The sequence below is a fragment of the Sander vitreus genome, chromosome 10 (assembly GCF_031162955.1).
Source record: "Sander vitreus isolate 19-12246 chromosome 10, sanVit1, whole genome shotgun sequence".
Lineage (NCBI taxonomy): Eukaryota > Metazoa > Chordata > Actinopteri > Perciformes > Percidae > Sander > Sander vitreus.
In genome coordinates this window covers 21196889-21341067 of record NC_135864.1, presented here as the reverse complement: position 1 = coordinate 21341067, position 144179 = coordinate 21196889, and the positions used below count along the sequence as shown (strand labels likewise).

Here is a 144179-nt window from a genome sequence, read left to right as displayed (position 1 = left end):
CCTCCATTGAAATTATGTGACTAGAATGTGAAAGTGATAGTTTGACCCAGTTTCCCTATTACCACAAAATGTTGAACATGCAAAAATGGGAAGATGAGCCTTAAAATTAGAAGAACGAGTACATCCTCAAGGCACATGGCTGGAATGAAATCCACCCAACCAAGGCAATCTGTTTGCCAGGGAAGGAGACATTCAAGTCCTTTTGATATATTCATGTTTCACTTGTCCACCGAGCACCTGCCGTCATCTCGCCCTTGCCTTCACTTGCTTCTTGGCTTCCTGTATGGATGCATGGCTCCTGTCCCACCGGCCCTCTGGCACTCCAGGTAATGGAATCATGAAGCAAGTATCAGTTAGACATAGAGGATGTCAGTGTGACTAAAGAGTCTGATGAGTCGTGTCCTCGGCTTCCTGTCAAATCATAACCCCCACGGTGTCATCATCCCTGACCAGGAGGACACCTTCAGCTGGTGGATAAGCTGATAAGGTAATGTCATTACCAAGGCCTATCTGATAATGAGCCGACAGAAATAAAACATTTTTTTTTTTTTACAAATGAAAAGCCGCTGCTGCGAGCTTTTTAATTTTGGACTATCAGTTCTCACTGTCTGCGGTACAATTAGGAAGCGATTTAATAGTGCAATTAAAATACAGTCAAGGGTTTTCAGTTGTGTTTGCATTTGAATGCTATTATTGGCACCCTAAAAGGAAGTCAGTGCTTATTTTGGATGAGATTCTGTGGTCGCACAGCTGGGCAAAACTGGCTTCAAATCAAAATGTTCGTGAATTGACCATTCGCTTTATCCCTCCTCCGAACAATGCTTGTCCATTCATAGCTTAGCAACCATATATTTAGGCAGCGCAGGTCTGTCAGTCTTTGCATTTCTCCACATGTTGAAGCAGTGTGCATGGGATTTGTAGTAAGAGTGATACTTTAGAAACATTAGAAAGCCAGACAGTGTTTTCACCCAACTCATGGAGCTAACCTTTAAGGGTTAATAAGCTTGCTAGCCATACAGCTTATAAAATGTGTCAGCAGCAGCACTTATCATATCAACCGGCAAAATTGATGGTTGTCGGTTAGAAATGAGAAGCCTGCTTTTGTCTACCTCTGTCTGAAATCAAGGAGCCATTGTTTAAAAAGAATACTGAGAATTGTGAGTGGTACATCTACCACCATCATCACCACTGTAATCTGCATCTATGTGTCGTGTAAGAACGGCAAAGCAACAGTAACTAAGGTGGACGGGACTAACAAACAGTGAATTCATTCAATACATCAAGGATAGTATTCAAAGTGACAAACAGATAAGTTCTACCTGAGAAGGGAGATTTACTTTGGTGGAATTTCCGGTTATTTCCATTTAGCTTAAGTAATAGATGGAGCATAAGTTGACAGAAGGAGATGGAAAGTAAATGCATGCTAATAAAAATTTGAAATCTGTGACTGTATATTTCAGTACACACACAAACTTACATTTTTCTTCCTGTGACGCCAGCTGTAGGTTTCAGCGTGTGTTTCTGCTTCTGTTTATTCCCTCATCACTCTCACTTATCTAACGCCTTTCACTGCAGATGGTGCAACAAACAAACTGCCACCATTTGAGTCATGTTTCATAAAGGCAAGCCAATTATTGAAAACATATTCTTTCATCCATTTGCTGTGAATGACTTAAATTAAAGCGTTTTGGAGCCTAATTCACTTTGCGTCATAGAAAATTTCTGTCGCAGAGTCCAATTTACAACAGGGAGTGCCGATGGGAGCTTTAGGCTTCCTTGCCGCAGTAGGAGGACTGTATCATAATTAATTTAGGCTTGTTTTGTCAGCGCAGGAAGCCACAAAAAAGCTCATTACAATCAGTTGGGTTTTGTCACAGTCCGGGCTCCCTCTAATCTCCCATAGAGACGCAGAACGATACAGCCTCTATGAATATGCATTGATGATGATTGCATGATTTATGCATGAGCGTCATGGCACCTTAAGACTATCCCGCCCAATAGAAGTCTCCGTTCTCAAAATGTTTGTTTTAGACCCTCGACTGCATCGCTCGCTGGGCCATTCTTGAATGTGTCGGAACGCGACTGAATACGTGTTTAACGTGGAAGTATAAGATAACAGTGGCTTGTTTGTTTGAATATTTACCAAATGCTTGTACAAAGCCATTAGGAAACATGTTGTAAGCTGTCATGTAGCTTCCAGACAACATTCAGTATTCAGTTTGTTGCATGTCTCTGTTTGACTTTGGGCTTTCACTGACATTACCTGCAATTAGGCTGTTGTAATTGCCTGACTTTCCAGCAATAGACTTGAATTAGGGCAGTGATTGATGGTTATATGAGAGTAATGGGATTGATGTGTCCACTAACCTTCCAGTGAGCTCATCTCAAGAGGGTGTTGACCCTTCGATAAACACAGACAAGGCCTCCCAGACAGCCCCAGTGTGTGTGGCTGTTGCAACGTGCCCAAGAGTTTTCCCATTAGCGCCGATACATAATGATGCACTGGTGTGCTGACTCCTCCTTCTGTACCAAGTTTTCGCCACAGTTGCTGCCTTTTACACCTGACTCTGTGTGTGGATGAAGCATTCATACCTTTTATTTAAAGTAATAGTACCACAGCGTCAAAATGCTGAATTTAAGTAAAAATCCTACATTCATATTCTATTTAAAGCACACTGTCAGCAGCAAAATGTGCTTAACTATCAAAAGTAAAAATATTTATTATGCAGTACAGAGTATTTTATTATTAGATTATTATGAATGATGCAGAATTGTATTGTTGTAGCTCATGAAAGGGGTGGGATTCTTACTATATACATTTTGGTAGTTCAATGCAGCATATTCTTTAACTGATAGTAGATGCATGTTTTGTATCATGTGTTGTATAATTTGTGTGTGTGTGTGTGTGTGTGTGTGTGTGTGTGTGTGCGTGTGTGTGTGCGTGTGTGTGTGCGCGTGTGTGTGTGCGTGTGTGTGTGTGTGTGTGTGTGTGTAGGTGCCAGAGTTGTTTTTAAATCTTTTGAGGAAAGAGATCTTCATAGGCACATTGCAAGTCATGATGTAAGTGTTTCAGGTCTGAATGCGGCCCATTAAAATGACACAGCATTTGAACATTTTCCCTTCAAATCTGTGTCAGGAGTGTTTTTACATAACTGACACCAAGTCCTTTTAAAGCAATAGAAGGCCTATGGTAAAATGAGCAAGTTATGTGGTTATGCACATCCTGCTCTTCACTTTCCCCTTACTTTTACTGGGCAGTGTAGCATACAGTTGGTTAATTGTTTTGAGCAGCTGCTTGAAATGATAAACCAACTGTACGCTACCTGCCCAGCATCAATCAGACAAAGTGAACGACTAGCTGGTAAACATAGTGGAGCGTTTAGAGAGACCAAAACAGAGATTAAAAAAGAGTGAATATTGGACTTACATTCATCAGTTGACCAGACACATGAAATTGATATTGATCTGTGTCTGCTGGATATAAAACACATTCATCACTTATAAATTGGTGTTACTATGACAATTTTAGACAGTCTTCTTCGAGAAAACGACTGAATAGGTTGATTATGTAAGCAGTTCATAACAACCCATCATTATGTTTCTTGTCAGATGGCGACCTCTCTTGGCTGTAGTAATTATCGCAACATCAAATGAGGAAGGTAGGTGACAAGGTATAAGAGTGCCAAATGTCATAGAAGGAGCTAGGACTTTCACTCAGGAAACTGTGTCCTGTGTGGAACCATAAGTCAACTGTCACTTTTTGAAATTAACCAAGTTTTATGGACCTAATGGTGCGTTCCAGACACAATTTTTAGCCCGTAAGTTACGACTTCAAGTCACAACTCCCGACTTGGTAGCATTCCAGGCAAAGTCACCACAAACCCTTCTAGCTAGCGTTAGCTAGCGGCTACCTAACGTTGACGTTTGCTAGCGCTAGCTGATACTAGTGATTTCTAGTCGGCGACATATTTTGGGCTTCATTTAATAAACATAACCTGTAGTAGTACACAATCGTATGTGTATTGTTTTACAATGTGCGGAATTACTTTACGTTGCCTATTCATGTATATTTGTTTCTATTTCTCACTGTTAATCACCGCCGTCTGTACAGCATCAACAGGGGTTGCCATTGTTGTTTATGTGTGTGACGTGAAAAACTGTAACTGGGAGTACAACAATCTGGTATGAGTTCACGAGTAGTAAGTTACGAGTTTGACTGCCGTTCCAGGGCACTTTCATGGGTGGAAGGTTGTGAAAACACCAGTTACGGGTTGCCTGGAACGCAGCATTAGTCCGTGACGAAACGTTTGTGACGTCATGTTACATTTTAGTAGTGTTACATTACTCATTTTAAGCCCTGATGTTTTACAAACTAAAAAAACAAAACTACTAAATAAAATACTAACTTTATTTTAGTTTTTTAATCTTAACTAGTTCCAACATTAACTACGTGTTTAAAACTGCTCCTGTTACATTAGATAGAAAAATCACATGATTACAATTTCCACCACGGTCAGTCACGTCACGTGTTACAGCCACCGGCAGCCACCGTGTGGCAGCAAATAGAACGGTTATAAATGTTGTTTTGGGAGTCCTTGACAATCAACCTATTCTTTCGTTTAGGTATGAGGATGTGTTTGTCAATGTGACAATTTTGTGCGTGTTGTGCAGCTGCCCCCAAGTGGCTAAAAAAAAAAGAAATTAACTAATAAATGCATATTTAAGTCTGACTTGAGTGTCAAGTCTTACATTTCTAGTTCCGGTGAAAGTGTGCACCTCTTTGTTTCTGTCCATACTCGTTAACTCATTCTCTCATCTTCCCCCTAATCTCAGTCTCTCTCTCTTCCTGTTTTTCTTGTTAACTATAGCGACTGACATCTCACTCCCAGGATGAATGATAGAGGGAGGCTTTATTAACATCTTTGAAAAAACTCTGCCTATCAGGTAGTTTTCCTCTGATAGGAGAGGAGTCTGTGTCGTTCCGTTAGCCGAGTAGCAGCAACACTAAAAAAGTGCAAACCAATCTTGAGCCTTTGATGTCCCTTTGCATAGCAAGCCATTCTCTTGCCTCTCGCTGCAGACTGAAACCATATTTTCCTCCCCACCACCCACCACTCTCACTTTGCTCTCCAACTTTCTTCTCTCCACACTCTCTCATCTCCCTCTGCTGAGCCAGATCTCTTCCATATTCCTTTTGCTCAGGTCCGCAGGCTGAGACAGACTTATTTAACAAGTGCCTGGCAGGCTGGGCGATGGATGTGGCAGCTGTGGAAAAGAGGTTGATGTGGCCCTCTCTACCACCGGAGAGTGAATCCCAGGGAGGGAGTCTCCAGATGGGCTCGGTTTGAAGCAGTTCACCCCTGGTTCCCCTAGATGAGCCCCATACGGGATAACACGGCATATCTGAATACTAAATGCAGATTGAGTGAAATGAATTACCCCGCTGCATTTAGGTCTTTATTTACATACTGCACCTGATACTTTATTATTAAAAAATTTTTTTTTACAGAGTTTGCAGTATTTAAACTACACTTCTTATCTACACTACAGTGATTGGCATTAGTATGTTTTTTAGTAATGCCCACGTGAAACTGACCTCTGTCACCACGCATTCACAATGTGCGACAGATGCTTTGATCTATTCCTGCTTCAATGGTCCTCTCTGCTCTGACTTACAGGCTGCTGGTATTCTCCCTGCGTGCCTCTGTGCTGACACTGCTTTCCTCTGCATCTCATTGATTCAGGAGCCCTGAGTGATAGATGGGTTTAATAAAGCAAGGTGCAGTCCCCCCAAATAAATGAGCAAATGCAGGATTTATTACCAACATCTGCATTTTAAGGGGAGTAAACAGGGCCTAAACCGGGAAACACAGTTTCATGATACTCCCACAACCTGAAGTCTGGGCCAGAAACATTTGGGCATGCACACAGCTGCGCACATAGACACAGATACACTGGCATGCCGATCACACACACATCAATGCACACACTTCCAATCGCTGCCTTTTCCCCGTTCCCTGTCCATCATCCTCTCTGTCACTTAATTCTGACATCTTTTGCTATTCATCTTTCTCCTTCAATAAAAGGAGACCTTGGTTTGCCGAAGATCTTTTTGGCATCTCTCTCTCTCAGTTACTCGTTCTTCAGTCTTTTTTTCATTTTTCTTTTTTCTTTCCACCTTTATTCTGACAGACATTCCCTCCTTTTGAAGCAGCAGAGCGGTTTTCTCTTTGAACCAAAGTGCTCATCATTAGTTTGTCATCATATATAATGTTCTTTTTGTCATAAACAGCAGCACATTATATTTGCCCTCTCCTTTCTTTTGCCATGGCAGTGCTACAGGCTGCTTAGTGGTGGTGATTTATCCATGCGCGGTGCCAGTGGAGCTAAATCTCTACCCCCCTTGGCACTGAAACAGTAGTGTGCATGGTTTAATTTCAGCTCTGAAAGACTGTCGTGCTGCAATGATAATGCAGGCCTGTTTGCCAGTGATTGGACTAATTAATAGGCTCACAGATGATTCGCGGCTGTCTTACCCAGTCACTGTAGAGGAGGGCGAAAAAGGAGAGAGAGAAAAAGAGAAGGGCAAAAATAAAGTAGCTTGCCCCGTGAACTTCAGAGCCCCGTAAGAAACGGTAGGATCACTCATTAACTTTCATGTGCACGAAAAAGAGATTAAGCTATAAAATGCCACAAAATTTCACCCACAGATGACTGCAGTTTTTCCAAGCATGTTTGTTTATTAATGACAAGCTTTTTGACCACTCAGTCGATAATTACAAACACATTTAGCAGTTTTTCCATAGAACTCACGCACATTTTCATTTTACCCTGTGTGCTCCCCGCTGCTGCTTGCAAATCTGATACCCTGAAAGGTTTATACAGGACTGTCCCTTCCCTCCCTCTCTCTCTTTCTCCCTTTCTGTCTCACTGCAGACGACCCACTAAAGCTTTACACAATGAGTGCTACTCTGATAGCTATCCCTCTGTGTAATTACAGACTGAGCTGTGACTAAATGAAAGAAATGGTGTGTATACCACACATGCATTAGTCAACAATATGTTTCATGCGGGGGGAGTGCTATTTGTGCAAAAACCTGACTGCTGACAATGATAAATGACTATGGTGTTGGGCAATTTGTCCCCGAACCTTAAATCTAAAATTTAAGTGTCAGCCTAAATTTTATGTACACACACACACACACACACACACACACACACACACACACACACACACACACACACACACACACACACACACACACACACACACACACACACTTTGCAACTGAACAGACTTGTGCTTGTTTGTCACACACATGCTCCCTGTCTGTTCTCATGTGTGAAGCTCTGTACATCAAGTGCATAATAAAAAAGGAATGTATTCACTTCAAAGAATGACTGTTTAAACAAAGCCAGGAGTGGGGTGACACTGTTTTAACAGAGGACGCCATACAGCAGCGAGATATCCTCAAATGTGTGGTGCAAAGTGTTTCACACTCATTTGATTAACCCAGTTTATCCATTGTAAAGGCACAGCATGAGCATATTATGCACCAATGCAAGTACAGATGTCTTCAATTTAACCTCGCTTGTGAGACACGTGTATCTTTGCAGTGACTGGTGATGGTAGCAAGTATGTGTGGGTGTTTGTCGATTTTTCTTGTGTTTTTTACTGAGGGCTGCACTCACCTGACATACTGCACTAATTTAAAGAAGACATGACCCATATCTCCACGTGTAGAGCTGGACTATTAATGAGGCTGATTGCATAAATCATCACTCGCCATGCTGCCTTCTGTTTTACTGCTATCTCTATTACGGAGAGCCATCAATGTTTTAAATGCAATCCTCTTCATCCTGTCAGATACAAAACCTTATCTATGTTAACAAGGCCCAGTGGTATGGGCTGCTGTTTGTGAAGCAGCTCACGCTGAAAATAACAACATTTTGTCACATTTAGCTTCAAACAATGTTTGGAAAACTGGTACGAATTTTTGAGGGTCACTTTTTTGCACATTTAAAACAATATTTGTCAATTAAGCGATATTTTAAATAGTTAAATCCAAATATTAAATATTACACCTAAATGTTAAATGTTAAATCTAAATGCTAAATCGTGCTAAAATGTTAGATTTAACAATTAGATTTAGATTTAAATTCAGATTTAACATTTAGATTTAGATTTAATATTTAGATTTAACATTTAGATTTAGCATTTACATTTAACATTTAGGTGTAACATTTAATATTTGGATTTAACTATTTAAAATATCTCTAAGTTGTCAAAAATTCATACCAGTTTTTTAAACATTGTTTGAAGCTAAATGTGACAAAATGTTGCTGTTATTTTCTGCGTGAGCCGCTTTACAAATGGCACCCCATACAGTGGCCTAGTATTCTGACACAGAATACTTCCTCGGATCACAGAGCACATGCGTGAAAAGAACCTCCGCAGAACTCGCCATGCGTCTGTCCTAAGCCAGGTCCAGAGAGCCATCAGGAGATGAAGAGTGCAGTTAGCCTAGACCTAACACCACACCCTCCCAATGGGATGAACAGTGTGCAATGCTGCCTTAACTACATAACATCGCTTCTCTGCATGGACCTCTGGGGTCAGAATCATTGTGTATACCTGAGTTGCTGGTTCAGGGTTGCTCGGGGGAGTCCGAAAGCACAGCAGCATGCTAGCAAGCAGTCGGGACGCAGCTGCAAATGATTCATATTGTACAAGAAGGCACGTTGATGCTAGTGCTGATTTTAAAGCTGCAGCTAAATGATGTCCTCTAACTCAAGGTCTGGGGTCCCTCAGCAGATATTATGCCTCAGGTTACTCTTTTTAATGAGGAAGAGGTGACCCCCCCTCTCTGTAATGTTTTTCACATATGTTTCAGGAGACTTTTGATGAAATGTGGCATTGGAGGGCCATTAGTCCAGGCATGCTCAAGTCACAAAGCTGATGGTAATCTGCTCTGGGACAATTTGTGCTGGAACCATTCCCCCAGTGGGAACGTGTCAATCTACCAGCAGTGAAATGAACACCTTTCATTCTTTCATTCTTCTCTTTCTCCCTTCTCTGGGGGCTCATCCTCTCATCTTCCCCCTAATCTCAACCTATCTCTCTCTTCCTTTCTTTCTCCCACCTGCTTTCCCTCCCTGAGCTTGTATTTTGCCAATTGTCAATCCCCAAGAAGATGAAGTGGCAGGATAAGGTCGCGGCATCGGTAAAGGCTCTCAATGGGGCTTAATGAATACCATTAATTCAATCGGGGGACTTGTTTGGATGGTCATGGCCTTTGTCCAGTCATGATTAAGCGATGCTATCAGTTATCAATCGTAATGAGCTTTTGTGGTCGTGGGAGACGGGCGCCGGCTGGTGAAATAATAACATCTTGTTCTGATGATAGCGGGTATAAGGCCAGACACCTATCTCATCCCGACTTAATGATATGATGTGTGGGAGGTAGTATGGGCATACAGTATCTAATAGCTTAGTACTGGTTTACTGGAAACATCAGCACACTGATGCCTTTTGCATTGAGATCCTATATGAGTTAATTTGCGTAAAGTAGCTATAAGCAATATTTTTGTATGAACAATGAGCAATGGATAAAATGACTGTGTAACGACAAAGGGGTCGCTAGCAAGGGGGTAAGCTTCTCCTCAGACCACGTAGCTCCTATGGCGCCATTTTAATGTTACCAAGCCATCACCTCCCGTTAGCATTCAATTGACTGCCATTCATTTGGGCGGCACTTTGACAGCGAATAATCGAAGCGTTTAAAGACTTTATTTGTCCATTGTTTATTTCTAAAGAAACACGACAATGTATAAAAGGCTCCATTACCTTGTATCTCATGTTATGGCTCCGTAGCACGCATTTTTGTAACCACGCGACTTACTGTCGCACAGTAGAGCAATTACCGTATAGTACAGGAAAAGCGCGCAGGCAGTTTCGTCTCACATTAGCTGTTTAAGTGTAATTACTAATGTTAACTAGCATTTTAGTTAGCAATAATTAGCCTGTGCCTATGTTATCTCCTTACATATACCTACGCTCGCCGTCTCTGCAAGATTTGGAATGATTGACATTTCTCTTGGCACAGCTACCAGAAGACTTACAACTTTCAGACAGGTTGCTCACGTCACATTTATGTCTTCGAGCTCAGTTCGAGGCTGCGCAGTAACGCTAGCCATCACCGGAAAAGTGCTTCTAATATCCTTCACTGGTCTCCGTCCAGAGCAAAGGGATCTGTTGGTCCATTATATATATGTCAATGGTCGCTAGTAATGACGAATCACCCAACTCTGCAGTTCCACTCAGCTCTGAGCATTAGCACATCTCAGCTCATTGTTTAGTTACATATGATGGTTTACAGCTAGTTCATTCAGTTTTGGTGGTTGCTTCATATTTACCATACAGACATGAGAGTGTTCTTCAATCTGCTCATCCAACTCTCAACAAGAAAGCAAATTAGCCTTTTTCCAAAAATGTCCAAATATTCCTTTAAATGACTATATATTGGTGTGAAGCATATCCAAACAGCATGTTAATATATAATAATAATAATAATAATAATAATAATAATAATAATAATAATAATAATAATAATAATAATATAAGTTAGTTAGTCCTCCAAATATATTGTAGCCTACCAAAATATAATGTGCTTTTTAATAGAAAATATAGTACCACATTTTAACATACATATCAAAATCACCAAACCTTGACTGGGTGTCTACTAATCATTTCTGTAGTTGCTTGTCATGTCAGCAATGATGTTCATGTCCACACGTACTCATTTAGAATGCAGCATCTGTATGGTCTTTACCCTGCAGATTTAAATAATTCACACAAAGCGCAGTCTACATTCAGTTTTTATGAGCCCCCAGTGGCAATTCAAGGCACTTTCAGCCTGTTTATATCACAATCTCCCTTATGTGCCTTCATCCCAGCCTTTCTTAATTCTGCATTTGGTTGCAGCCAGTGAAGCCTATAACCTCTATGTTCTCTTCTGGTTTTTAATAACAAGCTCCACAACTATAATAGGGCTTGTGTAGCCTTTACAAAGAACTACAGTCTTTGCACAACATTGTACACCACTATGAGCCATGGCACAGGTTATTTAAGTGCACATATGACTTTTAAGATAAACCCAAGGGCAAATTCCTGGATGGCTTAGAAGCCTACCAACAAACAAAAACAAACAACCCATCATGCAGAGGCACCAACAGCTACGGGAAGAGCCTGTTGTACAGGACGTCTGAGCAGAGCCGCACCAGGCCTGGAGTGATGCACTATTCTCATCTCTCTCATAACGTTATTAAAAGTTTGAGCCTTGAGGCCATGAAGGTTTAGCAGAGGATTATTATTTCAAGCTCCCTGCAAAATAAATCAATCCTTTATCAAAGTCTGCAGTCCCCATGAACTACGTAATCAAATTGAACAGTGTTCTAGGCTAGTATCCTGTTACTGTTCTATTAAATTGAGCTATTGCTGTGGGAGATGGCTCAAATATAGCCTTCTATATGAGACATGGATGTTAAGCGCAGACAATTGAAAAATCCCATAAATTTGGCATTGTAAAACATTTTTCCTAAAGGATTCTTTCTTTGAAGTTTTTTTTCTCTCTCCATTACCTTCTGACTGTATGGAATATTTTGTGTTAAGGACAAAGATTGTAACTCTCAGTCCACACTATGTAAGCTTAGCAAGAGTGGTCGCTATGCAGACGTTTTACCCTATGTACCAGCTAAATCCTCATTTCTTCAAAACTCTTTACACTTTTACACTTTGCATGAGCTAACCAAGAATGACTGTGACATTTAGAGAGAATACATCAGCCAGACCTATTCCTATTGTTATATCACATATTCCTGTAATGCAATTTCTGAACAACAGTATCTATCCCGCTACTCCGGCTCTCTCATTTTCGGGCTGGTATGCCTGTCGGCGCCCCGTGATTGGACGAGGCCTTCTTGCAGGCTTGGCGCTTCTATTCAGCTTGTCCCTGTTGAATAGCGGCTGTCAAGCCACAAAGCGGCAGAGCAGATGAAGTGTTTTTGCTGTTATGGTCAATGAAGGAAATGACAGTGAATTTGAAAATATGCTGATGACTCCACTTGAAACAGCAATTCCTCTGAATTTAGAAGAGGCAGTGTTTCCAACAAAGATGAGGTGAAATGATACTGTCCAGGGCAATGGATGGAATGTGGGGCTGAGGCCACCATACAGCAAGGAGACTGGATTTCATTTATTTTGTTTATTTGAGTCCTCTTCATAACATAGGAATACATAAACATCTAGATGTATACATTTTGTAGAAAAACATAATTTTCCTGTGTCAGTAACATGAACTGTACAGACTGAACCAATTCTGAGGCTGAGAGAAAGTCAAGTCATGCACATTTCCTGGAAAACACTGTTGCCCTGACCTTATGGCTCTTTTGAGATATGAAACTATGAAGCTTCTATGTAGGTTAAGAGCCACTTAGCACCTTTCACTTGGTAAAAATGTGAGAATAAAAGAGCACCTCATTAATTTCTTGTTCAAAACCAAAGGTATTTTAACATTAAGCAACATTCCTGCAGAGGCTAAAATATCTCATTAAAAGACCACCAGCATCCTTGCAAAGCCATTAATAATGGTAGCAAAGCAGACTTTTAAAACACATACATGTCAAAGTTCTTTGTAATAGATCCTTTTTTAATGTGTTTTAATGAATCTCATTGCAAGCACAATGAGATTCATTAGTGACTGTTTTGTATGCAAAACACAAAGCACGGATGGCATTTGCACTTTGCATCTCATTCACGGTAACCTAGTGTGTGTCATTAAAAGGGAACGTAGAAAAGCAAATTAAACGAAAGCTTTGATTGAACTTTTGATGATTGCTCAAAGGTGTGTTGAGGTACATCTACACTACATACCTGGATGACAAGAAAGAGCCGCTCTGCCTTTAGAGCTCTAATTAGGTTCTAGAGGAGCGGCTGTGACAGGAACATCACTTCCTGTTCAAAGACGCAGACTATGTCGCTCATCTACTGTACACACGCTTTTTTCCGACAGTAATGAGCTGGGCACATCCTTTCTGTTTGCCTCATGCAGGTTTTGTTTTTTACATCCTCACCTTCAGATGGTGCATCTTATGTATTTGCTCAAGGGCTTGTCAAATTTAAAAAGCACTGCTATTATCTTGCAACTGCTGTCAATTATGAATAGAGACACCAAACAAGCACAGTATTACCACATCCTTTCCTCTACCTCTCACACTCATTCACAGACACACTCTGGTATTCTCTTCTGATGCTTCAGGGAATGACTGAAATGACTTCTCTGACTCTGCTCATCCTTGTTATTCGAGTAATGACTCAGCCTGTACCTCGTTCAATTTTGTCGCAGGAGTTGTAGTGGGAAGCCTGGTATTTTAAAACAATGATGGGACTTCATGCACTGTCAGGTACTGACAGAACCTTTTGCTTTTGACACACTGAACTTCTAATGGACTGGCACAACTCTAATGCTGAAGAGAAGAGTCTATACTAACTACAATAAGCCTAAGTGTGTGAAAATGTGCTTTATTAGCTAAGACCTAGATGAGAAGAGTGTCTGTACACTGAATACGAAGCTAGCTTAGCTTAGCCAACGTCGGCGGAGTCATTAGGTTTCCATTAAAGTCAATGTGTGTATTTCCACTGACTGCGGAACGGCTGCGTTCCGACTGCGTCCCAGCTCCGGCGGTCCCCAGCCCTCCGGAGCAGATACGCAGATCTTCTATTTTTGCCGGACGCCAGAGAGCTCCACAGCAATTCAGCACATGGCAGACGGCGGATCATATTTCCCTGCACTACACCTTGAAAACACAGAACAGAGTTGTTTCCCCTCTACTCCTCTGGATGGAAACAAACTGTTGGTTTTGTGGTTCTATTCTACGTGAATTCGCGAGATCTTGTGGGTCCTCGTGACTACAGCTGTCAGTCATGGCCGCAGCCGTGCCGCAACAAATCCGGACCTAGTGGGTATTGACGGACGGCGGAGCACGCAGCCGTTCTACAGTGGAGCCGGTCCACAGACGTTCCACATTCAGTGGAAATCCGGAGTTAGAAGTGTTGTTATTTTTTAACTTCTGAGAGCCAAGCTAACGGTTTTCCCCTGTATGTGTTTTTAAGATAGAGAGTGCCACGAATAAACGGCAAGAAAATGCAAATTATCACATAAAAAGAGTTCACATTCATCTAATGCAATGCCCATTTAAGACAAGTCTGCCTGCCAGGGGTTGCAAGACAAAACTGAACTGAAAGTTGATGATGTTGAGTTTGAGGTGCAGGCCTCGCATTTGAGAAGAACCACACTTGAGCCGTGCCCATTATGGCAAGTTAAAGCTACAGTGCGTAGTTTCTGTCCGGTGCGTCCACATGATACAAGCCTTCTGTGATCGCGCACCACCCCCACCCCTCCTCCACGCAGTTGCTAGTAGCCAAGGAGGACACGGAGGATTAAAAAAACATGATGGACTCTTCAGAAGAGGTAATTATCTTTACCACGACACCAGTTTCTGAGCCATACTGAGAAATACAGAGTTTTGTGGAGCTGATAGTCTTAATTAGCTTTGTATCAACTCATTTGGCAATGGCTTGAATGCAACGGAGGTTCATTAATATAAAAAAGTTACACACTAAAGCTTTAATGTGTGCCACTGGACCAGAGAGAGACTAGCCTAGATCTACTGTCGAAAGGCTCTATCTATCTGGGCTAGTGTCATCAAATTCACAGAGAAAACCCACAGCTGTTCTAGTTTTGAATCATGTAGATTATTAAACTACTTGCGTTCACAGGGTAGGCAAGTCTATGTATATAGCTATTATATATCATACAGTATATGTATAGGCTACATATGCACTAGTATCAGCCCCTGTGTACCTGTGTGAATTTGTTAGCATCCATTTATTAGAAAATGTATTTTCTGAGACTTCATCCAAGAGTTCAAGCTGCTGTCAAATGTCTACAATAAGGTTACATGGCCATGAAGTAGCTGTTGCCACGTGTAATATCACTTGATTGGCTAAACCTGGCTTATTGAAGGTGAAAGCAGGAGAAAATCAATCTTGGAGTGAATAAATATGTTCTTAAATGTTGTGAATTATTCATCCTCAAAATCGTGTTCTATGTCAAAGGGCTTTAACTCTCGGCAAAAAAGCTAATAAGCGTATCTTCCAAAATGCCAAACTATTCCTTCAAGGCTAATATCATCTATGATTGTAAGTCATGTGCTGCGATCATCTTAGCTTCAAGACGCTTTTGGGAAACATGGCCCAGATAAGTCTTAGACATTATTTCATATGACTCACAGATGAGTCAACAAATTATCTAGTGACCTTTCTATGGGCTGATCTGTTTATTTAGAATGTGAAAACACATCAATCCCCACAGTTTAGCGCCCCCCCTCCCTCCCAACGCCCTCCTCCGGACAATTTGCCATTTAGGAAATGCTGCAGTTGAGTAACAACATACAATTGAACTTTCAGTTCAGTGGTTTCTGGAGGGATGGACCACAGCTGACTCATATTCCCTTTTGCTATTGTGGAGAGCAATTATAACAGCATAGGGAATCTGTTATGATGTTTGGATTACACATTAGACTGTAAAAGCCAGAGCTGAAGACCAGTGACCAGCACAACCCATACAAACACTTACCAAAGCAATTTCCTTTTGTGAGAACTAAAACAACTCTCAGCATTATGGCAGCTGATGACTGCGATCTCTTCACTACATAAATGTATGACTGAACTGAGCAAAATATTTGGGTCAACATGAATTCTATTTCAAAGGGGATATTTTTGCAGTCAGCTGTATGCCAAATCTATTACTGTATAAAAGCCTGCTGCCCTGAGCTATAATGAAGCAGTGCAATGTCCAGATGTGAAGTCACACTGAGCTGCTTGTCACTTCTAATGGGGCATATTAATGAAGCTCGGCAGGACTTCAACACCCGCTACCTTTTGTTCATTTATTTCTGATCCAAGTCCCTTCAGTACTGTCCTCTGTCCTCCATGTTTAGTGAAAGTACAAAAAGAACAATCAAAGCTGCCATAAATCAGTTCAACACACTCAATAGCTCGCTTACATTTTGCTCATAACTTAAGCTGTTTTTTTACTTCCAGAGCTGCTGAAATCATCAAAGCATTGATTCAGCGAGATGCCAGAGATGCTCCACAGGGATGTTGGTCCCAACTGACTTGCGGCTCTTCTGCAGTACCTGCAGATTTTTCATCCATGTTGTGAACATCTTTTTTTCATCTCATCCCAAATGTGCTCTTTTGGTTAAGATCTGGAAACCATTGGAGTCAATTTTAAAGAGGAACCCACCTGAAAGTATGTTTTAATTGTTGTAATTTAAAGGTATACACATACACATATTTGCTTACTGGCAGAGAATTCGATGACAACATTGATTCCACAGTAGGTTAGCTTAGCTTAGCACAAAAACTGTAAACGGCGGGGGAACGACACACTAAGCTAGCCTGGATCTGTCCAACAGTTACAAAATCTGCCTACCAGCATCTCTAAAGCTCACTATTTAATATGTTATATCTCATTGGTTTAATATGTACAAAAACCAAAGCTGTGTCTGAAAGCTCTAGTGCAGGGGTCTTCACCATTTTTAAGCCAAGGACCCCTTAACTGAAAGAGAGACAGAGCAGGGACCCCCTACTACATATATTGTATGAAATTAAGTTGCATATTAAACCTGGCCTACAATAACGTGTAGGGCGACCTAAAGCCTTTATGCATACCTTTTTAGTGCATAAAATTCTAAGCTATAAGCGATATGTGTGGATGGCTATACCTTGGTGACCATGGGCCAGTAAGTGAATCATCAATCTTTTTTTTCCACAAATAGGCTGACTTATATTTGCTAATAATATGTTGGACTCATGTTGATACATTTTTTTTTTTACTTTCCAAAAATTAACAATAATTTGGTGGCTCCCCTGCAGTAACTCTGAGGACCCCCTAGGGGTCTTGGACCCCCTGTTGAAGATCTCTGCTCTAGAAGACATCTATTAACTGGTGTTACCAGTGTTGTTTTTATTTTTGAGGTTAAGGATAAGAGGCAGCACAGCCTCGATGGCCTTTACTCAGACCATATTTAACCATCAGGTTTTCCTGTTTGTGCCTCAGAATCAAAGAGCAAAGGCTTCCGACACACAGCATTTTGCAACAGTGTTATTACTGAGAGAAATCATCGCTGCAGAGAAAGACATACCATTTTCTCCACAGAGCCTCAACAATCAATAATGTAATGCAGCCGCAAGATATTTTGTCTTTTGAGCAAAAGGTTCAACATCTTCTATAAAGCCTCCAGGAGCACAACTTTCAATTTTTTTTTTTTTTGGGATGGAAATGAAAGAAATGTAAAACATAGTGACCTGGGGTATCACTGAAGCACTAGGAGGGGAATTGAAAACAACTCTTACAATATGTTATGGAGCCAGAGTCACTGAAAGGGGACTTTTTCTTTAATCAACTGCTACATTCCTGAAATTGGATCGAACATCTTTTGTGATGTGCGACCTTATCCCTGGATGAAGTGTCCGTCTAACCAGTGGAGGAATTTAAAGTACATTTACTCAAGTACTGTAAGTACACATTTGAGGTACTTGTACTTTACCCGAGTCTTTCCTTTTCATGTCACTTTCTACTTCGAATCCACTACATCTCAAAGGGAAATATTGTACTTTTTACTGCACTGTATTTATCGGACAGATTTTACTTTACAAATTAAGACTTTTACAAACAAAACATACAAGACTTATAGCCTAACGGTATATCCAATTTGAAACAATTAGTCCATTCATCAATTAGTTCATTGACAGAAAATGAATTGCCAACTATTTGGATGATCATGTAAGTCATTTTTTAATGCAATAATATCATGGTCCCAGCTTCTCAAATGTGATGATTTGCTATGATTAATTATTTCAATACTTTTTAAATATTTTTTAATAATGTTGAGGTTTGGAGTGTTGTTTGGACAAAGCAAACATGGTGGTGTCCCTTTGGGCTCTTGATAATTGGCATATAGTATTTCTCTTTTTACAAACCAAACAATCGATTAATGGAGAAAATAATCAGATTAATGCATAACAAAAATAGTCAGTAGTTGCAGTCGTAAATACAACAGTTAAACCTTAACCACCTCAACCAACTACAACAGTAAAATGCAGACTTTACATTAATGCATGAGTAATAATAATCTAATGATGCAACCAGGCATCAGCTTTTGGTTGCCAAAATTGACAATACGGTTGCCATGTTTTAAACTGCCTATATTTGGAGCAATTCATTTCTTATGTAACTATACCACACATTTTAATAATGTTGACATATAATTTCCCATCCCTCTCAAGTAGGGGTGAAACGGATCACAAAATTCACAGGTCTGATCAGGGTTTTGAGTCACGCATCGGATCAATTTTCGGATCAGCACAAAAAAAGGGGGGAATTGAAATGATTATTAAAAATAATAACTTTTAACAATAATTACTTATTTCACCAGTAAATTGCTGTTAAAAGACAAAAACCGATGAGAAAAGGGTATTTTACAATAACTATGAATGCACCACGAGGTTTATCAGTTTACCAGTGAACGCAACATATAGTCCCGTCTGTGTTGTTTTTCAGACAACAGCAGTGACCAGTGCTAGTTTGTGTCTTTTTAGCTCAGAGCTTTAGCGGCAGACGGTTGTAATACAGTGGGCAATACAGCACTGTGAAGAAAAGATCTCAGACCGACAGCAGGTGTGGTAAAAACACTACCGCTTTTGGCCAAAGCAGCCGCTAGAATCAACACAACCTGAAAGTTACATATAGCCACTTTAAGTAACATTTACAATGCAGGACTTTTACTTATACAGTGTAGTGATAGACCAATTTTATCGGCCGGCCAATATATCGGGCCGATATTTGCGTTTTACGTGTATCGGCATTGGCCGATACGCAGCTGCTGTGTTCGCTGATAGTTTTTTCCCGGCATTATTTACAGACAGGCGTCCACAGGCAGCTCTGTGTTGCTGGAGACGCTGCAGTTCACGTGCAGACGGCAGTCTTAAATTACAAATCAAGCACTTTATTTCAATGGCTACTTTTCAGGTTTATTGTTTTCTTAAATTATTTAAATGTGTTGACAAAGGACATTTTGTGATGACCTGATTATATCTGTCTTATAATATGTCAGCAAGCAATGCATCATCAAGGCTGTGTTGTAGATGTAGATGAAAGTCTTTTACCCTTGCACAGTTAACCATATGCAGTGCACCAATCCATATGATGCACATTGCACACATCAGTTGGGTGATATGAATGTAAGATGATTGCAGAAGTGACACTGATCTGTCTTTTTGTTTATTATTTTTAAAGAAATGGCAGATTCCAAAAACAAATCCAGTGTGGCAGGGTTTACATTTTTATGATGTAAATTGAGGGAGCAAAAGCAGTATCGGCTCCAAATATCGGCTCAAGAAAATTGGCAGCCCGTATTGGTCATCGGCTAAGGCTGATGGAAAAAAATTGGTATCGGCACTAAAAAATCCATATCGGTCGATCCCTAATACAGTGTGGTATTGCAGTGTAACTTTTACTTAAAGAATCTGAACTTCCTCTACTGCATCTGACAAATACAGCCTGAGGCCATGAAGAAGTCCACCTGTAGAACAATAGTTAAATCACAAGTAATGTTTTCTGTAATGTAACGTTTACCGTTTTATCAGCATGTAGCAGCAAAAAGCAGGATTCGTTGCACACGCTGCCCTCAGCTGCCACTTGGTCTGCCTCTCAGCTTGAGCGACCCTTGCCATTCTCATCTGACCTCTCCTGGGTTTTGGTGTCAGGACTGCAGCTGACTGTTTGTGTTTTGTGTATTGCAGCATTCATTCTCTATTAACTCTAGACATTGAATCAGCTTCAAATTATAAGTGCTGGATCTGGCACACCCAAAGCCAGCGATCACGCTGTGTTCAAAGTGGAATCATGAGTCTTGCCCATTCAGGTCAAACAGTAACAGGATCTCCTCTTGCAATCTGCACGGTTTCTGAGTCACACACTGCATTAGTCACCGTCTGGAGAAGTGGGGTTTTGTATAAATGGGAGACATGCCTACAAAACATGGTAAAGGTACATATTTTATGTAATAATGTTAAAGAATGCATCGTGGGCCTGGTTCATGTATATTGCTATTTCTTCTTCAGTGCAGCATGCTAATGGTGTTTGTGTGCTAATATTTGTTTTTCTCATCGCTTCAGTCATGCCCTAAAGGCTTCACATATGAACTCCATGTGTCATCTCTCTACATCTTTGTTGTCTTTGCAGTCATTAAAATGTGCTTTAAAGGGCAAAACAGAGTTTGGAAATGTTAAAAAAAAAAACAATGAGGGAACTACAGAAAACAGATTCAATTGCTATGAATGCCAAAACTGCTTTTGTAAATCCCAAAAAATGCTCTATTTATGAAACTAGTGCAGTGCCTGTTCAAAGCGTGCCTGTTTGGAATGGGCAGATTGCTTGGCCTCGGGTATTGCTGCCCGCAGCTTTCTCGAGAACCGCTCATCTAAACAACTTCACATTTGACACTGGGTCCTGAGTAATACGCCTGCTGAGAGGACACAGTTGCGTCCCCAAGCAATACTAGCGTATACGCATCATTTGATCACTGCTAGCTATTTAGAACCAGGTTGTTTCCGGAACCAAAAGCGTTACTACGAAAGCTGATGTTTGAAATGTTTGAGGTTGCTACGATGTAACATCTCCGGTCTCTCTTTTACCATCTGTTCTTTAATGCACTGTAGCGTGCGACGGAGAGTGAGCTGTACCCAGCATGCCATTCTATGGTGTAACAGTTAAAAAGGGGTCACCTCTCAATACAATATACAGTGTGTAGATAACGCACTACTAATGAATATGTCCTATAGATTTCAAGAGCTTGCCTCGACACTGCACTTTCTTGGGTCCTCAGCAGACAGACAGACACAGATTCCTGTCATTTAAGTTGCCTTTAAACTATCACTTCATACAATAGAGTACATGTTTAGGAAGCTGATCAATGTCAACTGAACTTGAATGTCAAGTGCAGGTCTCTTCAGGTGCACTTCAAGATAGCTGAAGAGCTTAAGTGGAGAAAAGAGGAGAATGGAACAACTGAGTTGAATCTGATTTATTCATTGTGTCCTTGGAGAGAAAGAGAGAGAGAGAGAGAGAGAGAGAGAGAGAGAGAGCGAGAGAGAGAGAGAGAGAGAGGGTGAAAGACTGCATTACGCTGAAAAGTGAGGGAGCCGGTGAACCAGAAAGCTTTTTTTTTACTGTGGCAATCGAAATATCCACCCCATGACATGTCCTCCTTCAGCTATTTCAGTTTTTTCTCTCTCTCCCGCGCACTCTTTGTCTTCTTCTCTCATGCACACCACACACACACACACACACACACACACACACACACACACACACACACACACACACACACACACACACACACACACACATATAACCAGCCTCCCCTTAGTGACAGAGCCCATGTTAGATCAGATTAGCTTTCACATCCACAGGCCCGAAGAGACAGCAAGCACAGGAAACCGGCCTATAGGCGCACAGTTCGACACGTGCAAAAAGTGTGCGGCGACGCGGCGGGGAATGATTAGTTGTCCTCTGGTGGATGGAAGTGTGCTCTCCTGCTCCTGTGATTAGATCAACAGTTCCTCTCCTTGTGTCATTTTTTGAATGAAAGGCCTCATCCTAATTGCTTGTTGCCTCTTGTTTTTCTCCTATTCTTGCAGGAAAAACATTGCCACTGTGTCGCCCTCTTTAATAGGTGAGTAAACTAATTCCAGAGAACAGTCTCATGAGCATCATGTACTGCAGTGCAGTGCCATCTTTCGCGCACCACTCTCCCATGTTGTTTTGTTCCTGTTTGAAAGCAGTCCAGGCATGACAAAGAAAAAAAAAATACACAAAAGGAGAGGCAGTGAGGCAAAGGAAGAACAAAAAAACAATATCTTTTCATGCTTTGTCAGAAATGGGTTGTTTGGATCATACAGTAGCATTGTAACAGTGTGTTCCACAGGACTGGTGCAGTGAATAATTTCTGAATCATAGTGTCTGCATCCAAAAATGAAGGAAAAAAAAAATCACTGGTCTTTTGCCATGTTTGTTGGATTTGTTATTTGAGCTGTGGCAGGCTGGATCTCTGGAAGGAGGAATTCATTTTTCCACACAATGTAGACCCAGAGACCAGTAAAATGACACAGACTGCCTGGGCAATGTATTGGCCATTATGCCGATTGACTGTATATGTGAGAATTTACACTGTGGGAATAAGCAGGGTTTACATAATTAACTATCCCCTTTTGCTGTATTTATGTACATTCTATTTAAGTAAATCCTGGTAAAAATGTCTGGTTCCTTTTTTCAAAGCTTACAACTTGTGCTGGAATTATAAGCGACACGGCATACATGTGCAGTATGTTTTGTAAACAGTTGGTGGTTACAATAATACATTATTTATTGTGTCACATCTTATATATATATATATATATATATATTATATATATATATATATATATATATATATATATAGAGAGAGAGAGAGAGAGAGAGAGAGAGAGAAAGAGAAAGATCACATGCCAGATGAAGCTGTCAATGGAGCCCTCAATCAGGGGATGCAAGGCAGGGGAGCGAGAGTGAAGCAGATGGTGCTTACTATTGATCCAAAACATGCACACACACTTCCACTGACTAACGGCTCAATATTGGACATACTACAGGAAAATCTCCTCTTTGTGTTATTTGTCTGCAGGCGGCTACTGATACTCTGGGGTTAAAGTATGCAGTGTGTTTAACCGTAGCCGAGATCCTGCAGCCCCCTCAGGCCACAAAGTCATCCACAGTGTTTTTAGTCAGCAAAGACAGGTTCAAATAGTGTTGTGAAATGACATTAACATTAAAAGACACAGGGTTCTTTCTGTACATTTTATTTACAAAATGTATTAAAAGTCTCTGTACAGCGCCTCACTAATGAGGTTCAGCAAATTATGCATGCATCTCTTGCTCTTTTGTACCCACTACTATGCCTTTTGTTTTTTGTTGCAGAAGGTGAGGTGTACAAAAAAAAAGAAAGAAAAGGTGAAACTGATTTACAAAAGAATAACCAGGGCTGGATTTCTAGCGTCAACCTAAGGTTTCGGTTTGTGAGTAGCAGAGCTCGTCAAGCATCACTGATTTCACATGCAATGTCCTAGAAAAAAAAAGGACAAGAAAGGGAAACCAATCTTCCATCATGTAATATAAATAATTCTCATTTATCTAAATGTACACATCTTTCTCAACTTGTTCTTCATTTCTCTTCACATTATCAGTTTCTTTTTTTATATAAAACTATCTGCCCATAGTTTTAGGTGATTAGATAACTTGTCTTCCTAAATCCTATGGAATCACAGTCTTTTTGAAAGAAAGGAAATTATTACAGCAATACGGAAATGTGCTAAGCTTCAGGGGTCTCCCTGGTATAACCTTGTATAAATCTATTTTCCGTTGTATTCATATATTTTTCATTTTCATTTACTAGTGAAGTCACCAAACACTGTAATGCTCATTAAAGTAAAATCAAATTTAAAGCAAACCACAGCTCATTGTAAAATGTGCAATTGTTAAAGAAAATGGTAAGGTAATCCAAAATACTACAGTTTAAAAGCCATTACTGTTATCCTTTAATTGGATTGCAGTTAATCTACAATTGAATCACCCTTTTTGTTTGGTTTTACTTTCACGTACAGGAGACTCGAATGACTCAGGGAGCGAGTCAGTGCTCCTTTCATATTTTACAAACTGTGGATCACAAACAGATTTTTTTTCTTTTTGACTCAAACATTAATACTTTGCTTTACACACTCTTTGTCATACAAAACACACTCTTGGCAGTATTGGAAGTGCGAATTATGACCTGGTTCTGTAGTGCGTAAAAGCCAAACCAGATCATCTTCTCATCTTCATGAATCCCAACAAACGTTCAGAAGACAGTGGCAGCAGCACCAGAGTTTAGAGTACAAACAACACACTCGGAATTGTTTTGGGCTGAATGGCATTTTGCTCCAATAAGATCAATCTGTCTTTTAAAACAAGTACAATGCCACTATAAGTGACTTAGAGCAGTATAAAAGCTATTGTCTAATAACCAGTGTCTTACAGTGCACTTAATAGATCTAATAAAATGATTTGAACACATATAACCAGTGAAAATCTGGCAGCAGAAGGATGAAGAGTAATCTGATCATATTGATTACAAGAAACCAATTAGACTTGTCATATAAGAGTCATCGTCTTTCTGGCACTTCAAAGTGTGCTTAGGATTGCAAAGGATGGCTTTAGTTCTCTCATTCATTGTAACATGTGTATATATATATATATATATATATACATATTATATATATTTATATATATTTCAATCACTGCACCATTCTTCTATTTTGTATGAGTTTCAAGCTAAAAGCAATATCATTGTGAATGAGTTGCATTGATTGGACTCGGAGTTCCTTAAGGCACTAAGAGAAGGGAGCGGCATTGGCATCTTCCCGTGACCAGTCCAGTCGTGTCGTCATTGCAGATAATCGTGCCGTGTCCGCCCGAGAGGATTTGGGCTCAATCCTCGTGATCCTGTCCTTTCATAGATGTTCAGTCACAGTTGTTAGGGACAATGGAAACGTTTCCTAAACCTGTGTCGACATACAGAGCAGAAGCAAACGCAAAGAGTTGAGGTATATAATGATTGGCAGGAAAAAACTTACTACTACATATGACTCATGTTGGTCGAAAATATGTGACTGTTAAATTGAAAATGTCAACTTAAAAAAAGAAAAAAAAGAAATCTGTGTATTCAAGATTTCAACTTAAACATGCATTTAAAAAATGAGTTGAAGGACTACTTGTCATCCAGCTGAAAAAAAGGCTATTTGCTATTGCTTTAATTTTTTAAAGCCCCTGAAAACTTGGTTTCAAATCTTGTGCTTTTTTCTAAATAACACCAAATGTTTGTGATTATTAAGCAACAATTGAATAGAAAGTAAAGTTTTATTTTAACACAGAAAAACTCAGCTTATTGCGTTCATCAGGACTGTGTGGGTGTGGTTTGATTCGATTTGATTGACAGCGGCGGCAACATAAGCAAACAACCCACCAGCTGTCATAAAGTTTTGTCTATTCAGCCTTTTCTTTTTCTAGCCGAGACCTGCCCACTTTAATCCAGTGAGAAGAGCACAGACAAAAAAACACAAACACAGAAGTCTCTCATATAAATGATCTTAATACATTTTCAGGGCCTTTAAATTACGTTGCTCTGTTGTACAGCTGTACTTCTGTAAACAGACATGTCAAACTTGGTGTTTAACAAGAAACAACAGAACACACATGCGATCAATTCAATCAAACACAAAACTAACAATTTACTTAACAGTGCACTTCTCAAGGTCCCCTTTGTTTAGTTCAATGCTGTAAAACTGCTGCACAGAGATATATGTTTATTTCCCACTTACTTCTAGTGGTATTAAAGTGCAAATGAGCTTTCAGTGGAACTACCTACTAAGTTTCCCCAGAAAAGAAAGGTTCTGTGTGTTCTGTGGAATTTATAGAGTAACAGGGACACTCTAGAAATGCTGCTGCTGAACTTTATAAAGGTGTGCTCTTCAACAGTTTTATATTAACAATGTGCAAATAAATATAACTATGTAATGTGACAGGGGTCACTCAGTGTCAAACTCTTTTAGTTTTTTAGCCTCTTTTAGCTCATTGTTTGGGTTTGCTGTCTTGCAGTTTTAAAGTTTAGATTTACTCTCACCGCTCTCCTCATCAGATTTATCAGACAGTTGTTTTCAGCGCTGTGTTTGAGCTCTAAAAAATGACTTTACACTACCTGTCCAGCACGAAATGACAGATAAAATAAGTGATTAGCTGGTGAACAAAGTTGTGCATTTAGCAGCTAAAGAGCCAGATATTTTCCTCAGGAGACCGAAACAGACTGAATATCGGAATTATCCTGTCCTAATGCTGTCCGTGTCTGCTGTAAGTCTAAACTGTTTGCGAACACCTTCGCCATATAAACTTTATAAAGCAATAATATGTAAATGTTGTGTTTACAGCTTTGTTAATGCTGTGAACAAAACAAATACAATTCAATTTACCTATATTGCATTGAGATGGAGGCTGAAATATCTTGTGCAAGTTAAAGCAAAAATATCTGCATGGCTAGACGCCATTAGAGCAGCCCGTCCGCACACAGAAAACACCCATATGGGTCGATTATGAAACCAAAAGTCAACTGTCAATTTTAAGTTAACTGAGTTTTAGTCCGTGACGCAATGACATCACGTTACATTGTCTATCAGTAGTTTTACATGACTCATTTTAAGCCAGTCCCTGATGTTTTACTAACCCTAACTAAGTACTTTTGTTGCCTAAACTTAACTAGTTCCATTAATTTGGGGCAACTGACCCTTAAAGATCAGATTGCAATCACAGAATAAAACACATTTCTTTTCTCTACAGTTCTTATGCACAATAACTCTATACAGCAGTTATATGATACTGCACACAACATGAGGTTGTGTATCTGGTAACTTGCTAATATCGTGTGTGTACTTTGCCCGAGGCATTATCCATGCTGCTATACGTTACAAGGCATAACAAATATCTCAAAGTTTTGTATTTGAGTGGGCAAGTGTGTTCTGTTGTGCCCAAAATGACAACTGTAAACAAGTTTACAAGCAGCAGCCACACAGCAACACATACAAATGAATTATTCACTCTCACTTATACGACAGGAAGCTAAATGATTCATGTCCCACACTGCCCCACGGACAGTGTGGACAGTAAGCAGAGGCGACGTACCTCTAGATCTTTACGCTCTCGGTTCCGTATACGTTGTAGCCTTCTCTGTATGTGGCAAAGTTCTGGGTGTTGGTCGGGGGAGCCGGCTTAAAATTCTGGGCATTCTTGGCCAATTTCAGCCGTTTGGTTTCTTGCCGTGATTTATAACAGAACTCTATCAGAGCCACCATCATGGCCAGCCCCAGCCCTCCAACCAGAATATAGAAGACACCAGCCACATTGCTTAGGCTGAGAGCACTTGTCTTGTCCTGGGGGAAAGTGAATAACATAGTTAAAAGATTTGCAGTGGAGCATGAGCAGCATAACAAAATACAGCCTGTATCCTTCAAACTGAGCCTCACATAGCCTGGACTTAAACTGCTCTTGTACATCATCATACTCTATCTTACTTGTGCTACATATGGCAGATTATGGAGACTAACAGCTACAAACAACCAAAAATTGAAGATGTAATGAGGTGCTACGGCTAGAATTTCGACTGAACTGATTTTCCTATGGATGTCACAAAGTTGAAAGGAACTTTAGACTGCCATAGTCAAACCATTCTCCACTATAAGGAGCAAGAAGCCAACTCTGAATGCTCTATCTGCTGGTGAATGTAGAACTTCCTTCCCTACACTACATGTACGTAAAATGGCTTCTGCTCTTGACCATGTAAGGAAGCTGGTCAGTATCGCATAGGTCGACAGCTCTGAAAATCCCTATCCTTTTTTTTAATCCTCTTGGCGACATGTACGTATAACTCTCATGGCAACATTGTCATACAGTACAGTCAATTTCATAATAGATGAATGATAGCTCCATTAAAGTTTAAAAAAAAGCCCCACTAAAGATCAAACCATTTTGCTGCTGCTTACCTACCAAACATATTCATTAAAAATTTGTTCATTAGAGTTTTACTATTTGCAGTTTAACCCTATGAGCGTGGAGATATCGTAAAGCTATCTAGCAACCCTAACCTATAATCTGAGGTTCTGACTTTATCTCAGAGGGTTAAATAGTGGGTTTATTACATTCTCCAACTTCTTGTAATGTGCAAACAGAGCCTCTAACCTCAACTCCGAGCAGCCACAAGATTTCGAGGACACCCTACGGTGCTCTCGCTGCTTAGAGAAGTTGAATTTGAGTAACTCATCACAATAAGAGGCTATGCTTGTTCATCACACCACAAGAAGCCAAAGAATCTAATAGACACATCTCGATGCAAACTAGTAACAACACAAATAAATCAAATTTTCATTAACAGTTTGGTAAATAGGAACAGCAGCATAATGGTCAAAGTATCATGAATGTCAAGAGTGAAAATGAGCAAAAATAGCATTTTATCAACAACTATTAACTGCTGTGATTCAATTGAAAAAGTGTATGAAAGGCACTTTCCCTGCATTATTATCATTACAGTTTTCACAAAAAAAGAGTTAATTTTATATTGCAAAAAATGACTAATTTCTATGGCAATGACAGAAAAAAATGAATTTGCGTGCCTTGTGTTAAAGCCACTGTGTTAAAACTGTGTTACAGTTTGTGGCAGAAAAACTCAAATACTAAAAAAAAGAAAAAGTATGTGTAGCAAATAAACAAAATGTATACTATAGATGTCAGAGAAGTCTTGTCTTGCATATGAACAGTACGTCAAAATGCAATTTGGAATCAGTACAAAAGACCTGCAGCGACTGACCTTACTTCCAGAGTCCTTGGTTCCACATTCACCCTTATCGTACCACCATTTGTTTTTCAGCTTGTCTAAGATGCCTTGTTCACTGAGTTTCAATACTGCAAGGTTTACAGGAGTTCTTCACGTGGGAAATAACATAAATAACATTATATTATGTTATTTTATGTTATTCAACTTTTAAACTACTACATACTTTACAAAGCGATAAAGCAGGGCTCCTGGCTGTCAACATCACAAAAAGCAGGCATTCTACCTATTACCTTTATAACCCCTAGTCTAAAGCCAGGACCTACCCATATCGCTTTGAGTAATCGGCAGACGCTGTTAACAGGGCGACGAGCAGGTACTGTAAGTACAATCTGCAAGTCTATGAATATCCAAAAGCACCGGGGGTACATTGGTTTGGGGGCAGGAAACAGATCAGAGGGGCTTTCTAAACAGCCTTTAACAAGATCAGTCCAACAGGAGCTTTGTCTTAACAAACAGAAAAATCTAAAAAGTGATGGACACTACCTTTACATTTCCATAATATAAGCTGAATCCTGCAATGGCTAATGCTACTGTCACCAGCATGACAACAATCAATTCTATTATTACAAGTATTATAACCGATTTCATATCCAAACAACAATGGCCAAAAGTGAAAGATTAATTAATTCTTAGGTGTTGTATGCCGACATATCGCCAAGAAACCTTATCTCCCAGTTACGCTAGATTAGTGTCAGATGAGCGTGTCCCAACCAAACTGCACAGAGCTGCAGGACTAAGCTCAAAAGTATCAGTGGAATAATTCCTCTCATATTTGCCTGTAGCTGCATAATCTAATGTCTGATACAGCTGTTTCTTGCCGTTTGACATCCACAGGAAACTACTCTATGTAATCATAAATTATCATAATGTTCTATTGTCTGAAATTACTTTAAGAAAAAAAAGCTGGATAAAGATCACATATTGTAGTCATATATAACAGTGAATCATTTGGGGTTCAGGTCAATCTCTCTGTGTAAAAGTGAAAAGCAAAGGAAAATGCATTGATAAATGTGTGACCTGACTACTCCCTGGGAACAATGTCCCCCAAGGGGACTAAAGCAATGCATAATGCACTGAGAGTAGATTACATCACTGTAAATCCCTCATAGCAAATCTGGAGAAACGGACTGTGAAGACCAGAGCATTGTCTTGAATCGGAGAGACATTGATTAACAATGCAATTACCCTGCAACATGCTCTGTGTCTGAAACTCAATCTAGGCTGCACTGTGTTGTGCCTGAGGGCAAGAAAGAGCTGTGTTAACTGTGTGTGTGTGTGTGTGTGTGTGTGTGTGTGTGTGAGGGTCTTCATGATTATGTGCATCTCCTGATGTCTGTTGGAACACGGAACTGTGAGTGGGATGGGGCCAAGTGATGCACTGTTTGGAGCAGGGCGCTCAAGACCGCTTTATTCCACCTAATCTTTTCCACTGAGTCCTGGTGAGCCAGGAAACAGACAGTACAGTACATACCTGTGCATGATAAAAGATTGATGACAGCACAAGAAACAGATGCCTTTCAAATGGCTCCTGAGCATCAGTAGCACAGGGAGGCCTCCTGATCTCAGTGACTACAGAACATAACAATGTTAGCAATGCAAACATTGAAAAAGGTGACATTAAAATAATCCCTTTTCAGAAATGAACCACAGGCATTTTGTTGACATTATTTGATCTATGCCTCATGCAGCCTCTTCTGGTGATGCTTTAAAAAAAAATGTCTGGCTGCAGCTTAACCTTTTCATTGTGGTTTTGGCCAATCCATGACAAATGACATTAATCGTAATGACATAATCTGCAGTCCACGGGACTTCAGCAAGTCTGTAATCTAACCAATGACCTTATAGGTGTATATCTATTACCTGTAACCTCGTGGCACATAATCTAAGTAACATTATACTAAATGGTCATGGTTGATTGGAGTTTCACACTTTGCACCATTACTGTAGCTTCCACAATGGAAACAAACATTCATTATTTAACCACAGAAGAAGAGGGAGAGATCTGATAGTCAAAATGGTCACAGCTGGGTTATTCATGAGTTGGGGTTTGGAACTGCATGTGCTGAAAATCAAACCAGAGGTGGTTTATCAGATGACTCATTAAAAAGGAATCTTAGGTCTTTTGTTTAATTAGAATTCTCACGTTTGCCTGCAATGCTTAGTCCCCTCAAGACGCCGCTGTTCCCCTTGCTTTCCTGTCGGCCTCTGCCGTGCAGCCATTTTGAGATTTGAAGTAGAATTGATCACGTTGGCTTTAAGGCTCATGGGTTCTGGGCCAGTGTCATGGATGTGAAGCAGCTGTGCAGTGAAGTACTGCGAAACCATGTATTTTAGAGGATTAGCAAACTTTTCCAATGTCAAATATTCTATCACTTGCAAACTTAAAGGCCGAGCTCTTCTTGAATTATATCTGTGTGACTTCATCAACAACTGGTTTTTACTCAAACTCTCAAAGCTACCTAGACACAGTCCTAATATCTGCAACTAGGTGATCTGCCCTACACACGTGAAAGGGTGAATAAACAAAGCTCAACCTTTCACAACTGCAGGGCAGCCACATTCACCTCATAGTCTCCCTTTTTGAGAATATCCAGTAACTTCGAAGAAAACTCCCATCTGCTATAATTCTTATTCTGTGAACATCACAGTCTCAATAACCACAGATATTATTGTTCTGTCGGCTAAGAAAAGGCTCCTTAGTTTGATCTGAGTTGTGAAAGCGTCTGATCAGACTAGCAGTTAATTTGGTAATCTGCCGTGGGGCAGCAGCAGGTTGGTTGGGGCGGACAGTTGGTTTGGTTATGGTTGGGTTGTTATAACAGCCTTGCCGATTACTCTGCACTATGGTACCCGATTGTGGTGACATCGAGGCTGACCTTGGAGTCACCTCCCCCGCTGCCGCACTCTCCCTTGTCGTACCACCATTTGTTTTTCAATTTGTCCAAGAGGCCTTGCTCATTCAGTTTTAAAACTGCCAGGTTAACAGCATTTCTTGAAACGATAAAACATAACTTGTAAGAAAATGCACAGGTCCGTGAGAAATCTAATGCAAAGTAATAATTGTACTAAGCATCAAAATGTAATGGTAGTGAGACTACCACTATCAAAGCAGGGGCTTATGCACATAATCTATTAATCAGAATGGTCTAGGAAAGGACAAATTGTTTAAGAATTTAAGGAATATGGAGAGATAAGAAAGGCTCATATAAGGTAAAGACAGTGTTAAATCTTGGAAAAGGTGGCATGAAGGGTTACGTAGTTTAGAACTGAAGTGTGCGGGATGGGGACACTTGTCATTGAGAAGAAAAGTAACAACAACAAACATCATGCAATTAACATTCGTCACAAGTGACAGCGCAGCTTTTAAAGGCTAAATTGAAAAACCATTGAACTGTTAAATTAAAAGTGACAACACAACAGTCAGGTAGGACAGCACACGGGACAGAAGGAGAGATCGAAGGAGAGAGAAAAGCAACGGTAAGAGAGACATACATATGAAATGATCGTTAGCTTTAGAATTATCATCGGGATTTGCTTTTTTGACTAGAAATTAGCAACTCTTATGACATATATAATATATATATAAAAAACATTTCTTATTGTTTAACCTTTGTATCCAAGTGCATTGAAAGGCATACTACCATTACCTCTGTGTCCACAACAAAACAAGAAGGGGAAGAGAAGAGAATGACAATAGGGGGACATCAGGGTAGGTGGAATACTATAACAACATGGAGAATATTGTTATATTATTCCACCCACCTTAATGCTGAGCCTTTGGGCGTCGCCACACCGTATCCTTTCGAGTCGAGGTTCCCGCCCACTTTCATGGTGTCGCAGGGCTTCCGCTGCTCGATGTACTCGTTCATGGTGGACTCGAGGAGAAAGGCGAACTTGCCCTTTGACTTTCGTACCCGGGCTACGCCATCAGGTGTGGTCTTAACAAACACTGAGGGTTCAGCGGATTTCATGTATGACCACATCTTCTCATATACTGCTATTTTGGAACGCTGTGCAGAGAAGAAAAAGGAAAAGTAGTTTAGAAAAATAAAAAATAAAAATTTTAGGCTTTTAATGGAGTTTGTAGGATTTTTGTGCTTAATGATCTCTTTGTTTTAAACTGGCATGATGAAGTATTTATAGACATCTTGGAAAAGTGGCAGTGATATCTTTAAATACTTCCAGAAAATATAGCTGGTGGACTTTTACAAGATCATGAAGTACAAAAATATACAAAATCCATTTCTCTTCATCAGCATAGATGTACTCTTCAAATATTATGTTGCAGCTTGAGGCTCACATTCACCGAGTGGGAATGAGGACCACACATCACCTGTATAGTATAATGTCATGCAAATTGGGTTTTAGTAGAAATACTGGCATTCATGGACTTGGTTATGGAACTTTAATAATTAAACGTTTGTGTCAGTGAAGTGTGTATAATGATGATTTATATGGAAACTTGCAAAAGTTTTGGACCAATCTCTTGGCGAATTTGAGCCTTGGTTTATAGTTTTAATTTAACTTGTAGAACTTATTACATTCATTCATTTCAACAACACTGTCCTTAATGTAACATCTCTCAACTGTGACTCAGAGGCAATGTGCATAAGAAGTAAGAGAAGCGAACAAGAAAGCGGGTTACGCAGACACAAGGCAACTCATCACAAAGTGACACAGATGAGCCTTTTCCCAGCGCCTGGGGTCAGGCTTAGCGAGCCTGTAAAATCTGTGGGAGTTGAGCGCTATCTATAATAAGCATCAATTAAATTATTCAATGCCGCTGGATTTATTTTGGCATAGGCATTTCACACTTTGAACAGATCCTGGTCCAAGCAGCGATGAGCCAGTTCCCGAGTGGCACTGTGTGTACTGCAGACTGGATCCCACATAAAAAAGATACTTTCTTTTAGTAAAAGCCAGAGAGAGACAGAGGGGGTTGGATGCCTTTCAAGAACTGGCTGAATCAAAAGATCTACTGTCAACCAAAGGGTTTGTGTATTTAATATGGACAAGCTGTTGATTTACCAGCATCTGTCAGAGATACTTCCCAAGGGCGTTTTTCTTTTAACCTCACAGGGCCACAAGTCATCAGTTTAGCCATAATAAAATATGAAATGATTAGTCAATGAATTCATTAGTTGATTGACAGAAGTCAAAGTCAAAAGTCAAAGTCGTTTATCGAGCAAAAAGTGTCTACAGCCACACTAGCAGCTCCGGTGCTTGGAGCTAACATCAGTTATAATGTACCAGTTTCATCTTAGATGTCATCTTAGAATGACATTACTTTTGCAGGTATTTGTTAATAAACCAAAGTACTTGACAAAATAAAAATTTGGCCTGATGATGCCAATTTTTAATTACGCCGCAAACATTTGCTGCTTCCAGCTTCGCAAATGTTTTTATGGCTTGAAATCGTCAACTTGGTCTCTGGAAGATTCTAATGTTAATTGTTCACTATGTCTGACATTTTATACTTGACTGAAAGAATAATCCACAACTTAATCGATAATGTCAAGAATTGTTAGTTGTTACAATTAACAGGCCATTCAGTTAACTAGAATGCTAAAAAAAAAACAGTAAATGTCATGTAGCCTATTGTATAAAGCTCTATTATTGAATGTTGAAGATAAGGTACAGTACAGTTAGATAACTGCACATGGATAAATGGAGATAGTCCAGACATACTGATCAGTACACAGACTCACTGTCCTCAATTGGTAAAAGCCCCCTTAACAAGAGCATATCCATCTCTAATGCATTTCTATTAATAAACAAAAGCATTAACCTTGACCTAACGAAAGTGCTTTACTGGCTTTATATTATCATATACAATTTGTTTGCAGGCATCTGACATAGAGCATCAGTCCAAGGGTGAGGATGAGATGAGACAGCAACATAACACAAATTAAAAAGTCTGCATGATGAATGTCCTCAGCTCAGATGAAAACACTTTGAAGTTCGGGTGATGGCCATTTTATTTTAATGCAACGGCTGGGGAGGGAGCCACAGTTAGATGTGATGTTTTTGTTGACAATCTTGTTAAATGCGTTCAAGTTGCATGTGTCAGACGTCATGGAAAGGACACTAGTTTAGAAGACAATTTCCCCAAAGACCCGGGGCTCATCTGCTCGGCAGTTGCTCGGCTCCAGAAGCCTTCTCAAATAAAGAGAAAGGAATGGATCTGGGCATTGATTACTGACGACAGAGTGTGCTGCCTCAGTGCTTTATGAAGTCAATTCATCAATATCAGAACAGGGAAGAAGTGCGACCAAAACTTAAATAAGCTGATTCCACTAAAGTCACCAGTGAGATGCTTAAAGCAGATTCTAATAGAGAAAGAAAACAAGATACAGTGAGAAAGCCTAGCAGGGAAAGAGAGATATTTGATTATTGCTGGCACACAAACGTGCGTACTCACAAACACACACACACACACACACACACACACACACACACACACACACACACACACACACACACACACACACACACACACACACACACACAAACATAATACATCAAAAAGTCTACTCTCGGCTTTTTTTTAAAATGTAATCATTCACACTGTGGTCTATGGTGGTCATTTAAAATTCAATTTGGGAACAATGACTGCAAAAGTCCATCATCAATGAACAGACAATTTGTTGAGCAATTATTGGCTGCCATTAATACAGCTTTATACGTACATGTGGCTCTCCTTCACACAGTATAATGGCCCTGTTAGAACACACTGCTGTATTCTTACTGAGCTCCCAGACAATTAACAGGGAGGGGTTAAATTTGATAGCTATTGTATAAAGCGAAAAGAAACACGTCCATCTTGGGTAACTTGCAAACGGCACAATCCTCCTGCTTTAAATGTCTTCAAATTATACTAAAGCAATCATAATGTTGCTCTGTTCATAATGAAGTACCTAAATAGTCAATCTCAGCCAACCCTCCTACCTAGACTACGCAGTTACATCATCTGTGTAGGTGTTCACCAGCAAATCTGCTTCCTGCTGCCTTGCAATAGTCATAAAGACAAACTCAGGTCTGTTATCCCAGCCTGGTGACCAAAGATGAGGAATCAAGAGAACAGGACTTGCCTTTAGCAAGACAAGGTCAGTGGGATACCAGAGGAAAACTGGTCGGTGCTTATTATTCTTCTGGGGAGAAGTCTTTTGAATCACCACGTCCAAATCACATGCAGATATGAACGCACAGGCACTCAAGCGCAGTAATGCATGCACATACAAATGAAGGTTTCCTTAGAGCAGGGGACAGCAATTACATACAAGCATCGGCCAGTATAGCCGGTTATTTCTAGCTTTTTGCAATACATAGTCTATAAGAGCGGTGGAGGCGCAGGTCTGTCATATTTTAGGTTATATTTCTTTTTTCTGAAAGGTATATTATGTAGGAGGTACAGGTAATGCTAACAGAGCGTTCAAAGTTTTGTGTAAATGCAAAGCCTCATCCTGCCTGTGTGTGTGTGTGTGTGTGTTAAACTTGTGCGTCAGTGAGAGGCCGTGGGCGTGACTAAGAGGCAGTACCTGGGAATTTGAACAGGCTCCACAACCTGCATGCTGTTATTAGCTGGGGGTTATACACCCACATGGGGCCCAAAGGCTCTTTGTTGATGCTCACAAATGTCCCGCACACAAACAAATAAGAAGTAAAAAGAAAATTCAGGCAGAGGGCAGAGTCTCTGCAGATACAGACACCACCACACACTCCTAGTGGGTCATGATTGAGAGGGACTACATTTGTTTTTTTAGGAAAATACTGCATATTATACCTTTAAACCTGCAATACCTGGGGTCAGCAGAAACAAGCAGTAAAACTTTCAACTTTTAAGTTTAAATGTCAAACGTGTTAGCAAACAGTTGCCCATTTACACATCCAGCAGATATGGAGTAACTCAGCATTGGAGTTGAGTTTCTTGCCACCTGATGAATCTAATATTCACTCTCTTTTAGCTCTGTTTTACTAACTCCTGAGGGAATATCTGTCTCTTAAACTCCTAAATGCTGCATTGTGTTCATCAGCTAGCAGCTAATTTTATGGTGGACATGTAGCATCAGTTTTTAGAGCTTATTTGTTGAAAAAACAGCTTATACTTAAGTGTTAATAAATGGCTCAAATGCTAACCTTTGTTCTGCGTTGCACTATGAGAGTGAAGATTTACCCGATTTGCTAAAGATTTAGCCGTGGAATTAAAACTTTGTTTGAAGTCAAAGGTACTTGTATCATAGACAGTAGAAGAAGTGGATTATATAATTTATAATCTACTTATATTTTTATTCTTATTACAAGGTTATGTTGATTGAGGTTTACACCAGTGTTGTATTTACTTTTATTGTTAAATACAGTACGGTTAAAAGTTTTGATGCAAACCGTTTATGGTCAACTCAGATATTTTGGTTGGAGGGCCAGATTTGGCCCACATGCTACTATTTGCCTGCATTAAAGGATACAAGTATTACTCTCTTACACTAAGAAAGGCTACCCCTTGGGCATCTCTTCCCAGTCTAGAGATGAAATGCTTATTGGCCAGAAAAAGTAAAACCTCTCTTCCATCCTTCTGTGATGCACTGAAATGGACAGAAGGAAAAGAAGAAAAAAAGACAAGAGAGATTTGCTTTCCTGTACTTTCTGAAAGATCATTAGTAAACCTAGATACTAGAGGTTTTTCTCTTTCTAGAAATCCCCAAAAATGTCATTAAAATGTCTGAGAAGGGACAAGTGATTAACGTCCAAAGTCAAAGCACTTGCCCTCTCCATTCCAAATAACCACTTAATCTGTATTGATTCTCAGTTATGCAGCAATTCCAGACCTCCGTCCACTACCCTTCGAACTGCAGCAGTTTTTTATTCTTCCTTTGGCGTCGCAGGCTGCTTTCATTATACCCACATACGCTACACCGCTTGTGTATCTAAATGCCATCTCCGAACACCCACCACTACATTTCCTTCTACTTTACTTCCATTTTGTTCGTGGACATCACCACTTCCCCCCAATATCCTGTATGCCATGACTACCTGTATCTCAAGTATGCAGAAATGAAAGTTGAGGCTCTGTGGGTGTACTTTGTCACTGAAGTGCCACATGCTACGCCCTGAATACCAATTGCTCGTCTTTGATGCTTGTTGCTGGACTCAAATAGCTCCTCTCACGCCTGCTGTTGCTGCTCATCCAAAGTTCGACAAGGCCCTCTGAGGACAGCACATTCCCTCAGAGGTTACGCCTATCTCGCACTAGTCTATCATCACTGTTGTCAGCTTTCTCTTTTATGCAAACAGGCTCTAATCTTTATAGGAGCCTCCCCTTCACTCAGCGCTGTATTGAAACACAAAGTGACAAGAGCTTGGGGAGTTGGGCTACAATGTACTGCATATGATTGCAGGGCAACCTTAGGATTTCTTGTGTAAATCTCCTTGCCAGCTCCTCTTTGTGCAACCCTGGCCTAATGCAGTTCTGCTTTGCATAAAAAAGCTACTTATTAAACATTGTGTTGGACCATGCAGAAGCTATAGTGTCTGCGCCAACAGCTGAGACGTGAAATTGATTTTCATGCTTAGTAAAATGCATTGGTGACTGAACTCAAGCTGTTGTTCCTTTCTCCACCACACCTGCAGATCAGCAAGATGCACAATGTTTGCCGTTGAGGCTTTGGGGTGATGTATAATCTTTTTTGAGGGGAACAGAAAACAATGCTGCGGTCTCATTTCTCTGCACAATTATCATTCTTTCATTGTTACGCTGTTAAATGAGGTGCATGATGGGACAGCAGTGTGGTTGTCTTTGATGGTCTCACCCCGGTCTTTACACGTAATTAAACAGCCACATCAGCCCATTTTATCATCTCAGCCATTATTACCATCCAGCTTCTCCTTCAATGTACAATTCAAAAAATGTAACCGAGCCAAGTCTTTTGATGGTATAAAACCTCATCAAGAGGATAAACGTGGCCTCGCTGGTACAACTCATCATTTTCTAATCATCCAAAACACAAATATTCAACTGACTGCATGAAAAGAACCATGACAGGAATTAAAATGATGAAACAAATCACAGTGGTGTAGCGGCGCATGACAGCTGCTATGTTGAGGAAGAGCAGCAGAAAAGCTTGAAGCTATATCCCGCATTGTGTCAAGGTAAAGCGAGGGACAGGCTGGACACAGAGGGGAAGAGGGTGCCCAAACAGGCAGGGCAGTCGTGAAAAGAAGAGCCAAGTGCGAGTAGAGCCGCGCTGCCAAGCGCCTAGAGCCATTCAGGCTTCCAATGGGCACGTCAACGGGCTCCCAGCTGTCCTAGTTGGTTGTGAGCAGCAGAATCGGAGGCTTTCTAGGGGCTCTACTCTAACACTTCTCTCTTCGAACATTCCTTTGCAGCTTCTCCTCATTCCCACCACCGAAATGAACACACACGCGACAATGTGAATATTGTCGCTGTTAGGTAATGAGCCGTATAGCCAAACTGTCATTTTTCAGGAGCTAAAAGAACAAAGGATCTTAAAACCACAGAAGACTATGAGATAATTTAACTGATTTGAAAACATGAACCATCCAAATGACAGTTAGAAGGTTTTAGAGCTCATTATGACAAGCCATGTTCCTGTTATTGCATCTAATTTTTTTGTTCTGCTTAGAAAGGAAGTAGAAAAAAAAGATATACTTTACAAATATTACTCTGTTTGTTCTACTTGACAGGCAGTTTTACAAAATAAACCAGGTGAAATCATCAAAAAATTAAAGGCCGGGGGGGGGGTGGGTGGTGTTTCAGAGATGACATATGTCTTGTTTGAAACATTGGACTTGATTTAAAATTTCCAGCTGGCTGATGCCGTATGGGTCTAATTAAGCCTGGATGTATTTCCTGAAAAACAGATCTGAAACAGAACTTTACCTCCTATTTATTAGTGTGTTTCTTTGCTTGTCAGTCCTCTACAGCATTAATTAAAAGTCCCTTGGAGTAGCGGTTCACACATGTCAATTTCTATTTGAAGACTTGGGGATGGAACTAGGACACTCATGCAGAACACAGGGAAACTCCCCGACCACCTCTTGGATTCTTCTACAAGCAGACCCGCCGTGGCTCCATTGTCAGGCTGGAAACCTAATCTGTAATTGGCACCCATCATGTCTGTGACAAAGACATATATTGTATATACACCTGATGAAAGGAAGAGTGATGACAGACTTTGTGAGGTGTTGTATGAAGAATAGACTGCTGTCATGTATGCCACGTGCCATGTTATTATCTTCACAGTAAACAGCTTTTTATAACCAGCTCCTCAGAATCAAACCTCTTTTAAAATATCAAACTCTGCAGATGCTATCTTGTCCTTCTTTGTCTGAGAAAAAAAACAACATGATTTTCATTTTGCATTTCGTTGTTCTGAGCAGCATAACCCAGGGGTAAAACAAATGAATCGCTCTTTCTGCCAACAGGCTGCAGCTGTGAAACATATGAATTGTTTCTCTCCTGCTGATGAGTAATGAGGGTAGCGTAGGATAAAAGACTGTCATATTGCCTTTTCGTCATCACAGACAGAAAGTGCAGTTTCATTAATTATTTTTCAATTCATTAATCTGCAAATGCAAAGGATTGGATAGCTGATGCAGCCGCTCCGTAAACTAAGACGTCTGCGGATTTTACAGCAGAAGGTTGATCACCTTAATGATATGCAGCGGAGTTTAACTCCTGCGTCGTGAGCATGTGGTTTCCTTCCAGAGACTAATATACTTTCGCTTCAGATTTTACTTAATTTATGACTTAATTGCCAGGCCAGTCCCTGATGCCGACAGACATATTGCTTATTCCATCTGAACTGTCTTTCAGACTGCTCTGTGTGACCTACAGGGCTCTTCTTCATCAGGTCCAATTTGCCAGCCTTGGCCAGCTAGCTAATTATATTTCATGAGCTGACCCTTCTGAGTTTGAGCCTGATGGTGGGTGCTTTGATTAGCCTCCTGTTTTTATCACCTCTGAGTCTTCCACGTTGTTATCACACTTTCTGCTGACAGCCCCAGTGCCTCAAGGTTGCACACTGCAGTTCTGCCGCATAAATTTCACGTTCATGTCATAAGAGTTCAAGAACTGCTTCTCTGTCAACATGCCTCATTTGGAGCAATCTTGTGCGGGTCAAAAGTGCTGTGCTAAAAGTACAAAATGGAAAAGCTGCGAGGAGGAGATTATCAAGGACATTACACAAAGTCGTCAAAAACCCTGAGTGCAAAATGTTTAGGCCTTTGCAATGTTTTGGACATTTGATCTGAAAGCAAAGGAGCCACTGGCAGATTCGTAAGGTGCTGTGTGTGGGGAAAAAAAACAGTTTTATGATACTACTTACCCTAAAAAACTCCTTTGTGGAGCCTGAGTCCAGAGTGCCATATGCTATCTCTGTCTGCTTGGCTAAATCTTCGGCACTTTCTATAGGAGAGACCATCCTCTCCACTGTCAAGAAGGCAGCCAGGTTGGCTGTGTAGGAGGAGATGATGATGAGGGTGAAGAACCACCACACACCACCGACGATGCGGCCCGACAGAGACCTGCGAGAGGGGGGTTGATGACAAGGAAACACAGAATGTAATACCAATCAACCTGCTGAGATGCAGTTGAAGAACAGTTGTGTTTAATCTACCTAATTGCACCGATAATCACAATTTCCTTGTAAATCAACCGGGTGCTGTGTCAGCACTCTAAAACAGCACATTTCCAAAGGAAACTAGCACACGCTGTTTAAAATTTATAATTTAAAATGTTGGTGATGATGATGATGATGATGATGTCAGCATACAAACTCAATTATACATATCATAGCTGCAATAAATGTGAAATAGGTTTAGCTTCAAATAATGGACACCTGAAGGCAGAGGACAGGAAAGGAAGATGCTGAAGTGACCCTGTGTTCCTATTAAGAGGAACATCACTTGCAGTTCAAAATTCAAGTAGTATTTGTTTCTGTTGTTCTCTGCTGTCTGCTCCTTGTGTCTACTGAAGCTGACCCACCTGGGGGAGATGTCACAGCCCTGTTGCATGAAGGCGCCCAGTGAGAACCAGAGGGAATTGAAGATGCCAAAGTCGTTGGGAGGATCGGGGGGTGTCTGGGGGTCTTTGGTCTCGTCCTGTTCATCCAGGTTCCACTCATAAGGACTGAACCGACTGACCAGGAACAGGACCACGCTCACCCCAATATAGGCAAACACTATACACATCCAGATCTCATAGGCCAGCGGGTCCAGGAAGGAGAAAACGCCAGGCTTGGACTTTTGCGGCTTCTTTATCATAATGGAGATGCCCAAGCTCATAAAGGGCTTGGAAAAGTCTATCACCTCCTCTCGAACCAGAGTAATGGTAAGAGGTGCAACAGCTATATCTGCTCTCTGGAAACAGGGACATGCACAGCAAGCATTAGTCAGGAACTGCATACAGAAACAGGTCATTTTTATGTATATGTTATGAATGACTGGAGCTGGAGAAGAAAGAGAAAACAATGTTGTTATTACACATTTTACACGCAAATATAAGAACCGGCTGAGACACAGTCTGGAAAAAAACACACACACACACACACACACACACACACACACACACACACACACACACACACACACACACACACACACACACACACACACACACAGGAAAAGCAGAGTATAATTTGCAGAGGGTTACGACTTGGGATGTAATACATCAGAAATTCAAACTGTAAAGTTAATCTGATTTTTTACTGATATTTTGTCCGATTCGGAGGTAAGAGGAGACAGCTTGGAAAAAAATTCCACGAGGCAGATAGATGTTTGAGTCATGTTTTAAAATGCTTCCTTAATCACGACCTGAGGAGGAAAACTTTTCAAATGTGCAATAGAACATGCAATTTTATACCACATTGCTATGAGACTAGCTGTTTCAATAATGGAATGGTTCACATTGAAATTGCATATTAAAGAATTAGTGAGTTGTCAGATGTCTTTAAACAACAGGATGTGCAGAAGAGGGGTTGCTGTATACAAAACAAATCAGCAAGCCCTGGCTGTGTAAACATCACATGCCATTCAGTATCCAGGATTTCCCAAACACGGCTTATTCTGGCATTAGCTTTATTTATTTTTTTATTTTCCAAGCTGTTTCTCTTTATCTCCCTCCTTTGCTCTGCTGCTTCAATCACATCATCACATCAAAACACATCCACGGAGATGGTGCTGCCTTTTTAGGAATCACAATGGGTGTCTTTGTAAAAGCAGAAGAAAATAATGAATCACATTAGAAAGTGTGTATGTGATTAATGAAATAACTGCTCCTCTTCAAAGGAGGACATTTCTTGCTATTGTGCTGTATTGTCTTTTTATGCTGAAATTGAGAAAACATTGGATTGAAGCAGCGTGAGTCAGAAAATGTTTCTTACAAGGTCAAACTAGGAGCAGCACCAATAGACCCAATAAACATGGCTGTTTTCGTTACCCTGTCAACACAACACTGTGAAGGGGCTATAACCATTTAATCCTCGTGCAGGCGTAAGCAGCTCTCAATCAATGTTGAGCGAAACAAAGCAATAAAGAGCAGCCTCGGGCCTAACCTTTAAAAGACAACTAAAATCAAATTAATTTACTGGTCAAAAGGTCAGAATGTACAAAACTATTAGTCCCAGCCCACCTGCTTTAAGATTACAGGCCTGGAAAGAGTTGACAGCGACTTCAGTGGGATATTTTTTTTTCACCCTCCATCTGCAGGGAGTGGACTTTTCCCATTTAAAAGATAATTTGGTGTCGATAGCACATCAAACCAAGCAATCTCTCAGGCTGATAGTTGGGAAATTGAACAGATGAGGATGCCTAACCCTCATGCATTTTGTATTTGGCCCCTGTTCAACTACTGTGGCCTCGGAGAAAGGTGAGAAAAGGATGGGGGGGGGATTTTGGAATGCCTGAGGTGTTGTGAGAGCCTGAGCGCTCTGTCAGATGTAAAACACGGCGTGACCCTCCCCATTATGTGAGAGGTTCAACCTTTACGGAGCATAACACATATGGATCTTGTTGTTTCAAACTGCAAACCACCATTTAGCTGTTGATTCTGTAGCAGATTTTCTCTGCTGTGAATTTACAATGTGGCATATTCATCACACACATCAAACATTGAACATAATTACACAATCACTTCAAAGGCATACAATCTTTCATTCATCAAAGCGATTACAGTGTGTTTGCCATATGGACCCATTGTTTTCATGTACCTACCTCCGTTTGCGACTGTAAGAGAGAGAGAGAGAGAGCTTTCTAGACTAAGCAAGAAGGATTAATTGCAATGAACAGCACTGAGAAATGATTTCATTTTCTCCATCTCAAGATGATCACCAACTCCCCCAATGCTAGAGGCTGCATTTGACAAATTCACTTACAGCTGAGCTTCCTGAGACAGCATTAGACTTTGAACTGAGTTCACAACGGGTTGGTGATAACCTTAAGACAGAAAAATGAGATCTCCTCTCATGTTGAAGTTCCTTGCAAACTGTCATGTAATCAGCGAAATCGAGGCTCCCAGTACTCACCCCATAGACCAGTTCACCCACCATCCCGTTCCACGTCTTGGTCTCGGGGTCTCGGGCTCCGTACTTCCCATCCATTACTATAGACAGTTTGTACTTAATTCCAACATGTTTGGCAATCTCAGATGCTAAATCGACGCAGTAGCCTTCATATCTGTCATTCCCATCCAGATGCATATAATTTTTCTTGTACATCACATAAGGAGCTTCCTGTTGATTCAAACACACGCTGGTTTATTCACTCCCATGCCCCTAGCACACATTCAGTTATACAGAAATATGCATACATGCACTCATGTGCCCGTGCACACGCGTACACACACACACACACACACACACACACACACACACACATACACACACACACACACACACACACACACACACACACACACACACACACACACACACTCACTCACTCACTCACTCACAGAGAGATTGAAAATATTATAAGCTGCTATAACCACATCCATGCAGTCATGCATATACAGATGATGCCCCGCTAATGCACAACTATACTCTGATAACAGCAGCATGATCCTGTGGTCACACTGCTTTCATCAAGCCGTGGCAGCCAGCAGACACCAAGCCCAATGCACCCAACCCATTTAGAGCCCAATGGTGCAACTCTGTGGAATAATAAAGGAGGGTTGAGGGAAGGAAGTTTGTCATTTATCATAGGAGAAGACACAAGGCCAGAATGAGTTTTAAAGGGCTGGGAGTCATTGGTAGGAAAGGTGTGGGTCAGCTCAGAGGTGGGTGAGGATGGGAATGGGGATGGGTTTCATAAGTAAATGCCAGTGACAGGAGAGGGATCAGACAGTGCCCATAGTATCTCAACATATTCAAGCACACTGCACCAATGCGCAGTTAAAGGCTGTTTCATTCCAAAGAAAAAAGAGCCGTTGTTTTGCTATCCAGAAAAATGCAAAGAAATACTCCATAAATAAAATAATTACATCAGGAGAGCAGGAGCGTGCTAGTTTTCCTCTCCTTTTCAAAAGGCTGGTGCAGCTTGTCTGTTATCTTACTGAGCACATCATCATTATCAAACAATAGGACTGCTCAGGAGAGCAGGTATTGTCATTGCAGCCACACACAATTAGAGTGCAAGTAGGAGAGCAATGATTTGTTTGTTCTGTGCTGAACGTAACCCCTCACCTTGGATCCATTGAGTGTTCCCCTCAAGTTAACACATGTTTACCTCCTGACTGTATTTCTCATCTAGAGATGTTAAATGTTTCCTCTTGCTATAGAGTAATGCCAGCTTATGCCTTGGAATACAGATGAAATCTAATTGTGCATTAATACCAGCGGTCCTTATTTTTTTTCATATAAAATATTTGCAGCCACTGAGGTACTACATAAGGTAATTACAATGCCATTATACAGTCAGCAAATGCATTCACAGTGGAAGCTACCCAATAAGCCTTAAACATTTAGTTGAGTAAATACAGTTGAAAATAAATAAATCTAAGATATTTTGTTTGTTTATCATACTTTGGTCTGGGAAACTTCCCAGAAAAGGATTCTTCCTAAATCACTGACTGGAAGTTATACTTCAACACAGAACACATGTAGGAGCAATACAAAATAGATTGGAGAGGCGATAACAAGGAAAAATATTATCCCTCCTCCAGTACTGTTTATTTTGCTTTGCCCAGCTTGAGAAACCATTGCAGTATCATCCTCTAGTCATTCTTCGGCCAGTCTATCCCAAGTGTCATTGAACATTTACTTGATGAGGACAGACAGGTCTACTTACGTATGCGTTTGTATGCTTTTTGTAATTGATGGAGTTAACCATTATCATTGATACCATTATTGTGATGTCACTGCTACGACAGGCCACTGAAGTATGGAAAATCAAAATGCTTTGACACCCACACGGATACAGTTGAAACACTCCCCCATTTCGGACTGACTGTTTCAACATGTAGTGAGTGGATGGAAAGCAACACAAAAAAGATGTGGTTCTACCCGCCCAGGACAGAATGTATCACTCATTGGAATCAACACCATGACCTTGAGTGGCAGAATACGTGAAACATTTAAAACTGCATGGAAAGTGTACCATAATAGTAGTGACCACAATCGTTCGGTTTTCCACTGAGGAGTCGTTGGAGACCTGCGGGTCCATAATATTTACAAATCGCGCGTACTCGTTCCAGTACCCAATCTGCAAAGAGAAAACAGTGGTTAGTGATGGATTCCAACACACTGACGAAACGTAAGTTGAGCATATAGCAGGGACAGTTCTATGTGTTTACTGGGAACTGTCATGATGCAGTGCTCATTAAAGCAACACTGCATTTCCCAAGAGGCCTGCTGCCTCTGCCCTAAAGTTCGACCAAAATAGCAGCGAATGAGCAGAATGCTAAAACAGCAGAAGCGGACTAGCAATCTAAGCATGGAATAAACAGAATTGATATTTCTACATTCATCATGCAGTAAGTGTCATGATCAAAGATATAATGAAGATTGTTTTTTATTATCTACATTCGTTCAAACAACCAAATGTGCAGAAACTGAACTGCATGAGCATACAGCAGACAACTTCACTCCCCCCATGGCCCCACCACCCCTTCAGTTTCCCAGGTTTTATGGTAAATAATTGATATTCGGGCCTGTGAACTGCAAACACATTTAATAATTTAGCATAATATTCCAGTGGCTCCACAGTTTTTTTCTGCACAGTCCTGCCAATGCAGTTTCTCTGTATTCTGCTGTACAGATGCTTAAGTCAAACCAATGTCAAGTGTTTGTTTGCCCATCTGAAGTAATGGCTGCTCTGGCTCAAGATGAAACGTATTGCATATGTTGCTGCCAATAGTCTAAGTGTTGCTGGCTAGGTTCTCCCCCGTCACATCTGGTCGACATTCTCTTTTTTTTTTTTTTTTTGCCTCAGATCTTTAAATGTTTGGGACAGACAGGTGTACAACAGTGCAGAGTTTTTGAACACCAAGTGGAGGCGCTAGAAAGCAGCAGATGTCTCAAACTTCAGCTCCAAACTGTGGTTACAGTTATGGATGGAGTTATTGCCCGACTGGAGAAAGCTCTAAATATTTATTCCCTCGCTTATGTCCGACAGTGATGTTTGAGAAGTGCTGCTCGGGGGGCGAGACTGTGGGGGAGCTGTGTCATAGAGTGCTGCTCCAGAGGCAAAGTCCTGATCTCACCCTGAGCAGCTGAGACAGATATCAGCCCATACATCACTCGTGACAGTCACAGCTAAGAACCTTCATCCTCTAACTGTCAGTGGGGTGACTAGGGCTCCAGGTCCTGACAAACTGCTGCCCCACTTGTCTCATCTTCCCTCGCTCCCTCACTCCCCCCCCCACCCCCCCGACCTCCTTTCTCCCACTCTCTCTCCATCCTCTCTGTTTGGCTGTTAGGGCTGTGTGATGCTAACTGAAGTGTGGGCTTTAGAGGCCTGGGAGGCAGGCGGCATAATCACACATCATATCAGACTGAGCCCACACTTATCCAGCTAACGAGAAATTCACAGCTGTCGCTTGGAACTCGGTGAGGTTATGAAATAAAACCAGAGGTCATCATATGGTACCAGTTATAATAATGTACCACTGGGAATTACCATTTTGAAGAGGAGCCAGAGGAATTATTGGATCCCCTTTACAGTAATTGCTTATCTGAATGGTATTTACTCTCAGGAAAGGACCGAAAATCAAATCTGTGCTATCACACGGCAGGGACATAGTCTTATATCACTCTTTTGATAGGGCAGTTTTAGCTATCACATCGCAGGTAATCTGTGTGTGATTTGTTTGGCCTGTGATGCTCAGGATAGCTCATCAGTGCTGCTACTTAACAGAAGTAGAGAAGGCAATTCGCATTACTCTGCACTGTCCTGTCAGCCCTGCTGGACCCACATGACTGCAAAAAGCCCTTAGTACTTTAATAAATGGATGTAGAGGCTTGTTTGACTTTCTTTGAGTTTTTTTTATTTATTTTTTCTACTTTCACACAATCATGCTCGAGCAGTTCTCTCAAAATTGTTTGGGGCAAAGTTTTGGCATGCCTAAACATGTGGCCAACATTCACTGAGTTTAGTTCTTCAGCATAGCCGATCAATAAAGCATTTCAAATTACATATTGGCCAAATTCCACAATTTTGACAAGCAATGAACCAATCCTTGATGTGAACCAGCTGTTTTTTACTAACAGATTTTTGATTAGGTCTGGATCAGACAGTTGATGGATGAGAATTGGAGAGGTCACCGCTGCGGCTTACCTTACTTGGCCCACCTGTTTTCATCTCATAAACATCTATGGTGTAGTTGGTTCTGCGGCCGTAGTTGTCAAACTGGATGTTCCCAGTCATACCATTCACTTGGACCTGCCACGACAGACAGACAGACAGACAGACAGACAGACGGACGGACGGACGGACAGACAGACAGACAGGGTAATGTGTAATAGCCATCACTTTGCATATATAGCTGGTATTAAGGTGCTCATGTCCATGGAGCTACTGGAGTGCGCTCAGTCTGTTAATCAAATGATGAACTGGATACGCTTTAATAAAAGATGTAGTTTTATGGTAATGAGGGCCTGGATTTGAGTGAGCTCTGTGCAGAGATATCTGGGGGCAAAGGGAGAACAGCTCTGCGCTCTCTTCCCTTCTCTCTGTCACTTTCCATCTTTATCACACTCTCACTCCCTATCTCTGCTTCACTTCTTCTAGCATTTTCTTTGGTGATCAGCTTGCCACTCTCTCTCTCTCTCTCTCTCTCTCTCTCTCTCTCTCTCTCCCCCCTACCGTTTTAAGAGCTCTCTCGATGTCAATGCCTTGGCTCCAAGGTACAGCGGGATTGGCTAGGCAGTCTCCAGCGCTGCCCCGGCGAGAGACGTCCACACGTTGGCGCCGCAGGTACCTGAAGGCCTCTGCTATCACCAGAATGGCATCATGGGTCAGAGCTGAAGTGTACTGTACAAAATCAGAAAGAAAGCAGTGCACACTGTGAGACAGTAACACATGTTGAGAGGCAGAAGATGAGATAAGAATAATGTTTTTGTAGTAAAGCCTTTACATGACTTTATACCGTGCAAAAGTGTAAAGTGTAATATGTTTTCAAAAAGTTTAAAATCACTATAGGTAGAACTTTTGTATGAATATACCGTCATTTCAAATTAATCTGTTTGCATACATTTTTGTTTGCCACAAAATAAATCCCACTGAAAATTGGGGCAGTCAATGTGTCGCTTTCAGCCCATGCATGTCAGTGCTCCCCGGTCGGGTCAGTGTGGGTGGGGTGGTAAAAATAGCTTGATTAGACAGATTTGATTAGAAAAGCCAAGACATGTCTGACAGTCAGGACCTCTTTCAAAACTTTTAGTGCAGAGTCGGGAAGTAAATTGAGCATTAATGCGTGATTTTATCTCCCACGCACTTCCCCTCCAACTTCGCCTGACCTTTTCACCACTGAGGGTTGAGCTACTTGTTTGTTGACCACTGCACCATGACAAAATCTAATTAAATGCCATTCAAAATCCATTTCTTCCTTGATCATTGTTTAATTAGATGTAAATTGAAGCTGCAATATAACCTTGCCTTGCACCGCCTATCAATATATTGATTGCTGGGAGGGTTTCAAAGCAAAGAGGAGGAAGCAAGGGGTGGGAGGAAAACAGAATGACAAAGGTAGACAGAGGATGAGAGCAGCAGAAGAACTGATAGCACCGAGAGCACTTCAGAAGGGATGATCGTTGTATTCTGCATGTGCAATGAAAGGCCTTGCACACAAAGTACCTTCAGAGGAGTGTTTCGGGCTTCTGGGAATTCTCTTTCATCTAGCCGCTCCCAGCGCTGCATAAACTGCTGCACAATCGGGTTCTCAGGGTTGACTATCTGAAACCCTGAAATGTTGGCTCCACCGGCGAAGACTTTGTCCAAGCTCACGTTAGTAAATCCCTGAGGTGAGACAAAAGGGAAACAGGGGAGGAGAGGATCCATGTCACATATTTTTCCTTTTTTTATATTACCTGGGGTGAAGCACCATGAAATATTAGCAGCTATTCTGGCAGCATGCACAGTGCATTTTATATGAGCCCTGTGCTGTATGAGAAAGCAACATTGCCATTACACCGAGGCAAATGTTTCTTTTCACACGTTGTGGTTTAACCTGAATTCATTGAAACAACCTGCCAGTAGATAATCAAGAGTTTGTGTCAGATCATGTAAAAGACAGAACGTAAACACGCTGGCTTGTATGTAATGTAAAAAATAATAATAATATTTTTTTTTTTTGGTTCAAAAACCTCTAGTTTTAGTGCTCCAGCTGTCGTACATTCCCTTCTTCACCCTAGAACTATGACACAGAGTTATTTCTTTTTATGGTCAAAATGCTCTTTTTTAAGTGCGTCATTGTGTCATGGCGTGCAAGGACATGTGTTTGACTGCTGCATAATCACATTTTCTAAAGTGCGGGTAACAGCAGCAGGGGATCAGCAAGTGAGATCAGGGCCGGCCTCCACTTTAAAACTCTTATGCTAATATCAAGGCTAAATGAACATTTCCCCTTCCCAGAGTAGGAGGGAAAGACAGCTGCCCTCCAAAGATGGTTAAAAAAAGATTAAATGCTGTTTATATATTGCTCAGGACATTGCTACTTAAATATAAATATATTCATTTAGGTAAATATGAAATGTAGTCTGACTGCCAGATTGTGATTGATTAGACATGAGCAACAAACATGACAAGCCCTGTATATACAGTAGAGAGAAAAAGCAAAATATATACAAGTCTGTTTTTTCTTCTGATTTCATGCAAAAGCCGCTCATGGCTGAGACTAAGTCACATCACATGCAGCAAAAAGAAGGTTCCACTCTCTCCCAGCGGAGCGGCTCGGTTATTACTCACAAGATTGGCCAGAATGTAGTGGTAACCACGGCTGTTCTTCCCCAGGGTCACAACCTATGGGAGAAAAACATCGATACAGTAAACCACCCATGAGATGAGAGCTAAGAGCCACGGCTTTTATAAGTGACTACAACATTCTCTGTAAATGCAGCGGGCACACAGGATGCCACTGAAGTTGAAACAAAGCAAAGTCGACTGCGGAATAACAAGAGAGATGGAGCGGTAAGAGGAAGTGTTCATTAAGGGGGAGCTGATAATGAGAGAAAAACAACAACAATGTGTGTGAAACACCCTTAAATATTCTGCTCACTTTGAAGTAATTCAAGGTGAAGAGAGACGAGTCCTCAGCAACTGCTGGACAGAAGGTAGAAACAGGAAAAAACATTTCAGAGGAATTTACAGTGAGACAGAAAGATGTAGATCTCGCTCTGCTTTGAAAATATCACACCTTTGGAGACTAACAGCATGTTTCAACCCACGCAGCCTGTCTGAAAATAGTAAGTGGTGTTCTAAGCCATTCCATCACTGTAGAACCAACCTTATGCTGCATTTTATTCTCTTCTTCCTTTTGTTCTTGGCCTACAGATATATCATATAGAGAGACTCTAAATTGCCCTGGCTTTTTTGAGCATTACATGCTGGACAGTGTGTTAGACTGGGCCTCTTGAGGTTTGTTATTTATGAGTTTGCAGTCGGCTGTGGATGGACTTCTGAGCGGCTGCCATGCAGAAACCTGTCAACCATGTCTCGGTTTTCAGCTGCGTTCTACAAACACAGCAACACAAGTTTACAGCAAAATCAGCATGTTTGCACATGTTCTGGCTCTGTCACAAAAACAAACTGTCAGTTTATCATCTGCTTTTGTGTGTGCGTGTTAGGCTGGGGATGTTGGATATTTGTTACTGTGGATCGTTTACGACATTCCCACTGAGTGATGAAAAGCAAACATGTATCTTCACATCCGTGGCTGCAAAAAAAAAAAAAATCTTTGAAGGACGATTTCAGTTTCACTCCTTTCAACTACAATTACAGCTTTTAATTTGAACTTAAACTGACCTGGGTAGACTAGTATACAGTAGCACCAAACAATCATCCTTGCTTGGACTGAACCTCCTCCTGAATAAATTAAACCACTTCTCTCCCTCTTTTGTGGGAAACTGAAGGTTGTCTGTGAAAAGGGAAGAGACGCTGGTGGTGTTTTTCACTAAAAATGGCGCACGAGGGAGCACAAACACACAAAGCCTTTCACTTACGCCATCAAGCTGCTTGGATGGGTCAGCGTTTTATGACAGCCTCCCCATCATTAAGGCTTTAAACCTCCAACACTGCAGGATATCAGACACGGGGGAGCAAACCAAGAAAGTGAAATAGAAACAAAGAGGAAATGAGCTGATTATAATGCAGAAATAGCAGGAGTTGGCTTTTAGACTCCATCAATCTGCATCTAATGAGAAAATGACAGACAGATCCACGAAAAAGAAACACTTCCACTGCAGTGATGTCAGAGCTAGATGGAGCCCACTGTAATTGTAAGTCTAACTTTCAGCCTTTTAGCTCTGCTGCATTTTCTTGGACAAAGCCCACAGCTCCACACTCCTTCCCCGTGTGCTAACCTTGACTCTGGCCGTTAAGCCTCCTCACACCTGCCCTAGAGCAGGGCAGAGAAAGGCCTCGCCCCCCCGCCTGCTGCCCACAGCTCACAGCCAGCCTGGCAACAGCTACAAGCAGCAACCTTGGGATAACGTACAGCGAGACACTGATGACACAGAGATACACAGAACCTCCGGTCAGATCACCCCAACCTCTCCCCCCAGCCTCTTTAATTAGGGCAGATGGCAAGACCCGACTCCAGTTGAGACAGACTGATTTCATTGTAACTTGTTGTGATGCACTGCTGATTGACCTGTTCCTAAATCCCTACCATACGGCAAATGGTGATAACGATCTTTTAATGGTGTTGATAATATATGATTCTCTTTTGAATCCAATATTATTTGAGCAATAACACTATTTTTCGGAAACAATATTTACTCAGATAAGAGATAAGAAAATAAATTCTAGCTCACTTGTGAACACGAATGTGCAGCAGCTCAAAGTGCTGTTGAGTTACAGTACAGACATCTGGAGGAATAGTTTTTGGGAAATACACTTGTTTACCTTCTTTTCGAGAGTGAGATGACAACACTGATGCTAATCTCATGTCTACAGAAGCTGGAGTCCAGACCTGATTAGCTTAGCCTAGCATACAGACTGGAAACGGGGGAACAGCTAGTTCTGTTCATAGTTCAAAAATACAACTACCAACAACTAAAGCTTGTGAAGTTAACACATAGTGTCTTGTTTGTTAAATCTAACAAGATAAGACAGTGTACGTGTAGTTGAAATTCCGACTCAATTAGCTTAGTTTAGCATGGAGTAAACAAATGAGTTACAATGTGTTAATGAATGAGGTTTTTTATTTGGTTTCACTTTGGACAGAGCTAAGCTGGCTGTTTCCTTGCGCCTTCTGTCTTTATGCCAAGCTAGGCTAATCACATAAGATTTTCAAGCTATAGTAGTTTCTAAAAAAAGTTACGCACTAAAGCTTTAACTGTGCCACTGATGAATATTTTAATTACTTGGCTATTAAACTTAAAGACAACTTCAAATAACTTTTTTTCCAGAGTCTCAGGGCCACAACGGAGAAGGCACAATCACCCTTTTTTTTTCATCAGAGACTGTGAAATAGCTAAAAGGAACTGATTAGACGGTGAGAAGCCAATATCGGGGAGATATGATCCCTCCTTCTGGTACCAGTCAACAATCTAGCAGCTGCATTCTGGACAAGCTGCAGGCGTGATAAAGATGATTGGCAAATCCCAGAATACAAGCAATTGCAGTAGTCAATACAAGACGAAATAAGAGCATGAATAACAGTCTCCAAGTCCTTACGACAGAGGAAGGACTTTAGTTTAGCAATAGTCCTGAGATGAAAAAAAGCTACATTTGACAACAGAAATAATTTGTTTGTCAAATTTTAATGCTGGGTCAAAGATGAAACCTAGATTTCTGGCAAAAGGGCGCACACTTGAGGCCAAAGTCCCCAAATTTTTCGAAAGTTCGTCAACTGAATTTGGGGGGCCAAACAACATGAGTTCTGTCTTACTCTCATTAAGTTGGAGAAAGTTGTTAGCCATCCAGCACTTAATGTCTTTCAGGCAGTGAAAAAGGGACTTTAAAGAGTTGGTATCACCTGTTTTTAGAGGCAAGTACATCAGCATAACAGTGATAAGATATGTTATGTTTGTGAAGAATGGAGCCCAATGGGAGCATGTACAAAGAGAATAAAATTGCCCCTAAAATGGAACCATGAGGTACACCACATGTAATTGCTGCCGAAGAGGAGATATTTCCAATTTCAACAGAAAAGGTTCTATTTTTTAAATAAGAATTGAACCACTGTAGAGCAACAGCCTGGATCCCTACCCTATGCTGAAGGCGATCCAACAAGATGGCATGATCAACAGTGTCAAATGCAGCACTAAGATCCAGCAAAAGTAAAATAGCACAATTTCCTCCATCACCGAACAGCAACAAATCATTTAACACTTTAAGAAGTGCTGTTTCTGTGCTATGGTGTACTCTGAAACCAGACTGAAAATTGTCCAAGACATTATTTTCACTTAAAAATGAAGAGAGCTGAGCAAGAACAACCTTCTCCAAATCTTTGACATAAACGATAATTTAGAAATAGGCCTAAAGCTGTTACAATCAGTAGGGTCAAGGTTGGGTTTTTTAATTAGAGGCTGAACCACAGCATGTTTAAAGCTAGATGGGACTGTGCCATTCATAAGAGAGCTATTTATGACAGACAAGAGGCTGGGACCAATAGTATCAAATACCTCTTTCAAAAGATGAGAGGGGACAATATCTGAAGATGAATAGGTAGGTTTCATGTTTGATACAATATCCATCAATGCTGACAGGGCCACAGACACAAAACAATTCAGAGAAGCAGGGCATAGGATTGATTTAGAAGGGTCATGATCAGTAGGTGAAATACAAGATCTGATAGTGTCAACCTTGTTGATAAAAAAGCTCATTGTTCTGATTTCAAACGTAGCATGAGGGAGTGCAATGTCATGATTTAGTGCAGTATTTATTGCACTAAACAACATTTTAGGGCTATGTGCATTTTTAGCTATAATATCAGAAAAATGCTTTGCTTTAGATGCTTTCACAAGGCGTTGGTAGGATACCTGGTGATCTCTCAGTATCTCATAGGACACACAATTTTTTCTATTTCCTCTCTGCTTTTCTACACTTATGTCTAAGGGCACGAGTCTCACTGTTAAGCCAAGGTTGGGCTTTGACTTTGGGTCGCTTCAGTTTAAAATGGGCAACAATATCAAGAACTGTGATCTGTGACAGTAGTATTAAACCGAGTAACTAGCTCATCTGTAGACAGGGAGGCAGAGGTTATCTCTGTAGGGCTAGCAAAAGGACAAGCTATGAAAGCATCAGAAAATGTCCTAGCAGTGGAAGGGTTCAGTGCTTGGATGTAGTGATCTGGCAAGCAAGGATTAGGTAATGGTTTAAAAAGTGATGCATTAAAAATCACAGGTTTATGGTCAGATAGACTAGCAACATCCAGCTCAGTATTTAAAACAGGAAAACCTAATGATAAAACAAGATCCAGTGTATGACCATGTTTGTGTGTGGGACCAGTTACAGACTGAGTCAGATTGAATGAGTCCACAAGTTGTAGAAACTGGCTAACTAAAGGCTTTGATGGACAACATACATGGATATTAAAATCACCAAGGATTAAAATCTTTTCAGAGTTGGGCACAATCAAGGATAGAAACTCAGAAAATTCACTGATAAAGTCCTTATTGTACTTTGGGGGTCTATACACAGGTGCACAAATCAGTGGGCAGGACAAATCAATCTTAAATGCTTGCACCTCAAAACTAGTGTACTTATCAACTGGCAATTGACGGCATTTATAGCAATTTTTGAAGATTGTCGCTAAACCCCCACCCCTGTCAGTAGATCTGGGAGAACTAAAAAAGTCACAATCACCAGGGGAGAAATCAGTGGAAGGGCTTACATCACCAACATGCAAGTTTCCATGAAAAAAAAAAGTCTAGATCACGTGATAGAAAGAAGTAATTTAAAATTAATGTTTTGTTCGAAAGTGATTGCTCATTCAACAATGCGGATTTGATAGGGATTGTATCCACAGCCCGCGCTGATCCTATTTGATCATTTGAACAGTCAAGGCAAAGGAGATTACCATAGATGACTCCTCGTCTTCTGCAGCCAGGGGAGTAATGATGTCCTTGGATGTTTGTAATTCTTGTGGGAATGATAATGGAGGTGGGGGTATACAAATTGATTGCCCTGTTGGACTGAGGACCAGTTCCCTGACTTGTGTAGGGTTTGTTCTTAATTGAGTCATGCTCTAATATTCAACAAGCTCCGTGATGATCGGAGCAGCTCAGGAGGTGGGTGTTTATAGAAGGTGACAAGGGAGAGTAGGTAGTAACTGACAAGGGGGGCCTGCAGGGGGAGCTCTCAAGGGTCACGTATGCTTCTACTGCTGTAGAGGAAGAGGGGTGTGGGTACACGATCTGTGCTGCCTGCACGATCCGACATGCGCATGCGCAGATGATAATCCTGTTTTGAGTATTTACGACACTGCACGATCTGTTCCTGTTCTGACTTACGACTCTTCCAGTCGTGAGTCATAGCGGTCTGCCGTTAGCCTCCACCGGAAAGCTAACGTTAGTTTAGCTAACAGCTAATTCGGCTAACTGCTAGCTAACAGCTTGATTCAGTCTAAAATAATGTTAACTCAAACTAAACACTGGGAAAAGCAGGCTACAGTTAAATTAAGACTTTAAAGTAATAACAATAATGACAAGTATTGATTGATTGTATTTTAAATGAGCACAGGTAAAGTAGAACTGATGTAACAGCTGTTATATATTTTAACGGTTATTTTCAGGTTTTATTTTGAGGGTCTTTTAAAGTGTCAAAAACAAAAATATTAATGATTTATCTGGTGGTGGTCGCTCCAGTGTTTATTTAGTACAAAATATGCTGCCAGTTGTGCTGCCAAGTGTTTCAACGCATGCGTGATAAAATAGTATAGGGAAACCATCACCTTTTCTACTACGTATTTATGTGCATGCGCATATCGGATCATGCAGGCAGCACAGATCGCGTACCGAGAAGGGGTGTGACTGGGGCATGTGCTTGTGCACGTGTGCGCAAGATGTAAACAGCTCCAACAGGCGGAAGTGGACCAGAAATAAAAACTTAACTTTCCAGTGCTCTTCAACGCATCAATAAGAAGTTACTCAATTTTCAGTTATTCAATAAGAAATCCCGTTTTCTAAGTTCACTTTCATGAAAGCACGTATCATTAACTCATTGCAATGCAATGGACCACAATATGTTTGCTGGAGGTCGGGAGTGAGGGTATCAGGTCCACAAGTTTAATCAGAATGTCTGCAACCCTGGCTGCAACCCTGGCTCAACGCACTGTGTGACTACATTAAAAAATCGTATGCCCCGTGTGATGGAGTCACCGATAATAATAGTGGTAGGGGGAAAAAGAGGATGAGGAGTTGTTGTGTTTTGATGGTCAGCCCAGGCAGCAGAGGCCACCAGAGCGCCTGATCACAGCGTCTTTGAGAAGCTTTCGTCGCGAGGCAGAAGTTTTCGTAGGCGACGTAGCGGAGAGACCCCGGGCATCACCGGACAACCGTGGAGGGGACGCCGAGTTGTTCGAACAGGATGCCGCAGGTACGCCATCAGCCCTCTGCCTCGGGAAAGCCAGTGTGTTTCCAGACGTCGGGCAACCATAGCAAGGAGCCACAACACCGGCAGCCACTTCCACAGGGGCCGTGCGGTTGTGACACAGAGCCATGTGAACGCCACCAGACGCCGATGAGAAGGAGCTGCAGTAGCCCAAGACATCGATCGCGAGCCAGGACTGTCAGACGGGTTCACACCCAGCTCCGACAAGGCATCGAAGCGATTGGAGAGGCCTAGAGGAAGAGGGGAGGCTTTCTTTCGGCCGCGGACCACCTCTGTCCAGGAGGAACGGTGGCTCGGCGTCGAGCAGGAGGACAGACGCGGGAGAGCCGCCGAGAGAGTTGAAATCCGCAGCGACTGATCACGAGCCACATCCAAGCAAGCGGTTAGCAGGGAGTCTTTAGTCTTTAATTCCTCAGACATCCGACAAACATTTTCCCTAAGGTCAGCTATTTCTTTATTGGCATTCCTGAACAGCGATGTTATTTTGTGGGGGACTCATTAGGAGGTGTGGATGTAGCCATGGATGTAGCACTAGCTTAGCAGTGTTTAGCTCTGCTTGGCTAGCACATACAGTAGGCTAAATGTGTAACATAGTTGAATGGGTTCAGGTTAAATTCTACTAAATTGGCACAACTACGCCATCTACTGTTAAAATTTGTACCTGCTTCGAGTCGTTGTAGTGTAGCATTATGGGAAATTCCTCACAGCAACGTAGGATTTCCAATGAGGTAACATGTCTGTGAATGCTTGTGGACAATATATCTAGTTATATAGTTAACTACTTGAAAAGCACTTAAATGTTGACCCAGTTTGTTTGGTCAGATATAATAATTGTCTGAAGTTAATTTGGCAATGTTTGTATTTAGTTACCAGCCGTTTCATTCATGTTTAACCACTGGAAAAATATTTTCTGTATGCTAACTAGCACCTACGTGTGCCGTCTTTCCAGACAGAACATGCTAGCTGTTGTCCTTTGAGATGAGCATTGCCATACTGTTTTCTTCCATTGTAAATGCAGGCAGAGGCTGATTAAACTGGCTGTTACCAACCTGACCGGCTCAGAGTGATACACAAGACATTTCACATAGGTCACACATGCACAAAAACAAGGCTACTAACCAATTATTCTGTTTCCCAGTGACACTGACGAGAAGAAATGTGTTTAGTGCGCTACCCCTTCAATAATGCCATTCCTCTTTTTCTTAGAGTGTACCCTCTTGCACATCGATCCACTAACTGGCTCCATCACCTTTTGTTCTTCTGTTGAAGGAAAGCACGCATTTTGCAGACTGGAGTTTTCTTTAAAGCCTGATGGGGACAGACAACCAGGATGACCTTGGCTTCACCCTCATCCAGACTGTGCGTGCCTCTGCCCCGCCAGACAGAGAGCCCTGAATGTAAAACTACAGCTATACATTCTCAATAAACGCCAGACCGTTTCCCCCCCCAAGTTTGACCTTTTTCACTGCAGACTTTGCCACAACACAAGAAGAAGCAGACTCAAAATGATAGGTTCCCCAGAGTTTGTAAATATCACACCATTTACTGAGGCACATAAAAGATTATTCCTGCATGAAAATGATGCAATTACTTTTAGCCTCTTACTAAGCTAAGAAAACTCAAAGACCAGACTCCAAACCAAACTGATACGGAATGCTATTAGCATTAGGGCTGTGTATGATGGCTATTTCTAATAATTGGTTGATTATTTTTTGCAATTAACCAACTCGGAAAAAAGAAAAATCCGCACTCTGGTCTTGCTATGGCATCACAATTTATTAAAGAAAACTAACATTTCGGTCCCTCTGGACCTTCATCAAGAGTATTTTCAACAATAAACACAACTGTGTAACTGTGTTAAATACATTCCGCTCCTCCTATTCTGTGTCCCCAGGTGTGGGACAAATGACAATCATTTATCGATGGGAGTGTCTCTCAATAACGAGGAGAGTGTAGGATTTACCTTTTTTCCAAGTTTGTGATATTTTCCAACGCCCCTGCACAGAAGATTGTTGGATGTGCGAATTGTTTCTTCAAAAAGCAATTGACCAACTCAAAACGGCTTTGGGTCATTTGTTGAAAAGCTTGTTTTGTCCGACCAACACTCCACACCTCAAACATATAAAATCTACAATGATATGAGACATAAAAAAACAGTCCTTACATTGGAGAAGCTGAGCAAAGCATTTTTCTTTATTGACCTACAGTGTAAACCCAGATTTAGTTGTAATTCAACTTTTTAGTGGTCACTACTTATTCTTTCATGTTTTGTTAAAAACCATATTCATTACTAAATTGCATTAGTTGATGTAATAATCAGCCTAAGAATGCAGTGCACAGATCATATTAAGCTGAGATAACTAAGGATGTTAAGTTTCTGTATGGGAGGGGCGGGATCATTTGAACTGTTCTGCGCTGAAGTGATGCAAAGACTCATGGGGGGAAAAAAGTTCTGAATTGTTTCTTTCCTAGTTAAAGCATGTTTTAGTAATGTTCTGTTAATGTTTTGGGTGTGCATTTATGTTATCTGGGTTTTAGTTTTCTATGGTTGATTTAGTGTTCATATTTATCTACATTTATTGTTGCATCATGCCAAGACCCGGGTGGGGACTGATGAGGTTTGGGCAGTGAGAAAGTGTTCAGAAGCATATCCACAGGTGGGGAACTAGTAACTCTTAAAAGAGCAAAACTTACCATGCTGTACAAATCATTAGAAAATTACAATGGTGTATGTGTATTGTTTCTCTTCTGTTTATTGGATCAAATGTATTGAATATATTGTTCATAGATTCATTTTGACAAAGGAAAATAAACAATATTTACATGAACTGAACAGTAGTGATTAGTATCCTAATGTTGAATATTTGTATTGGTTTTTTTTTGTGCATATTTAAAGTTATAGTGCATAGTTTCTGTCTCACCCCATGAGGAATTCTAAGTAATAACAACAAAACTACTGGTGCATCCACATGATAAAAGCCTTCCGTGATCGTGCACCACCCCCACCCCTCCTCCACGCAGTTGCTTGTAGCCAAGGAGGACACAGATGATTACAAAAAAAGGCTGGACTCTTCAGAAGAGGTAATTATCTTCACTCGAGCTTCTGTGTGGGAAAGTCGCTGCACAACATTATCTTCTGAACATAGCCATACTGAGAAATACAGAGAGAGTTTTGTGGAGCTGATAGTCCTAATTAGCTTTGTAGCAACTCATTTGGCAATGGGTTGAATGTAACGGATGTTCATTAATATCAAAAAGTTACACACTAAAGCTTTAACTGTGCCACTGATGAATATTTTAATTACTTGGCTATTAAACTTAAAGTCAACTTCAAATAACTTTTTCTTATTCATCTGTATCTAGAAACACATAGCGCAGTCCACACGAGTCACATTTTGGTTTCGCTAATGCAACTTGGGTACCAGAAAGATGTTAAATAAATAGCTATCAAATATGAAGAAATAGAGAAATAATTAGCTATTATTGTTTGATTTGTGAAATCCAGCAAAAAAAAAGCTCACTACACAATCAGAATTTTCTTCTCTGTTGTTTGTTGTATCGTTTAAGTAGCCTTTATCGCCACTTACTGGCCAGGGCCAGTGTGTGTCGTTTGTGCATTATAGTGTGGACAGAGATAGTTTGTAAAACAAAAGTCTTGCGGATAGAATTGTTTTTTTTAAATGGAGGGAGGAAATATATAAAGTTTATAAATACATTCCTCATGGAATCCATAGTATTTTGTATTTATTATCTGCTAAGAGTTAGCTGTCAGTGAGTTATAAACCATCTTTGGTAACTCACAAAATAAATGTTGATACAGCTTAAAAAATGAAAAGCCTGCTTTCCGGCCTTGATTTTCTGGGGGATAACTGAATGGAGGGTTGAGGTTGTGGTAACAGCACATTTTATGTTTCTGGCTCAAAGCCTAAATAATGTTTTAAATCATATTTGCATTATTCACAATAGCTAATAACAAGGAGTGTTGGCTGGAGTTACTGTTACATATAATTTAGTGGCTGCAGAGATACCAAAGTGTTCCACTTCCCACAGGATGGGGCATCTGAGCTATATGCTTTGATACAAAAAGACTTCCCTCTTCTGCAGTCCCCGGTTTTGCTTCAAGACTCTTGGTAGAAGTGCTCTTGGTGGGGCACTCTCTAATTAGCAGCCAGTAGTGGCTGAGGCTGAGAAGCTTTTCTTGGCAGTCGGGATATATGCCCCTGAAGATAGCAGGGGCATATAGTGTTGGCTTCCCCCCAAATGCAGAACATTTTAGAAACACCTGACTCATATTCAGATGATAATATCTATCATTGCTCTGCTATACCAGAACAATGTAAGACTTGATACATTGGGAAGAAGGAATCCTTGGCTCCAAAACAGCAAGATGTCCTACCCTGTTTTCACTGAAAATGATCAGGGTCATTTTTCTTGATAAGAAAAGGAAAAAATGATGTCTCTGGTTTACAGAGAGGGATTGTGTTCTTGATAGTGTTATAATAACACGTGCGAATCGTCAGAGTCGCAGCACAACGGTCTTAGACTCTCTTCCAGTTGTGGACTCAGCAGGTCACATTCTGTTTAATGATAACATTTTAATCCCATTTAATTCTATAATCGCAGGAAGTAAATGGCCCTCAACAGCCAAGGTTGGTGCCAGGGATTTGAAAGCACTACGTATCCCCCGGCTTTACATCGAGCAATGTTTCTGTCAGTCCCTCCTCTCAGTAGCCTGGGGACAATACTGCTGATGTTGACATCAGGAGCACCCTTCATATGAGTGGCGACATTAGCTCACTTTCTTGCCTCTCTCTATCATTTTAGAACAAATTGAGAGACATGCTAGGAAGCGTTACCAGAAAACAGAGTCCACGTCATCTATGAGGTTTTAATGCCTGTGAAGGTTTCATGTGGCAAATTTTGTGTTGTAACTTTAGGGAAATTAGAGAGTGCCAGAGTACATACAATGTATTCAGATTTAATTTCAGTTACCTGTAGTTGCATGTGTGTTTGCCAATATGTTACATGAGCATACAAATGTCATCTCTTTCTTGATAGAACGTTGATATTGATCCCTTTTTTCACTGTGTCATCCACTACACTGATTAAGCATCGCATTTTTTTTATTATAAGCTGCTGGCAATCAATCATCCGTTCTCCTCTTCCACGACTTCTTATCTCCCATGGTCAGATTTCTTCCCCTTTCTTGAATTCGATATAATGCAAAGATTTTACATCCTATAATAAATTCAAGTGTGGATTTTTCTCCCAGTTCTTCATTCAAGAGCAGAAAGAGGGATATGGAGGATCTCCAATTCTCCATGCGGAGGCAATCTGGCCACCCTTCATGCCTCTACAGGTGGCAGAATGTTGTCCTAACAAATTCCCAGATGTACCTCTCTTTTTTTCTCTTTCTGTGAATTATTTTCACTTATTGTGTGTTTTTATTCCTGCATGAAAATGCAGCTTTGTGGCTGGCAGAGCGCTCACTGCCTGCCTGTCTTTGAACAGCTTGCGTGCCCTGGGCCTGTCCCAGACGCCATTCTTTTTTTTCCTTTTTTCCCCGCATGCCTCTCTTTACACTAGTGATGAGCAGGTTGTTGCCTCTGAGCAGACTCCGGCACTGAAATCCCTGGAGGGAAGAGGCCCAGGAAGAAGCATAAAGGCAGATTTGATGCTATATGTGCAATGTCATAGATGGATCAGATTAGGCATGAGCATATGTACAGTCAAACACACATGCAGGCACTCGAGAGACTGGCATGCACATACTCACTCTGGAAAATCATCATTACGACAAGTGCTAGTAATACAAAGATGATTATCTTATATTCAATCATAGTTCTAGTTCTCTATATTGCCACACACAGTTTTCTCAGCATCTCATATCATAAACCTAGATGGTTCAATAAAACACATCCATCGTTGGATATGATTCAGCGAGCAGAGCTGGCAGAGGCTCTCCCGTTTTTGTCGTAAGGGAAGGATTGCCATTGGGTTAATTTATCTGCAGTGCAGTGTATTGATGGAAAGGCCCTATGGGCGATAAATCCTGAGTGGTTGTTACAGCATAACATGATAATAGCCCTGGTGTAGCGTTCTCCTAAGCATCCCAAAACAAATATGTTGGGAGGCTCACTCTGGTCTTATACAAGCAAACCAAACTGTGCCTGATGCAGCAGTATGCAAATACTTTCCTTACCATGTTTCTACATAATGTCAAGTGATAAATGAAGCTAATAAAATTGACATTCAGCTGAGTGTGATGATGAGATGATTTAAAGGAATTGCTGCCCCCACACCTAAGGACAGGTTGTAATTAGAGCTGAGACAATCAGTCAATTAATTGATTAGTCGACAAAAAAGGCAGCAATTTTCAGTCTTTAAATGAAACAATAATGCTACATATTTTCTGCTTTTTGATTCTTAAAGCCCCTGAAAACTTAGTTAGAGAAATTGTTTTTGGTTAAAAGTTTTTAATGAATGAATATATAACAAACAATCAAAGTTAAAGTAATTATTTATTAATAGTTCAATATTGAAAAGAATCTGCTTTGTCAGTACGGTGTGGGTGTGCTTTGGTCACATTTAATTGACAGATTGGGCAAAATAAGCAAACAACCGCCAAATGTCATCAGATTTTAATTCAAATGTTGCATGGACGGACAGCTGAGCCCCACCCACTTCAAAGGACGCCTAAATTATCAAAATTAGCCTACTTAGCTAATTAAAATTTGCTTGATGCGATGGAGCTTAATTCAAAACAAGGACTTCAATTTGGGACATTGGTTGTTAAGTCCGGGACAGTTGAAAGTAGAATTCAGAACAGTTGCGGGACACTGAGAAAACAAAATTATTTCGAGCCCTGCCTTTAGTCACAGTCAATAACTGTTGGTAAGTAAAAAGCAAATTGTACTTGAGTAAATATACTACCACTGAATGTTCCTTGAAATATTTATGAAAAATTCTAACGGTGCAGTGAACTACTGTAGTAGAGCAACAAAGGCCCAGCAGGACCAAAGCATTAGCAGCCTAGATCAAAGGTGGTGCTAATGAGGAGCAGCATGGAGAGTTTGCTTTGTGTGCAATTGTACCAAATTGTGGAAGCTTGACTCTTGCCTATTCAAGATAGCTCTACACTCTATGAACTTCATTGCCTGGTATAAATAAATTCTGTGTGGGATTACTCCAAATGAAATCATAAAACTAAGCCACTGATCTGATTCCCATTTCCCCCAGCAATCAGCTGGCTGAATCTGTCCTGCCTCATAATCCTCTCTCAACAGCAGTGTGACCTTGGCGGATTGAAGCAACAGGTTGACATTGCGACACACAGACACCGGCCTCGGCACACAGGTTCTGCTCAAACTCTCACTCCTGCCCAGAGATGAAACTCTATCCATCAATCATCAGTTAACAGAACTGCAGCAGCAGGTAGAAGCAGTGGGTTTCTACATAGCTGACAGTGGGTGCCATTTGTGGTGTGATTGCCCTCACGGGAGACAGTCCATCCCTGTTTCAATCTATAATGGTATGGCCCAATAGGGGGCAGCTGGAGAGTGAAGTCCAGCAGCTTTCCTGAATGCATGTGACTCATCCATATTGGCAGCGCTTGCCAGATTATTTCAATTAGCTCCAACAACATCCCAAACTGAGGTTGTCACTGAAAAGGGGCACAATTGAGCACACTGCTGCTTTGAAGGTTAGCTGTTGTAAAAGCTTTATTTTCCCCTTTCCTTTGCACTAAAACAAAGTTTAGACAGAAACATGTATGATGGTGATAGTTGGAGCTGGAGGAAGGGAAAGAGCTCCCTCTAGAAGAAAAAGAAAAAAAAGACAGAAACAGGAGAACATCAAACAGATTATTGCCCTGTGTCCTTATTATTGTTTGCAAGGGGGGGGCAATTAAAGACGCAACCATTAATGTGCCTCACATGCAATTTGTAATTAATATTAAAGCTTTTCTTAAAAGCTGATGAATATTCTAAACATAAAAAGGAAATAGATTTCAGTATAGTCCCTAAATAAAGTGAGGAAATTTTGCAGCACAAGAATTAAATTAGACACAGCAAATTAATACTAAAAGCCATTCTGCTTTAAACTATGACTCTGGGATCGAATTAGATTCATAAAAAACAAGTGAAACTAACGTTCGTTGAGGGGATATTGTGAGGCAGAGAGAAGCCAACATCTAAATGAATGTTAACCAACAGAATCCTATTCGGGAGCTGATTGCCTTATGAGCAGGCAGCAGCAGGCAGAAGAGTGCAGGGTGGAGTGGGCCAGCCAGACAGAGTAGATGCATGGCATAATAGCCACTCATCCATTCATGGTAATTGTGTTTCCCCTACTACAACGACTGGTGGACCTTTCATTTCCTCCCCAGGCAATGGATGTGATAGAGGAAAGGAGGTTTGGGGTTGTTAAAAGAGGATTAAAAGGGATGCATCATCCAGTGGTCTCTTCAAATGGCTGCTCACGTTTGGACCTCTCAACCTCAGGCTCTCAGGCAGCTTCAACACACCAGCCTCATACTTAGAAACCAAACAACACCAAACTGAGGTCCTCCAACAGGCAGGATTACTGCGGTGCCTCACATTCATTTTAACGCGCTGTTAAGCCTAAATGAGGTTACACAAACTCAACCAAATCAGATATCAGCTAATTGTAAAAACTCACATAAAAAAACAAGCAGTGGTACAAAAACGTGCAGGAGATCATATTACATTCCAAGATACTAAATTATAGACTCAATGATTCCACAAATTAAAGGGCCACTCCAGCAGTTTAGAATTGCACTTCCACTCACTCCCATGACAACAATGTAAACACGCATGGACTGATTTTTTTTTAGCCTCTTGTGGGGAAAACATTGACATAGTATCACCTTAGAAAGTTGATCAGCAAACAGTGGCATTGAGTAGCCATGGTGCAACAAGAGTCCAATATTTACCCTTCTTTTAGCTCTGTTTAGTCTCCACCAACTCCTGAGGGAATAATGTGGCTCTTAAGTTGCTAAAAGCTCCGCTATGTTCACCAGCTAGTCACTAACTTTGTCAGTGTGCCAATTGGTGCTGGGCACCTTCTATGGCCAAAAACAAAGCTAATAAGAGCAGTGAGAGTGAACCAAAACAGTTAAGCCGCTGATCCTAAATCCACAGAGCTGAGGGAAACTGGGTGATAGTTGGGGGATCATTCTCTGTGGGTTTGTCAGTGGGAGCAACACCTTTCACAATACTCATAGTCATTTGATCCATTGTTTGTAGAAAAAATAATGATTAGATCAGCTTTAAAAGATAAGTATGAATCAAGCTCCAAAAATGTGGATCCTACATTTCCCATAATGCAACTCAATACCATCTTTTGTGAGATCCTCCTTGCATAGTAAGCGACCGTGTCTTTAATGCTCCACATACTTGTTGTGCCTCTTGTTATCAATTTGTAGTCTCCCAGTCCAACTGCAGATCACCATGACTACTAAAATGACATGTGAAATTGGTGGAGTAGCCCTTTAATATTTGTCCCCTTGTACATTAAACTTACTTGGTAATTATGTGAAAAAAGGAGGAAGCAACAAAAGGGCTAGATGGACAGCGTAGGTGTTTGCTTATATAATCTACAGGCGTTACCACATGTGCAGTGAGTATGAGGCTCACCTGTTCTAATATGGTGTTGATCCTGTCCACCTCACAGTCAATCACAAAGCGCTTCTCCTGCCTCCTGTCCATCTCCTCAATGATGCGCTTGAACTCTGCTGCATCGGTTGTGCCGCTAACAGAGCGGGCGGTCACCTGCCAGTTGTTAGCTACTGCTGCCTCCATGATGGCCTGCAGTATAGAGAAACCTAGAGAGAAAGAGAGAGAGAGAGAGAGAGAGAGAGAGAGAGAGAGAGAGAGACCCAGAGGATTAGACACAAAAGAGGCACACAGCAGCAACAGTTATGCAAGAACTAAGAGACTGCTAATTTATTCCAGAGAGGTTTTCGCTCGAAACCAAAGGTTAAAGGGCCATCTCATTACAATCTAAAGTAGCATTCCAAAGTCTGCAAGCCCCCTAAAATATTATCTAAAGTCTAGAATTTGCATATTGAGAAGGCAATATCATAATGAAGTGAAAGGACAGGAATCGTATCTCCATATTATTAAAAGATCAGCGGGTGATGTTATTGCGCTTGGCATCAATTACATTACGACACTTAGCTCAGCCACATGTTAACTTTGACAGCGTGGTGAAACACATCGCAGCCCGTGTCTCCTTGGAGGATTGTGCCAACTCATTTAAAGATAAAGACGATGAAAGATTCATCCAGGCCAGTGGTAGAAAGAGAGATCATTATGCTACCAGAAGAATGGAGAATGAGCCCTTCTAATAATTAATTCACACGTGAAATATTTTCATTTAACAGAGTGCTCAGAAACACTGTGGTCAAATCACATACCACAAAAAGAATAGTGTAGTCCTATTTCTGGGGGGATAGATTGCACATAGCACAAGATGGAACAAAAAATGGCGAATTAACATAATGCTTATTAATGAAAACCAAGCACACTGCTGGTATTTCATTGAGCCATGGACAATGCAATTGCAAACTGTATGTAAAATAAGCTTCTTTCCCATCTCTCTATTCATTTTTCATTGTCCGTATGGTTAACTGATACAGAAAAGGGAGAAAATAAAACTTGCAGCAACAGCAAATTCTGGCACACATTCAGACATATACAGATCTTATATGACAAGTTATTTATTTATATATTTAATATCATATGTGATTGGGTGTTATGCAAATTGTCGGACACACTAGTCTGAACAGCAGTGTGCTCAGTAAACGTTGTCATATATTTTTTTACTGGGAGCCGTTTCTCCGTACAACCTTATCTCTATGAACCGGCTGCAGACAGCCAACAAAGCCAGCATAGAGACCAAAGACACAACAACAGCTATAACAAGAAAACCACTTTGTGACTCTCTTCATTTCACTGCTTTTGCATTTCCCTTCTTTTCCATTCCATCTGAATGGTCAAGCAGCCTTCTTTTTCTTGACTGATAAATGCTCTGAGACTGCTGCGCCGCGTGGTCCTGCACTCCCGGGGTGACGCCGCCTCTGCAGCACACGGCCACATCTCCACCAAGTGATCACTTTTGGCGAGCGACACAGCAAGCAGCGGAGACCGACGCACAGTGTGTCACCTTCTGTACAATGGAGCAATGGCATACTGCCTGCAGACATCAGCCTACCAGACCTCAAGGTTATCTTGTTACCCGGTTCTCAGGTCACATCTCCAAGGAGTTCAGCTTATAGTCCATGAATGTAACCTGTAGCACAACACTGTGTTCAGATGATATGTTAAGGGCATTTAGAGGCACACTTATAGTCCCTTTGTGGCTTCAGGGTCACGGAGGTGGTTAAAAGGAGCAACACACAACTATATGTGATGTGAAACACCACGGGGCAATAAGAATATGAAGGTAGTGTAGTATAAAGGCATAACATCATCAAATGTACTATTTTTTTTAACTGGACAAAAGCCACACTTTCCTCAGAAAAAGAAAGGAATCCAAGAGTGAAGAGAACATTTGAAGCTTTTCTGAAGTATCATTTTTACATGAGCACAGCAGTCTCTCATGTAGCATACCTCCTCACATCCCCCTACCTAAAGCAAAAGTTACAGAATGAAGGTTTGAATAACATGGATGCATTATTCATTTTCCTCAGGCATGTGCTCACAACCTCACCAACCACAAGCCAGCTGGATAGCATGGCTGCCTTCCCAGCAATAGAAGCCTCTCACATTAAGAGATGTCATGCAGATTAACTGGGTCAAAATGCTCTCTGTTGGTTTGGAAACTCTCGAGAATACGGCTGGTAAAGGTACAAATGCCAACGAACCATTTTAACACATGGTAATCACGTTGGGTGTATGACATGCCATGCATATGGGTTAAATAATAGGGTGGACATTTGTTTCAGGGCTGCAAGTATCAGTGCAATCGTTGATTCCTGTGCTGCTTGAAATACACAATAACATGTCTCAGAAGATTTTAAATGGCAAAAGAAAATACGAATGTTCACAGGGGAATGCTTGAGGGATTTGGGGTTCATACATTTGAGTATCTCTTGTGTCTAAATACAATCTGTGAATTTCCAATTTTCATTTCCGAGGTCTGAGGTGCAAGAAAAACATGAATTATGCTAACTCTTATGTGAACGAAGGAAACAATGTCCTGTCAATCAGATTAGAATCACAGAGGGCTTTTATTTTGAAATGGCTGATTTGTGCGCCGCTCATCTCCTCCTGCCTCCAGCAAACCCTGAACTGTGTTGGAACAATTGGATTCATTTAAGATTCAGAAAAGATTCCATGCCTGCCTAGTTTTACATTTGTATGGAAATTAAGAGATGGAATCTGGTGGTGGTAAATAGTCTGTCCTGAAATAGATTACCTTTGCTCCTGTTTTTCCACAGTCAGCAGAAAACTTTATGTTTAGTGATCGAAAATGAACAAAATCCTTTGAGCGAAACTTAATCTGGCAAGACTGACAGCTCCATTTTCATCTCCACCAGCAAGTAAAAAATAAAACATCATTTTGTTATTCTATGCTTCTCTGCATAAATGTACAGCTGCCAGTGTCACCTTTCTCGGACCAGAGTCCATTTCAGCTTCAGCCAATCAATGGAGTCAACCTCCTAAATAGCATTAGAGACACCTCATAAATGTATGTGCTGGTAATATTTATTTCTAACATGGAGAAAAGCTATAAATCCCTTTCACCCCTTCGCCTTTAGGAGCCCCACAGCTGTGTGGCATCTAAAAATGTAATACAGTCAACTCCATAAATTATGGAAGACAACTACAAGATTTCCTTATCACCAGCTATAAATCCCCTGCTGTACAGAAGTCGCAGCAGCATGCAGCGGCTTTTGCTGATCATACTCCTCAGAGCTAATCATGCCATCGAGACAGGGAGAGTTTTAACATGCTGTAATGCTCGCTGACGCCAGTCACATTATGTAGTGTAAACACACAGCACAATGTGTATATTTGTATCTAGTAGTTACTGAGTAGTTACCAAATACTCTGACTTATTGTGACATATGTACTGCACTGCCACAGATGACAGCAGTGGGTTGCATAATGTTTATAGAGAAACTAAATCCACTTGTTTGAGTAAGTTAAAAGTACAGTTACTTAACTATACCGTCAATTGATTCTCTTGCCTTTTTCCAGAGAAAACCATGTAGTGCTGCCCTGTAGGCCAAAACAATTTTGTGAGAAATTGATGACGTTGCTTTGTACTTCACACTCCTGAAGTCAACATTCTCCATCTTCACAGACTGCAAACGATGCATAAGAGCAATGCTTCAGTTTATAGTCTGATGGTGTATATAATGCACAAGAAAATAAGGACTTCTCCATTTCCAAACACCGTGCATCAGTGTTTTTTTGGCCAAGTCAAAGTTCAACAAAGGTGAACTCAGACTCCGAATTTGAGCCTGCCGGACTGAAGATCGCACCGCTGCCGAGACAGAAACCACAAGCTTGAATTTGTCATATGCAGGGGCTGCATGTACTGTAGGCAACCGTGCATGGAGGTCACTTGGAGTTAATTTGAATTTGAAGTTAGTGAGAGAGTTTTTTTCATACTTGTGCAGACTATGAGTATAGCATGTGTTGTAACCTATGGTTACCCATAACGCCTTTTTCTGCGTTCTGTCCGAAGAGATGTTTGCATGTATCTTCATAATCCATAATAATAATTCCAGCCTCAGTCTTTACATGCTTTATTGAAGTGAATAGGAGGCAGAGTTAATATTAGCAGAAAGAAAGTGTAGAGAGTGGGAGTGCAAGTGGTTGTGGGGTAACAGCGAGGGCAGGCCAGTGGGGGGGGGGGGGGGGGGGGGGGATTTGTGTCCGGGTCTGAGTTCTTTTTTTTGAATATGAGGAGTGTTAAAGCTAAAACGCGGGTCATATTGAGTTTCTCTTTAATCTCAAACACACACTTGAAACAGCTCTGTAGTTTGTGGAGCAGTGTATAAACGGCTGCGATGGGTGAAAACTCAATTATTTCTGCATTTCCCTTTAAATCTGTATCAGAACATTGCAGAGTCTGCTAGCAAATCCCGACGGAGCCTAATGACGTCCCGTGTGCTTATAAATCAGAGCTGTTGCGAATTAGATGTTGTGGCAGTGTAGCATACAGCGGCTGAGCGAGAGCTGCAGTCCTCTTCTTCGTCTGTGAACCGGATCTTAACAGGATGAGTTTTGAAGCGTCACCCGTGGCGGCTCAGCTGTAATTGAATTGAGTTGCATCTAATCTCATTGCCCAGCTCCTTTGGTTCCCTGCCTCTCATTAGGGTACGGTGCAGAGTGTCACAGGCCTCATCTCTCTCTCTCTCACACTCAGTCACTCACTCACAACCCCCTCTCATATCTCACAGTTGATCCGGGCTAACTAGGCAAATCAGAGAAACCATATTTCAAATTTCTCCAAGCATCCAGCTTGGCATGAGCCACAACTGATTGTCAGCTTCACAGCCACAACTATAATACTTGCTTACATTACACTGCATCATCACACTGTGTCATTGTTGGTATTACACTAATCCATCAATCCAAAATCTAATCTACTAATCTAATCAAATAATGAAATGTAAGTAAATCAATTGCCACAAACTACACTACAGTGCACAATAAGTAAAGGGAACCACCAGCAACTGACTCCACCAACTAACAGCCAAAACTGAGAAATGAAGGGCACAAAAACCCCCAATCTGAACTCATTTCTGAAGGATCAAAATCTAAAGGACACCCATGAAAAAGAGGCAGTAGTCATTGAGCCAACAGTAAATGTTGCTGCTCTCCCCTCTAACTTGCCAATCCTCTGGTAAATGAGGGTCTTTGGCTGGGCGAAACGCCCTGCTGAGCACCGTTCAGGGTCTCAGAGGGCATCAGAAACAACTGAATTGAAACACCCAAGATAATGGCTTCCACTCATAATTGTGGGGTTTGGCTTGTTTAGGACCGAACACCTGCAGAGAAAGACAGAAAGTGAACTTTACAGATACCACAGCAATTTCCTTGCTGCCATATGTTGCTACAGCATATAAAATATTTCTTTAAAGGGTCAGTTCACCAAAGTACAAAAAAACATTAATATACAGCATTTTTAATACATGTACTGTATATAAATGGCCTAGTGGTACTGAGCCAAGGTTTTTTTTATATCCGTCTCTGAAACTTTACTGAAGAAATGTAATTCACCTCCACTGTACTAGGGTGAAGGCAGAAATCTCTACAGACAAATATCTCAACACATTGGCAAATCTACACCTTCTTCATGGCTAGATTCCACTATAGGAAGGTGTGAACATATTAATATGACAGATAACAATGCAGAAAGAGACAATGTTGTTTAAAGATTACATTTCTGATGTGTTTGTACTTATATTACTCTGTAAAATATAAGATAATGGGTGTAAGAGCAATTTGTTAAATTGATGTCCATGTACATTTAAATAAAAAGTATGAATAGTATATTGTCAGTTAACTATGCTAAAGTCATGTATACAGTTTATTATTGTGTTATTTACTTGTGTCCCAGAAATAGTGTTAGATGTTTTTTCATTACAGTAATGATAGTGCTGTGATGCAGTTGTGGTGCACATGTGTACGAAGGTTTTGGAAGAATTAGGCACTAGTTAGTCTGCAAACTTGGATAGAAATAAACCTTTCATTGTGTTCTATCATGTTAATAGTTTGTAATATGGAATATGACATCAGGTCGGAATTCATCTTCCCTGACACTGGGAAAATTCGCAAGAATCTTGGATTAAACTGGATGAAACATGTTTGAATACTGTAAATCCAAGCAAACTCAGTGGCCTTGGAACTTGGAATATGACATGTCGGGGGGGGGGGTCATAAAACAAAACCAAAAACCAAAAACGCTTCCTTCACCCCCACCCATGTGCCGTGAGCACACTTAAAATGCTCCAGCTGTCAAACTCTCACTCTCTCACTCATTAACTACATCTCTATGTATGTTCTAATTTATAAATATTCCCAGAGTTGCTTTCTCTCCATTGTCTTTTGAGGATGCCAAAATAAATACTTAAAGTATTTAGGGCCGGGTGAATGTTTGCCTCTGGGCGAAGTATGCTCACAGGGCTCTGAGGATCCCTGCAGTGTTTGTGCAGTGGAGATCAAAATCTTGGACTGGGAGAGAAAGACAGCTTTATATTTTCTCTCATTAGTCATCTGGCACAGGCCCACAATTTATAGAAAATTGTGGAAAATGGTTTACTGGGATTTTATGACCCGTGCTCTTGACTTCTCCAGCAAACCACACTGAAGCAACAAACAAGCAATCAGTGATTTGATGAAGAATGAGACGAGAATCTCTAAGCAGCTGTAAAGACATGGTAATTGAGGTGCCTTTGAGGGAAGTGTTTAACTACTGGCAATTAAAAGAGGAAGATAGACTTAAAAGCAGGTCCATTCAACTTATGTAATTCAGAGGAGGAAAGAAACGGTATAGCCGCAGCTACAGTTTTGTCAGGGTTTTGGTATTTTGTTCCGTCTTATTGTGGTAGTCTTGTTTTTCTGTTATGTTCTGTTTCCTGTTTTATTTTGTAGTCTGTCTTGTCTCCCTTGTCTTGTCTAGCTTACTTCCTGTCTTTGTTTGTTTCCCGCCTTTTTTGATTGTTCTGCCCCACCCTGATTTGTTTCACCTGTTGTGTCACCTGTCCAGTGTTAGTCCTTGTTATCTGGTGTATTTAGTTCCTGTTCTGTCTCCAACGCCTGTTGGATCATTGTTTATTCTGTTGCCTGTGAGTGCTGTTCTGTATCTTCGTGTCCTGCTTCCTGGTACGCTTACCTTGTATTTATTTGTTGAGTAAGTTTTGCCTACCTTGGTTTGTAGTTTTGTTAATAAATTTTGAACTTTGTTTTGAACTGCATTTGGGTCCAAGCCTCGCTAATTCCAGCTAAAACAAGACTACCACAATAAGAGGGAACAAAATACCAAAACCCTGCCAAGTATAAGCTTCTCCACTTCTCTCTGCCCACGGGAGAAGGAAGCTTTACCTCCGTGGTAGAAACATAGCAATCGCCATGGCGCGAATGACAAAGTAGCCCAAAACTGTGTAGCGAAGGCTTTGATGTGTTTATAGTAGGCATATAACCAAAAACAGTTTCACTGCCAAGTGTAGTCCTAATCAAAAAGACAGCGCATGTCAAATCAAACAGAAGCCGCATGCTGTCTGTATCTTTAGAAGTGCATACACGCAGGAGGGAGGAGAGTTGCGCGTTTTCCACTGTAAAAATCCACCCACAGACCTTTCAGAGCTTCTCCATCTCTGCCTGTCAGTCTTTGTACCATGATCTCTCTCGCACTCACACCGCATACTGTGACGTATCAGCACATATACACGAATGAACAGCTAACGCACACATACAATCATGTATGTGTGTGTCTGAAAGGATTGATCAAGTGCTGCACAAAACTCTCTGGGCAGCTGTGGCTGATCAGCTGAAACTAAAGGGAAAATGACGAAAAAAAAGAGAGAGGCTTAACTTTAATGAAAACAAGTCCAAATGTTATTTTACCCTTGTGTTTACTCTTTAAAATGACATGTATATTTCATGTGTTGTTTCTACAAAGAAATTGGCCCTGTGACACAGTGTAACATCAAAGCAATCAACATCCACTATGGCAGCATGAAGCAAAGGCCAGGACATTTTGTTATAATGAAAAAAAAGAAAAAAAAAAAGAAGCTCCCAGCAGTAATTTTATGGCTGCTGAAGCTAGCAGTGGGTAGGTGGTAAAATGGCTTTATTCCAGGTTCAGTTAAAAGAGAACACTGAGAGAGCATAGAGGTTTATTGTGTGCTTATTGTGACACACGATGGCTTTCGTGTCACTTCTTTTAAAGGCACAGGTGGTTGACTTGTAGTTTTTTCAAGGGGCTACTGAATTACACAGGTTGCTAGCGCAGGTTGGACTGTCTGTATATTTGGATGTCACTTTGGCAGTGATACCAGTTTATGTGTGCAAAATAAAAAGAGCGAGAAAATGGCATGATGCACAGCTTCATCCATGTTTCTTTAATATTATTTTTCTTGTGCATTTTATGCCTTCTCTGATGTGCCCTTTCTTGTCAGCGTGTCCAAGCTGATTTATTCTCCTTATGCATGCATAATTTTGTTGTTATGAAGCCGTCGTGAAGGAGAGGGCCACTAAAGCACAAGAGGCGCGCGCGCGCGTGTGTGTGTGCACACGTGCGTGCGTGGGTGCGTTCGTGTGTAAAGTCTCAGCTGGGTGCAGCTGATGTGCCATTATAGTGGCTGTCATGAGACCACAAAGCCAAGGAAACAAGCTGCGGTCTATGATATAGACATGGTTGCAGTGTCACACTCATTATCTCACATTGTGAGCAGAGACTATAAATCAACAATTGTGGGTGACAATATTGCACTTCACTAAACATTATTTGTGTGAAATGTGTCCGAATGGCATAAAAATGACTCATATTACAAATTGAAAGGGTGAAAAGCAGCTGACTGTTGGCTAACGCAGGAAAATGTTTGTTTTGCCAGACATCTGCACAGTAATGCACATTAAAACCACACCTTCTTAACTGGTTATGTACTGTAGAAGAAGAAAGGGATTCACATGTTTAATCACTGGAGCTTGGACTTTCCTTTTGGAAATAGGTATGTCATGTGTATATATGTCATGATTGTGATTTTCTGTTTCCTGTTTTATTTTGAGGTCCGTCTTGTCTAGATTACTTCCTGTCTTTAGTTTCCCTTCCCTTGTGATTGCCCTAATGTGTTTCACCTGTTTGTCCAGCCTAGTGTCACCTGTCCCTTGTTAGTCCTCGTTACCTGGTTTATTTAGTCTCTGTGTTGTCTTTGTCTGTGCTGTGCTGTGTTCTGTGATTTTGTTTGTGTCTGGGGTCTGCCCTTCGTCTCTGAGTTCCAGTTTTGAGATCCTGTTCTTCTGTTCTGGAATTAGTTTTTCCTGTTATTTTCTGGATTCTTTGGTATATACTTCATTTTTGTTTAATAAATCATCTAAACTGCATTTGGGTCCAAGCCTTTCCTGACAGACCGTGTATCGCATTGCTTGACTTGTTATGTTGTTTACTACGGTAAGAGCAATGCCAAATGACTACAATCAAATTAAAGGACAGACTTGATTTGGTTTGCCATCAAAGGCATCCAGGAGAGCAGCGGGAGGTTTTCATTATTTGACTCTTTTTTTATTTTTATTTTTTTTATTTTAGGGAACAAAGGCAACGGTCTCTGGATGGCCAATTAGAGGGATTGCTGAAGAATAGGGAGCAAGGTTCGCTTTAGTTGCAGTGTACCTGACTAATTGCCCCTCAGCCCCCTCTCATATCTGTCCTATCTTTCGATCTACAGTAGCTTGGCAGGAACTAGAAGAAATGAGGCTAACTATGTGCGGCCATCCAATCCTCCCATCCACAAGCTTCTTGGCGCTGTTGGCACTTCACTCTGCCAATTGTGCCAGGCTGGAGTTATCTTGTCTGCCTGTCTAACAGCTGATCCACAGGGTATGTGGTGAGTTATGGGGGTTTAATTCAAAGCCAAGTGGTCTTGATTGATACAACCAGAACATAATCAATCAGATCCATTTTTTTTTTTTTTTTTTTTTAAAAAGCATGCTTGCAAATTATATCATAATTACTCATCTGCTGACATTAGCCATTACACAAGCAGAATTCTAATCCACTTCCATATGACTTAAGAAATTTGCTTAAAACTTAAACTTCAAGGACATGTACAAATTCTGTATACTTATTTAATAGACTTTAATCTGGACTGCACTGTTTATTGAACAAAAACACTTGGTGAAAATTACAACTCTGTCTAGACAAGATGCATGTCATTAGTGCTGCTGATGAAAGGGTTTAACTAATTGAAATAACAATCTAAGGAGGGAAACTTGGCCCTTTTAAACACTCATAAAATAAAAATACAATATTAACATCTTTTAGTTCTGGGTGGGAGTGGTTTATTGAGTGATTTATATTAGTTGCACATTAACCTTACATAGTAATATAGTAAACTGTATGCTCTGAGCATGCTGAAAAGCTAAATTCTACTGTTTGATACATTGTTACCACGTGACTTGAATGCCACATCACACAAGCAGCACGTCAGCAGTGTGTGCTTGTCCTCTGTCAGTGTCACACTGCTTCCACTCAGTCATTTTCGTCACATGCAGTTAAGACCTTTCGAAACCCTCAGTACACAATAGGAACTTCAAAATGATCCTAAATTGAATACTGTAAATTTCTAAAAATTGGCAGACTGCAAACCATTTGTCTCTTGTATTAAAATGGTTAGAATGTGTACTAATTTGTTTTTAAATGTGACATTGATGGATCATTTAAAACCGCTTTCCTACAACCACAAGGCAGTAATTCTAGTCTAGTAGTCTAAGTTGCATATTACATCCATGTCTGTCCACTCTCATAATATATGTAGTGAAGACTTTGAAGCAATTTAATAAAATCTATTAAGTGCATTTTATTTTTGCGAAAAACGTGTTTTTTTTTCTCTTCAACCCGGCAGCACAGAAGATCTATAAATTACCAGTTTCAAGGTTAGTGTCACCAATTCAGTGTCAGACCAAATGTCTCCCCTTCTGTTCCTGAGTTATGGCGTTGAATAATGGCCAGAAAAGCAGTTTTGCAGAACATTATGATGTCACAGTGAAATTGACCTTTGACCTTTTTAGATATAAAATGTCATCACTTCATCATTTTATTCTATTAGACATTTGTGTGAAATGTTGTCATTAGCGTAGGTATTCTTGACTAATGGCCCAAAACACCTTTTGTGAGGTCACAGTGAAAATGACCTTTGACGAACAAAATCTGGACGTTTGTGCCAAATTTGAAGGCATTCCCTCAAGACGTTACTGATATTTCACATTCACAAGAATGGGACAGGGGCCCAAATGGGACCCGGAAACATAATGCCTCCGGCCACGGCTGTCGCAGGTGCGGAGGCATAAAAACATTCAGTGTAAAAAGGTTACAGTGTGGAGGGAAACCTGCCTGCCGCAAATAAAATTGGCTACCTATTTATTTAGACTGATCAGTCTCTTACTCTACACTCCGTAGGTGCTTGGGCTGGGGATCTTACTTGAATTTGTCTTGATTTTTGTACTTGATTGATGAGGAGTTGCTTTGGAGCACATTTCAAACAGAAGAACTTTAACCACTGCAACCATATATTTGACTGTAAAACAAGTGGATTGTAGTGAATTGTATTTTGTTTATAGAAGAAAAAATATTTTTAATCAATTTGTTTAAAAATGACAAACATTGCTTCCAATGTGAGAAACCCAGATTGGCTTGTTTGAGTTAGATTGTCTGGGAGACAGCTGAGTGATAATGAGGTAGCAAGTAACTTTGTATATACAGTATATGTGGTGTAGTTTAACCAGTAACACTGCAGACATGCTTATGAGATGTTTTTTTTATTTTTTATTTCTCTATAATTGCAAACATTTTATTTCAATATCAATGTTTTTGTTTATAAAGACCTTTAACAATAAATGTGACCAAAAAGTGACACCAATAAATACTGTAATGCCTGCATACACTCTGGAGACCATCTAGTAGTCAGAATTTGCACGTATTTTATAAGCTATTCCCTTTGTGGTTACAAATAATGCAGCAACCTCTAATGATCAATACTGACCATGTACCTTATTGTTCCAGGTAAGTTTGCTGAGTTGACTGTGCAGCAGTTGAGGAGTTGGGGTCTTTGGAAATATTGACAGAGTAAATGAAAGAAATGCCCTGGAGATATTTTGGACAGAATGCTGGAATACAGCTTCTACCTGGCAGGTTTTTTGTTCAAAGAACATTTGACTTCCTGGTGCTGTAATGAGACTATGACATCGAACACTATTTCAACTGTCAGCAGTTAAATAATAAAAGTAAATGGCTCTATGCTTTCAGTGCAGCATGTATGTGTTGGATCACTTTCCTCCTACCTATATTGCATCCAGAATATTGATCGTAGAGAGAGTGATGGAAAGGGATGATATGAGACCCGGCATTGTTATTCATTTGTCGTCAATGCCTTGCTGTGGCGATGGATATTGTGAGACGGGCTAAAATCCTGTGTCTCACAATGCCATCATGGCTACAAAGAGGGGGCAGGTCTAGAGGCCTGTACTACGAAGCGAGGTTTGGCGTTAACGAGCTAACTTCAGGTTCAACCCAGGGTTTTCTGTACTACGAAGGTGGCTCACTTGTGATCGGTTCAAACGCCGTGGTAACTTATGCTGAACACCTAACCTGGTCGGGAGCAGGTTAAGTTGGAGATCAACCGGTGTAAAAGCACCGTCTACTGACCAATCAATACTCGATTGATAACGGCGTCACCGTTCTTAGAAGATCAGGCGGAGCTCGGTGTGCGGAGAGGGGGAGAAAGGGGTGCGCACATAAAAGTTAAAACATTTAGAGACCGACAACCCCGTTAGCATTCCCTGATGTGTATATTTATGAAATATATAGATTGTAATGGGAGGGAATTGCATATCGGCTCGGCTTCTTGAGCCGTGTGTTGCCAATGCGCACATCGGTTTGAATTTTGTTTTTTATACATTTTATTTGCTCTCACGATGGCTTCCACTGCCAGGGTTGCAACTGAAATACTAGGCTAAAGCAACGACAGTTTATGGAAAGTGCACAAGTGTAATTATGGTCAGCTCTTTGTCCTGACTGATGGGGAAGTGATATTAATAAGCGTGATTTACACATCTACAGCGTCGGCTATTTTTTTTGCCAGCTTTCCTTCCTGTTTTAGGAAACAGCGACTGTATTGCGTTTTGCCTGCAAAACCGGTCTTACCACAAAATATCACTGGCTTTGCTCTCTGCACATCGATATTCACTAAATGTCAGTGGAAAATATAAGTGTTTTCCCACAGTCAGAAGACTCCATCAGTCATATTTACATATTCATTCACAATGTTTTTTGTTTGTTTGTTTTTTTTGTCCTGCTGCTTAGTTCAAGGTGAACTGGGTTTTCTCAAGACTGACAAAATAAAAATAATGCAGAGAGGCAGGGGAATGATGAAGATGCTGATGGCGCAGCAGCAATGATTGAAGGGCAGGCATTACATTGAACCTTTGCTAAATACCTCCCCCTTCCAGTGATGGACCAATCATGGCAGGCAGCAGGCTTGTCAAGCTTTAAATTTAGAGCCATACTAGGCATGTGAAGTGTTTGGACGGTCGTGTCCTTCATTAGCATTTCTAAATAACTAATGCACTGTAACCGTTAACGCTGTTAATGCTCCTCCTTTCCTCCACCCTCTCGCTCCCCCTTTCTGATCAGCGATATGAGCTACATATGATCCCCGATCTCCCACGGAAGCTCGACCCGGGTAGTGCCCAGTGCTGAGCGGCAACAATTAGCTATGCGGTGTGAGAACTATTGTCACCGGTCTGCTAGACCTAAACGTAGCAAGGGTCTGTTATTCATTGCAACGGTCTGCTATACAGATTTAAATGAGTATAATGCCGCAATTGGCCAGAGTTGAGCATTTAACAAGGTTGCATAACAAAATGTTGCATTATTTACCCACAAAGTGGAAGCTGGTCCTCGACGCTATCAGAGTTTAGGGTAACATTAGCGGCTCTGTCCTGCTCTTTATTGGATCTGGGGAAGTTTACAATCCAGAAACATTATCTCAGATAGCGTTAGGTTGGCTAAACACATTATTCTTTATGCTAAAAGGCTTACATACTGTTTGAAAACATGAACAAGAAGTACGTAAGTTAGGCAGTTAAAAAGGGTGGAAGAACAAAATGGTAGTCTAGTTTTCCTTCTAACTCTACACTGGGACATATGAGCTTTAGCCTCAGTGATTTAGCACAATATAATGTATGTAGCCATCATGTGCCTATTTATGACCCTGTTTTACAGGGTTCTCATTTTAAAGTTGGAAGTCAGCTGGAGATTGCGTTTTCAACCAAAAATGTGAATCTAACATTAATTTAATCAACCAGCTAGCTACAGCTGATGAAATCTGCCAGAGACGGTTGTCATTTCAGCTGGCAGTCAACGGGTAGAAACAAGGAGCATGCTTTTTTTTAAAAAATTTTTTTAACCTTTGTCCAAACTGTTTCAAAATTAGCACACATTTTGAGCGTTCCATCTCACTATTGTAATTGTAAACTGCACATTGTACACTTGTGGTTTGTGTTTTATAATTGGTCTTTTCTTGACCACTCTGCACAATTTAAAGGAAGGAAAGGTTGTGACTTCTGCACTACAGTCACAGCTAGCTCAAAGGTAAGTTAGACACCGAAGGGACATGAGAAAGCTAAAAGCATAAGGATGCACTACAGAGGGGTGTGAGGAAGAGGGAGAGAGTGACTCATAAATCAAGTAGAGGTGAGATTGCTGAATCAGGGTTGATTGTTCCTGGGAGAGACAATAAAGCCTGTAATCATCTGTCTCTGCTGCACAGACCTGGCAATTATCTGCCCATACCTGACCGGCAGAACAGAAAGGGCAAGGTCCATCTACCTTCACCCTATATAGCTCGAGGTTTTTAAGGGGAAATGTGTCCGCTGATGCAAACTGAATGGACAGAAAAAGCAATATTCACTCTTGGAGAGCTAAGGATTGGGGGGAAACAGAAGATTTGGTTGAAGGAGGGTTGCGGGGATTGTCACTTTTTCCTGGTGAGCCATATGTTATGTTTGGGAGTGATTCAAAAGAACGAGTGGCGATATCAGTTTGGACCTTTCATCTCTCTCTACTCACACATGTATTAACACACACGGTACCTTGACAATATTTTACATCAGATAAAAGAAGAGTAGCCAATCATTAAGCTGGTATATCTCTGGGATATACCGGAGGAAGCTCCATTTGCTTCCAGTGCAGTTCCTTTAGTATAACGTCTGCTTTCATACAGCTTTCTCATATTAGCATTTAGGGTACAATTTTACCTTTATTTCCCTCCAATACATCTGAGCCTGAAGCATATGGACCATCACTCTCTGACTGAAAGCACTACACTAAGACCTAAAAGCATTTTTGCCAGCCCAATATAAGAGCCAAATGGATAGTGTGGCTGTAATTAATCTTTTCTATTGACTGAATAAAACCTCTTGGTGGAACTCAGCTAGTTAATGCACTGCTTTCCCTCCCTAATAGGAGAGTTGGGAGAATAATTGCAAAGTTTCTTTCAGTATTGTGGATGATCAATGCTTTTATCAAACACAAATTAAAAGGCAAAAAACCACTCAAGAAAATAATACATCGCAACAGGTGCTTTGAGCCGCACATCATGAGCAGAGGTTCATATGTCATGTGGGTTTATTTGTTCATTTAAAATAAGAAATCTGTCAGAACCAGCTACTTTTGAGGAGGTTTTGTTACATGCTTTTGCTCTTTTTTCACTTGTGTAAAGATTATTTACATTTAAGGTCAGAGATCACTTAGCAACTTTTCTCAACATGTCAGGCATCTTTTTCAGACAGTAAGATCACCGAAGATCAGTAACATAATAGATTGCAAGACAATGATCTTTTATTGATTCCCAATATGGTGACAGAGTGAACAAAGAGTTAAAGAGATCAGTGGTGCCCAACCAGGTACTTGTACCCTAGGGTAAACTTTTGTAGCCGTAAGAGGGTACATGGAAAGATTGGGGAGTACCTAAAAAATAAATAAGAGTTGATTATAAATAGCCTATACATATATTTCTGTAAAGCAAAAATCCCAAAAGGAATTATGAATTGGCGTGATGCTGATCTTCAGAACACTTCAGTAAATGTCCCAATAACCAGTAACTTACCAGCTACTATTAGCTTACTGCACCCACTGCAAAGTTGTCCATCAATCTTCCTTTGCCTCAGAGCCAGAGGCTTAAAAGAAAAAACATACACCCTTGAAGACTATTTTCCCTTGTCACTCCTCCTGGTTTAGCCAGCAGTCAGTGTCCATATTGCCTGGGGAACTGCACTACCTGATAAGCAGAGGTAGAGGCTCTCTGACACATCTGTCTGCTTGATGAGCCAAGTGTCAAAGCCCCCCAAAGTGCTGGATGAAGTGCATCAATAAACGACTTTAATCCCCTCTTGGGGCCAATGTCCTCCCACTAATAAGGGATCGTCTTACACCACTGGCAGTGAGGAGAGAGGTAAAAGTGGCTTGGCATGGGCCTCAGCACGGGGATCCACTGTACAGTACGCAGGGAATTGTCTGTACACAGGTAACAGGCTTTAAATCACACGCGCCTGCTGTTGGATTAATTGCTGGATTGAATATGTTGGTGTTAGGTGTTTTGCTTCCACCTCCTTCTCACTTTCCCTCCCTCTTTTGCCCTCTGTCCCTCTCACTTCTCTCTAAAGTATATGTCTATTCGTCATCACTCTTTCTCTCTCTAACACCTCTTCTGTATTGGTATTTCAGCCTCTTTTCCCCACCTCTGGTATCCAACTCTGCCCCAGACAGTCTCACTCTCCAGACAGAAGAAGAGAAGCGGAGGTATGGGGACCGGTAGCTGGGCAGTACTGGTTGTGCTGAAGGACGTGTGGGTTGCTAGCATCCGTAGGGAAGATCCAATGAATGTTCCAGTCAGAGTGACCCTAATTAACCACATATTATCTGCAGGCTGTGTGGAGGATTAAGGCCCTCAGCTCTGGACCCTACAGGCGTGGAGACCCAAAGACAGAGGACTCTGCACTAAAGCACACTTCATATTCTGCCTCAAAGCAAGACACAAAGAGGCGGGGGCGTGAGTCTGGGCCAGAAAAAAGAACAATACAGAGAGCAGATAGCATGCTGCAGAGAAAACCGTTTACTTGAATCATATCTGGACATTTCTATAATGAGCAAATAAACATAGCAACTCCAGACTGCTATGTACAGTGCAGTAGAAATATAGCCACCCTTTTTGGCACCCTCACAAAGAGGAAGCCATATTGTGTCTTTGTCTGTCCTATCCTAAACATATCCATCCGTCCTGCTCAGGTGCTGTTTGAACAAATTGAGGTTTCTGTAGGAGGAGGGGATCATTATTCTATTGAGAGATAATGAGCTCATTTTCTCGTTTGACATTAGAACACCCAGAAATGAACACGTTGACAGGTCGTCATACACACGGCGCCCTGCTGCATTAAACCAGTGTCTATTATCAACGAGGCAATGCAATCTGGGAACTACACAAAAAAACATAATTGACGCAACACAATAAGCAGACCCCATAGGCAGGCAGAGATTCGGATTTCTGCAGAAAACATTTCAGTAGCAGCTGTGACATACCTCATTTCAGATGAAAGACGAGCCAATATCAACAACATGATTCAACAGAAGATTAACTGACACCAACCAGCCAACTGTTAGAAGAATCCAAAGGTTATAACTCATAAGATATACCCTTTCGTGAAGTGTAATGTGTTATTACAAGTGTTACGAGCTGCTAGTGAATATAAATCCACATTAACATAACACCAAACTACTGTATAAAATAGTGCAGTGTTAACAGTTCAAGCATTTACTGGGCTTTTATGAAGTATTACAGGGTAAATCTATCCTCTGCTAACCCCGGTGTGTGGCTGCTATTCTGAGCCACTGTAGCATTTCCTGTGGTTCCACACTGTAATTCAAGCTTTAAGTCCTAACTTAAGGCCCACGCTGTCACCTACCTCGGTCAGTGTCGTAGAGGTAGACAAACTTCTGCCACTTGTAGTGAGAGAGCAGGCTGAGGACAGCACCCCGGAGAGCGGGGCGCATCTGGATGACAAACTGCACCTCATTATCGGTGGGGTAACTGGGTGTAACAAAGGAGGTGTGCAGGGCGCCGCAGAACGAGGTCAAGGTGTTCATGGACTTCTTGTCGTAGAATCCGAAGATGGCGTACACTCCGCGGGAGAACTGGGAGCAAACTGCAGGGACAGCAGAGGGCAAGAGGACACGAGTGTTAAGACATTATTCAGCAAAATATGTGGATGCACATTCACAAATGTGCGCCTCGTCACTTCAGGCATAGGTTAGAGGTTATAGATTGACTGGGTTGTTGGACCCACCAGAAATGGCATTTACAGTGCTATCATGTAAAAATATGAATAATAATACACATATATAATAATAACAGTATATACCTGTTTATTTATTCAACAATTATTTTCATTATTGAAATATGACCGCAATAATTACCCACAGCACAAAGTGATGTATTTAAATAAATGTATTTTATTTGACCATTAATCCATTTGTATTTTAATTTTTTCTGCTCCACTATTAGCCTTTGATCATAGTTCCTGATTTAAATCAAAATGCTGCCAATTGTGATTGTCATTAGCGGTACTTAGTGGTAGCTGCTTTGAATTAGACCATTCTTATTTTGATCCGTCTATTTCGAGTCCCTCTACATTGTGGAAGTCCCCGTTTAATTGAGAAAATAAAAGGTGGAGTAATCAATAATGAAAATAATGTTTGTTGCAGTCCTAAATGATACCCCTCCCTAATGATTACAATATATAATCCAGTTTACACCTGGTACCAATATTCATTATCTGCATAAGAGAAAAACATGTTAATTCACAATGCACAACAAGACAGCATGCATTGCATCAGGAGGTGAACAGATCTGGTATCAGTGGACAGCATTGTGACAGGATTTCAGCTAAAAGTCCCAAAGCTGTACTGTAAATGCAAGAGGTACAGTGTGTGTTTGTTTTGGTGGGTAAGTGGCAGCCAAAGGATAGAAACATCACGCTATTCACCAAAGGTCTCCAGCTCGCACCAGTAGCTCCCACCAGTTATCGCTCTGCTCCCTCAGCCAGAGTGAACGACTCACTGCAGCATTCGCAGCAGTTGTGAGCGCCACTGCTGCCTGTCACCACTTCTGTTTCTTTCTACGATAGAGCTGAAAAAGACAACTCGTTCTGCCTCGAGTGAAGAGCGAATGCAGTTTCCCTTTCAATGACCTTAAACCCACAACATTTGTGTTTGTTGATGCCACAATGTCAGTAACAGCTACACACTTGGTATCCTTGCATAGTTACAAGGTGTACACACAGAGATCCCATTTTAATACAAGATTGACCCCACTTTTGAGGAAAGAAAACAACCCTTTGACAAGCTGCACAAAAACTAGACTCTGTTGCTGTTCAGTGAAATTACTGTCTAAGGCGACGAAAGGTAAAAGAAAATAAACAGTTACACCATCATTTGAATTTTTTTCACTTGAACAAATCTGAAAAAAATCACTTCGCCGAATGAACATCTCAGTAATACAAGCATTTTTTTTTCCTATCAGCGTGGTGCATCTGATGACATTTCTTGAGAGGCAAAAAGTGTTTCCATTTGTTTGTGTATTCATCACGCGCTCTAGTGGGACAGCGAAAATTGTCAGTCAGGAGCGACTTCCATTCAGTCAGAAGCCATTAATGTGTAAACTAACATTCAGAGCCACAGGTGTGTTTTGCTTTCCTAACCTATCATGAATGGCTGCTCGCTTATTCTGATTGACTCTCAAGTACTCCCGGTGGGTAATCAAGCATTCTTAAAACCCGTAAACACTTTAAATATTCCAGTACAAATGGTGGATGACAGGAGGGAAGGCACTATCCAATCTTATGTCATGGCTATGTTAAATATTTGTTTCCAATTTGCTGACGGGTATTCATTCAATTGGTGGGATACACCAGACATACTGTAGCTTAAACTGTCTTGTTCAAATACTACTTTAAATAAGGAATTCTTAGCATTCTCCGAGGTTATTGATGCTGAACTGGAAACAATTCATCGCCAAAAGTGACGTATTTTGTGCCTTCATCCTAATCAAGATCATTAAGGTGAGATCACAACCGTACGCACACAAAACAACCATTTATTGTTTTCTTCTTTTTCTGCCTGTGAAAATGTGTCTGTCTTTGTGAAGAACGGTGCTCCAGCATGTGCAAACCTTTCAGACCATTAAGAGGACAACATGACAGTGCTCACATATTTGGCTCTTAAAGCACAAATGCTGTGTGAATGAGAGATCTAGTCACTGGTGGGATTTGCCTCATCCTTTTTAATTCTATTCCCTCCCTATCTGTCCTGGTACAGACATCTCTCCCAAGGTATAAGCATCCATTCTCAGCGACACACAGACACACAAACACACACACAGACAGACACGCACACAGAGAGGTAAGTCCACACACAGGCATGGATGCAGTCAAACATGCATACAAACCACACACACACACACACACACACACACACGCACACACACACACACACACACACACACACACACACACAACACTGCTTCTTGATAAGTGAATCAAGAGATGGACAGCGGTATTGTGGGTAAGTGCTGCAGGGTGAGTGGTGCAATCTCCCACACTGAATGGGAGCCAGTAGGAGCTGCAGCCCTCGTCGAAGCCCAGTTTTCTCTGCACTCTCTCTTAATTTGGGCCAGTACTGACACAGAACCTCTCCTAGGGGACCAGATCTGGCAGCCTCTTTCTTTTTGCTCAGCTGTCCTCTGCTTATTTGGTTGAGCTTTAAGCAAGCCCAAGCTTCAGTAACAGATATGTCCACACCCACCCTCATCTCGCTCCCTGTAACCACCCTCTTGCCCCTGTTAGATACACAGTGTCTTTATGCGGCACCCTTTTCAGGGTCCCCACCTTATTGTAGTGGAAAGCTCTGCGTGTTGCAGGGATTCCATGAGCTATGCCATCAACAGTGATCTGAGTTCTGGGTATGTTCTCCCATGGCGGTCAGGGTTTACAAGGATGTTTTCGACAAATAATGACCTGTTGTGTTTTGGGGGCCAGTCTCACTGCACCAGATCTGCCAACATCCTGCAACTCTGCCCCTCAGACACAAGGCATCCTCCACACGCCTTTCCTCACAATAAAACTATTTTCCATCTGTACCATCTCCATATAGTCTAGCTACATGACTGGAATTCACAGCCACATGCATTGCTGTAAATAGACCCAACCACAGTAAGTGTTTCACTACATACAATCAATGGAAGCAGCATAATTTATTGTCAATGGAGAGCCAAAAGCTGTGCTGTGCAGAAGCCTCTTGTTTTCTCACTCTTAATCACTTCTGGCACATGTCCAATAACAAGCCACACCACATGTAGAGGCTTTGTGGGTTCATAATGTGTTTATATACTGTAGCATGAGCTCCAGGAACCTACAGGTAGAGTTGGTGCTGTGGATCATGATTTATTAAGCAAATGCATCCCCACATCAGTAAAAAATACCCTTCCTCTAGCGGGCTACAACCATAATTTTTTTTCAAAAATGCTGTGAGAAAATACTGGAAAACAATTTGCTGTTTCACCCAGTGGTGGATAAAAACAAAAGAAGTGTTGGCTCTTATCACCAACAGTTGGGATCACCTGTGAGGAAGTAGCGAGTTGTTTTGGAACTCCTTTTAAATCACATATTTTTCTGCATTACATTGCAACTTTCTAATTAATCTACATTTTTCGTTACAAGCTGCACCAATTTTTCCAGCATATGTAAATTTCTTACCCTTTTCAATAAACTCTAATTCTGTCAGCCAAGGGTGAATAACAAGATAGCAGAGCAAATGAGCACACCATATACACACTGGGAGGTTTATTACTAGGAAATAGCAAACAAAAAAGCAATCAGTAGAAACATACTGACCAAGTCAAACTGAGGAATTAAAAGTTTCTTTGCAGTTAAAAAGGAAAGTCAGCTGCACCAAGATTTCAGCGTAATACATTAAATACAAGACAAAATGCTTATAGTTTAAACACAAGGACTAATTTCACCTTCATTTCTGAACCTTTACATGTTGAGTTTACTATTATTTGTGATTCTTAAGAGCCAAACTTAGAACCTAAACAGTTTTTGAAAGGTTCCACCCACTGTATGGAAAGTTCTGGATTACCCTCTTGCAGCCCAAAAGAGCCAAACTCTGTATATGTATGTATTCCTACACCTCCCACCCCCCTCCCTCTCTCCACCTCCTCTATCCTCACCACTCTATTTGACCTTTCCTTTTGTTGCTTGTCTTTTGCCTCAGCCATCTGGTCATCCCCAAAGCATCCATCCTCTTCAAGCGTGGCAGTATCTCTCTCCACCTGAGTGCCTCTCTCTTTCCTCTCTCACATTGTTTCCCCCATAATGTCGCCCCACTCCATCGGTGGAGCAGAGATTGGTGTTAGACTTTGGTTAAAAAAAACAAACACAGAACACAAAAAAAACAGTGCACAGTACGGTACAGTCTGGAGAGAGAGCTGCTGTTGAGAAATTCCTTGGCCTCATTCCACTCAGTTATTAAATACAAATGGAATGTCGTCATGTAGGTGGAAATAAGGCGGCCTGACCTGTCTCCACCTCTAAAGAAATAACACATCAGTTAATATAATTCAATGATCCTGTGAGTGCCACCTTGAATTTCAATAATGCTAATTTACTCCCAAGTCCTCAGACAGTCATGTGCATGTACACAGAACCATTAGAGAAGCTTGCATGAGCAACTGAGTGGTAAACAACACAAAGATAATTCTCTCTCATCTGCTTTTCTTTTCCTTCTCCAATCTCATTTTCCCTTTTTTTTTTCCTTCCTCTGCAGCTAAACCATGCCTCCACCTCCTCCTTCTCCCCCTTCCTGCTGCAGGGAACCATGCATCCCATCTCCAGTTCACTGGTCAAACACATACAGTGTGCCGCCCTCATTCCCTTCTATAATCAGGGCACTCGGCAGTGCTACGGGGATGTTACATTTCTGATGCATCACTTGAGATGGCTGGCCTGGAATGCTCGTTCAGAGGGATATGTGGTATGCTGAAGGCACGCTGGGCTAATTTAAAAAAAAAAAAAAAAAAACTTTTTTCATGCAGTCAAAGTTTTTGGACTCCCATGCTCTTTTAAGGGCCCCATGAGCCAGAGCTTTGCACAGCCTTGGGAAGGGGGCTGGGAACAGTAAATGTCAACGACGATTGTATGTTATTTTTTCCCCACAAAATCCACATTCTTTCTCTTTGGCTCCGTTGTTTCTCCACTCAGCCACATGTCCTCCATTCCCTGCCTGTGTCTCAGTATCCTTCTCCCCCTAGTCCTTGTAGCTCATCTTTCTAGTCTCCCCCTCCCTATACCTCACGCTCCCTCCCTCCCTGCTTCCAGTTTTCACCAGCCTACATCAGGACCAGCCTGTCCTGCTCTGAAGAAGGGATGCTGTCACTGGAAGATAGCTCGTAAGTGCCCTGGGGGATTGCATCAGCACTTGTCATATAGAGATGTGAAGTGCTTCAAATTGTTAACTCAAATGGCAGACCTAGATTCAAGAATGACTCAACTGCAATGGTGCCGTGAAACGTTAAAAGGAAGCTGTTACTTGTCCTACTCCATCAATATCCAGCATTTATTTACGCTTTAAATTACCTGCTGGGTAGAACCGACTGGGAAACCGAACTCCAGATAAGCATTTTGGATGCTCTATGGAAAAAAGCGTTGGAAGCTGTTAACTCCTCCTCTAGCTGTGCCAGAGTCTCTGTTATCCAATTTAAAGTACTCTTTAGACTGCACTATAGCAAAGATAAACTCTTCAAACTTTACCCAGATAGGACTACTGAAGCTTGTGACAGATGCTCTCAGACGCCGTGCAATCTGACACACATGTTCTGGATATGCTCTAAATTGTCTAAATATTGGCAATCATTTTTTAAATCTATTTCTGACATCCTAGGTATATCTGTTAGTCCTTCGCCACAGAGAGCTATTTTTGGGGTGCCCCCTGATGAACTTGTGACCACATCTTTGCAGAAAAATGTTATAGCTTTTGCGTCCTTGATTGCGCGCAGAAAAATTCTCCTCTTATGGAAATCCTCCCAGCCACCTTCCTTTAAATCCTGGCTACATGATATGTTATTCCTACTAAAACTGGAGAAAATCAAATTCAGCCTCAGAGGCCGTCCTGAGAAGTTTTACTCACACTGGAAACCACTACTTGATTCTGTTGATAAACTTCCCGCTACTGAAACGTCCCCTGCTTCTACGCCCACACCTTGCCTGGTCCACCAACCCCCCCCCGCCCTCTTAGATGTGACTTCCAAGTGCAGCAGACAACCTATGTTACATCCTCTTATTTATTTTTATTTTATTTATTTATTATTTTTTCCACAAGTACGGACTGTTATCTAAAACCAATTGGAGTTCATTAACCTGTTGTTATTAAAATGTAAGGGTCTCTGGGGTGGGTGGGATAGAACAATGAAAATGTGACTATTGTTTACTGCAACTGTTTACTGTGAATCAATAAAAAAAATAAAAAAATAAAAAATAAAAATAAAATTACCTGCTGGGTTAAATGGAAATGGAAAGACTGCAAACAAAACACACATTTGCTACGTACAGAAAATGTATCCAGTGGTTTACACTAGGGCAGGGCTACTCCCTAGGACCCCATCGAAAATGAGATGCTACATCTCAAGGGGCTATCCTTTCAATAAATTCAAATTTACTGTATATTCTCATATTACTGTTAATTGATGTTCAGTGGAATCGTATCACGATGGTATTGTTTAACAAAAAAATCTGTTTCCATGTTGGTGACTTTTGGCTTCATTTGTCATATTGTAATATTGATTTTGGAAAACATTCTTATTAATATTGTGATATTACTTTTTACTTTAATAATAAGGCATTTTATGCTTTTATTAGGTAGTGGTAGTATGACAGGAAGTAGAGAGCTCTTCAAAGGTCCCTTGCGGACAGGGAATGTGCAGTTCATGGTCAGCTACTTAACCGCTAAGTCACTTAACCACTATCAGCAAGCCCTAACTGTGCAAAAAACAAAAACAAAAACAAACTGTTTTCCTCATTGACAGCACACTTTCATCAAATTTCACTAGTTTTGTCCACTAGTAACGCTATGGACCAGTTTTTCTGTAGATGCACTTGCACACACATGTGCACCCGAGTACACAGTCCTGCCAAAGGTTTCACACTGATTACTGGTGGCAGTAGTGGGCCGAGAAACATGCACGCAAGCAGAATGCAGGGAAGAAGACTGTTAGCAAGTAAACAAGGATGTAAAGCAAGTAAACAAGGATGTAAACAAAAGGTTCATGATCAAACCCTGCCAGTTTGGGAATCCCTGCTCCTAACGACCTCATCTGATGTTTGGGTTTGAAAGACGCAAAGTACAAGCGTATCACTGGTGAGGTCAGACGTGCATCTGTGTATATGTCTCTTCATGCATGTACTTGTGTGTTTGTGTGAGTGTATAATGGATGATGGATGATAGGGGGTAAGGAGCCTGGCCTGGGGATGCTCGGTCACTTGGGCTGGTTAGCCTGGAGCTCACCCACCAAGAGATAAGCATCTCCACGTAAACTTTTTTTTGGTAACTGAATAAATTCATATAAATATTCTGTAGCAATGGAAAAGCGCGATAGAGCATGCATAGATTTAATAACAGAAAATGGATGTGTACATTTTACTAAATATCTGTCTAGTATATACAACTGCAGTGTGACATTTCCTTCTCTGCTAGATACATTAGTAAAAGTCACAAAAAAAGGTAACTGGCCAGTAACATTAATGGCTCAAATTAGTGTGTCTCTATGAAAGAGGGGGCTGAATGGCTGCCTGTAACACTGGCTGGCTCTACACAAGGGAGAAGCATATAAATATGTTCTGTTTTTCCACCACCTGGATACATGGAGAACAGGTCAACTATTAGAAGAAACATGATCTTATTACAACATGTAACGTGAGAAATAACACAAGCTTATTTTTCTAAAAATATATGGAAATGTTTTAATATTGAAACACGTTTTTTGACACCCCTGTTGCTCAAATTTTTAGTATAACACATAACACCCACTACAGAGCAGTGAACTTTAAAATATGACAGGAGTCATTTCTGAAAACAAGCTAATAGACATATTATATAGCAAAACTGGTTGGACTATTTACTTTGGTTTGTGTAAAACTGATACACAAACAAAATATGACAGCATATGCCAATAGAAAACATGTCCGCAGAGCTGTATAGTTAGCTGTATGGCTAGTCAAATATCCTATTTGTGTGAAAGTATAACATTACAATTTCCTCTGAGCTTGATGCAGAGTGGTGTATCCAACTGAGAAGGACATTATGGAAATGTGTGTGTAAGCATAACATTCAAACTCTGGTTAGCATACAGTAATTTACATTCTCTTTGAAGCTTCAAGAATTTAGCCTTAAGGGCATTCATGGGAAAAAAAACCTTATTCCATACCATGCTGTGTCTGGAAGGCTCATATACAACCTACAACCCCAGTCAGACCTAATGAGATGTGAGTGGAACTCTGCTCTGTTAGCAAGAAAGACCAAATTAAAAGTTGAGGAATCACATTTGAATTATGTGATATGATTATGTCTGTCAAATCTTTGCCAAAGTAAGCCAAGTGGAGATTACTTATGCTACTTATATAACTACAAACGTCTGCTTTTTTAAATTGACCCAATATTCCAATTAAACAGAATGTTGTAAACAATTTTAAGATGTGACCTAATACTAGTATGGCTAAAATAGAATTGTTAATAAAACTAGGCGTCTATGGCAGGTAAAGACTGTACTGAAATGAAGGATTAAGGATTAATGGAGAGATCTACTATCTACTGGTATCTACTCTATCTATAGTGTTTTATTTAGGCCTGTGCCGATTGGCGATCGGATCGCAAATCTACGATTGAAGGGACAATCTGCGATTGGTATTTCCTACGCCAATATTAAAGTGTTTTTAACTAACTAACCATCAGAACTAAGATGTTATAAACTGAGATTACAACACACACAGAGGGAGTGTGACTTCATTCTCTCCTCAGGATGCCATTACTCCACTATATCTTTACATAGCAAATAGTTATTTGCTGTTATATTAATGTTCTGAATGTCGAGTACAGCACCTTTAAAGGCATATATTTTCTTTCTATATTCATAGTTAGAAATTCACAGGGTTATCCCTGGTCTGCTTTCAAAACCTTTGTTTCATCATTAATAATGCCTGACACATCAAAGGTTTCACTCCTGCAAATTACTATGTATGTAGTATGTAGTGCCCTGAAGATGAGAAACTGATCCGGAGATCAGAGTCACTGAGGTCAGGTGTGGCCCACAAGCACGTACTTCCCCATCACTGGAGTTCATCAACTATTCCCTTTCCTATCTTGTTTTTCTCTGCAGCCCTTCCTTCTCCTCTTCACCTGCCACCTCAATGATATAGTCCTGTACTCTTGGCCAGTGTGCAATCCCCAAGGGAGTCAATGACTCTCAACTCCATCTCCTTCTGACAGATATTTTCCCTTTCAAGGTCTTACCATCGTGCTTTTGTTTGAACACAGAGCAACACACAGGGCTGAGAGCACTCTGCGGGTCAAACAGATCCACAAGTCGTTGTGTCGGGCTGTTTCAATGCTGTTCAAGTGTTCAATGCGTTGGTTGTTTTCAAAAGTTCAGATAACGGCATTATCTTGGACGGTTTGCTGAATAACTAGGACTCAACAGATACATGCAGGAATCTCATTTTGCCCTCGTCCGCTGCATGTCATTTCCTTGACACACGTAATTAGGGAATATCTATGCGAGCAGATAACAGACCTAAACCCTTGGCCCTCACTCCACTTCAAGAGCCATGCTCCGTGCTCCCTGGCCCATCACATTGAGCAAATAACAATCCCTTTCTCCGACAGGCTCTTGCAGTCCACCATTTGCTGCAATGCAGAGGCGAGAGGAGTGCAACAGGACTTGTCTTATCCTTTCAAAGATGATCACTCCTCTCACCTTCAGGAAAATGTCACTACCGTACGCAGCGAGGACAGCTGCTAAACACTGACCCTTTGAGTGTGTCTGTGTGCATTTTAAGGAGGATTCAGCAGAGTATGAAACATGTAAGGCTTATGATATTCTGTAATTGGATTTCCAAGAAAGCTGGTGACAAAGTCCCTCACACACCACTAATCCTCCCAATCAGTACTGCGGACCAAAAGCGTGTCGTTCTTTACAGATGAATATGGAGGAAGGGAAGGAAAGAGAATGGAGCATGAAGCGAGGAGGAACATGGGGATCGCAGATGAATAGGGGTGTGTATTGCCGCAACGACTTCATGAGGACGGACAGCCAGTAAAGGCGTGTCAACGCGTCCCAACACACACGGTCTAATCAGCATCTCCGTGCTGGGAGTGAGATGAGTTAGAGGAGGCAGGGAGCCTGGGAAGGCTGCAAAAAAGGAGGGAGGCATGAGAGAGAGTTCAACATATCGGACCAACACAGCAAACATTCAAACTGTTGCTGTAAGAAGTGCACTGCCTTCACATCAAATTAGGACACAAGGAAAAAATTCTCAGCCATATCAAAGAGATTAAAGGAATAGTTTAAGAAGATGCCTTTAAATGATTCGACTTGACTACAGCAGAGCTGGGCTCTGTGGTGATATTTCAGGTATAGAGCGCGGCACCCGACTGACTTGTTTTGAATCTAGAAGCAGGGACAAACCTGTCAGCTGAAAACCTCTCTGGTTCCTGTTCTTATTTGGATGATTGAGAAAAAAACAAGCAGAGTAAACTTTGTGGATGTCTGGCAGCCACATATATTTTTCAATCACTGTCAAGACGCTGGATTACACTGGACCCTATCAATTCTATCTAATCTTCAGTCTTGCTTGCTAAACTAGTTTCTGTTTGTCATTTTCTCTTTTCCTAATCTGCAAGACAGGGCACAAGGAATCTAGAAATGTCTATATTCCAGTTATAGTGCAAACCGTCTGAGTTTAATGCTTACTGACTGGTTGTTTCTGTCCTTTAGGGAGAATTCTGATCTGTGTGTCTCGTGTACGGCTTATATGCACAAGCAAAGCCAAGAATGTGTCGCACATGGGCACCAAGAGGGGATGACTATCTGCCACTCTCACGAGGTCCACTTCCTGCGCATGTAAACTAAGCCTTTGCCCCCGGTGTCGCTAATAAAATTACATGTCACATTTCATATTCTATGCTGATGAAACAAACCAAGCCGAGCCATTGACGGATTTGCATTGTGAAGCTTGATTTAAGGGCGTTGTTTTATAACAGCACCTCTCCAGGACCAGTCTTTCCCAGCTCTTTCTCCACAGAATAATAGAATAAGTCATTGAGGACGGGAGATGGGACCAGTTGTTTAACCTTGAAGACATCACCTAAATAATTATCTCTCCTTCTCAGCCTCAATCCAGGTCTGGTTTAGTATGGAGAATCCAGCATCACCTTTCATCTTATTAGTGCCCTTGCTGAGATTGTGCTCAGTCCCTGAACGATAATGCTGGAGGTAGTACATAGAGAGCGCGCGAGAGAGAGAGAGAGAGAGAGAGAGAGAGAGAGAGAGAGAGAGAGAGAGAGAGAGAGAGAGAGAGAGAGAGAGAGAGAGAGATGGAAAACAGAGCGCTATGACAGTGAGTGAGCTATAATCCTATATATGCCAAGGCCCTGGCATATACACCCTTGAATATGCCTTACTCACTCTACTTTTCTAAAGCAAATTTCCCCACAAAAACCAATAAAGATTCTCCGCAAGGGGCTTCACTTTAGAGCCATTTCATATAGTCACTTGGAGAGAGAAGAGCAATGGGCTTTTCTCATATTAGATGAAAAGATGGATTCTCAGTGGACCTTTCATTGTCTGGATATGTACTGGGAACTAACACCACAAAAAATAAATTCAGTCTAATTTGGTGCCTGTTGGATATCTTGTCTGATATGGTCACTGTGCTGCAATGTCGTCAAGTCAGAATGAGTCCCAGGTTTAACCTAATCAATTACATGACAGCATGACAGGCTGATCAAATACAAATACCACAAAGTAAATTACCTACAAAGTTAGAGTGATAAAGTTGCCATAAATAATGATTTTCCATTTAAGGGTCACACTATAATCATATCAATGTGTTCATTACTTAGGATAATCCACAGGCCTCACTTTAACTTTCTTAACTGAAACTTCTTTCAGCCAAAAAAAAAAGTCTCAATAAATATGGTTAAGAGGAAACTATGGCTTATCACAATTTAGGTTGTATTTTTCGTAACTCTGGGCCGTTGGTTCTATTGGATATGACAACATTAAACTCACTAAAGTACGGTGGCCGACAGGGGCAAACGCCCTGCAACTTAAGAAAACACACGCAAATAGACAAAACACTAGCAAATTAAGAAAACAACTTCATTAATTTGACAACACATGTGCAGCATTCAGCAAACGCACTGCAAATACACACAAACCCAGAAAACAAATGCAACAAAAAAAACGCAGCATCTTCCGTTGTGTAATCTAGATGCTGCGTTTTTTTGTTGCATTTGTTTTCTGGGTTTGTGTGCTTTTCTTTTTGCATTGTTTCATATTTGCAGCGCGTTTATGTATTTGGTTGTGTTGTGTGTATTTGCAGCGCGTTTGCTGAATGCTGCACATGTGTTGTCAAATTAATGAAGTTGTTTTCTTAATTTGCTTGTGTTTTGTCTATTTGCGTGTGTTTTCTTAAGTTGCAGGGCGTTTGCACCTGTCGGCCACTGTACTAAGAGGTAACAAGCTGACAGTTAGCTTGCAGATTAGCTACAACTTTCTTTGGAGTTAAAACCGAAAGTGCCCCCGTAATGACACTAATATTCCATTATTACACAGAAAAACCTGAGTGTGTAAGTACAGTGAGATACAGTTGAACCAGGAAGTTAGGCTGTAAAGTGCGGTGGATCTTTACAACAAACAATTTGGATTGTACTTTTACCGTTCAACTTCATTCCCTCTTCCAAATGAAATTGACTAATCCCATTTTCTTTTAAACCTATATGACTGTCTGAATGCTTGTGTTTCAATCCATTTACTTCCATCGTATTGGAGTGGAGGTAGGTGGAGGCTCGATACCACTAGTGGTAAGTGAGGGGGTACACTGACTGACTTTAAGATTGTGTCATACAAGTTTTTAAGATTGTATCTGCATTTTGTGCTTATCCCATCCTTTGGTGGATTGTGAAAATAACATGGCTGCTGCACAATTTCTACACCTAAATATTTAAATATTTCATTACAGCTTACAATTTACAGCTCAGGGATGGGACTTGGTACACCAGCAGCAGCAGCAGCAGCAGCACGGCAATGGGCAGGAGGAAAAATACATTGCACAAAGAAAGCAAGAGAACTGGTGAGACTTCTCTGCACTCCTTTGCATACTTAAGAGAGGTATGTTAGTCAGTCTCACTTCCTATTTTCGCTTCCACCGTTCACACATAATCTGCGTTCCTTAATGGTTAGTTCATTTCAAACTGGACATCATGCTAGTTTTGTCCACTGTCCACTTCACAAGCCATTTTGGGTCTGCTATTGAATGTGTACAGATCATCTACAAAGGTCTATACTGTATAGATACATATTCTGGACATTGAGCTTGCTTTAGCTCACTGTATGAGACAGGTTGGTGGAAAGATGAAGGAAGAGCTACTGAGCTAAGCACTTACAATCCAGTTCACATCACACACAGGCACACACAAACACAGCGGTTGGTCACTTCATCTCTCCATCTCCAGCACTGTGCCCAGGGGCATCGGACTGGGGGAGAAAAGGGGACTGAGTACCCAGGGCCCTCATGTGCATAGGGGCCCAAGAAGATGCTAGAATGAATAGCTGCGGATGGGGGGAGGGGCCCATAGAAAATGCCTTTCTACAGGGCCCAGAATTTTGTGCTACGCCCCTGACTGTGCCTCTCTCCTCCACTATTCCCATCTATTATGAACATAGCTAAGCCACTGAACCCTCCCAAGTCCTTTTTCATCATGTTCTAGCACTGTCAGGGCTGCAAAGGGCACCGGCATCTGAGAGGAGCTTCCCATTGAGGCCTTTGGAATGGATTCACTCCAAACTGCCTTTTCATTCTGCAGCTGCGATGGATTAGCTCTGTCATGGGTCCAGATGAGGTTTGCCTTCCTGATCTGCACGCCATGCCACCGAGATAAAGAATTGCAGGAAAAATAAAATTAAGGGACCGGAATCGCTCTGGCGGCAATCCAATGGCCAATGATAGAACACTTCAATATTTCATCACACGGTCATGCATGGACACACAAACACAGACAGTGGCCTGGGAGCAAACGCCCACAGGTTTTATGTAGCCATGTGTGAAATGGCAAGAGCCACACAACAGCACACTCCCAGAATTAACCATTGGAGGGAGAAACAGAGGAGGGTTATGGTTGAGCGAGCACATCATGTTCACTTAATTCTCACTCATGGGGATTGTGAGCACTAAAGAGAGGAGAACCTGCGGTAAGACGCGTGTAAAGTAAGATCACACTGCCGTATCACAACTAAATCTTTGTTATCATTCACGCCTATTAATACATCTTCTAAATCTAAGTTGGAAAAACTGACGAAGAGCAATGGCGACCAACTCCTTGATGACCGAGCAGCAGATCAGTCGACAGTGACGTAGTTGGCAACAACCAAATAAATCCACGCATGTAACTCATCGCCATTTGATTCTCATCCTGCTCTTCACTGCGTTCATGCAGATTTGATTAAACTTGTGCATTTAATGTGAATCAGTGAACAATCAGAAATACGTTGGCGCTTGTTATGGTGACAACACAGTTAAAGTGATTTGAGTGGCTTGGGTTTGCTCCTCAGGCCTGCTGCAAGATATTTCTGCCTCGGTGTCATCAGCAGTTTATTCCAACAAGTCAACAGATCGTGCTCTGACATTGCATGGGTCTTCAATCTGCAACTGCAATCACAGTTGCAGTAATTGTCTATAAATCCCCTGTTTCCAGACGTGTTGGTCTGCATTATGTCTTTCATTGCATAAGATGTGTTTCACATTAACCACACAGGCTATTCATGGCACGGCATGTCTTATTTGCATCTATGTGTCACTGCAAGGAATATGCTAATATCTTCCTTTTCTTCCTCCTCTTCTTCAGCTTGTATGCTAGAGTGCCCATACACTAGTTTCACAAGGTTATGATGCTCCAGTGGCCCCGCAACTGTCACAAGCAATCAGTTATGATGGAACCCTTGTTTCGGTAGAGACATGCAGCTTTGGCAGGGCTCTGCTAGCGCCTGCCTCTTTTGAAATAGGCCAGAAACGTGCGGATCAATCTGCTCAGTCGGCAGACGGAGAGCTGGAAGCTGGAAGCCCCGTTGCACTGTGATCCAATATTTACTAGTTGGGAGAGTACATTGTGACACTCCCTGTTGATGTTTTGTATTCATCACCACACCGCCCTGATATCCTGACATTTTTTTTTGTCTTTAGCACAGAAATCAAGCTCCGTCACACACACAGAGGGGAACCTCACAAAATAAACATAGTCTGGTACATAGGTGCCAGTTAATGCTTTTCTTTGTGGGCCCTTCAGAAATAATAAAAGGCTTAAAAGTGTTTTCTTTCATAAGCTGTCTGACCTTGGATAGGACAATGCAGTCAGCAGCTCTTGTTGAGGAGAACTTAGGAGTACTCTCTTTCTTTTGCACCCAGTGAAGCCAGGCCAATGGAGAAATTTCTGATGAGGCACGATGCGGATGTGCTATTCCAGCTCAAGCAGGGGATTACTGATTCAGTGATTACGGGTATTGTAGGTGAGCCAAGTGAATGGCCAATAGCTAGCTGAGTGTGACTGCAATGGCTGTGGGAACATAGCTGTAATGGGCTTTGTGGGAGAGATTAAAAATACATGTAAAAGAGAAGGGGGGCGGGGGGTTAAAGTAAAAAATGCTGACTGCAATGTGAGAGATCTTCACAGGAGATAAGTTTTAAAAAATGCTCGTACTTTCTTCTCTTTACCTACACCATCCCTGCCTTTAAACTGAATGGTGAATGAAAAATAATCTCTGCCACAAATGACATATTCCACTCTCCTTGTGAGGTTTTGCTCATTGAGGAAAACAAAATGGAAAGCAGCCCATGGAGCTGACATATCCCTGATGCACCGGAGATGAATAGTTCACAATGGCAGCTTGCCCCCTGTTCATTTGACTTAAAATGCACAACATATGCAGGCTTTTTCTTATCATGAACCCTTTTTTCTCACACAGAGCATTGCAGCGAATGTGTCTAATGCACCACAGAGTGTTGGTGTGTCTCCTCTTGTCCCTCATAGTCTTTATCGTTTGCTTTTTATATGGTCAGCTCTTCATGTTCATCACAATGCAGCGGTGATATCATCTTCAATAAGGGAAGATAGACTTCGCCTGTCATTGTTGACTTATAGTTCAGAGACCACCCTATTATTTGAACAGTGGTGAACAGATGTGTGGAGCAGAGATGGGCTGTCATGTTGCATCATGTCTGGTGACGAAAAGGAGGCTTGATCTACGCCTTGCATTAGTTGGTTTTCCATTAAGCTCACATATGCGTCAGTAGTGCACAAATTATAGATTATATATTTTAGATATTATATTAGATATTATAGATTCTTGGTTGGTTGGTTAATAGTAACATCAAGGATTTAATTGCTCAGCTGTGGCGTAAATTGTTTTCATACTTGTGGAAATGTTATTGTCAACAAAATCTATTTAAATGGTAAGGCTTTAAAAGCAATCATGTAACGTCACTGATACAGGTAAATAATTTCTGGCAATATTAGAACTACTGTAGTATGCATTATATAAAAAGCATCAGTTATCATGTTAATACAACACATACAGTAATTCTATGTTGGCTGTTTGCTTGAAATGACTGCGGGCTGTAGGGTGATGATATCTTCAGGGTGCCATGACGGTCCATTCATAATCATTTTACCTTAATCCCTCTTCTTGCGTGCAATGTATCACAAATGCCAATGGTAATTGAGCAGATAGATAAAGGAAATTAATAAAAGATCCAAAGACAACAACATCCCCACAATAAGTCTGAACACACCACAAAAGTATGTTAACTGTCAGGCTGAGAAAAATCTTTAAAAGTGCCAATGTAAATCTGTGATGTGAGTTACTGATCTTCCAAATCAGAAAATCTGTCCCTACACTCGATTTGTTTGTGTTTTTTTTAGATTTTCCATAGCTGCTAAAGTGGCCAAATGCCCAGTGTCTGTGAAAGATATATGGACATTTGAAGCCACCACAGCAGCAATGGGAGGAAAGCTGTTGTTTTATCAAACAACATCTGCCAGCATCATTGATTCCAAGACAAATAATACTCCGACAGCAACACCTCCTCAGGTTGGGTTTAAGAGGATCTTCTGATATTCTGATTAAAAATTCATTGTGTGGAATCTGCCTCGGAGTGTGTTCTTGTGTTTTCTAGTCTGAATCTCATTACAGCTTCAGCTGTGTGCCTGACTTTAGAATACATAAATACAAATACAGCAGAGGGCATCTCATGGTCAGAAAATTAGGTCAAAATAATGTTCCATTTGAATGTTTGGCCTTTGGAATTTGTCCAGCCTTTTATGTGTTTGCTGAATGAAAAAAGCTTTAACCTCATCTGGCCATAACTAACAGTACCAGTGATTGTAGTCAAACCAGCAAGACTTCAAGAAAGTGATGAAAAAAAAAATGTAGTGTTAGTATTTCATCAGTACTAAATGTTAGCAAGACATGCAGGGTTTTGCTGTAATGTAGTAGCAATCACTGTAGCACTTGTAGTAACAAGTAATATTAGTTTTATGGAAATGTGGACTATTTAGTCATAATGTTCCTGAAATAATAATGACAATAACTCTGTTAGACATTTTTAAGCTTGAGTCAGATCAAAACATGTGACTCTATCTGACAGAAACTCCACCCTTTCTCTGCCTCATCCTTTTTTTTTTATCTGAGCTACGCTGTCAGTCACTCCCTTCTGCTGACATCCCACTCTTCTCTTAGAGGCCTTGCCATTCCCAAAGCATCTAACCTCACCCGTGGCTGTTACTGTACCACTTATCAGACTGAGGCCCCAGATCCAGCCAGCTCGACAGCCCTCTGAGACCGCCTGGCCTGCTGGCCTCTAAAATCACACCATCACGTTACTCTATGGTGGCTCGTGTTTCTCTCAGAGGATTTTGCACAGTCATGGTGCCTATCAAATACGCTTGTTTTTTCCTCACATTTCACATAAATCTGAGCCTGCATACATTTCAAAAATGGTATCTACTAAAACTGTGTTTGCACAAAGAGACACGTGGTATTATCTTTTACCGTGACCTTTACTTTGGATGAATGATGAAGTGTGTCACGGGAGCTTTGGTACAAAACACTGAAATTTAGTCAGTAAGAAATGTGAAGAGGGAGGATGGGCTGTGTCTATCTAAGCATGTGTCTACGCTTACAGTGTATATGTGCGTGGCTCTGTGCATATGTGCGCACGCATGCACATGCCTGTGCGTCCATAAACAAACCTCCATCTGTGCTTCTTACACAGCTGGACTGTGATGGCATGTCCCGGCACAACCCCCATAGCCTGGAGAACTCTCACTCACAGACACAGACAGACACACACACACACACACACACACACACACACACACACACACACACACACACACACACACACACACACACACACTTACGCACACACATACTCTCTATATAAGCAACATCTAAAACATCCTTTAATCAAATTCCTTTTCCTCTTGCTTTCTCTTACTGCGGCCTACGTCTCTATCCTCCCACCACTCAGTTTTACCCAGCTTCCCCTGCCATGTTTCCCTGGTCACACCTTTCAAGCTGAGTTACAGCCTGCAAGGACAAGAAGTGTGGCACTACTGCAATCACCTGAGGAGCTCCTCTCGACCATAGCCTGTATCTGTCAGGCCATGCTCTGCAAAAACTCGCTGCCTGCCTGTCGCTTTGTTTACCATCCATTCACACACCACCACCACCAACAACAACAGCCCCAAAAGCTATGCAAAACATTACATGTGAAGATTTGGTAAGGGCCCTTTCGTCTGTGCTTCACAACATATGCCATTTGCCACATGTGCTCTGTCATTGCGTGGGCCGCCGGTGTAAAGAGACTGTTGGTGTTTCTGGGCAACATGTGCAGCGCTAGCACTCTCTGGGTGGGCGTAAAGGTCCGTGAAGAAGATGTTTCTAAGAATGCGTTGGGTCTAGACAAAAAAGTAAGCTTGTGCACTATGTTATTGAGGGGTTATGATAATCCTAATAAATGATGTTGATATCTCACATCCGAACACAAGCATCTGCTGGAGTTTGCTTCCTGACCGTTTAATGAAATGCCAAGAGTCTTGATGGGCTCCACACACCTTGTGATGCTGATATTGTTCACACATTATCACCGTTGATCATCAGTTTGCAGAAGGTAGCAACAAGGCAGCAAAATATGCCTACCAGCACCTCTGAAGCTCGCAAATTAACATGTATGTTATCTCTTTAATCCATACAAAAACTGGAAGTGTAAAAATGCCCTTATTCCAGTCTTTATGCTAAGACTAAGCAAAGCTAAACTAACCTGATGCTGGCTGTAGCTTCATATACCATACAGACAAGAGAGTGGTATCAATCATCTCATCTAACTCGTCAAACTATTCCTTTAACCTCATCTTCTCTCTATTCACGATAAGATTCATCACACCTTACAGTCCCTCTTCTTTTTTCTCTCTTGTCCCTCCTCTTTCTTGCCTTGGGAAAAGACTGACGTAAATCCCAACGACTCTAGTTTTATCTTTTTTATTCTCCACACTCTTGGAGCAAAGCAGATTTGCCTACAGTAGCTGATGCTAATACTATGGCTGAACTGTGCAGCCAAAGAAGCATCTGCTACTGCCAGGGTTTAAGGACCTGGAGGATTCGATAAAAGAGGGGTAGGCACATGTAAAGAGGCTGGCAAAGGGGACACAGACCATTAGCTTAATGACAGAATGAGGAATGAGGAATAGGGAGATGAGATTCAAAAGCCAAGCATTGCAAAATGTTCCTTTAACAGGAATCAAGGCGAGTAATCTAATAAATAGCATGGCGAGGAGAAGGGGGGGGGGGCTTGATGTTTTCTTCGCCTCAGGTAAAGGAAGAAGAAGAAGGGTACACAGGAGAGAAAGGATGGTGGTGTCATTAAGTTGGCTAGCCGTGACCGTCAGGAACATTAATGTTGTCTAGTCTGCTTTCTTCAAACTGATACCCTTTGCTTTCAACTACTCCCGTGTTCTCTGTGAGCACACCTGACTCCTGGTTTCCATAGCTATTATGGACCCCGCACTGGTAATTACACATTTCACAATTTCTGATGTCACTTCAAAGCAACAACAATCTTGTCACCAAAGCACACACCATGCCTCTGCAGTACAAAGCCAAGCCTTGAGGATTACTGAAGCCACACATTATTTTGCTGCTGGCCACTAATTCAATTAATAGCATATGGTTTGAAACAGACTTGAAAGAAATCGTTCTGACACGAGCCTGTGCCTTCATCACACCTAGGGATTTACACATTTTGTTTCCGAAAAGCAAAATAAACTCCAGCAAGTTTAATTTGTATTACTGTGTGCACATCCTCTTTTTCCGCTGCCTCTATTATATTACTTTTTAAAGAATGTACAGCAAATGAGGGGGAGTGATCTACATGATGAGTCAGAGTAAAGGGCTTTGGCAGTATCCGTCCCAGAGTAAAGAGAGAATGCACACAAAAGCAGAACATCAGCTTCAAGAAAAAGAGGAGACCGAACAAGACGAAACAAATTCTGTCATTTCAACCACTCTGCAAGGCCTTAGGAAGCCAGAACTCATCTCGATCAAAGCAATGAAGCTTGCCGCCCCAAACCCGCATAAACGCTACTTTGGAATCTTAGTTCAGATTGCCCGATCATAAAATAGATGTGTGCTACTGCTGACAAAGGTCTGAATCACCCACACGGGGCTACTGATGACAAAGTAAATTTGAATGTCCACTAAATAATTGTGACAGCTTGCAAAACAAACAACAGTGCTGACAAATCTGAAACTCAGAACACAGGAGGTCTTCACTCACCAAGGCCTGGAAGTCAGCAGATAAGTGATATCTAATAACTGTCATCTCTATTTTGTTAACTGCATCGGTAGAGACAATCTGCTTATGGACTGTTGTGAGCTCAGCTCAACCATGAGTGGTCTGCGAGCTCAGCTTGACAAGAGTCTCAGGGCACTACCTTGAAAAAAGTTTCAGATCATACATAACACAAATCAGATTGGAAAGAAAACAGGGGGGGGGGAAGTTTGTTGATTATTTTACAAGTACGTAGAGGGCTTTTTAGTGTGTTAAGTATAAAACTCCTTCCTGTTTAATGTAACAGGCTAATCATTCAGCACTAAAGAGAAATTTCAAGCAGAGCAGATTATTAATACGCACATCAAAGCAAGAGAGATGCTCTCACCAAACATTATAATGACATTTGACAATCGCTCTCCTATTTTTGCATCACTGCTTACACATTTCCTTTAAGCATTGGTTTCTTTGCATCATTAAAAGCTCATAGTTTTCTTGTATTTGAAGTTGAAGGCAGTCCTGAGACTGTGCTCTTGATGGAGATGCTAAGACGTGGCAGCAAGAAACAAGAAACGGGGCCACGGCTCCCACAGGAACCCCTTCCTCTCACTAAAGCTCTTTCTGCCCCTGAATTTAATTAGATTTTGATATCAAGCTTTTTTCTCCTATGCTTCCCTTCCTCTTCAACATGCGTGAAATTGCACGGCACTATCTATTATTTATTCACTGTCATTTGCTTATTGTTTCTTATGGATGCCTTGGTTCGGGCACTTGCAGCTCTGCTGCGTGTGATATGACGCTCTGCTTTATCTCCCTCACTGCTCAGACCCACCTCCCCTGCAGGTCTGAGCCCAAGTCATTTGCTGGCGTTGGATGGGGAGCTATGGATTTTTTCCCCCTTTCACCCAATGACAGCACGGTGAGGTGCTATGAGGGCTGGGTGCTAATGAGCTGGCTCTGCAATGCTGGGGGAGATGCTCTGTAACACAGGGGTAGTCAGAGGACGGTGCAGGGGGAGACGCTCTGGAGAGTCAGAGGGGCCATTATATGACCGTGCCAGACATGGAGTTAGAGGGACTCAACCACGCCAGTCAGAACATCCGCTTGTCTCCAAAGTCAGCCATACAGCCAAACTGAACTCATCATTTAGAATGACATCACCAAATGGCATTCTCGACTCAATTTCTTCCCCTTTTGTCCATTTCAAGAAACTGCATCCAGTGGGGGTGTAGGGGAAAAAAAGGTAATTTGTTGGATCAGCCACTGCACCAGTTGCACCGTGGGATGGACCATAACCATAACCACATATCAGCACCCATGGAGAGGGAAAAAAACAAATGGTGTATATACTATACACTATATATATATTTTATATATATATATATATATATATATATATATATCTATATATATATATATATATATATAGATCAATTTCTTCTTAAATATTGAATCATTTTTGTGATGAAAAATACATTTATAAAACACAAGTTAAAAAAATACACATCCTATTCTGAGTCCTTGACACAGGGTCTGTGTTATTGGCTGCATTCCCGAGGCCAGCATGTATACAACATGTTGCCAAAGATACTTATTTTATGTGGAATTCCTGTATTTATGAAATATCACCTCTGTAAAACTCAAGACAGACACACAGCTACTGCCCGTAAAATGTTACTGTCAAAATGAATACTCATTTCTATAAGAAAAGAAAGAAAGAAAGAAAGAAAATGATGCATTTTGTGATAAAAGACAAGAAAATGATGTAGGATAAATATGGGAAGAACACTGTGTGCATTAGACAAATCTGTATTTGTAAATTCCCATTGAGATTTTATGACCCAGAGTGAAGTGAGATGGACTTGACTGCTTCCCCTGGATTGAGATGTGGCCTCTATATAAGCTCCATACTGGATGATTTGGACATAAATAATTCTGCTCGCTGTGCTGTGGACAGAAGTGGGGGAGAATCTGGACATGACTGAAATAGAAGCACACTTACACGCATGGGTGACTGAAAAGCTGTTGGACGACTCGAGGTTGTCGACATTGTAGTTGAGGTGGAAAGGCTTTTCAGTGGTGTTTTGGTTGGTGTTGTAGAGTTGGACAGCGAACCTGAACGCGCTGTGCTCCTGCACCGTGGAACGCATGAACAGCCCCCCTTAAAGAGAGGTAAAGCAAGATCAGACAATCGCATCTGTGGCTTTTTTAGTCTAGTGTCAGTGGTGGACCATTTCACTCAGTGAGGAAGAAGGTAAAGTGTTACCAGGAAGAACTCTATAGGCTACGTCCGACTGCAATAGGAAGGATTGGTTGATTGGCTGATTGGTATTTGAAAGAATATCATGCATGTTTGACCAGTCTGTAACTCTTCAGATCGTGCGGGGGAACTGACGTCTCCCGTCCTACTCCTTATCAAACACTTAGATTTTTTTCGCCAATGATTACACTGACTCAGACAACACTAGATGAAGCTTTGATCTACAGTTTAACACAATCAGCTGCTTTAAGATCGCAGCATACATAAAATCAAGTTAGCCTCTGTCATTGCGCAGAGCTCCGCGCTCCTTGCACATCTCTACGGTATAAGAAATTGCAATCTTTGTCCATACAAACTACAATCTGCAGCCTTAATACAGCAAAAACACTTACCGATATTGATCTGATTGGGAAAGCCTGCGAATGATCTGTCAAAGAGCCACAGTAGAAACAAAACCACGCGTTGTGCCATTTTCTCCGACCTATCTGTTCAACTCCTTAAAAGGGTCTGTCTATGCAAATTCATATGTTCTGGATGGAAGCCGGCCGCGATGGAAATCCAGTGGATAGATGATGGTCGCTCACAGTGCACCAATTAGGTTCATTGAGGTGCAGCCCAGCTGCAGAGTATTTTTTTTGCAACTAAGAGAGGAAGAGAGAGCGAGAGGGAGAGAGCGAAAGAGAGGGAGAGGGAGAGGGAGAGGAGGGGTGGGCTGGCGGGGGGCTGGGGAGGGGTGGTTGAAGGAGCTGATGTGAACTCCGATTGGACCCGTCGCGGCGGGCCAATGTTGGTCAAACTTGATCTGACGCTAAATTAAAACGCCTCAGCCCGTTAGATTACGACGGCGAATACGCGCTGCACTTGTTAATGTTGTTAATATTAGCCTTCTGTTGGTCGAATCAATAGAAACACTGCAATCTCAGGTGGCCAATGATTCCGAATTGCTTGCCCACGTCCAGCTGCTGCATATATCTCGAGAAACCACGGAGAGGCGAACATGGAGAGCTGCGGTTATTTCCAACAGTGGGGAAGTTTGCTTGTTTGTTTATTTCATTCATTCTGCAATCTTACTCTATCCGTGTTGATCTCCAGTGTAGCAATGACATTTTTAAGGTTAGAGAGAGGTAAAGAAGGGATTATTAGAAGAAAAGTTAAAACCACATAATGCCTCTCACAGAAACACACACACACACACACACACACACACACACACACACACACACACACACACACACACGTGTGTGAAGGTGGAGGGATATGGGAACACAGAGCCAGTAGAACTGTCTATGGTCCTGAAAATGATCATGAAAAGGCTGAAAGTGACTGAACAAATGGTTTTGGCTCATTTAATTTCTTTTTGTTTTTGTCTTGCTGGAAACACATTTAGCCTTCTCTGGAGGTTTGACCATTATAAACTTACTGATATCGCTCAGTCTTATTTTATTTACTTTAAGTTTTACTCTGTCTCTAATGAAACATCTATCATTCCTGTGATTCTGCCTAAGAGAGAACAATTAAGGGATTACTGGCCTATTCATTACCCTCAGCACAGCGCTTTGAAAATTGAGTTTTTAATTGCATTGCAAATGTCTAAGGCTTCAGCTATTGATACTGCCATGCACCGAGTTCTCTTTAACATGTGACAGACTGTGTCATGTTTTAAACTTAAAGAAGTGTGCAGTAACATGTGTAACCTGATCCTAAAAAAAAATTAATGACTTGTAAGGGTGAGAGCCAGTAGTGAGGGCTCTGCTACAATGACACAGCTGATCAAGCATCAATGTCAAACACAGGGATGTATAGCCAACCGTGTTGTGCAGGCCCCCAAGAAGTGCGCCGGGCTTTGAAGCATATTCAACATAGCGACCAAACAGTGGAATTGCAACTCCCGGGCCCATCACATGATGCCGTCTGGCCCAAAAATACTTTTGTACATAGACTTACATGGCAAAAAAAGACGTCTGTAAATCAGTGGATCATTTTTTTTGAGCATCACAATCCCCACGAAATGACTCATTTCACTATGAGAATTTAATCCATTCGGTCCGATAACATTTGGAAAGTCCAGAAGAGCCGCACAATGAAATCATTTAATCCCTGTTCAAGTTAGTGGAGCGCTAAACCGGTGTAAAAGTAGCCGGCTCGGCTGGCTGAGGTCTCTAGTGCGCCTGCTCTACAATGCGGAAGTAGTGCCGGTCATCCGGGTAACTTTTGGCTCCATGAAGGCTTCATCCGCCACTAAGCAACTCTCATAGAAATGAACGGGGCTCCACCTCGAACGCTGTATCCAGTTCTTATTATACATCCATGGTGTTGTGTCTAAGAGTCCAGAAAAATACCTAATGTTTACCATCTGAGAGATTAGGATGATGAGTTGAAGATCATGTTTCACATATGTATCAATAAAGTGTAACTGGGATCATGTGTTTGAAAGCGTGGTATTAATCATTCATGCCAATCAAGTAATGATATGGAATGACCTAGCCATCACAGGGGGGGATTTCCTTTCCAAACGGGGTCAAAGTGGATTGTTGACGACTCACTGGCTCTCTGGGGATGAATCTGGGATGGTATCACATTGATTCTCTGGTCTCCGCCGCCTCCCTGTCAAAGTCTTATAGGACTTGGGTCGCCTGGCCCTAATGGCTGACGTCATAAGGACCATGTCAAACTGTGACTCACTGCCATTTCCACAAACTCTCATCACATCATACCTGCATCTGAAACGCAGATGGTTGTTTTAGTGGATAATAAGAGGCCTTCTTGTGATGTTGGTTTGCTAAAATGTTGTATAGAACAATTAATTGGCAGCATACTAAAGAAGCAATTTAATTGGTCATTTACTCAGTGTGAATCGAGCTAATCATGCAAAAAAAAAACATTATACGCTTCAAGGGGAGCCCAAGTATTTGAGATAAAGCCTCAATATAATTGATTATAAATGGTGATGATTGTGCTGCATTATTTTCAATTAGGACATTTTGGCCATGCTGCGTTATCCTCTAAGCTCAACCTCTGCAGAAATTCAATTTTGTCACAAGTGTAGAAATTCACAGATATGATCTACATGAACACAAATAATTATATGATATGCCTTCTTGGATTTGAAAACACTCACAGGAGTGTTACTGGAGCAAGCAACGTGAAAAAGACTGAAAAATAGATGAAAAGATGTTGCCTTTTATCTCATGATGATGATGATGATGATGATGATGATGATGATGATGATGATTCACAGGCTATAGCTCTGAGCACTGCAAGCCTCACCAGCAAGAATTATTCATTTGCTCCCTGACTTCTCTTCCTAACACAACAGGATTACAACTTCATCTTTGCCTCTTTGAGGATACGTGAGCCATAACTTAGAAACTATAACATTTAAATAATAGTCGGTCTCTATGGGAGTCAAGGGGTCATGGGTATTATTATTTTTAGGTTTGATTTGCTCATGATAACTGGATAATTATGCTGTTCCCTTGACATAACAAGCTCGCGTTTTCTCGTGAAAAAAATGATGTAACACAAACTGTCTTCTTGTGGTTGTACGACAAAAAAAAACGTGTAATCATCTATTCTCAGCAGGTGGAAGGACGTTTTTGCCACAGCAAAATGACAGTGATTCCCAACCTTTATGGCTTGTGACTGATACTGGGTGTTTAAGGCCAATATGGATATAAATGTTTGAGACCACAGTATGTACTGAGTGGAACATTTTACAGTTGAAAAGTAAACTAGTCAGTCCTTTCTGGTGGGCAAATCAAGTAATGGTGTGGTGTTGACTCTTTAAAATGAAGCAATGTCTAATTGTGACCTAATATTAAAGATTATTGCCGTTAATGTGAATGTGTGTTTGAAGGTGAGCGTGAGCACGCCCTTAGTTGCCTAATGGTTGCAGTACCACACAACTGCAATGATTACATGTTTTCTGTCTCTCTCTAGACTGTGACTGTCAAGTAAAGGTAAATACATAAAAAACAGTACAAACCTTCGTGGCCTAAGAAAGTGAAAGTATCTAGTATTTCTCGAAAATAAGTAGAGCAAACACTGAATTAGTAAACAGACTTTTTTTTAACTCATTCTTTGATTCATCTTGACCGCTCAGATTTATCCTGGGAGCTCATGTTTTTCAAGTAATCAATGTGCAAAATACATCTGTCTACAGTGATTTCTAGTTCAAAAAGACTCACAGCACTATAGAATTCTTCCTTTAAAATCTTTGATTCCATTACATTCAGAAAATGTACATTTCGTTCAATCAGTGCTGAGAGTCCAAAGGGAAACAAAAAGTTCATGTTATTGCTTAAATGTAACATAGGTGGACACCCGGGTGGGAACACTTGCCCACCACTGCATCGTTTAGCTTTAATCCATGGCTCCAATGTTTCCAGCTCCAAAAAACCCAACTGGCAGCGTTCCTTGTAGCCACAGTGATGACTCTTGCTGGTTGGTTGGGTCTTTTGGGTGGAGTTGCATTAAGATCTGCAGGAGGGGGCAACCTCTTGCTCACCCAGTAGAGTGTGTGCCCCATATGGGCTGAGTCCTTGGCAGCGGCCCGGGTTTGAAACCGACGCTTGGCTTTTTGCTGCAAGTCGTCCCCCCTCTCTCTCCCCTTTCCTGTCTTCAAGCAATCCTGAATAATCTAAAAAAAAAAAAAGATCTTTGAACCTCTGCATGTGCTGCACCCTCCTGGGTGAAGCTCCTCGCCGTCAGGTGAAAAAGAAGCATCTGGTGACTCCATGTGTATAGGAGGAAGCACATGGCCGTCTGCACCCTCCCTAGGAGAACAGTGGGTGTTGCAGCAGCAGGTTCTGCGGTGCATGGGGATTTGGCCTTTACAAATGAGGAAAACTGCCAAAAAAGAAAACCAATCAATTAAATAAAACATCAGCAGATATTAGAGAAGACTGCAGCTACAACGGACCGGAAAGTTCCTGCCGCAATCTCAAAGTGACCAAAGATTAGACATAGAGGTTGTTAACCACATGAGAATCATCACCTTTTTTAATCTAAAGATTATGTTAGGTTATGAAATGATTATTTTATGATCACAAGAAAACAAAGAGTGTTGTGTAAAGATAAGAAAATAATTATTCCGTGATCAAGAGAAAAGATGAACATAACTGATTGGTCCATCCTGCCCATGTCATACCATTCGTACCGAACAAAATGGGCTCTGTATGACACATCTGCTCCAACCCTCCTTGTGTGTGATCAGACGCTTGGCATGCAGTGGCTTGTAGATACAGAACCAGGTGTTTCGGAAAAATTCCTAAATCAGCTGCAGATTACCTCAGAGCTTTAATCTAATGGGTTGCAATGCATCAAGGGCATACGTTTTTAATCTACGATGATGACTTCAATTTAGCAAGACTCATTTTCTGCAAACAAATATGTGCACGTCAGAAAGAATTGCTTTTCATGTCAGATTTAAACACTTGCCAGCTTGAAATTATTTTATTTTTTTCGTTATGATCAGGACTGGTCACATCATATTTTGGTTCCTTTGCTCACATATGACTTGACTCAACCTTCAAATCTCTCTTTTTCCTACCATTTAGTGCACTGCCTTACATCAATTGTACCCTGCTGAGAAACTAAATTCAGTCATCATAGAAATGGGTTCCTCTGGTGAAAGACACATAATGATAGAGATTGAATTAGTATTGTAGGAAGGATGCAGTTAAACAAGCATTATGCAGCTCAAACTCAATGATATTTGGAGAGCTATTCCAAGAGCCCATCAGTCTTGGCCAGATGTTGGAGGCTGATAGGAGACTCTGTTATCAAGGAGCTCTTCTTTATTCTGTCAGGGCCTCTTCCCATGAAAGAGAGACTGGGAAGGCCTAAGGAGTTAGAGAAGCACTTGCCAATGTGGAGTGTCAACAACAAGGCTAGTTGAATAAAACATTCTGTGCAAACATTGCACAATGTGGAAATCGCATTTGGTCAACAAAGTGTAAAAAAAAAAAACTAAAAAAAAAACTCCAGTGGGATAAATCATGGCGTACGTCAAGTGGCAGAACATTCTGATGGAAAAGACGTTGGGGAGGAATCGCTGTTAACTCCCTGTGGCATAAGATAAATGACATGACATAGTTCAAGGGATGAGGAAAAGGTGCCTACCACAATTTCACTATTTCAATGCCACTGCGTACTGCGTTACAAACCCATCACGCACTTTGCCTCCCCAGCAAACACTCTTTGGCCGGAGTGTGACAGAGGCGCTGTTATCAGCTGCACAGGCTGACACACTACACTCTCTTGCCTCTGGCTTCGCACAGTCAGAACCCTGTGCAGCGTGGCAGGAAGATATCTTCACCACATGAGGTTCGAGCTACATGGAACAGGCCGTCTGTACGCAGAAGGGTACCCCGCACTTTACACACAAATATACTAGATACTGGACAAATGTGTTTATGCATATGTACACAGGGTAAATCACAGATGAATTAAGTGCATTTGCGTGGGCAGTTAGATGCTTATATATGGGCTAGTGCTTAAATGTTTAGTTTATTACACAATTAGTGCATCAACGGAAACATTTGAGACACTAATCTGATGATTGATTAAACATTGAAGTAATTTAAGACGCACAGATTTTAGCTTTAGCAGATTTTAGCTTAAAAATGCTACTGTTAGATTTTAAAAATGTCACTTTTAGCTTCAAAGATGCTTGGTTGAGCTTCTCAACTTTTGGAGTTTGCTGATTTTCTCTTTTTTACATTATGAATGAATATCTTTGATAATTAGTTAGCCAAACATTATTATGTGTCTGAGAAAATGTCTGAGAGCATTTGAGTTTATGACATTATGCAGATGAACTGATTATTGATTAATAAAAACAACAATCAGCTAATTAATCAATAAAAAATCTATTCTTTCAGTATAATAACATACATGTCCGACCATTTTCCAAAGTACAAACAGAGCTACCTACAGTATAATGGCTCTGGCTAGAGGAACATGTCAAATCCCACTTGCCTACTACTGGCTGCATTTCGGATGCCTTCATTACATCCCAGGCTTGTTTTTCCAGCTTAATATCCTGTGCACAGCGCAGAGGTATAAGAATATAAACACCAACCACATCATGGCTCTGACTCAGGTTAGGTTTCAGTGACCCAGTCATGTTAGAACTCCAAAAGGCAGTGACAAAGGTTTAATAGCAGAGACAAGCTATGGTCGAAAGAATAAATAAATGAAATGCAGCCAAGAAAATGCTAAAAACAATCCCTAAGCAGCAGAAGCAGCAGTGATAACAACAGCAGCCTGTTATTTCCCCTTCCCCCATGGCCTCTGTTGCCATATTCCAGTAATAGGAGATGGGTGTTGCTCACAGCCTGCGTGCCTAATTGAGAGGAAAACAAACTGGTTGCTGCAGATAATGGGAAAGGTGAGCCAAAATACCATTAATAGTCTGTGATCCTTTTAAATAATTAACAGTGTCCACTGTGTCACGTTAACAGCACTGTTCCTGTGATTGATGTTGCAGCTATTGTAGGTTTTAAGATAAACCTGCTAATGTAAACATAAATCCATCCTGCACATCATAATGCATGGTAGCTATTCTCTGTGAGTAAAAACTACAGTTTACGGTAATTTAACAACATGTTATACAAGGATTTTTGTAGGCTGAACAAACATGATGAGCAACAGTAAATGTACATATTAATAAAGTCTGGCTAATTATGATAACCACAGGCATATTAGAAAAGCAAGGAAAATATTTATCTTTCTATAAAGGACATACAGGTTTCCAGCACATTCAGTGCATGGTAGTAACCTAATGGTAGTCCCTTATGCTTTGATTTCCAACATACAGGAGTGTATAAAAGCAGCATTCAAGGTCAAGCATTTCATTAGAGCAACGCACTAAGCCAACAGCACATGATAAATGATAAACATTCTGTAGATAGTCCGTGCCATACTTCTTAATAATCCACGCCACATCTATGCAGTTATAATGAAACGTTCAGGAGCTGGGAGTATGAATATTGCATTATTCATGTCATTAATGGGTCAAAGAATCAAGAGATTGATGTAGATGAAGATGTATGTTTTTTAGTTTGTAAGTGTATGTGTGTGCCAGCGTATGCCCGTGCTGGTTTGTTTGTGTGTCTGTCTGTATGTATGTGTGTTCCAGTGCTGTTTGTCAGGAGGGAGGCTCCTGCTGTTTGTTAGTCCCTCGCAGACTGTAATGCTTCAGTTATCCCATTGTTAGCCGGTTCTACTGTACCTGCAATTAAATTTCCAAAGTCAGAGGAGCTTAACTAATTACTCCCAGCAAATGCCGCCTCTTTCCAATGCAAATAACACCACAATACGCTCTAATAGTGCAGGAAGCCATAACATTGGCTTGGTGGATCTCGCACTGTCAATCAATGCGAAATTGGATTTGCAACATAATGTTATGTCAGCTATTTCTGCGCATTCATTTGACAGATAAAACTGTAATCTAGCTAATGCAATGCTCTCAACAGAACAGTTTAGCAGTGCAAGTTGAAACAGAGCCACTTTTTTTTCTCCTTTTTGCCCGACTGAACAGAACCAAACGAGTCTCAACTGCATTTCTCATGTATGATACTGACGTATGCTTGACAAGGCCAAGACCAGGCGGCTTGTCTGCCCGCCAATGAGAATGAAGCCTTTTTCAAATACAAATCACCGTGGAAACATCACCTTGGAATATGAAGTTTAATGGAAATTTCCCCCCCTTTTGATGTATATTTGCATACTCTCATGTAGTGTGCTGTCAGTGGCAGCAGCGGGTGGTGTTGGAGAGCAGAGAGGCTTTAGTGTTTGTTCAGTTCAGCAGACAACTATTGCTATAATTATATCTGCAAGGCCACCGCTGGCCAATAAACATCACCTGCAGACCTTCAAAACCATCCCTGCATGCTTGCGTGACTCTGTAAAATACTGTAGCAAAGTTGGAGCTATCTCAGAGAGGTTTCCAGCAGCGGTGACTCATAGGAGATATAATAGTGTGAAAGAAAAAAGAAAATAAAGAGTTACAACCAAAACAGCAAACATAGCCATAAAACCTCAACCATGTGCATTATTCTCTCTATCAATGTTCCTCTCAGCAAATGTTTTACAGTACAAGTCACGTATTCTTTGATTTTATGTAAAGATAGATCAGCCATGGGTAATATAGGTGAGTGGTAGAGCTGATGATAATGGTCCTATTGACAAAACACAAAACAAACTGGTCACAAAGCGTTTTAAGGAGCAAATAAAAGTCAGTAGCAACATATTGCAGTAGGTTTAACTAGTGTAGTGTGACTGGCATAAGGGTTGCCTTATTGCATACGTTGATTGAATTATATATTAAGTAGCACTGCAGATGCACAGGGGTGCATTATTTACTGATGCCAGCAGAGGAGTCGCAGATGCTCTACTGTATGTCTAGAATATACAGTATACACCTGACAGCTGGAGAGGTTATAAGTGTTCATAAAGGTTAAGGATACTACTGCAGTTTAACTGATGACCACAGAGCTGTCACAGCCTATGCATGTGGTGGTTTGTGTTTTTTATAAAAAATGATCTACTTGCAATATCGAACTGTAATTAAAAATAACTAAAAATGAAACTGAAATCATATTGTCAACACTGACCGTGCTAAACCAAGATTTTTATTTTTAACATCCTGTGTCTGGGACATTTTTATGACATCCTGCAGTTTATCACATTTCTCACTTGACTTTTTCTGAACACCATATTCCTCTTAGAGTCATTCATTTTTTACATATTTTCTTTTTTTTTTAGAGGTAAAGTGCACTAGATGTGTCACCCGTGTGATCTAATTCACTCTGACGGAAGCCTTTATTGCTCGGCCACGTTTACTCTGCATGTCCTTGGAAAATAACCCTTATTCATTCCCATTTATTTTGACCAGCGGTGGAGCTGCGGCAACACTGGCAATAAAACAGCTCATTTATTTGACATGAAAGCTGATGATTACTAAAGACAGCTAGAGTGGTAACAACAGAGGCAGAGGAAATCCAAAGACGATAGAGTTGGATTGATCTGCCTCAAAGTAAACTAATGGCCCTGTCACAGAGGGGAATAGTTACAGTATACTTTATCCTCTATCGCCCTTCTAGTAAACTCAGATTTTAGTTTAATGTAGAAATAAAACACCCTATTGAGCATAAACCTAATATGACAAATTCCCTAAGTTGGTAAAAAGTCTGGACAGGTGGTTGCTTTACGAGCCCACAGAAAGGTCAGTCCAGCTCAGCGGGAGTTCTGCTTTAAAAGGGGTTTCCAAGAACATATCTGAACCATAACAACTTGCTTTGAACATCACAGATTCATCACTGTCAGACCTTCTTTTTGCCACACTTCTATAGGTCACCATTAGCTCCCTAAAACAGGACTTTTCTAAGAATATGGCACACTTATTTTAAAACATTTTCACCTGACATTTTAAAAGGTTAAGCTCACTAAAAAGGTCAGGCTAATTAAAAAAAAAAAAAATTAGATCATCATTTAGAAGTACTTTAAAGGAAGCAGAGGCAGCATGTCAGATTGAAGATACAGTAAAAGAGGGAGGAAATATTGTGATATTAGCCACATTTTTACAGTTTAACTACCATTATTACAAATCCAATTCGCTGAAACTGTTTTTTCTATAACTCAAGATTTGATAATGACTCAAATTTAAAGATCCATAACTTACTGAAGCCCTCCGTGAAAGAGAAATTGTCCAATCCTAGCTTAGTAACCATAAATGGGAACAGCAGGTCTGTCAAGCTTTGGATTTCAACCATAAACTGTGTAAAATATGGACCGAGTCTCTGTGACGTCACCCATAGATTTCTGAAGAGCCTAATTGAAGCTCAAAGTGGGCGGCTCCCAGTGGCGCTGGCTGTTGCCATCTTGGCAGTGCCTGATGTTGGCTAATCCAAAAATGGGCAAAGAGGTGGAACGAGGATGGAGCTGAGGGGGGAAGCCTACAGTCTGTGCACGCCTCCTATGACGGCAGCCACCTTTCACTCAATTCGGAACGCCCTTAATTATGCAGAACAGTAAGCCTAAATTTAATTCAAACAGGTGAGATTTAATTACTATTCTGAATCTGAAATCAAGGTCCCATTGTTTTGAAAATTATAGTATATAAACAGTTATAATTGTAAACTGCATTCAGTATAGGTATGGTCGTACGGATGGTCTTTTTAAACACCAGTAGCACAAAGTCCCTGGATTCGAGATATCACTCCCACAGCTCCAGAGGATCTAATTGGAGCGGTAAGACCTTACATAATAATCACATCACTGATAAAACGCACCCACCATGCAGTGAAGTGACAGGTTCAAGAGGTTTGTTCAGCTGATTGCTCAGATATTAGATATTAGTTCTTGACAAAATGAAAAAAATCTCATCACATGTAACAATTTGCCCTTGCGTCCTCTACACAGACACAAACAAACCCCACTAATCATGGCCTGCGAGCCCCAGGCCACAATGAAACGTCCCCTGCAACTGCCACACATTATAATAATAATAAACTTTAGCACCTTTCATAGATTGCAGAATTATTACAGCAAATGTGTATATTCTCATGTCTCAGGAGAAGAGCCAGACCTCTTGTGCCTGTGCAGCTTCTGCTTAACGTTGCTGTTGCTGTCTGGACATGAGCAACACTGACCAGCTACAGATATAGCGATTTACCAGGATAACCCATGTACGACTCATCTTGATATTTTCTCCAAGACATTATGTCATAGCCTTTGCATAAAAGAATGCATTAGCGTGATTAGGATCAGTGCAGGGGCGATAATGCTCGGTGCAGCCTATGTGATTCTAGATTTGACACAGCGGGTTATAATATAAGCCTGTATCCGATCAGACAGGATGGAATGGATGGACGAGACCAGTGGACTAATGCAGAGTGACACTCCCTCTCTCAGCGACTCCCCTAATGGCCCTCAGATAGACATGCAAAACTGGGTGGCGTGAAGGACACAAGGTTACAGGTTTATTCAACTACTTTTCTCTCTAGTCAAATGTATTCAATTATTGTAGTGTTCACCTTTAGATACCAATGATACAAGATCATACTATCATTTGAAATAAACCCAGTCTTCATGTAGCTTAGGGCGAAGTTTGTATTTTTATCTTTCTTGTTTGGTGTGTGAGAGTCTGGAAGAAGGTTAGGGAAGTATGAGAAAGAATAAATCTCAGTGTGACACTTTGAGCATTTCAAACACACAAAACAAAACGCACAACAAAAGGAAACACTGAACAACAGTACATAACTGTAATAAAAGTGCAAGTAGGTGTTTAGCCAAGTGACAGAATTCATTCGTCACCCTGCAAACTGCTGGTGGTTGACTATTTGGAGCACAGGAGTAGAGAGGTTATATGTGGTTGTTTGTGTGTTTTGTGTGTGTTTCCAGGGAAAAGTGCTTGTGGCAGAGATGCTACGAACAAAAACGCGATTCTGCAGCAGCACTCAGCAGTGGCCCTGACCTGCAGCCATCTTTAGTGAATGTAAGATTGGTCTGTCATTTTACAATTCATTAAATTCAGTCGCTGAATGACAAGAATCTCATGTTTAACATAATATTACTGCATGCATTGTAGGCATTATGCTTCTTTTGAATTTGTTGTTTTGGTTTGTCTAGCTTTATTAGTTATCATGCTGTATCTGAACCGACACCATCACTGAGAGACTTCATCTGCCTCGCTGTGCAGTCTCAAGACATTATATAATCTGCCCATGCAGTGGCTCTGAACACCATCCAGGCTGCTTTTGCAACTTTAGAGTGGGCAACTGCCTGCAGAAAAAGTCCTGAAACTAAAAGCACACAGTTTTTGCTCAGCCTAGCCTTCTGATGTTGTCGAGAGACACTGGGAAGGCTGCGGGCTGAGTGAATGGAGCTGTACTCAGTAAAAAACATTAAGTTTTAGTAACTTTTCCAGAGATATAAACAAGGATTTTCTCCAAGTGTGTAGTTTTTCCTCTTCAGCGTTTCAATATTTATCTTACTTTATACAAGTTTTCCACTTCATCAGGAGATGGGTTTTCTGTGTATTCCCACTCTGCAGTAAAACACTCCAGCAGATCACTGCTGACATAAAAGAACACAGACTTTACTGAGATATGACAGCACGTCTCTTTCACAAATGTCGCTTTCAGACAGTTATGTAACATGCAATATGATTACATAGCGAATTTCAAAATAAAAAAACTACACTTGAACAGTACATTCTTTCCTAGATTTCTTATACGATGCAAATAACTTTAGGGGGTAAACCCAATACAACACTGATGTAGAATTTTGGAGAGCCAATTAACTGTAGAAGTTTCAGGAGACTTTGATGACTCACGCAAGAGAATTTATTGAAACTCAATCGAGGAGAACAGAGATAAGCAATACAAACCAACCACAATGTGTGAAGATGCTATTGGATCATTTACAACAACTATTCTTACTACGTAAGTAAAAAGTCACGTCGTAGGTGTCATCACATGCAACACATTCTAGGAGACAGTTGGTAGCATCTGTGACCGTCTGGGTAGAAGAACATCTTATCCAGTGTGTCAATGTGTGCGTCACTACTGCAGTTACTGTGTGTATGAGTGTTAGGTGTGTGTGCATGTGAGTGAGTGAGTGAGTGAGTGAGTGAGTGTGTGTGTGTGTGTGTGTGTGTGTGTGTGTGTGTGTGTGTGTGTGAATGAGTGAGTGAGTGTGTGTGTGTGTGTGTGTGTGTGTGTGTGTGTGTGTGTGTGTGTGTGTGTGTGTGTGTGTGTGTGTGTGTGTGTGTGTGTGTGTGAGTGTGAGTGAGTGAGTGAGTGAGTCAGTGAGTGAGTGAGTGAGTGAGAAAAAGCTAGGTGGAAAATATAAGTTATATGTGTATATATGTACATGTATTAGGTAGTTTATATCAATGCATCACCTATTGTAAGCTGATAATATGCTTTGTATGTAAAGTCTTAGTAAAGCTATATGTAGTGGAGTAAAAAGTACATATTTTTCCTTTCAATTGTATTAGAGTAGAAGTTTAAAAGTAACAACAGTGGAAATAGTCAGGTAAAGTACCTCAAAAACGTACTTGAGTACCCTTTAGATAAAGAGCTACTTCAGAGCAGTCAGTGGTTGAGGGGCTGCATGAAACAATCCGATTCCCTCAGCTCGACAGCCACTACTCCCAAACAATCCAACCAACACCGTTAAATCACAAATTTGTTTTCTATTTGCTTTTGTCGTTCATGTGGTTCTTGCTTCTACAAAGCAAATAAGGCATATAATTTGTATAAATAGTTGGTCCTGCCTAGTTGTTGCTCCAGAATGTTGAACGAACCTACATTATCATAACGTCTTTACTCTCATGTGGTAACTTGTCAGGCAGCTACAATAATTGGTAATGGGATTTTCACTGAGCTCTAAAGGCAGAGTCAAAACACCAGTGTACTATAAAATGATTTATTTCTACATGGGCCCCAATTGCTCCACAGAATGAATTTAACACAAACTGTATGATACAAGCCACCCACAGCTTTGCTCTGACATAGTATATGATTCTAAATGACCAGATTTAAGCCCATTAAATCAGTAGGTGCTAAATTACTTTTTCTGATTAAGAGAGGAAAAAAGACAAATTGTTTTCTTTTGAAATGGACTCTTAAATCGTTCATAATCAAAATAAATGAAATATTTTGTAATCCCATATAAATACTATAATATGCACACAGTGGGATGATATGGTAAAAGAAATTCTCATTCAGGGCTCCAGACTAATTTTTTGGTTACAGTGGCGCGCCAAACTTTTTATTTTATTTTATGTGCTGCACCAGCACTGAAACGCTGCGGGGATGCCGGCAGGCCACGCACCCGTACGTCATGGCACAGGACATGTTTCTTGGAGACATGGTGCTTTTGGTATGTCGATGTTTCAACAGCAAAAGCACTGTTCTCAGCCATGCTTTGGCTGCACTCTTTGCAATAAATGCAATGCATAATGTTGCCCGTTTTATCATATCTGAGCCAAGGAAATTAGACTAGCCATTCTTTGCGAAAGGCAAATATTCTGGCCTTTTTGTACAGTATGTGGTAGACCTTGGCTCTGGCTCTGAGTCAGATCAGGCGACTCCACCAAAGATGTTGGGTCAGGAATAGGCATCTCATTGGGGACAGAGGAGACAGGTTGTGGAGCCGTTATTGAGTCTGGGCTGGGCCTTCAGGGCCAGGGACAAGTGTAACGGGCACTGCAGTATTTGTCTTGATGAAAAAACAATCAATAGTTCTCTTCATTTTGAATTATTGGTATGTTTTACATTCCCGCTCGAGGAGGAGTACAGGGCATGATTTCACACATACACACATGCCTTTTTTTCCCCCACACACATTCAGCAAAGAGGAACATCAGGGTCAGAGCCAATCAGGGGAGAGTAGGGGTGGGTCTTCACCAGGGGTTGATGAATAGACTGTATATTTGAAGCCAAAACATCTCCATCAGTCCCTGGTGGCTGGCTGCAGTATAAGTCATAAATCCCGCCCCCTCCATGTTAGCAGATGGGACATTGGCCAAACTAAAAAATTACAAAATGTACACATCAAGTTAATGTTTCCCAAAGATGGTATCTGTCATTTTTAGTAGTTGTCATCACACTGATGTTTGTTCAAGAGTTCATTTTACTAATAAGTTTGGTTTTTATTAGTTATTTGATGCTATAAAAACGGGGTAAAACATCATGATTGACAGCTGTGATTAACTCGCAATTGGTCAGGTGGGTATATGGGCTCCACCGCCCGATCACTACAGCACAGACTCTGGCTCCAAAATTACCAGATGAAAGCGTCCATATCTGGGATATTTTGGCTTCACTTTTGTACAGCGGGAGGAAGTGGAGTCACGTCGTCCATCTTTATATACAGGCTGTGATCTTCACAGAATGTGGGTGGGGAAAAAAAGAATGCTTCACACATACACACAGGGTAATACCTGGAAAAATGTCAGGCGCACTGGTGCAACCAATGAAAATGTTTAGTCGCACTTGAGAGATATTCGGTCACATGTGGCAAACAGGTGAAAATGTCTTTGTCCGGTCACAATCCAATCAATATTGGACAAGCTCGTTCATATAATAAACAGACTAATCTAAGTTTGTGGTCTTTCCATGAAGAATATTCATGTCTATGAATTTTACATGGACCTTTGACTGACAATTGACAGTGTAGCACATTCACCACCAGGCCTGAGGTTTCACACTGTTAACTGTGTCCAGTTGGGCCTTGGCATCTTATAGATATCACAGTCCATTGACATGAGCGTGTCTGAAGCGAACAGAATTCATTCCCTGGGCACTGATCCCTCTTCCCACAACACTCCTCTGTGTGTTATGCTCTGTTTGGGTTTGTCACCCAAAGCTGCTGTGAACAAGGTGAATGAGTAAAGACAAGGCAATAGCAGAGAGCCATTCCAGCCTGGAATACAGATTACACTGGGCTTTGAGTCAAGGAAATGTTGAAATCACATTACATTTTTTGCAATAAAGAGAGCCTCATCACTATTCCTACTGCTCTCCTATTATAATATGCTCTGTTACATAAACCTAGTGTGACTTAGTGAGGAAAGGGGCAGTTTGTTTACAGCAGAGCTTTTGTTTCGTCGATGATTTGTGATGTTTGAAGGACCTGAGGGCAAACTTTTACATTTTCATTAGCTGGGAAATGTGTGTTTAAATTGTCTTCTCTTTCTGGCAACTTTATCCTTCTATGTCTGGCTTTTTGCCACTTGGATTTTTTTACGATGACTCCTTCCTTCCTGATTAGGCAGAAGTAGTCATTTTGGCATAGTGAGAAAACTGGTGCCGCTTATTGTTAAACTTGACTATTGTGTTTGTTTATCTTGCTTCTGCAAAGGTTTCTGTAAAGGTTTCTGGTCATGTTGCGGAAAAACATTGCACTCAATTGAATCAAGGCAGTCTGAAAATACTGGTGTTGCACTATTCTTCACCTTGCAGACTTAAGCCTGCATGCGGAGAGATAAGATTGAATGATCAGAGTGTCCTTAGTGGTCTATATACGAGGTCCAAGAAGCATTTTGTCCTTGCTTTTTTTGTTTGTTATGGTTTTTATCTTTTTAAAATGTGCACATTTATGCAGCAGTTGTAATCTCAGAGTCCATGTAACCAAACACTTTCTTTATAATCTATTTCCTATTAGCATCTGCTTGTCTGTGTTAAAATGCCCCTCCGTGTTTATTTACACAGTAAGATAAAAGATAGATTTCCCAAAGAAAATAGTTTCCTGGAGTTTATGGACTTCAGGACAATTTTAACACGGCAACAGCAATCTTGATTAAAAGAGAGAGAGAGAGAGAGAGAGAGAGAGAGAGAGAGAGAGAGAGAGAGAGAGAGAGAGACACAGAGAGAGAGAGAGAGAGAGAGAGAGAGAGAGAGAGAGACAGAGAGACAGAGAGAGAGAGAGAGACTTTGTGTCTTCCAACAACTGCAATAAAAGCATATACTGTAATACTGCTTGTACAGCAATGCATTTGTAATAACAGTCCAGTATTATACTATATGATATTATAACATGAACACGGTCCATTCTACTGCATAATGAGTATCTCTACTTTTCCGCCACCAGTCTCATGGCAGTTCATGGAATGGTCACGTGATTTAATCTATTGATTTGTGTACACGGATTCCGTGAAATGAACACAGCCCCTTAAGTTAAGGAAAAGGACATGGGTGGGCTTAAGTTTTCATGACACCGACAGCGGGACAACAACGGGACAGTTTGGTTTAGGAAAAGAAGAACAGGACGGTTGAGTTTAGGAAACGAAGAACAGGACGGTTGGGTTTAGGAAACGTGACACGCGGGAAAAGATCCCTGGTCTCCTGGGTGAAAGTCCTGTATTGTTTGACCCATCCAACCACCTCAACCAACCTCCCTATGCAGATTTTGTGGGCTTTCATACTACTCACTACCGTAGGCGCTCTTAATGAATCGTACTGTGATCACGAAAGATGCTTCCCATTGAAATACATTAGTTTAAAAAAACGTGCTGACCATCACAAAAAAAGGAGATAAACGTGTCCGTTTACACAAATCAATAGATTAAATTACCTGACCATTTCACGAACTGCCGTGTGACTGGGTTGTGCTCCACCACATGAGTGTATGTAACATAACAACAGTGTGCTCTTGTGAGTGATACTCCAGTTGGAGTACAAAAACATTGTATGATTTATAGTATTAATTATGCTTACTTAATTGTATTGCTAAATCAATGAACAGAGAATTATTAAATCCACAAAAACACAAACCAGAAAGCCTGCATTCATATGATCTTGTAAAAATCTATTCATTGTAAAATAACGGCAAATGTATTTCTAAAGATGAAAGAATCAGAGCTCCCTTGTTCCAGGTTTTTCTTCTTCTTGTTCTTACATGCACATCCACTCTGTGTTCGCATATGGCAGAATGCAGCACAAACTCTCCTCTGTAAGCAAAGGTTTTTGGCAGGCACACCATCCACAGTATGTGTTTTGCATCTGGTAAAATGTGGAAGTAAAAAGGTTTGTAGCATATGTGTGTTTTTAACAGAAAGCATAACATGAGCGTTTGAACATGCCCTTTCAGGGCTGATAACAAAATCTGAGCTCTGAATCTGCTAGAATATACAAACAACCTCTGCCATTAAAATACCTGTATTACCACATCGAGAAAAAAATGCATTTAGGAAAATGCCAGACGGCATTTTGATCAGTGATGGAAGCCGCAGCATAACATGATAGTGCCTCCTTTGACAAAACTGTCTTGAACACTTCTGTTTACAGCAGAAGTAACAGCAGATTAGGGTGTTTCTATGTCAAAATCCAGCCATTAAACAGGCAGTCACTTTTTTATCCCTGTCCACAGCTTTTAAACCACTTACCGTAGCTGTAAGAATTTAGACTGCTCTGTTAAAAGGATTCTCTCTCTAATTCCTGTTTGAAATGGAAAATAGCAACTCTATCAACATAGGAACCAAAATGTGGGGAGCAAATGTACATTTCCTGGATGTGAAACAGGAAAAAAATAAAACGATCACAGTGCTCAGCAGCATACTGAACCTTCCTGCTGGTTATTGCAAGTGTTTAGTGATAATTGTGTGATATGTTGTGTCCTTTCTGCATTTAATAGTTTAGGTTTCAAGCCACTACAAAGCTTAAAGTAGAGAGCAGATATGTGATTAAGACAAACAGAGGCCATCTCTCATTCTGCCACTACTTTCTGTAGCACTAGTGTGACTAACAGCAGGGCTGAATGTCTTTTGTCAGTAAATGAGAGTTTAATACGTTGCACCACGGAGATGGGACGTAGAGTGTGTGGCCCCTGCTATTTCTTTCATCAATGCCCTGCCTTGTCACAGACCGCTCCACATGAACCCACTCTCATCTTCAGCGAGTCTGAAAGAGCACAAACCTGAGACTTTGATAACGGCCTCCTGAATTTCTTCCTGATGTACATTCATCAAGACCGCTGCACTCAAACTTACCTTAAGGTATAAATCTCAATTAAAATTCTCACAGACGGGAAAGGTAATTTGTCTTTTTTCCATTAAAGGAAACTGTCCTGAAAAAAAAAAGAAAAAAAAAGAATGACTTACAATTATTTCCAACTGTTTTGGTGTGATGAAAGCACTGATGCACAGGGCTGTTATGTTTTCAGAATATTTGGTGTAAATACAGTTCAATTGTGGCCACTGATTTGCATGAGTTATGTAGGATTTCAAGTCTGTAGGGTCGCCTGTATGTCATAAAGACTCAAACTCATTATAAATATACAAGTATGATACTCATTTGCCACGTGATAGCATAATAGCTGTTAACATTCCGAATCAAATAATTTAATCTCTGAAATGAAATTGTTAAGCACAAAATTGACCGGGTTCGACTCTGACCTGCGGCCCTTTACTGCATGTCATTCCCCCTCTCTCTCCCCCCTTTTATGTTCTCTCCTGACTCGTCACCAGTGAGTCACCACTAGGAAATGTAATCTTCGATCATATGGGCAAATCATGTATGACATTCCCCGAACGCAAACTGTCTTCGGTGCAAGTGCCTTTAAGGTTTTGCACCCTCACCCTGGTATAAATTGCAGAAACAGAGTTTTAGCCTACCTATCAACAATGACACAGTTTAAAATTAGGATAAAGGACTATTTGAGTACTTATACTATTACTGAGCGCTGCTGATGATTATGTTGAGATGACGTTAAATTGCCAACTGTCTTTTTCTGTTTTGTTTTTCACTGTATATTTTAATATGGAACTATTTTACTGCTGTCTTGGCCAAGACTCCCTTGAAAAAGAGATTCTGAATCTCAATGGGATTATTTCCTGGTAAAATAAAAGTTAATAGAAATAGAAATAAAATGTTGTGCTATTAAAACAAGGTAAAACTTCATGATTGAGAGATGTGATTGACTCGTCATTGGTCAGGCGGGTGTATAGGCGGGATTTCAATACCGTGGCTCCACCGCCCGATCACTACTGCACAGACTCTGGCTCCAAAATTACAAGATGGCAGCGCCCGTATCGGGGATATTTTGGCTAGTAGGAGGAAGTGGAGATGTGTCGTCCGTCTTTATATGAGGTCTATGGTCCTGACACAGTATTATGCTTGGGATCTGGTCTGGGTAGTTTTGTTGCACACGGCTTCTGCTTGGTGTCAGGTTCAGGTTTGGTTATATTCATTTAGTCACCAGCCTGATGGTGGGACAGTATAGAAAAATGCTAATGGCCATAACTTCTCCGTCCAATGAATGAAATTTGTGAGACTTGTAAAGAGTTTCTCCAGTAACCAAAACACATGGCCGCACTACTGTCTCCAGTAACTATAATCAAACTACCAAAACTGTAAAGGAATGAGTTTCATATTCATGGTGGCCTTTTATATGAACTCAGAAATTCTGACCATCAATCACTTTAACTAACAAGATTGTTGCCCATATTTACCAGTAAAATACGGTAAATGCTTGTGTTCCCCATAATCCTTTTTGTTGCAGCTTTGTTTATGTGTTTGTACCTCACTGTCCTTGTAAAAAAAGGTGCAAAGTACAGACTGCGAGATTGTGGATTTATTTGTTTAAAACAACAGTTTTAACAAGGGGGTGTGATGAGAGAAAAAAACTTAAATGAGAAGCAGTGTCATTATCACTCAAGTGAGTTTTACATAGCTTTAAAGCCTCTTACAAACGGAGCCATCAGATAAAGTGGAAGACATATCAAATGGGGCTGACATGATTTCTTTGAACTAAATGATGAAAGGTCTTAGAAGAGCGACATTTTCTTTGATGGATTATATAATGATAATTATAGATGTCAGAGTTGGTTATGAACATGTATAGTTTAGAATCACAGTTTAAACACTTTGTGCATAACAATGTCCATTAATACCAGGGGATATACAGTATATGGTACCTCATATCATGTGTCAGAAAATAAGTCTTTGATCTTTAGTAAAACTATGCACCATATTACATACTATAGTATAGAGTAATAGGGAAAAACTGAACAAAGCCCGAGCAAAATACTATCCGACAATTACAACATTTTATTAAAGATGAATTTAAAGAAAATACTGGTGCAGTTACACTGCACATAATATATTCTACTCAGTAGTGGTTGGTGTTTGATAAACTTGCATGCACAACATATGGTGATACCTTATGGTATTGCCAGAGCAATTTTCTTTGCACTTAACCAATTCGTTCATAGAGGCATGACATACCCATTTGACCTCATTTCAACCAATATGTTGTAATTGCCCATATGTTTAATCCATAGACAGTATATAAACTGGACAAACAGATCCCGTTGCTCTGGACGGAGACCAGTGAAGGATATTATAAGCACTTTTCCGGTGAGCCTCTTAAGCCTCTCAGTTGGAGAACCTCCAACTGAGAGAGACGACGTAAATGTGACGTGAGCAACCTGTCTGTAAGTTGTAAGTCTTCTGGTAGCTGTGCCAAGAGAAATCTCAATCATTCCGAATCTTGCAGAGATGGAGAGCGTAGGTATATGTAAGGAGATAACATAGGCACAGGCTAATTATTGCTAACTAAAATGCTAATTAACATTAGTAATTAAACTTAAACAGCTAATGTAAGTAGAAACTGCCCGCGAGCTTCTCCTGTACTATACGGTAATTCCTCTACTGTGTGACAGTAAGTCGCGTGGTTATGACACAATCGTTAGCCTATTTTTATAAAAACGTCTGCTACGGAGCCATAACATGAGATACAAGGTAATGGAGCCCTTTATACATTGTCGTGTTTCTTTAGAAATAAACAATGGACAAATAAAATCTTTAAACGCTTCAGATGTAAAGTTATTCGCTGTCAAAGTGACGTCAAAATGAATGGCAGTCAATGGAATGCTAACGGCGGGTGAGCGTTTGGTAGCATCAAAATGGCGCCATAGGAGGTTCGAGTTCTGAAGAGAGGCTTACCCCCTTGGTTTAACCAGACATTTCTTCATATGACTGTAAGGATACTCTGGAGATTAAAGAAGAGAAGCTCAGGGGAAATCTCAATTAGTTCACTGTACCATCACCATACATGCACTTATACACAATCACTATCACATCCGAATACATGGCTCCAACTACATGTAGACAGCACCAATTGAGCTTCTCCCCTCCACTGAGATGATGGAGAAGTTGTGTCTTTAATCAATCTCGGTGGCTCTACTATTTCCAGTGTCCACTTATTGTTGAAAACATCAGTCCTTGGTTGGAGTTTGGCTGTTACGCTTTCCATCACTTATTAACTTTGTCCTCCCATGTTGGACAGTGGGTGGCTTTACATTTCTCCATAACACTGTAATTATTAATAACAGCAACACCACAAGCAAATACAGTATGTCTGGTGTTTGGTGTCTAGGTATATCCTCAGGGGTAGGGTAGATCATTGTTTTGATTTCAACAACTCTGATTTCAATTCCGATTCTTCCTTTCGTTTCCAGTTCTTATCCATTCTCGATTCCGATTCTATGAGGGGTGGTGTTGAAACGGGTCACATGCTTATTTCACAGATAAGAGGAAAAATGTATTTTGATTCAATGGTGATTTACAGTTTTACTGGACTTTTTCAGCCACACTTTAGAGTGTCGCTTACTGTGCTCCATGGCTGCAACACAACAAGCGACTGGGAGTACGGTGGCTGCTACAGAAACCAAAACGGAACCGACGATCTGATTCAAAACCAAATTTTCCAAAGGACTGCAAACGATTCCAATAAAGAAACCATTCCATTGGAAGCATAGTTTTTAAACAATTCCAAGTTGGAACACCTTCTCAATGCCCAAACATACTCAGGGGGCTCACCCAGAATGAAGGCTGCTGGCTCTATAGGTAGGTCTAACCCCACGATTTGCTTATATGTCTCTCCCCCATTAGGGCTATTTTTAAACTTGAGCGTTTAACTTCAGATATAGCACCCCAAATAGAGACAGAGCAGAACGCGTCATACTCTGCAAGACACGCCCACTGGAGGGGAAAGCTAATGTTAGCTATGTGTTAGCAAGCTAAGGCACTTGCAAACATAATACTGCATAGCTTTCTGATTCATCCACTTTCCACTATAACACAAGTTGCATACTGTCCAAATATTTAAGCTTAACTTACAGAAATATAGTTAGCCTAAAATTGACATATGTGATGACAAATGCTGATGCCTCTCATCTTATTGCCTACAGTATATCCACTTTTGTCTTCATTAAACTTTAGTTTTTCAGTTTGGCAGCTTATAAAAACTTAGTTATGTGTTCTTTACCCTGCTGTTAGTGCATCCCACCACAAAGCAGCTTTTAGGCATTTTCTGTTGTTTGCTAGCAGACGGGATTGACACAATACAAAGTCAATGGCGCGATGAATTTTCCTTTTCGGTGTGGGTGTGACTTAAATGCGCTCTGTCTCTATAGGCAGTATACATGTGTATGTGCATTCTCTGACAAATAGTTTACACAAGTGCCTGTCTTTGGTAAATGGAAGAGGCTGTATTTCTATATATTGTTGGTCAATGAGTATCACGATGTGTTCAACGGGTAAAGTTAACTGCCTTTATGTTGAACCCAAAGCGCCATGCAAGATCGGTGAAGCAAAGCTCATCTAAAATAAGGACATGTTTTACCGTGCCCAGAGAGGGACAGCGCTTTTGAATTTGAACCAAGTTTGAGGCTGGTTCAACTTTTGAAATGTGTTCTTGCCATTTCCTTAGGGAAGTGGAACACAAAAGGCCCCTGTGAAGAAAATTAACATTTTTCACAGTTCATTGAGCTCATTTAAATGAATCAAAGATGCACATTTTCATATAGTATGGCAAAGCTGATGCCAAGCCCTGTTCAGTATTAGGCCATACTATATTTTCATTGTTATGAAAAATGTGGTTTCAAAGGAAGTTGGGATAGCTTCGGTGTTAAAAGTCTGGCTTCAAATTAAGGTCTGGTCTGCTGACTCTAAACATAGTGCTTAGCTGCTATGAAACCCTAGTACATTATAAATTCCAAATTGCGCATGTTACTTCTGTTTGGTGTGTTACTTTTGAATTTACTATCATATAATGCAACTTGAATGGAACAGAAAATACTTGGCCTCTATCATTCCTTCAAAACGTGTTCAGCTTGTCTGCACTGTAAAATACAGCTATGTCTCTCTATCCTATCTTAAGCACATCCCCCTTAATTTATCAATAAAAGTAGTGAGATCTTGCCAAGAACTACATGCATGCCAGATTTTCCGCAGACATTATATAAAACAAGTTTAAAAAAAGTTATACATTAAATATGCACTGCATGAATAATACTTGAAGTTATTTGGAAAATTATCTTCAGTAATCTAAAGTTTTTCAGTGCAAAGGAAGCAGCTTGTTTAATTATCTTTGAGGTTTATGTCGGTGTTTGATTTACAGCATATTTGGGGTATTTTGCATAGTCTCGGAATATTGCCACCAAAACCAATCCCATGAAAAGTTATTTTCCTTGGAGAACCATTTATTTAGTCAAGGGCAGGCCGGAGTAGTTTAGCAGGATGGCTTTCATTTCACGGTTCATACTCTCAATGTGATTAATAAGTAAAATGCTGTTGAAGAGAGAGAAAAGCCGTCATTCAATCCTATCTCTCTGGAATGGTAGGAAGACAGAATATCCTAGGGCATTAGGAGCTGTTGTCAATCACTGCACAGAAAATCAAGCATATTTGGATCCGGTCTGACAAGTCCACATCTGGTTTGACTCTTTTCACAGCTAGCTAGAATAAGGTACCAGGGATGTTAGTAACTACAGATCAGCACACCAGTGCTGCAATCAGAGTGACAATACCAGGTTATTTTCAGCCATTTTTTCTTTTTCTTTCTTCTTTTATTTCATTTATTTCATGATGAATTAATGTGGTGTTTGTTAATTGATGTAAGCCACTAGTTCCTCTGAGAACTGATTTGGTTAGAACGTGGTTTTAGTTTCTGTTTAACCTTGTGAGTCATGGGGCTAGAAAGTTCCCTCCAAAATATTACATTGTCATTTGCTGAAATTGATCACAGGCAAATTTTGAGCCTCTGAATGTTTATTTAACCACACAGTAGATAAATATACATATATGTATGCAATAATGTCTTGAACAAAGTTTGCACTCGCAAGTTAACTAGCAGTTAAGAAATATATTGTATAGATCGTATTTTTCTTTTTCTTTTACAATGCAAAAAAAAACCTTTTTTTTATTTTTGTTTTAATAATATTGTTTTTAACTGTTTAACTGATAGTATTATTCAATCAAAATTCTTATTGTTGGTTAACAGATAAACGGTTAAAGGTGCTGTAGGTAGGATTGTGAAGATCCAGGACTTAGCCAAAACATTTGAACATCGACAACTTCTCAGTCCCTCCCCCCTTTCCGCTAAAGCCCAAAACGGTCTCCTAAGCCCCTTCCCCCCACAAGGGAGAATGAATGTGTGTGCATGAGCAGTGATTGACACGCAGTTAGACACACCCCCTGGCCCTGATTGGTGCATCTGAACAGGGAGCTGTGGATTTTTGTAAATCACACTACAGGCTGTAGGTGGTGCCAGAGGAGCTGGATGTTTTTTTACATTACCTGCTTTATGTAGTTCTACTCGAACATAGGGTCAGTTTCAGCGAATATGACAGAAAGTTAGTTTTATAAGTCTCACCTACTGCACCTTTAATCGTTAACATCTCTCCTCCTCAATCATCCGTCGGCGGGGGTCCCCGGGTTTCGCGTCACCCAGTAGACGAGCGGAGCCCTCATCTCAACTTGCAATCATATTGATTTACGTTAAATGCGTTATTAACGTTAATAACGTTACCTTGTGCCGGGTTCGCACCGTGGACTGGGTTAATAACGTTAGACTGGATGCTTTCTGCTTAGATGCTGAAGCATTGACATTGTGCTTTTGTGGCAAGCTATTTTGGTTTTAAAATAGATACACTGTACAACGTTTAAATTCTGTTTCAACTTCAAATGATCCCAAACTTTGGACACTTTTTTTCTCTGTTTTCTCTGACCTGTCTCCTTTCTTCGTTGCTCGCTATTTTTTCTCTTTTTTGTGTCTTCTTGTCTCTTTTTCTTGTCTTCTTCATGTCACCTGTACACAGCCCGTAAGCGTGTTGTGTGACTGTAATAATCATCCGTGCGAAACACAGTTGGTAGTTATATAGAAGCTTCAATGAGTTTTAGTTATCAAATTACTCAAGTTACTCGAGGAATCGTTTCAGGCCTACAAAAGATGCAAAGACAAAACATGATTACCAAGAGAAAGTGAGTCAGAACTTGATATATTTTTATATTTCATATCCTAATGATTCACATGTTGACCGGCTGCTGCTGTCCTCTCTCAGCTCCATCTCTCTGTCGAGGGCACTGTCACCGTAAACAATGGGCAACACTGATTATGGAGCTTATTTATAAAACTGCATAAACCTAAGGTAACGACAGCCAACAAAGTATGGGCATGAATATTGAAATTATTTTATCAGTGAAAATTGAACAAACTGACCACATCATTAATTTCAACATTGAGTGTAACTAACTGATAAATAAGAGCCAACACTCAACACTGTCAACACAGATGTCATACCTTATTGACTCGGAGCTTGGCAGGCCTTTCAAACAATTATCACATGTATTATTATATACATATTTATTACAATAACCATATGGGTTTTTGTACTTAAGTCATGAAATGGTTTACATTGTTAAGTTTAAATCTACATCATCATCATCATTATTTTTTAAATATTTCTTTCTTGCTCAAAAATCATCTGTTTTCATGTTCATAGTTGTTAATAATCGGAGACCCTTATTGATTAGTATTTCTCAAATTTGTCAAATTATGCAACACCGCAGCACATTTGCAAGTATTTGCACATGCATGCTTGACGCTACTTGAATAACTCTGCATCTTAAGATTATTCTGAATTTCCTACATGTTGCACCTCTGGCCAAGCAAAGTATTTGTCAGCAGGAAGATACAGAGTTCAGCTTAAAACTCATATACTCCCTATGGCAATGTATGCATGATTAATACAGCTTGCGTGCATAAAGTACACTCACCATGTAACTAGTGTCTGCCGTGACTCATACAGCCCACGGCAGGGGGGGACTACAGTATATCCATCTAATTTCTGAGGAGTGTGTTGATGCCACCCGCTGCTTTGTCGTTTTTAAGAATGTACGATCAGCCGTCATTTTGATTAAGTAAGCTCTTGAATCTCCCATCTCGTCCTTTCCCATACATACTCAAACACTGTCGGTAGATGGAGAAGAGGGAAAAAAAGTGACCTCTTTTAAAGTCTGGTCTCTAATGACTTATCTCTTTCTGGGAACTCAGCAATGTTTTAAATATTGCACCAGCTACACACACTTTCATGGCTGAATGATGAATGCATGTTGGAGGATATTTACTGAAAATAAGCAACAATGTGATATAGTAATACAGTATTGGTGATGCAGTAAAAAATATAGTTTATCTGACCTACTGTATCCTACTATATTTGTGTGCGCGCTTGTGTGTGTGTGTGTGTGTGTGTGTGTGTGTGTGTGTGTGTGTGTGTGTGTGTGTGTGTGTGTGTGTGTGTGTGTGTGTGTGTGTGTGTGTGTGTGTGTGTGAGTGAGAGAGAGAGAGAGAGAGAGACTGTAGCCGAACATAAATGTTAGATTCAGGAACTTTGTGCAAATGTCAGCTGGCCTCTCAGCACCTCCCGAGCAGTCTAACTGGAAATGGCACTGAGACACTTCTGACCATATGGCTCTTGTAATTAATTGTGCCAATTAATTTTTGGCTCGCCCTCAATGTCTGCACAGTCACTTATGTAATACCAGAACCCTATGAGCAAGCACTTCCCCAAGCCTCATATAATGAATGTTAGAATATGACCAGAAGGTTGTCCGGTGGTAAGGTTAACACTACAGGAGAGAGCTTGATCTCATTCGGAAAAACTTTAAGGTAATTTAGATCTGTCTAATCATCTTATACTTCTTAATGCATAACATAAACAGAATGGAATAATTTAGAAATTATGAGGAAATATGTTGTCATTAAAAAATGGATTCCGCTCTTTGGCATTCAAAGCAAAATTAAATTCCAAACAAGATAAATTTGCCCAAATTAAAGAGCTACCCCAGCACTGTATAAACTCTATGCAAAATGTTTACAAGAGTTATCTATTATGTATTGTTTAAGCAATGTATCCAGGGGAAAGGTGAAGAATTGCCTGCGGGCATGTTCATTCATAGAACAAAATATATTCATTTTAAATGCCCCGCTCGTTTCAGCGCACCTTTAACAACTCACTGTGACTGTGAACAATATGCAATGCCGTCTTGTATATGCGATGCAAGATAACCAAGGTGATGCTATCAAAGTCATGTACTGAACACACTGATGCATGTCTGCGTCACAGTCTGGGAATCTCTTTCTGTATCTTTCATTGTGTTTTTCTCTGTTTATTCCGGGCATTTTTTAATGACTTTATTTATTTCCAGCCCAGAGATTTGAGTTGACCTATAATTGAGGCGTACTGTTTTTCTACCTAGCACAGTAAAAGCACTAATTTGTATGCACTGAGCTGTCAAAGAGTCTGCGTCACCTTCTGTGTTGTAGGGCACCATGCTAATCGCCCTTGGATGACTAAAGAGCTTGGATTATGACACTGTTTTTCCTCTTTTTTTCTCTTATGCAAAGGTCGGGCCTTCAGAATATTCGTCGTACTATCGGCGTGTGGGGAGTCAGAGGGTGTCGTGCTCTCTCACCTTAACTTTGGGATTGATAAGACTTCTGCTCCTGCAGCTGTGCTGCTCTGGAGCGTTGCACAGTGATAACAGACCAGCAAGACATCAAGCTGTTATCTCCTTGATGCTGACATTCACCTCATATACTTGGTAACATGTGTCCAAAATGTACTGTGCTCTCACTGAGAGAGCTGCAGGGAACCAAGGAGGCAAAAAACAGTGAAGGAAGATTCTAACAACTAATGCATTTTTTTTATATTAGCACCATTGCTTCTTCTACTACTTATTAGCTGGCTTGACAGAAAGCCAGCCTACGAAGCACTTGTATTGTAGTTATTTTGAAGACAAATGGGCGAAAACTCATTCATCAGATTACCCTTAGTAGTTTTAGTCATAACCAATTTGGTTATTTAGGATATTTAGATTGATCGAGTTAGATTAAGTTTTATATTTAACAAAAATCCTAATGACAGATACACAGTTATCTGAATAAAAGATGCAGTTGAACATATTTCTAACAAAACAACTGCATAGAAACTGTCCAAATACTGTAGTTCTATCTCCAGTGAAAAAAAACCCGAGAGAAGACACAATACACGCTTTGAAGCCAACATTCTTTTTGTTTTGAACATGACACAAGTTTTGAGACACTTTGTTCTTCAGAATTAAATTACGTTTTGCATTAAAAAGAGGTTTGTTCTTCATAAACGCCAGAAATAAAAGGGAAAGATGTACCTTATCTCTGCCTGTACTCTCGTTCGCTTTTATTACCGAGGTAATTTGCATTTTAATTTGGAGCTTGAACCTCTGCTTAATAGAATTAAGCTGAGAGACACATTGACATGGTTTTCTGACCCCTCCAAGGCCTGCTCGTACAGAAGGGGCAGAATCCCTCAAGTTGTAGCGAGGCATGAGGTTGACCCCAGTTGAGATAAGCCTTAGAGGTAAACACTGGCTCCTGAATGCCAATTATTACCATCATTTCAACAAACTCTGTGCAGAGGCAGTGCATTCACCTGCAAAATGGTGTGTTTCTGAAAAAAAACAAATAAACTACATATTTAGATTTAGGCCTCCCCATAAAATGTTGCCTCTTTGGTGTACAAGATTGGAAGTCCTTGCACAGAAAGCAAAACAGTGTTGTCTTTTATTCTTTAACGCACATCAAGATTGCAGTTTGTTTTTCCATAATCACTCCTAGGCCTGTATCTGTGAAATTGGAAGTGGGCTTACCAGACATTTGAATGTTTACAGCAGCTTTGAATTTCCTATTCCAGTCAATATTAGGTTAGGCTAAGGGGGGGATAGCTTGAGAGGCGGAAGTGCTATGAAGCATGACCAGCCTAGCTGTCGACCTACGAGAAAGAGAACCAGACAGAATGAGGTTTGGCATTTTATAATTAGAGATGAGGGGCTGGAGCAGCAAACAATGCATTTCAACTGTCTGGCACACGTCAATGTCTTCTACTGTAAGTACAATAGCAAGAGTGAGATGTAACATGAGATGCCTGCCTCAAATAATAACAGCCCGACTCCACCAAAGTATGTGATTGTTCATTTTATTATACGATCCGTTTCACTGCTTTCAGTACTTAAGAGGCTTTTGTCTCTACTACTGACGTTTTGTTGGCTTTCTATAGGCTCTGTTCCTCCATCTGTATACAGTGTGAGTCATCTATTCACAGACAGACAAGTCTTAACACCATGTTCTTCCAATAGTTGTCAGCATTGACCTTTAAGGTGGTTTTAATAAATGTATAATTGACACTGAAAAGATTGTTGCCGCAGAAATACAAAAAGCTAGAAAAGGTCTGAATGAAGGATAATTTGCCCCAAGGCCAAATTAGTGAGATCTGAAAAGATCATGGTCGTGTCTGCCAACACAACTTAAATATCTAGCATACTCTTGAAACATAAGCGCTCAACCATATAATAGCAACACATATGAATTATTTATTATTTATTCGATTTCTCCTGTATGTAGATAAACAAACTCCAGCTTCTCTAATGTCTTTTACTCTCTACATGAGGCTGCCATCAACCTCAGATTAGAAACGCAGAGGCCTGGGGTGACCATCACATCTTTAAGACTGGTAGGCAATATGCTATTTATGGGTCTACCAAATAACAACAACAAAAAATACTACTGCATAAACACAGTAGGCTATGGTAAAGTTAAATGGCTGCATTGGATGTAGGCAAAGATTCACCACTTATAAGCACCAGTATGCATTAGTACAGGATTTAATCAGTACTTTCTTTGATAAATCCTAAAAAAAGAAAGAAGTGTATTCTCCATGCAAATCTGTTAGTCTGCCACCTCAATCAACCCTGATTTACACTAACTGGCATCTTCAAGTCACACTTTGGCCTTGAGCAATACTACATTTAGCAAAGCATTGATGCAGGAACTGCACTCCTCATTTAACCAACAATAAACATGAACGCATACAATAACAGATGTTTTACCTTAAACCTTGTTATTTGCCTTCCTGTGCAGAAGCATCCACCACCATACAGGGCACCACAGACTCAGCTCATCTCAGTTTCATAAATTCTAGTCTATGTCCTTGACGTTCCACTTCTGGGATTGCTCCAGTGCTGAAGGAAATTCCGCCAGATTTCACTCTACTCGGCTGGATGTCTGTTACCTTCCGCTTTTATTGTGCTGGAATTTTAAACTCCGGTGGATTTATGAGGACTATGGTTAACTGCTCCTCAGATCTCTGCAGGGTAAATCCAGACAGCTAGCTAGACTATCTGTCCAATCTGAGTTTTCTGTTGAACGACTAAAATAACTTTTAAATGCACACATGTTCCACCAAAACAAGTTCCTTCCCGAGGCTATTTTGCAGTCTGGTGCTTAGCGCCGCCTATGACGATTGTGATTGGTTTAAAGAAATGCCAATAAACCAGAGCGTTTTTCTCCCATCCAGGAATGCTGTGTGGACTAGCCAGACCCTCCTTCGCAGTGCTGTGGAGGAAGGTCTGGCAATGCGAGACTACATAAATCCCAACTTGAAAAATGAGGCTAATGCATGGTCCGGATCTATAGTGGGCTCATGACGTTCTCATAATACATCCCTGGCTCATGCATTAATTAAGCTAGATTTTTGGGCTGCTGTCAGAAGCAGCAGTGCTGGCTAGCTAGCATCAGAGTTGCTGTTTCCAAGCCCGAGTGTCATTTCACCCTCCTCTTAGAAACCTTTAGTTTCTTCATTGCTTCTTTAGGTAAAAATGTCAATTCAGTAGCCTGTTTTTAACATTCAGAGTTCATACACCTGTACTTTGGTATCTGAAACTTTGCTTTCAGCCCGTGAGTGTGCAACAGCGTCCCCGTGTGGACGCCGGAGTAAAATAATGGGAATGTTGCCTCTTAGCATTCATCCTCTACTGACAGACTGACACTTTCATTAGGTGTCCAAGGTGGCCACAGCTATTACAAGCTACCCCCTGCTGCGGGCCATTTCTGCACACATATCCATCTATAAATGTAGCAGTTATGAGCATTTCCCAGCACATTTTACATTTATTGTCATTTGTACATCACACTGTGTACTACTGCTTCTGCGAAATAATGAAAATGTGTTTGTTTCCCTTCACAATGTTAAGAGATTGAATCACTCTCTGTAATGTTACGGACAAAAGTGTATATTATCGTAAGAAACTTTATTGTATTTATATGATTTTGCAGAAAAGCTTCATTTGTTATTGCTTTGCCAGATACAGACAAACATCTTTGCTACTACCACATTATATAGTATATAACATGTGGTCTTGTCTTGCTGTTTTCCATAGTATTGCCATGAATCGCCAATGCATGCTTGAAGCCTTAAGGCTGTTGCCCCTAAGAATGATTAGTCATAGCCGAGGTGTTGCAGTGGCACTGAGCTGCTGGCAACACTGGGGAGATCCACAATTGTATGCCTACTAATTCAGAGAGATGAATTGTGCACTTCATTTGATCTTCTCTTTACCCCATGAAATAAAGTGCTGTATCTAGTAATATTGTTTGTTTGACATTTTATGAAATAACTTGCAGCTAAAACCCCTCAAGTCTCAAATTCAAGCTTTACTTACAGTAGATATCCTTGTTCCTTTTTCCTACTTTCCAAATGAATTGCTTGAGTGCATACTGATCCAATGGAAGATTTTCCCCATCATGTGCTTAAAGGTGGAGGTTTAATTGAAGCAATGCTAAGTTCTTAAGACCTCATAATCAAGTAGCCTAATGCAAACATGCTGCGTTCATGCCACCTGGGAATATCAGGCACCGCCCGCGTGGTTACGTTGTTTTTCCGACTGGCAGCGTTCACATGGTAGGGATGCGTGTTCTTCTTCTTCTGTTATATTGGCGTTTGGCATTACAACTTGTTGCATGACTGCCACCAACGGTTGGCCGTAGCCTAGAGCATCAGGTGTGTGAAAACATGGAGGCCACAATAACAAAAGATTTGCTGCTGTTTTCTTTAACGAGCATTCAAACAGCACATGGACAGGTGTTTGTTTGTGTTATCTGCAGGACAACGACCGGGAAAGGACACGGATAATGTGTTTGTTTGTTTTTTTTTATACATGGGCCTATTTATGAATAATTTGAAACATATTTTGTCTGTGTATGTTTCTCAGCAGAGGCATTTGTCCACAATAAACAGTTTATTGTCATTGAAATATGTTCAGTGAACCAACATCAAAACGTCAGTTGTCAACAACGCGTCACCAACTAGGAAACTCGGTTAGCAAAATCCAGCCCGAGTTTCCCACCTCTGATTTCCACAGGAACTGACGTGAATGGTGATGTTTTCACTCGGAAAAATGTTTTTCCGATGTCTATGAACGCAGCAACAGACATGGCCCCTGGTGATGTGATGTGACAAGTATTGTCCAAGTAAAACTTTTCTTAGTATAAAGCCGTGTAGAATAAATTTGAGATTTTTAATTGTAATCAATATTTTCCATCTTAGGCAATATTTAGCCAGTGTAAAGTAGCTTTTAGACATACCGTATATGTAGGCCTACAGCGTAGGATGGTCCACCACATTCATTTTACTAGTCCTACTCCAAGCAAACATAGTTCTTTTTTTTATTAGTTTCCTACACAGAACTGGCAAAATCCCATTAAATATTTCCATTGAAAAATATTTTTTTCTGCGTGCTACCGTTACACTATAGTCTCATTTCTGCACTCAAATTACAATCACCCCCAGTCCCTGATGCCACCCACCCAAAAGTAGATAAATAGGTTACCAAATAAAATTAAAAAAAATAGGTCCTTCCAAAACATTAAAATGAATAAAGGCACATTTCAGATAAAATAGAAAAACATAATAAAATGCTAAAATATTGTGCTAAATATTGGGGGCGTGGCGTCAAGCGGAACCTCAGATTGTGGGGTTTTGTTCTCTTAGGTCAATTAATAAAAGGAAGTACATTCACCACACTTAAAACTTAAAAAAAAGTCAAATATTACTTTTGCCTTAAAACTGGGGCACGTTCAATCTGTGTGTCTACGGTTTCCATGTTGAACGATGGATGTATTAAGAGAACGGGCTTTGAGATATGTTTTTTCTCGTTTGGTGGGTGTGTCTCTCGTTCACAGGTGATATCCAATCAGCAGTTAGTGTCTGTAAAAAAAGGCAGAGCGTTTGCGCACACGTGTTTTCTATGCACCTCGTTTCAGTTTGAAAAAAAGTGTTGCTACGTTTTGTCGGGGCTGAACATGGCCCTGGTTTTTTTCTTCTGACCATACGTCTAGGTTAATATGCTGCAGCTCCTGAGGAAACAGCTATTTTTGGCGAGGCGAGTGCAACAAGTGAATGAGAAGTCTAGCTAGTGCAGAGACAGAGATGCTAACAT

At 40.8% G+C, this 144179-nt stretch overlaps 1 protein-coding gene across 1 annotated transcript; it reads right to left on the bottom strand.

Moving 5' to 3' along the window:
* Window positions 1-24501: 24501 nt before the first annotated feature.
* Window positions 24502-109699, bottom strand: gria3b (glutamate receptor, ionotropic, AMPA 3b). The gene is made up of 17 exons (XM_078260883.1): window positions 109464-109699; window positions 108814-108972; window positions 85569-85808; window positions 67509-67696; window positions 51043-51096; window positions 49933-50094; window positions 48943-49110; window positions 48415-48519; window positions 46237-46341; window positions 44166-44372; window positions 41630-42003; window positions 40971-41169; window positions 32392-32639; window positions 31480-31620; window positions 28603-28717; window positions 26925-27172; window positions 24502-24757 (listed from the first exon to the last, which is right to left on the bottom strand). Exons 1-16 carry the CDS (start codon window positions 109540-109542, stop codon window positions 26927-26929), a joined length of 2790 nt encoding a protein of 929 aa, XP_078117009.1. The 5' UTR covers window positions 109543-109699; the 3' UTR covers window positions 24502-24757; window positions 26925-26926.
* Between the last annotated feature and the right edge of the window lie 34480 nt (window positions 109700-144179).

Bases quoted from the DNA above. Each gene is read 5' to 3' on its own strand.
- gria3b (XM_078260883.1), bottom strand. From the start codon at position 109,542: ATGGCACAACGCGTGGTTTTGTTTCTACTGTGGCTCTTTGACAGATCA. The intron at 50,095-51,042 runs GTGAGTAATAAC...GTCTCACCTCAG, and splicing joins ACTACATTCTGGCCAATCTT to GGATTTACTAACGTGAGCTT. The intron at 31,621-32,391 runs GTGGGTGGAATA...TATCGTTTCAAG, and splicing joins CCCAAAGGCTCAGCATTAAG to AAATGCTGTTAACCTGGCAG.